At 35.5% G+C, this 112,000-nt stretch overlaps 7 protein-coding genes across 11 annotated transcripts; 4 read left to right on the top strand and 3 right to left on the bottom strand.

Annotated features, from left to right (window-relative positions):
• Positions 1 to 358: 358 nt before the first annotated feature.
• On the bottom strand, positions 359 to 9,340 carry LOC120637216. Its single transcript, XM_039908936.1, has 9 exons — positions 9,208 to 9,340; positions 8,538 to 8,675; positions 6,671 to 6,850; positions 5,389 to 5,653; positions 4,573 to 4,757; positions 3,631 to 3,712; positions 2,780 to 2,942; positions 1,743 to 1,910; positions 359 to 558 (listed from the first exon to the last, which is right to left on the bottom strand). The coding sequence occupies exons 1-9, from the start codon at positions 9,232 to 9,234 to the stop codon at positions 531 to 533; spliced, it is 1,236 nt and encodes a 411-aa protein (XP_039764870.1). The 5' UTR covers positions 9,235 to 9,340; the 3' UTR covers positions 359 to 530.
• Positions 9,341 to 15,647: 6,307 nt separating this feature from the next.
• Positions 15,648 to 19,638, top strand: LOC120637128. The gene is made up of 2 exons (XM_039908785.1): positions 15,648 to 15,709; positions 16,530 to 19,638. The coding sequence occupies exon 2, from the start codon at positions 16,531 to 16,533 to the stop codon at positions 18,511 to 18,513; it is 1,983 nt and encodes a 660-aa protein (XP_039764719.1). The 5' UTR covers positions 15,648 to 15,709; position 16,530; the 3' UTR covers positions 18,514 to 19,638.
• Positions 19,639 to 22,583: 2,945 nt separating this feature from the next.
• On the top strand, positions 22,584 to 24,972 carry LOC120636962. The gene is made up of 2 exons (XM_039908540.1): positions 22,584 to 22,587; positions 22,682 to 24,972. Exons 1-2 carry the CDS (start codon positions 22,584 to 22,586, stop codon positions 24,652 to 24,654), a joined length of 1,977 nt encoding a protein of 658 aa, XP_039764474.1. The 3' UTR covers positions 24,655 to 24,972.
• Positions 24,973 to 26,180: 1,208 nt separating this feature from the next.
• Positions 26,181 to 28,107, top strand: LOC120637257 (uncharacterized protein C18orf19 homolog A). Its single transcript, XM_039908999.1, has 3 exons — positions 26,181 to 26,635; positions 27,487 to 27,632; positions 27,805 to 28,107. Exons 1-3 carry the CDS (start codon positions 26,268 to 26,270, stop codon positions 28,041 to 28,043), a joined length of 753 nt encoding a protein of 250 aa, XP_039764933.1. The 5' UTR covers positions 26,181 to 26,267; the 3' UTR covers positions 28,044 to 28,107.
• Positions 28,108 to 30,253: 2,146 nt separating this feature from the next.
• On the bottom strand, positions 30,254 to 37,691 carry LOC120637176 (LIM domain-containing protein jub). The gene is made up of 6 exons (XM_039908851.1): positions 36,087 to 37,691; positions 35,371 to 35,540; positions 35,023 to 35,085; positions 33,299 to 33,464; positions 32,471 to 32,611; positions 30,254 to 31,360 (listed from the first exon to the last, which is right to left on the bottom strand). Exons 1-6 carry the CDS (start codon positions 37,585 to 37,587, stop codon positions 31,251 to 31,253), a joined length of 2,151 nt encoding a protein of 716 aa, XP_039764785.1. The 5' UTR covers positions 37,588 to 37,691; the 3' UTR covers positions 30,254 to 31,250.
• A 1,365-nt stretch (positions 37,692 to 39,056) lies between these two features.
• On the top strand, positions 39,057 to 42,908 carry LOC120637183 (DNA-directed RNA polymerase II subunit RPB2). Its single transcript, XM_039908864.1, has one exon. It carries the CDS (start codon positions 39,294 to 39,296, stop codon positions 42,822 to 42,824), a length of 3,531 nt encoding a protein of 1,176 aa, XP_039764798.1. The 5' UTR covers positions 39,057 to 39,293; the 3' UTR covers positions 42,825 to 42,908.
• A 61-nt stretch (positions 42,909 to 42,969) lies between these two features.
• On the bottom strand, positions 42,970 to 111,777 carry LOC120637181 (piezo-type mechanosensitive ion channel component). 5 transcript variants are annotated; one of them, XM_039908859.1, is made up of 53 exons: positions 111,616 to 111,777; positions 110,866 to 110,932; positions 95,261 to 95,356; positions 94,551 to 94,762; positions 94,343 to 94,469; positions 93,719 to 93,965; positions 93,256 to 93,421; positions 92,927 to 93,061; positions 91,052 to 91,157; positions 90,429 to 90,513; positions 89,426 to 89,657; positions 88,735 to 88,933; positions 82,585 to 82,784; positions 81,867 to 82,015; positions 81,279 to 81,422; positions 80,656 to 80,725; positions 80,036 to 80,160; positions 79,255 to 79,456; positions 78,319 to 78,498; positions 77,409 to 77,578; positions 76,733 to 76,865; positions 75,928 to 76,155; positions 74,529 to 74,767; positions 74,054 to 74,239; positions 73,175 to 73,364; positions 72,558 to 72,709; positions 72,314 to 72,477; positions 70,698 to 70,742; positions 69,744 to 69,859; positions 68,660 to 68,791; positions 66,511 to 66,628; positions 65,650 to 65,807; positions 65,371 to 65,450; positions 63,859 to 64,005; positions 62,519 to 62,663; positions 62,319 to 62,435; positions 61,881 to 62,047; positions 61,509 to 61,673; positions 59,637 to 59,774; positions 58,969 to 59,055; positions 58,734 to 58,881; positions 58,302 to 58,516; positions 57,135 to 57,293; positions 54,207 to 54,333; positions 53,694 to 53,840; positions 53,208 to 53,308; positions 52,753 to 52,934; positions 49,987 to 50,167; positions 49,444 to 49,541; positions 48,751 to 48,848; positions 47,992 to 48,095; positions 46,291 to 46,432; positions 42,970 to 45,889 (listed from the first exon to the last, which is right to left on the bottom strand). In XM_039908859.1, exons 2-53 carry the CDS (start codon positions 110,927 to 110,929, stop codon positions 45,743 to 45,745), a joined length of 7,665 nt encoding a protein of 2,554 aa, XP_039764793.1. In that variant the 5' UTR covers positions 110,930 to 110,932; positions 111,616 to 111,777; the 3' UTR covers positions 42,970 to 45,742. The 5 variants fall into 5 exon arrangements, with proteins under 5 accessions (XP_039764793.1, XP_039764796.1, XP_039764794.1 ...); XM_039908862.1 differs by lacking the exon at positions 92,927 to 93,061; XM_039908860.1 differs by lacking the exons at positions 70,698 to 70,742; positions 111,616 to 111,777 and adding an exon at positions 71,096 to 71,131 and having other exon boundaries at positions 110,866 to 110,929.
• Between the last annotated feature and the right edge of the window lie 223 nt (positions 111,778 to 112,000).

The following is a 112,000-nucleotide window of genomic DNA, read 5'->3' on the forward strand; positions in this document are numbered from 1 at the left end:
GTTAGTATACAGTCTAAGGTGGTAACGAGCTGACTTGTTAGGGATATGGCTATGTTAAATCAATAAACGGCAAGTTTTTTTAAGATATGATACATTTAGAAATAATAAATTCCCAAATATAGTCTACATACTTTGGTCGTCAATTATTATGGTAGATTGAGAAAGGGCTCTTGTTAAAAGATATTTTCCCACATTATACCTTTAATGTCAGTAAGTAAACTGTTTGATAGCTTATTCGCTCAGTCAATTAAATACCATTAAATACATAAAAACGTGATGAGACTGCAATAAAATATAATTTATTTAAGTAAGTTTTAATAAATTTATTATTAAAATAAAACTGTGTTTTATTCATATTGGTCGCAATTTGAATCTAAACTATTTATTTTTTTCGATTATTCAACTGATATAAGGTACAGAATATTATCACTGACTGTATGTAAGAGTACGTTTGGCTACATCAGACTGTCTCGGTTACATCTAAATCAACGTTAATCTAGTAGTCATGCACGATGGGGTGAACGTTTGTTTCAAAGTCGGGTTGTTCTATTGTAGCAGCTAAAACAACGACAAAATTATTAATAACAGGAAATAGTAAATACCTATAGTAAAATGGGTTGTTATAAAACGTACTATTCAAAATCGCATACCTTATTTTAAGCGTAAAACTATACTTAAGTAAATTTTCTTTGTTAATTTTGATTGAAACAAATCAGAGGTTTTCTTCACGCGGAAACGGCTATGCATGACGCTGAAAGATTTCTTACCGCGATCAAGCAATGAAACCGAAGTTTTCCTAATTAATATTTAGGTCTAAAACAAATTTTATGTTATGATGAACATTAACAAAAGCAAGGCCATACTGGACCTGGGCGTTCATCGTTTGCGTTTTGTGACGACGAATCATAAGAAACGAGCTAACGCACAAAACTACTGCAATTGGCCGCACGTAGGACGAAAACATGAACGCCGCATCCAACCAGCTACCTTAGTAGCAGGTTGGATGTGGCATTGAAAGTCTTTTTCGTCTTATAATGTAAACAATATTTTTATCACCACACAATAATGTAGACATATATGTATGAACGGTTAGTAAGTGCCTGTGATTGAACTACATGAAAAAGGTAATGTTTATTTTCAAATTACTAAGAAACAATAAAAACACATTAACGTGAAGAAAATCTCTTTTTATCTAATAAAAAGTTTGTTTACATTATAAGACAATTAAGTAAAAATGGAGTGTATAGGCGAAACCTATAGATTTTTACGCTTAAAATTTGGAATACAAAACGGGAAAAAGTGCAATCTGTCATTCGTGTACCTACGCAGGTTTGTAGAGAATAACACTAAAACTATAGGGTAACACAGTAATGTACCTACTACTTGTTATAACAAAGGTCCAAATACCTATAATTATTGTAACTAAATACCTCGACGAATTTTAGGAATTGAAATTTGCAAACAGTTACTTAACGAACAAGATGAATAAAGGGAATGAAAATTTAAAAAAATAAAGCATGTAGGTACCTATAAAAGGGATTGTCAAAACATTTGTAGGTAGTTAAAACTTAGATTAATGAGTTGAACCTATACTAAAAATTATAGAAATGCAGTAAGACCGACCCAACGAAATGGCAATGACAATTAAAAATTAATTAAAGAAGTTTCATTTCTATTAGTCGACTCGAGTTTGTCTTATGAACGGTGTGAGTAGTATGAGCGTGAGACGGTTAGGTGCGTACCTCTCGAGCAGGCGGCGCTTGAGGTCGGGAGGGTATGTGACGTAAATGTAGTGGTCATCATGTTCGTCGTCGAGCGCGTCATCTGCCGCCAATCTTTCACCGCGCGCTGGTGAGGAGTGTGACGTCATTGACACAGACCCGCTCCCCGCAACGCTTCCTTCCTCTGAACTGTTGGTAAAAAAATAGTAAGAAAAAAATCCCTTAAAAAATAAATGACCGATAGATAATACATCGTTCCAAGGTGCTGGAATGGTGACCTCGGACCATCACAGCGCTGGTGGATCCCTGACGAGGTGGACTGATGGCATTAAGCAAGTCGCATTGAGCTGGATCCAAGACCATTGTAGTGGGAACTCCCTACAAAAGACCGTGGACGTCCATAGGCTTAGTGTGCCTATGGCAGCAGGTACGCAATTATTGCATAGTGTATTTGCCAGCCAAAATAAAGACTTGTTTACATGTGTCACCCGCACGTGGTTCCCAAGCACTGTCTAGAGCGAATCGGCGGACTAATCTAAGTAGGTATAACTGCCCCGTTAATCTCAACTTCATATCCTATGACTTTCTCGAACATTTGAAACACTAGGTTTATATTTCGGATAGAGCTTTCGCGCCCTAGTTGCTATTACAAAAACCATTTTGTTTACATACACAATTCAAAACCTACTGATACGCAAGACGCAGTCCGAGTCTCTAAGGAAGCGCTCTTTAGATGACCTCCAATTATTATTGGAGTTATAGAGGATCTTAACAGAGTTTATGAATTTTATGAAAGACAAATTCTCGACTTATTGTATAACTAGCTGTGTAACGACCAAGAACGAATGCGGGCAGCGTTCTTCGTACGCGTTTCCAACAGTTTTTCAAAAATCCCGCGGTGGTCCTGCTTTCCTGGTATAAAAAGCCTGTGTTACCCTCCTTCATCCTTTTAACTAATAAAGTTTATTGGTTGCTGATTTAGCGCGTGAAGTAATAACAAGCAAACAAGGTAATTATATAATTAATTATGGCGGAGTAAAGGTAGACGAAATACTTACTCGAACACGATCCATATTATATAATAGCACATACAAAGGGCAAGAGCCAGGCCCGTAGCAAGCGCTAGTAAAAGAGGCCAGGGAAACGCTCTCGCAGCCGGCGGCGTGTGCTCCCAGTAGCGGTCACAGCTCAGGTACCAGCATACTGCGCGCTGCATCTCATCTTTAATAGAAATCAGAATCAGAAATATCTTTTATTCAAACATTCAAATTTTTATATACTTACCTACTCTGGAATCTTTAATTGTTACTTGTGTGATGTACCTAATATATTCATTCGTTCATTTTGAAATTGTATTCATCTCATGGTATACATCACCCCTTCCAATATTAGTGAGTTGTAAGACAATTAACAATTATTAATTATTATTCCCACAATATAACAGTTTTACTCTTTCCAATCGTTAAACGTTATTTATGCGAAAAGGCCGCCAAATTGATACTTTTTGTTAATTTTTTATTTTCAATTTTTTTTATAAGTTTATGTAGTGTACAATTAAAGTGTATTCATTCATTCATTAATGAGTTACGCCCACAATACCAAATTCATTCCCCAGTATGAAATTCTATTACTCCCATTTTAATACTTTTTAAGGGCAATGAGACAACGGAAATAGTGCACACCAGTATGAAACTACAGAACATACATATATTTTTGTTTCAATTTTCTTAAAAATCGGCAAATTGCGGAAAAAATCCTATATTGACGCGAACTATCCAAATTTCGTAAAACAATAAAAGCGCTCTAGGTTCCTCCAAGAAGTTACTGGAAGAATTTTTAGGAACTTTGAATAAATAATAAGACATGATTATTGTTTCTGGTAATAAAATGAAATAATTTTATAATAAACCTTCTAGCTCCGTGAACTGATGCTGTGTCAGGTGCAACAGCAACGTCGCTATACAGGAGTGTACGACTTTTTCACAGCGAACCTTAAAAAATAGCATATTATTTATATACAAAAAACTCGCTTAAATTAAAGCTGACATTACGAATTACAATGGATTCTTATTACCAAAAAAGAATGCAAGAATGCTAGAAAGAACCACTCTGTTCACCACGTACGAAGCAGTTCCCAATAGTCACTTGTGCCGCTTTAACTACTTGAAAGCACAAGCTAATGGTGCCAATAATTATGTTTTACAAAATCTCTAAACTAAATAAATAGGTTTAAAAGTTGTGATATCATTGAAAAATTTACTCCATGTGAAAAATTTACAACCATATTAGATCTATTTTATTTAAGTATAGTAAAGAGATTTATTTACCTACATCAGAATTGGCACCAGTGTCTTTGCGAAATCACAAAAGCATAAAAATTTAAACATGAAATGACACAACCAAGTATCCAATACACCCCAAGCTAAACTTTTGTCGATTCTGAATATTTTGACGTGGAAATTTCCTTTTTTTTCCTTATATATTTATTTTATTTTATTTATTTTTAGAAACAAAAATATAACAAGGTGTAGGTTACTTTCAAACATATGCACAAATAGATGTTATATGAAACCAAAATCACATAATTAAGAAGAGATACAATAGTTCTACACCTTTTATGAAATAGGGAATGCCGACATCGTGACATTAGACCAATCGGAGCGAGAAAAGGCTCCATCGGTTGCCTGTAGCAACAACGATGCTTTGCAGCAGAAATAAGCATGGCGGTAGTAATTCCACAAACAAGAACGAGTAGAGCCACTTCTGTTGACAGAATGTCGTGAAACTTTTTTTAGAAGTATTAGCGCTTTTGTGTGCTTGTCAGGGGAATTCTCTGCAAAAAGGGTCTCACCTTGAGTCCTTGTAAATGTGAGGGATCGCAAGCAGCGCGCTCAGCCTGAAGGTCTGCGAGTCGCCTCTGCCTGCTGTCCGGAGGTAAAGACGACTCCACAGTGTCCGCGTCACACAGTTCTGCTGTTTGGTTCACGTCATTTTCACTTTCATCTCTCTTTTTATCATCTGTCTCTGCGTATTTCACTATTTATCAAATAAAAAATCAATTTTAATTATGCTAAATACTAAATATTTCTAATTCATTATGCTTTATTTCATTACGCTTGCTTGTATGATATTCCTACCTTTACATAGTATAAAACGTAGTCCCTGTTTGTAGGCTTAGAAATTTTAAACTACGCATCGACATTGTGTGACACAGTGTATAAGTGTATGTATGTATGTGTGTGTATGTATGTATGTTTGGATCAACTAAAATAATGACAACTTACTTACTCGAATTGGATTTTTTTGTAGTGTTTTAGTATCGGCTATATTACATCACACAATAGCTACCAGGACCACGCTACGATCATCAATGAGTAATGTTGCAAAAACTGCAAACAATATGCTTTTTGCGAGATTCGGATGCGTGCGATGAACGGTAAACGTTACGCCAAAACGACGGATGTATGTCGAAATTGAAATGAAATAAAATGAAAATACGCTTTATCGCACACCTTACAGAATTAAATTATAAACAAAAACACTAAATATAATAGGTAAATTGTTTCTTTAAAGTTCTAAAAACAGTCCGCGACAACATCCGACTATTTTTTTAAGGTTGACTCATATGCGGACATATAGTAAGAAATAAATGTAGAGAACTGCATACCAGTATCATCAGGTTCGGAATCAGTCTTAGGACAATCCTCTGCGGGTACTGGAGTTTGTGGTCGAGCGCGATGTCTCCTTTTCGAAGAAACCCTCGCAACGCTTCTGCTTGAAGCGGGCGCAAGTGCTTTTTTTGCCGCTTCCACGTCCTGCCAAAGCTCGATGTCTGTGCTGGGCCCGCTGCCTCCGTTCAGAAGGCCATGCGCCACCAGCACCTGGCAGCGCATTATATCGCAGTAGTCCGCCAGACATACTGCGTCTTCAGCCTGTAAGATTTGGATGAAATATTAGAGTACCTACTACGAAATGGGAAGTAGCAAACCCATTTAATTTAGAAAGATATAAATGGGTAACTTTTCCGAGTTACCATACTACGAGTTACGAGTTATTCATATCAATCATGAGGAAAAAGGTTCACGTGTTTAATTGTGACTTCACCTATATTCCTGTTGAAATTCAAGTAAATAGATTTTACATGATGAACCTAAACAATATAGAAAGTTAAGTTAATAATTGGCATTATTAACTAGAAAAAAAATCGACGACGTCAGATAGATTTGCTAACTAACCTAACTTAAATAAACTGATTCGTGGAAAATTATCATATCTGAAAATTTCTTGATAGGATCGTTATGAGTCGGCTCGGGCCCGCCTCATCAGGCCAGCGATGGGACCCACCATACATTATGGGGTCAAAACTTTAAACTAGGGTGAGGTGAATACGCAAGTGCATCCCGTACTCTCGCCTATAGGTTCGCCGAGGGGCACGCACAGTTTTAATGACTGCAAGTCTAACTAGTCACAACCGTTCCGTATCCCGCAACGAAGTGGTAGTATAAATCAGGCATTTTATTTTTATATAAATATATTACGACAATACACACACCGCCATCTAGCCCCAAAGTAAGCGTATATATTTATTTTTTTTATGAATAATACATATAAACACCCCGACACTGAAACACTCCTGTTCATCACACAAACATTTTTCAGTTGTGGGAATCGAACCCACGGCCTTTGACCCACGAAGCCCACTGCGCCAATCGGCCGTCATTTTTGTTTTGTTTCTGTTTGTTCATTTGTTCAAAAAAAAGGCTCGGGCCCCCCGCCCTACAATAAGACAATTACACAGAACAATGTGAAAGGTTTTGGTCTTTTGTAAAATAAATTAAAATACTCGAAGTGACTTAATTGCCAGTTACTTGAATTGGCGTGGACCTACTCATAACGTAACGTACCTCCTTTCATAAATAAGAAACGAAGCTCAATAAAAGCACACGTGCCTTGTTAATCTGGTTCTTGTGTCGCTGGTCGAAGTGCGTGTCTAGATGACGCTCCTCGTAAAATGACTTCCCGCAAAAGGCACAAGTCCATTGTGAAGAGCGGTGCTGTAACTTGGCAGCGTGCTGTGGTGCGAAAATGTCGCGCGCTGGGTGAAATGGGCATTCCAACGGCAGTTTCACCTACACAAACAATTAAAAGTATTCAACAAATGATTAAAAAAATATGTCAGTTGAAATGTCATCATCGCCAGCCCATCTTATTCTGTTGCTTGGCCTCTTCATTAGGACGCCATCTTCTTCTATTGCTAGAGCAATCCAGTTCTTCCCTGCTGCCTTGACGGTATCGCCTCTCCACCGAGATTAGGTCGGCCGATGCTTCTCACGTCCTCTCCACGACATACGTGACCCGTCCAGCTCCATTTGAGCGTAAAAGAAGCTGGGTTTGATAAGATAGACACGTAGATTAAAGAGCGTTTGATATTTATATTTGCAAGACCACGAAAATAAAAAAATTATCAAACCCTCTTGGATGTCGTTTTTTTCTTCGTTTCTTTGTTGATCATCAGTTTTAGTTACCTACCTATTCTAGTGAATCATCTTACATAAATAGAATAGAATGTTAAAATATTAAAAACTGTTTTATAGAAATACAAAGAATAATTAATAGGTTTTCGTTATTTAGTAAATAACATATTTTTTTTTATAGTAATGCCTAAGTGACGGACCAAGCATGAAGCACGGACGCCTATGAACAGACTAACACATCGCAGGGCATGAACGCATCCTGCAATGTGCCACCCGGTATCCATAAACGTGAGGCGTAGGTTTAACACCTAAGCCTTATGTGCCTGTAATCATACTCAAACCCTTCAGACCGTAACACAGCATTGCAATATTGCTGCTTAGCGACCGAAATAAGCATGGTACAAAAATCTCTTTCTTCGACTTCCTTTTAAGCATACTACAATACCGGTACCTTCATGTTTAAGAAGATACATAATATGTTTATTACCGAGTTGCAAGCATCTTAAAACATCTACTGATCAACCTAGCTAAAGTGGTGGACATATTTGGCAATGTCTTGCGAGAACGATCAAAAAGTTGGCACTAAAAGCAAAGCTATTTTAAACCTAAATAATTTATTGAGTTCATTAATTTCGTTTTGATACCTAGGTACTGATTATGGCTCGGGCATGCGGTATTTGGCTCATCAATACTTCACTTGTAATTTTATAAAAAAGATTTTTTTGCTAAATAACATTTAACTCGTATGATCGCATAATATATTCGTAATTGGATCATAACATACCTTATTTACATTACAGCTTATTAAAATTCTTCATGATAGCGTGATAAAATATAAAGGTCGCAATCGATTTGTTAGGATCAAGTTTAACTGTTCGAACATAGCAACGATATTAATTTACACAAACAAGATAGTGAAATAACAGGAAATTATTAATTAATTGAGCCACTATTAGTATGTAGACCTAGTGCTATTGTCCAATACGTAATCTGGACGCACTAGGTATATGGGACTTAGAGACCGAAATGGGATAGAATTATTATGTTTAAAAAAAAAAATATTTCCGGTAATTATTAAAAAAATATATATTAACAACAGTCAAATTTAAAATTTTATTAGAACTCCGAGCATTGGCGCACGCGTGGCAATAACATCAAAATAATATAAGTGTAAAAATAAACGGGGGTAAACTTCTTCTATCCCCTATTGCCGTGGTTTGACAGGTGGATACCTAAATTTTATACCTTGTAAGGTGGTTATAATATTTATACCCTGCCTATGATCGACGTGCTCTATTAGGACGCATAGTCCTAGTTCATAGTAATATTTATAGGTGCATACCTGAAATCTCTCTAATACTGGAAGCCACTTGTTTTGTATGACTTTTCTTACGATTTTGGAATTGTCACGAGAGCAGGTGATCTTGAAAACCGATGGTCCTGGCCACGGGATCAATGTGAGGAAGAGCAGGACCAAAACCTAAAAAATAGAACGTATAAGACAAGTATTAAATTAAATGGATATCTTGAGTGTAGCTTGTTTAACCATTTGATTAAGTAATTAGATGTTCTAATATACAATATCTTGCTAGAATTTGTTTTATATCGCATGTTAATTTTTCCAATAATAAAATACCTAATAAAATATTTATTGTAATTCATACCTACCATATCTTTAATCGTTCTTAAAAACGTAGTTTCAATGAAATATATTCATAAAGATAAGCTTATTTTTTACGGTTTTTGTGATAATATCTTCATCTTCACTTGGTCTTATTTATGGAATGTATGTTTTCATTATAATAATTCGAAAACGAGTGCTCTTGAAAGAATTAATAATCACCTACGTCTACTCACACAACAAACAAAATATTTCCTACAATCTGGCTTTAATTCACTCTTAATATCCGCATGCACAAGACGAAGTTCCTCAAAGGTTAAGCTTGTTTTATTAAATTATCGATTTTTGACATAGAGACAGCTGCTTGTGAAGAACATGCACACTTCCTTACCTCGATAGTGAGCGAAGTGGTCCTCATTCATATCTTTTAATGGTTCTCTTATCAATAAAACTTGTTCAAACTTATTTAACTTTATTCGTTATAAACGTGGCTAAAATCAGGTGTGAGTTTACGGTAGGTTAACTTCAGGTTCTGTCAGAGGGTTTGTACTCGACGGCGCATGCGTGCTCGGATGTTATATTTCCCCTCGCTTGAGGCCCACGATAATAAATTACAATTATAAGTTTTATAGCCCATATAGAGGGGTGGTTCTGATATCAAGATCGGAGTTACCCAAAATTCAAACTTAGCTAACAGTGGTTCCCCTTGGACCTGACGGTTGTAAAGAAATAGTTTGGAATTATTGTAAGGTTTTGACAAAGAGACCAAATATGCACAAGAACTCGGTTTGCCCGCCTAGTATTAATATGCGATATTATAGTTTTTTATTCGAATTGATTAAAGGGCTTTTATTTTACATAATTATATCAGCCCTATCGTACCTACCTTATATAGTAGTAGAGTAATCTTTAATCTATTCATATACAACTTATGAATCATCATCATCATCACATCAACCGATAGACGTCCACTGCTGGACATAGGTCTTTTGTAGGGAGTTCCAAGTTCCACGATTCTGAGCCGCTTGGATCCAACGGCTACCTGCGACGCGCTTAATGTCGTCTGTCCACCTCGTTGGGGGTCGACCAACGCTGTGCTTACCAGTACGGGGCTGCCATTCCAGCTTATGAATGAAGCCATAAAACTTATGAATAACGACTTCTATATTTTAGTTTTAGTATGTTTAAGGCCGTGTGGTTACGACAGATAAGAATACAGCTGTTGTCACAACCCCTCCTGTTTCCACGGGGGTTGCTCGAAGCGATGAAGGGATTATAACAGAGTACGGGCAGCACCGTCCTCTGTGCTTCTATAACTGAGGAGTTGCCCATATCACTCATCATCATCAGCTTCACTACACAGAGAGGCCTATAGCCCAGCCGTGGAATGTTATACGCTGTTGATGTTGATGATGAGTACGTTTCTTGGTATGGAACTTCCCTCTCGTAGTAACAGATAGGCCTGATTTTCTTATTTTAACAATGTCTTGAAAAAACCTTTTAGGGTGTTGAAATATGGGATGAAAGTTTTGGCTGGCAAAGCCTAAAACATGATATTTGGCTAAGCCATAAGTAGCCGTGATAGGTACTGAGCTATCACCGCTACTTATGGTTACCACTGTATTACACCAACCTATGGTTACACGGTAACCACTGGGTTAGGACTTCGACTTCACTTCCGGGGGCCCGAGTTCCAGCACGCACCTCTACATTTTCTAAACTATGTGCGTTTTAAGCAATTAAAATAACACTTGCTTCAATGGTGAAGGAAAACATCGTGAGGAAATCTGCATGTTCTCAAAAACGTGGAGTCCACCACGCTGGTGGGAGGAGACCCGTGCCCTATAGTGGGCCTTAGTGGCCTAGTGAGGTAATGGGTTGATATTATGATAAGTAATAATTTGCTTATTCCTGCCACCAGCAGCATTGGTTAAACGCTGTGTTCCTGTCTAAAGGGCGCGGTTGCCGGTGTTATTACAGGCACATAAGCTTAACACCTACACCTTAAGTTTATTAACACAGGGCGGCAAGTGGCAGGACGTGACCCTTGCATGCCCTGCGAAGTTTTTCTTTTTTTATAGGCGATGGTTTTCACGGACCATAATGGGATGGGCGGATGGGCTTTTGCTTGTTCCGTCAATTATTAGGTACTTTAAAAGAAGTTATTTTTTCGTGATGAGGTTTGTCTATGGGTGTAGATTTGTGTGTTCCTTTGAAAGTTATTATATACTTATTTATAAAGTTAGACACAAGACAGAAGTATTAGACTAATTATTTATATAGGTTTGTGTTAGCGAGCGCCCGTTGGTCGATGGCCTACAAATGATGGCCAATTACTTCGGCGACTTATCTGTTAGATAGGGGAATACAATAGACGGCATACACGCGAACTGAAGCCAAAATCCAATTATTAGAGTGAACTTTGACGACCCCCCTGGCGCGTTGTTCAGCGCTATGGACGTATAAGTTAGAGCTCCCGGGTTCTATGCCCGGCAGGTAAATTTGGAAATTCACAAATTCAGACTTGCGGCAGTCTCGCTTGGTGGGAGCATACGGACGAGGCTAGTTACCATTCTACCGACAAAGCCTTGCCGCCAAGTGACTTAGCGTTCTAGTACGATGCCGCATAGAAACCGATAAAGGTTTAATGTAACGAGCATTGCCATAACTCTAACAGGCTATTTCGCTACCATCGTAGACAGTATCATCTCTTACTAGCGTGTAAGTTTGTATACATATCCACGTACAGAGAAATCATATATTAAGGATCATTTAAAACTCTGTCTCTCTTAGAATCATCAATATAGGTACGTAGGTTATGAAATGCGTAGTCGTTGAGGCGTTACAACTTAGCTACAAATGGGATAAATATGTATTTTTTTACTTTGCGGTATAAAATTTTCAACGACTCTCGTCGTAATTTGTTGAAGTGTAGCACTCCTTCGTCCGTACGACGTAACCTCAACCAATATTTTCTTCTTCGGTGGTCTTTTACCGGCTATTTCGCTGAAGGAAATCATATTCGTCGTTTCTAATAATATGGCAAAGTACTCACTAATTTTCGCATACTAATACCACCTATAGCTAAATTACAGGCTATAGCTTACCACTAGCGATTGTACTTATCTAATATTAATTAGAATTGATAAATTGTAACGCCCCTTTATTTTATTGTTTCTCGATGGATATTTTTCAACAGAGTTTATCTGAATATTTGTTACAATTACTAGTATAGGTACGTGTTGAATATGTGCCCAGAGTGTGTTCAACTAACAAACACATAAAAGGCAATTAGCTGACCGAAACAATTGGTGTTTAAAAACAAATGGTCGAGCGAAGGTGTGAAAATTTCGCGGGCATTGCTTTGTTACGACGTCTGTCGATACTCAAAATATTTGATGTGACTCAAAATATTTGATACACACTCAGGTCAGTATAATAATTTACTTATCCTAGCTCTTACCCATATACGAGGCTAGTTTAAAAATGGGTAAGTTACCTATTGCAATAGGGATTTAGCAATCTGCTTAGTTTCTCAAAAAATTCAAAAAAATTCAAAAAATTCAAAATTCATTTATTTCAAGTAGGCCTAATATAAGCACTTTTGAAACGTCAAGTCTGTCTGTGTGTAGTGACTCTACCACCGGTTCGAAAGGCAGATTCTACCGAGAAGAAGCCGGCAAGAAACTAAGCAGTTGCTCTTTTCCAAGATTAAAAATTAACATTTTACATTTCAAAATTCATTTTTCTATCTTGTGAGAGATGAAAGCGGAGCCGGATGCTTCCAAGCAACCTTGTCATTAAGAAATTCATCAATTGTATAATAACCTCGCTGTAATAAATGTGTTTTAACACATTCTTTAAACTTATGCATTGGTAAGTCCAAAATTACCTTAGGAATCATATTATAAAAGCGACACAAATGACTTCTGCACCTTTCGCAGACGATATGCAGATGTCACTAATTTATGACCATTTCTTGTCTTACAAATACTATATTGTTATAAATATATTGTGAGGCTACCGTAAATTATTTCTTTAAATTTTTCACGTGATTTAAGTTTATATATTGACCGTACAGCTCTTTTTTGCAATATGAATATAGTTTCAATATCAGCAGCTTTGCCCCATAATAAGATCCCGTAAGACATCACACTATGAAAGTTCGTCTCGCAGGATTCTTCTCGGTAGAATCTGCATTCCGAACTGGTGGTAGAGTCACTACAAATAGACTGACTTGACGGTCCAAAAGTGCTTATAAACTAGGCTTATATGAGATAAATGAATTTAAATTTCTTTGAAATTTATGATCATCACATCAACCAATGGACGTCCACTCTGGAGATTGGTCTTTTGTAGGGAGTTCCAACGGTCCAAAGTACCACGGTCTTCTGCTGCTTGGGTCAAGCGGCTCCCTGCGTTTGTTGTCATCTGTCCACCTCGTCGGACGCAAACGCTGCGTTTACCGGTACGAAGCGACCTCGCACAGATAACGCAGTGTTGGTAGACCTCCGATGAGGTACCAGAAGACCGTGGTATTTGGAACTTGTCAGTTAATGCATATGTGTGATTGTGTCGTTTCGAACGTTTGTTCATAGTTTTCATACTGCGTTAATATATTTACTGTGACTAGAGGTCATCATAGACTTGTGTAGGTAATAATAATTAATATAACCACACAAGGTGAACAAAACTTAATGACTAAAAATACATGGATTTAAAATATGAGGTGTATTTCTTATCGGCTCAAACACGCGACAGTCAAGACAATGTCACGCTTTGAAAGATTTTCAGAATTTTCATGCTGAAAATGTGCATGTAGTCGGAAAGCTGGCGGGAAAAGACAGTAGAAAATAGGTGCTACTGAAACAATTTTTGTCGCACGTGATGTTAAAGGTTGTGTACCTCTGTTATTTTCACTACCTGCGGGGCAATACCGTAAATTATTTTGACAGTTTATATTTCAATTTCAAAGTATTATTTTTAAATTACAATTTATTTGATATACCTTTACGTTCTTAAATTAAGAATCATAATTCGGAAACAAAACGTCGACAATAAATCAATATCTGAATAATATGGCTCTAGAATACCCCAGCTGTAAATGGGGCGCAACATATCATTTCATGCAATACTGTCTATAAATAGGTTACACTGATATCCGGGTACCTATTAAAGCATGTCTGGGTTCATAGCTATTGGACAACATTCATTTTATTATTGTTGTGTCCCACAGATTGAATAAGGAGCCGGAACGGCGCTTATTTGGTGCAAAGCCTTTAACGTTTTGAATAACATATGTGCCCATAAGTGAAGGTGAAAGCTTATATTTAAAGTTAATCTTCTCGCAAAATATTTAATCTAATTTATGTTATGATATCTGAATTGAAATTATGTTAAATTAAACACCGGATGTGTGGGTATTATGTCGCCTATAGCTTAAGTATGTCATCGAAAATTAATTTCAAATCAAATAAATATTCAAAAATCAAAATCAAATCAAAAAAATCTGCCCAAAAATATCCCATCTTAAGGTCTCCGAACAGACCATATTTCGAATTTTAATAGGACATTTAATTTATAAAAAAAGCACACACCGTCTGAAAGGTCTTATTTTCGATATCGAAATAGAGGCTATAATTCAAAACATTTTTTTTGAAGTTAACTAGATACCTACTACTTAAAAAAATGTTCACTGCCTCATGTACTACTTACGACGTGAATGTGAAGCATTCGTGACTTTTGTATGCTTTTGTTTCAACTCGTATTATTCACGCCACAAGAGTTACTTACTTAAAATACATATTTATAACATTATTAGTTACCGCGACTTCATCCGTTCGGTATTCTATTGATGCCTTTCCCACGGTTTTTAATAGCCAAGAACAATTCTTGACTGCCGTCTAAAGGTCTGTGTAAAGGTCTTTTGGGACATAGACCGCGGAAAACTGCAATTTTGGCGAACGTGGCTTTTAGATTTTAGTAGATCTGTCGAGGAATTTAGTGTATTAAAAGAAGTTAATTTTGTTGTTAAACTCTCCCCTAAATACTTCAGTGGAAATGTAAGAGTGCCATAAGCAACAAAACTGATGATATTATTTACTTGCTTAATAAATATTATAAGCCTCTGGCTTTGTGTCTCCCTGAGACATTTTAAAACCAGAGTACTCTTCCAGCATATCTGGTTTCGTAACTGTGAGAAACGATAGACGATTAATGTATATAGATAGATGGTTTCCATTATACCAATCATGGGTATGGTGGAAACCACCATTCCACGAAAGGGTAGACCAGTATGTGCTCGCTGGGGTATAACTCGTATTTGTGAACGATTTCTGGTTATCATTAACACAGATAAAATCTAGCTAGGATAGCCAGAAAACTATACAATTTTGATGAAAAAAAAAACGATATAATTATTATTATATTATTTTAAAAAATGGTTCACAAATACGAGTTGTACACTACCTACAACGTCTAAAAGATAATCCTATGAGCTATGAGTACAGTACACGCGCCAATGCTGGTACCAAAAATATAGAATTTTAGGAAGAGTTCAATTCCGGGCTCACCATAGCCTGCACTCAGCCTTAAAGAAAACCGCGCATGCTCTACACAGCCTCCGTGCGGTCCAACCCTCCTGAGCTACTCAGTTACCCGCTGATGTGCGCCCCGCTGCAAACAAACTATAAAATAATGGTATCTAATCCCATTATATGTCCACGGGAAATGTTGACAAACACCTACGAGTTTACATCCGAAATAAATTAAATAATGAACTATTGATAATCGCTAGCAATGGAGTTCTATATAAATAATTTTACCGCTCTATTTTCAACGTCGTGTTACATAAATTCTGTGTTTTGAAAACGAAATGTATTTATTTTTATAAGGTAAGTAAAGTGTTTTCTCTTTCAAAACTGCACTCTGTTTGCTCACTAAGTAAATTGAAGGTATTTAAAAATACTTCATTGGTTGAAAATACAAGTTCCTATAAATAATGTACATGTTTAAATTACATTCTCATTAAAAACTAAACTTTAGTTAGCAAATGTCAATGATAACTTTATGAGTTTTTTGAAATATTTTATGTCAATTACCTATTATTTCACATAAAATATTTAGAAATAACTTCTGAAAAAACTATTGTCTTTAAAAAGTTACATAAAGGTATAACAAAAGAGGTATTGAGAGATTGACAACAAACCTGAATTAATTAATTAGTTTTAATAGTTCAACAATTAGTACTAATCCAGATTCTAGTAAGGTTAAAACCTGTAAACCTGTTACCTGTTTGGTGTGAAGCAGACTTCCGTCCACATCACATGATCACCAGTTTCAGCAAAAATCTTGCTTGTCAATCAAAAATCCGTTTTGTGGAATGAGAACTATTGTATTATAATAAATCATAAGAAGCGTTCAAGTCTTAGTTTGTTGGAGACTTTCTCTCCATATACCGGGATCTTCTTGAAACCCTACAACGCGTTATTGTGTTTGCTCTTGATTACTTACATCACATCACAAGTACAAAAAATTAAATTACTTTTATAGGAACTCAAAAGAACGTATAAAAATATATTTAAAAATATGTTCACTTCAAACAAGATTGTTAAAATCTTCCTCTTATTTTTAATTGTTACTTATGCAACCAATACTTTAAAATATACCTACCTAGTTACCATTTTGTTTATTAAGAACTCTTTTTTCTTTCAGAATGGGTCAACCGATAAAAATCTTCGTAGGAAAAGGAAACTCGACGACGATACGAATGCGTTACGTTTTTCTGCTTGCCATAATATTTGGAGGCAGTTTCCTTTTACTGTTAATTAATAATGGAGGTGACATTATTTTTGTAAACAATGACGTAAGTTCTGCATGGAGAGCACACCGGTTCGAGATTGTTAGTCCTGACGATACCTTCACTATAAAAACGGAAGGATGCACTATCCCCGGTTTGAATCCTTTCGGTGAAGACATAAAAAAATTTATTGATCGCCCCAAAAACATAAAACAATGCCACCAATCAAACATATCTTTACTTGATAATAATGAAACACATATATGGATCAACAAAGAAAATTTGCAATACTACGACGTACCTCGAAATCAGAATATTACTTGCTGTTACCAATCATTCTATCGACCATTGGCTATTGTGGATATTTCTTCTATGGACGTAGATGATAGAGTAAAATATGAAACATGTGTTGAATTTTCTAACTCCATAGAAGTTATGAATGAATTCGTGAGAGTATCTTGCATTTACAAGGAGGAAATACTTTATGAACAGTTTTTTCTGTTTACGCCCAAAAAGCCATTCTTGTCATTCAAGGAAGAATTTGTAGAAATCCCACAAAATCAAACAGCATATAATATTATAATAGTGGGAATAGATGCTATCTCAAGATTAAACTTTTATAGAACGATGCCCAAAACATTGGCATATTTAAAGAAGAAGGGTGCGATCGAATTTCACGGCTATAACAAAGTTGGAGATAACACCTTTCCCAATCTGACTCCTATTCTTCTCGGCATGAAGGACACCGATTTGAAAAGAACGTGCTGGCCTAATATGAGGGCGACATTTGATAATTGCCCTTTTATTTGGGATTTGTTTAAAGATGTCGGTTACTATACAGCACTAGGTGAGGACACGGCCACCTTAGGAACGTTTAATTTCGAAAAATTCGGTTTTAGCCGCACACCTACAGATTATTACCTGCACACATTCATGCACGAAGCTGAACGTTATACCGGCAATAATAGAGATTTTAATTCGTACATATGCATGGGAAATAAATATTTCTACAAAGTTCTATTGGACTATATAGGAAATTTAGCGATGAGCCTGAGGACTTCTAAACTATTTGGATTCTTTTGGGAAGTCACTATGAGCCATGACTATTTGAACTATCCAATGGCTATGGATGAAAATTATGAACTACTGCTAAAAAAGCTCGACTACACGCGATACTTAGACGATACTATTTTGATAGTGCTGAGCGATCACGGCATAAGATGGGGAGATATTCGATTCACAAAACAGGGAAGATTGGAAGAGCGTTTACCGCTAATGCATATACTTTTACCAAATTCGTTTCGCGAGAACTTTTCATTTGCGTACGAAAATATGAAAATAAATAGCCATCGACTCACAACACCGTTCGATGTGTACGCAACTTTAGTAGATCTGATAAATGTAGACAAAATAAAAAACGAAAACATCAAACGTAGATCTCTAACTGATTACGCGAACGACAGAAGCATTAGCCTATTTTTACCAATTCCAGGCAATCGCACCTGTAAGATAGCTGATATAGATGATCACTGGTGTACATGTCATAAAGGACAGAAAATAGCGATCGACAGCGTAGAAGCGTACGAAGCTGCCGGAAATTTAATAGGGCATTTAAACACATTGATACACGGACATCCCCAATGCGCTCGGCTCTCGCTTGTAGAATTAGTCGAAGTGACAGAAATGTTGGCGGGGACACCAAATGAAAGTGAAATAGGATGGAGAGAGTTCTTGGTTGTTGTACGAACAGCTCCTGGGAATGGAGTGTTTGAAGCAACTCTTCGGCATGACGCTCGGGACTGGTCGCTCGCTGGTTCCATCAGCCGTTTGAACATGTACGGCAATCAGGGTTATTGTATTCATCACTACCAACTCAAACTGTACTGCTACTGTCAGTAACGCTGAAAAAGTAATTGCAGACATATAAAAAGACAAATATCTGTGATATAAAAGGATAGACATTAGTATACTTGCGTCAGTATTTAGGGTAAGTACACTTATGTCTGTACTGTAAGCGTCAAATCGCAACAAAACAACGCATAAGTATTATTTCCATTGAAATTTTGCTCAAAACATTACAAATCTAGCTTACAATATGGAATACATTAGTAAAGGGCCCTGTGGTTTTACTACCATAATCAAAAGCAGTATTATTTTAAAATTCAGATTTAACTGACATACTTAACTATGTTCCTATGAACATCCCAACAGAAATAAATGCCATGCGGAAGTCGCTGCCGTTTTGTCAATTAATTCGTATTGGCATCAAACAGACGTTATAAATCGCTTAATTGACGCGTAACGAAAGGGAGGGCCAAACAAACCGCGGCGTCCAACTTGCATACGGCGTTCAAGGTTGCCCCCAGCGAACAACCAATCACAAGAAGCACGCGTTCTGGCAGGTGTCATGTCAATGGTAGTACTCACGATACGAATTAGACGCCGCTAAGGACGCAGGTTAAAAGCGGCGCGGCGGTATGGCTATATCCAGTATCACCAAGATTTTATTTGATCTTGCAGTTCAAGTTAGCATCTTCTTTTGCTAGTGGTTAAAACAGTTAAATTCCGTTATCTAAATTAGAAAACATCTTCCACCATTGAGGGACCGAGAATTATCTTAATAGACCTTAATTCTGAAACAAGGATGTCATCTATATTAAAATACTCCTGCTAATGGTTTTAAGCCGGGATTCTCTACGGCATTGATATCCCTAATGCGCACAAAATCAATTTTTACATCAAGACTAATAAGAAGAGTGTGTGTTACTGTATAACCAGCCAGTGTGCATTATTAGCTGCCCCTGCGTGATTGCGTGTAAAGAGAAACAAGATCGAATAGAAGTCATAGCTTTATTTAGTGCTTGCGAGACTTCTGAGTCCTACGTGATGACGTGTTTGTGGATGAAGCAGCGCAGCAGAAATCGTTTATAGCGCGATGTACGCTAATGTGTGTTTGGGTACTAGTAGAGACAGACAATGAACTGGGTCCTTATATGCTCAATGGAGACCCTGTGGCGTAGTTCTAATGAACTATGAATTTCATAAATTTGATTGGTTTAGCTACGCCACTGGATGGAAAGTCTCCCTTAACAGGTTAATCCGTTTAAATGCCATGTCTTGTAGTCTTAAGAGTACAATATCGTTCGGGTTATAAATCATTTTTATTTTATGACCGTTTAAATTTTCTAACCGTTAAAATGTTTTTCATACATAATTTTAATCGACTGGAATCTGAGACTTGAATTGCGATCATTAAAGCTTACAAATACGCATATATAATAATAATTCTTGGGTAATAATATTCAGTATTCTTATATACAATTCTTGTTTGTTTGTTTCATTAGTACGTAATAAACTTAATATCCAAAAGAATAAGGTTGTTAAATGTGTAGTCGCACAAACTTATTTTTATTCACGTAATTTAGAAATAGCTAGGTTAACAATTAACTTAATCTTCCACGAGTATTGAAAAATGAAATTTAAGTTAGGTATATTTTTATAGTGTACATTTTTGTTAATGTAGAAAAGTGAAGGTACTAATAATTATTAATGAAGTTTAGTAATTTTTTTATGGACAAACCTTGTTAGAATTAAGAGAGAATTATTTATTATTATTTTTTGGACTAATTCTTATATATTATTTATTGGACTACTTCGTTGGTTTAGATAATAATCGTAAAGGCCCTTTTCCTATCATGCGGTTATATAACCGCGTGTGAATTTGGTCTAGCACGCCTAATATAGTAATCGTAAGATCGTCAACCAGCTTTGGACCAGCTTGGAGGATTTAAGCTCCACCACGAGTTTGAATGAAGTCAGAATGAAGGATTACCCCAGGATTAGCAACAACAAAATATAATATAATGATTTCATTTTATGATTGAGCATAACTAAGAAGTTTTATGGATACCTTTTAATATCAAAATCAAACTTGTTTTCTTGGATATTCATTAAAAATGTATTAAATTGTATTACTATTATTGAAAATGTTTTGATTCAAGTTCTATTTGTTTCTGTATTCTATAGATTATAAAGATAGATAAAAGTAAAAAAACAATAATTAATTATCCGTAGTTAGCTACAGTAGGGCCGTATCTTCTAAACTACTAGATCCATAAATATATACGAGGTTGTTGATGTACCTAAGTTGGCTAGTGGACATATTATCTCAACGTTGATTTGTTCTATGAAATATAATACTTGTACTATCATTAATAGGCTAATAAAATGCCTGGAATATATGCGTGTTTTGAAATATAAATGTGTAGAAATTGCTTCAGTATTTTTAAAATAAACTTTAAAACAAAATGGTTCATATAGATAATAAATCACGGTCAGTGGCCAGGGTATCACAGGTATTCGTACATTTAGAATTAACCTAATTCGTACTTTTCAGCATAGTCCTCACATATTTACTAAACATATCAGATAGTTATGTTAAGTAAATATGTTAGGACTATGCTAATACCAACTTACTCGAGCTAAAACCGATATAATACCAAAGGTATGAAATCGATTTATCTTTTCACACTGAAAAAACTAATAAATTAAAAAAAAACATAGAACTAAATAGAACACGATATAATAAAACCAAAGTGTTTTAAAGTTTTTTTTAAAGTCGATGTAGTTGCCACTATTGCTAGTATATATATATAGGTACCTACTACACAGAAATAGTAAGCAATCTTTTATTATCAGCCACTGACTGAACCCTGATCCTGATAGGTATATCTGTAGACGAACCGGTTGACTCTAACTTTACATCTTGAAACAAATACAACCTATTTTATAGAGTACTTAGTATAATAGTGCAAATCCCGTTGCACACAAATCTCTTAAACTTAAAAGAATTGACACATTCATTACAAGTAGTGCCATTACTTTTACTGTTTATGATACAAAATATAGCATTATTCATAGACCCATCAATTTAGTTTAGTTCAGAGATTTGTACCTACCTACTCCAGAAATGGCACCGCTATATACCTACTTATCTAGATAAATACCTGCAATTCATTATTTTGTTACCGTATCAGTAAACATCTTGTTATAGGTATTAAATATGTAGAAATGAATAAATCTGATGATTCGTTATGTTCAAATGCATTTTATTTCTCCTAAATATACCCTTGCCTTATTATGCGTGTAGATCTACGATAACTAATGTACCTACTATCTAGTAGGTACATTATTGATATTGATAAGATATTGTTTATCCATATCAATGCATCCGATATAAAGTACTACCAGAAAGTGCCAGGTTTTTATTTTTTGTCTGACCACAGTCATTACTTGAAATAAAATATTCTGATACTAATTGCATTTTCCAAAGATAAACACGAACACATTGATGCTGATTCTGTTGTAATAAAATCTCTGAACTAAACTAAATGGAAGTGACATAAAGTAGTACTGTCCTTTTCTTATTGTTTCGAGTGAAGAAGAATAGCATTAGCATTTTAGTTTAGTGAAGAGATTTGTATAAAATAGAACCAGAAATAGGCTTTTTCCTCTCGGGCCTTTCCTTAGGGCCCTCTTTAATCGATACTGGAGCCAAAACGATATTTTTTTTTTATTTTTGACCGTCTTTATCTTGGCCGCCATGCATTTTTTAAATGAATTCATACATTTTCTGCAAGATTTCCAAATTCGTTTTCTTAGAGAACATCACCTTACGCACCGCCATTTTAAATTTACGTTATCCAAGTCAAACAAAGTTACTCTTTATATAAATGATCGTTTAACATAACTCTTAGATTTGAAACGAAGATCCCGAAGCATTAGTGGATAATTTCAGACAAGTCAAAGTTACACCTAATACCAGCGCTAGTTGAACGAAAGAGGCTTTGTTAGATAACAATGTACTATGTAAGTGTGAGAAGGCCAAAAATGTTTACGGTCTGGTCACTACAAGGAAAAATTCTTTTCATAAAATATAACAAAATATGTAATATTATAATGGCTCCATGATGCGTACATAATTATCAAATTCATACCGTTTTAAAAGTCAATGTTCTTTTTGTTGTTTGTATTCATTGAAAAATAAGACTCCTAATTTTTCTTTCAGTGCCTGTGAGTTACACGATTTATACAAGTGGAAGCGTTGACAAGAACGGTTCTATGCAGGTGCGACTGAAGTATTTGTTCTTTCTGGCTACTGCTTTTGGCGGGAGCTTTCTCATTCTATCCATCAATAGGATTGCCGAAGTTGTATATCCTAATGAAGCATCTATCGAGATCAATCGGCATAAAGTGCTCACGAGTGTTTTCAGTGAAAGTTATACGATAAAAACTAATGGGTGTACTATACCTGCTTTGAAACATCTAGGGGAAGAAGTTAAAAATCTTGTTAAATATCCGAAAGAGATAAAACCCTGTCCGAAGTCCAGCCTTGCACTGCTAGCAAACAATAGAACTCACATCTGGGTGCGAAACGAAAACAAAGAACATTATAATTTTACCAGCGATAGAAACTTCGATTGCTGTTACAAATCCTTCTACCGTCCTTTGTATATCCAGGACATCACAGCAACATACATCGATAATCGTGTAAATTATAGCGAATGTAATAAATTCACAAACGTCATAAAGGTGGCCGATGAATTCGTGAAAGTTGAATGTAATGTAGATAATGTTAAAGTTTATCAACAATATTTTGCGTTCACACCAAAAAAGAAGCTATCCTACGATATTCCGATCAACAAAACAGCATACAATGTTATTGTAATGGGCATTGATGCTGTATCAAGGCTTAATTTTTACAGAACTATGCCAAATACATTAAAATTCTTGAGAGAAAACGGTGCTGTAGAATTACAGGGCTACAACAAAGTTGGTGACAATACATTTCCAAATTTAGTACCAATGTTAATGGGATTTTCAGAACAAGCATTAAACACTACTTGTATTCCGCATGAAGGATCTTCTTTTGACAATTGTCCCTTTATTTGGGAATATTTCAAGCAGGCAGGATATTATACAGCTTTTGGTGAAGACAGTTCTAGTCTTGGAACTTTTAATTACGCACAAGCTGGATTTATTGGAACTCCCACTGATTACTATATACATACATTTATTAATGAAGCAGAAAATAATGTGGGAGTTAATAAAGATTTCAATTCTTTATTATGTATGAAAGAAAAATATTTCTATGCTGTATTATTGGATTACATAGAAAATCTAACGTTAACTTTGAAAACAAACAAGTTGTTTGGATTTTTTTGGGAGGTAACAATGAGTCATGATTACCTTAACTATCCAATGGTGATGGATGACGATTACGCACAATTCTTCAAAAAACTATCTGCTTCTGGCTATTTAAATGATACAATTGTAATTCTTTTAAGCGATCATGGGATAAGATGGGGCGAAATAAGATCAACAAACCAAGGGCGACTAGAGGAACGTTTACCATTTGTGTACATGTTAACACCTCCCACATTTCGTAAAAAGTACTACAGAGCGTACAACAATTTGAAAATGAACAGACATCATCTCACTACACCATATGATATACATGCTACTCTATTTGATCTTATCAACTTGGAACAAATAGAAAATGAAATGATCGAGCATCGTAGCAATCAATTATACTTGGCTCGCAATAAAGGTATAAGTTTGTTTTTACCAGTACCCGGAAACCGTACATGTGCTATGGCTTATATTAACGATCATTGGTGTACGTGCCACAAGGGGAAGAAACTATCTGCTAGAAGTACAAAAGCATTGGAAATTGCTGGTCGGTTGGTACAAGAACTTAACTTGCTGATGCATGATTACAGCCAATGTGCTCGATTGAAACTCGTTGAAGTAATAGAGATTACAGAAATGGAAGTAAGTTCGCCAGAACATGATTTCGAGTGGAGGGAATACATGGTAGTAATACGGACGGAGCCTGGTAAAGCGGTGTTTGAAGGAACCCTGAGAAACAACAGCGAAATGTGGTCACTAGCCGGCACCGTTAGTCGCCTTAACCTTTATGGTAGTCAGAGCCGTTGCATTCACAACCATATACTTAAACTGTACTGCTACTGCATCTAACAGATTTACATTTCGAACAATAGCACTTGCAGCTTGCAGTTAACATAGTGATTAATGAAATATCGGCCAAATGCGATTCGGACTCGCGCAGCATTATCTATAAAAGCGGCAAACAGAATAATATTTTATTTTATTCTGTTTTTTTAGTAATTAAGTATTTGTTGTTATAGCGGCAACAGATATACATCATCTGAAAATTTCATCCGTCTAACCATCCCGGTTCATTAGATACAGTTTGGTGACGTTGAAGGAGCATATTTTTCGTTTCTCATCATATGACCAAAGTACTTACTCCATCTCACACGGTTGTGCATTATCAACTAAGTGTAAATATATAAAAATATTACGTTAATAAACTGTGTTTTAATGAAATTCGTCATTAGATATTAATTTGCTTTGTGGCTGTAATTATTATGGACATAAAGCCAGTTATAAATGGAAAACCTACAAACAAAAGCTGTTATCGTACAAATGATATAAAAAGATACTTGTCAACTGCGGTGGGCACGTAGCACACCACAAGAATCTTTTTGGTCCCGTATCTGAGTATGCACAACACCATACAGAACGTAAACGCAGGCCTAGGTCTGTGCACGTAAAGGTTTCTGATTTAAAACCTTTCAATGTACCATTACATGCCTGTTTGCAGGTTGCCGTTAATGCGAGTCAATGAATGTGTACCCTAGGTCGTCTTTTCTTTTTAATTTTGTTTTTTTTCTTTATTCTTTCCCATAGGGATTCTCTTTGCTTGTCTACTTTCCTCATAATTTCAATTCAATTCTTCTTCTTCTTCTTTTGATTTATGGCTTTTCGTAGTGCCAAAACAGCACAATGTACTTTGCCAGTGTCAAGTAGCTTGGAAAAGGCACGAACTAGAGTGGTCAGTAAAGAAAAAGAAATGTCTATTTCATAACTTCGACCTGCAATAGTAGTTGTTAGTGAAATGAACTAAGTACGCATGAATTTAACAATCATTTGAAGATAAAATAGAATTCAAATTTTATATCCAAAATATAAAAATCATAGTTTTAATTTGTTAATAATTCAATTCTTGTTTATGGCTTTCCTCATAATTTTCCAATTTCTCTATTTAAACGTCAAAGTTCGGTTAGAGACGAGCAAGTAGACAAAAATATCGATATTTTTTAACATTCCTTACTCTAATTATAGAGATAAATATCAAATACAAGCTGATTTTGTTGGTCCTGCATGACGCGTGTTTGTAATATTTATTGTTAAACTATCCGAAAAAAAATTGTGCTTAACATTAAAATAATTTTTATTTTATTGATTATTATAAAATTACGCTCTATTAGAGAAAACGCCAGAGGAGTTGGATTTTAGAAAATTCCTCGCATTCAAGGAGTCTAGTAAAATTATATAACTAGAGTCATGTCATCAAAATTCTATTGAATTAAAATAAAAACTTTAATTATATTATCGATAATCGCATTAAAATGTGTCGATATGTTTTGCTCCAGCCTATATGCAAAATTCTTTAAATGTCAATGTCACTGTCAGTTATCGGTAAATGGTTCAAAATTAGGTTTAGTTGTTGCATTTTAGAAAAAATGTGTAGAATTTGATAGGTATTTTCCAATAAAATAATACAAATGGCTCTAACGTGTAGGATTTTAAATATAAATAATTTATTCATTCGGAATATTACTAAAACCAAGCCGGTGAAATGGAGTGTCCGGAAACACTATCCTGTAAGACTTTTCTGCAACGGCGTGCGATATCAGAATATTGCTTTAGAGAGGCCTACACTTTTGGAAAAAGAAGTAAAGTTGTTAGCTAGGCCCGTTCGACAATGTACGACGCAAAGTGGCGATCCCAAGCCTAAACAGGAGCCCGAGAAAAAACCTGGTCTCATACAAAGGTTTAAGCAAATGTATAAAGACTACTGGTATGTCCTCCTCCCTGTACACATGACAACATCAGCTTTATGGTTCGGCGGATGTTACTACTGTGTAAGAAGGTAAGTTTTCATAAACAGGTTTTTTTAGGGTAACAATTAACTCCTGGTTAACCTAAGTAAGCTAGAAATCAAGACTCATGTTTAATAAATTTGTGGTAATGCATATTTATTTGCAGTAAATTATAACACTATTTTGGTCTAGGTACACACATAACCTTGTAAAGGAAAAAGAAGAACAATATTTTGTAAAAACTGTAGAAGTCATTTATTTTTTCACTAACAAGTTGGACCATGCCATGCAGATTTTTCTGACATTCTGACAGTCATTTTCAGTATTTTCCTTAAGTGGTTAAGGTAAGGCAAGGCGAAGAAGAAGAAGGTAAGGCATTTGCACAATATTCTTATGTATATACCCTATTGGGTTATTGCATCATCAAATTGCATGTATTTGTTTTCCTGGTCTTCAAATTTTCTCTGTACTTGTTATATCTCATGATGACATAATAAAATGTTGCATCAAACTATGGTACTGGATGTTATTAGAGGTATCTATGTATAATATAGTTTAACTAGATCAAACAGTAAGTTAATGTGTTTCTTATTTATAAATTCCTAAACTGGAATTTATAAAAACTAAATTTCAACTGGGCTGGCCAGAGTGGGTTTGGTCTACTTACTACCATGACTAGCAAAAGCAATCTGCTTTCTAATTTCCATAAGACAATTTGTAAGTAATTAGTCATATTTCAACTCAAAGATAAGCACATTAGGTCCACTTATTTGTTATGGTTTTGTAGTTAAAAACTATGGGATTACAAGTGTACAAATGTCATACTTTGGAATGAGACAGCAGACAACTTAGGACTAGTCAATAAATAATAAAGAAATGTAATATCATATTTTCTTTTCAGTGGAGTAGATGTTGTAAGCCTTATGGAATCCCTAGGTGTGAGTGAAAAACTCCTTACACCACTGAGAGAAACTGGTGCAGGATATTTAGCACTTGCACTGGCCTGTTATAAGCTGATTACGCCTCTGCGATATGCTGTTACTGTTGGTAATAACATTCACATATCAAATCAACAAATAGTCATAATTTACATTAACCTGTAGAGTTATTATCTCAAATGATTGCTATGTTCTTTACAAGAGAATATATCTTAAACCAAAACCTAATTGCTTTGTAAAAATTTTGAGTAATCTGATTAGGTACTTCATTTATATTAAAGGTGGAACCACATATGCAATAAAAAGACTGACAGCTATTGGTTGGATCAAACCAGTCCCTTCAAGAGAAAGAATCAAGGAAATGCTGCAAGAAAAGAAGGATAACATTCAAGATAGATTTCATGAAAGTAAACAGCACTACCAGACCCAAATACAAGAAAAAAAAACACAAGTAATGGATGAAATGCGACGGTATAAGACAGAAATGAAAAATATGAAAAATAAAGTTAAAAAAATGTAAAATGACCTTTTTCAGAAGATTCATCTTTCAAAGCCTTGCATATATAATTTAATTCACAAACTGGGAAATTTAAAAATCTTTGTATACAATAGTTTAAATTATTTATTGGTTAAAATATATAAATACAAAAGTATTATTTAACAAAGAATTGTTTACTTAATGACAAATGATTATGAAAAACACATTTTAGGCATCAAAATGTACAAATATCATAAATTAAATAGATTAAGTACCTACATAACAGGACAGCACATAACTGGAATGCTTCAATGGTGCTATTTCTCTTTTAGGCAATAATCATAAGTATGTATATGGTATAAATGTAGTAAGAATTAATAGAACCAGATGTGCTGTCTCTTGTAAGAAAATAAAATTAATAAATGCATCAAAGACATAAAAATAAAATAATAAAATTCATTGATTTGACAGGTGCAAAGGCAGTAATTTATATGTGCAAAATATATGAGGATTGGTGCTCAGGTCCTTCTGGCAGCTATTCTCTAAATAACAAAAAGATTTTCAATAGTTGTTTTTCGTAATACACAGACAGAATTTCTAGATAATACGAATAAGAATACTCGCATAGTTCTCTTTTTACAAATTCAACCCTTATCTGTCTTTTGTGTTTGGTATCATGAAATGTCTAATTGTTACTTAGTAAAAACAAAAAAAAATAAGAAAAAATACATTTATCTCTTTCTAATATTTTCTGAATTATCAATTGATAAAATGGTAATTACATTTTGCACACTCAACTCAACTAACGAAAATAAAAAGAAAGGAAATACCGTTTACATAATAATATTATGCAAAGAAAAAAATTTAGCCCTAATTAAATCAGAAATGTACTGCTTTACTATTTATGAACACTTGAATTCCAATGCTATTGGGTAGCGAGTATAAGTAATTATTTTTATATCACATAAAAAATGTAGGCAAGAACCTTTTCTGGCTCCATTAAATTGCATTTGATTATATCAATACCTATCTATCTAACAATAATTATCATGCATACACTAAAATCGAATTAATTTATTATAATCTACATTTTATTTCTCAGTCGCACATCTATACCAAAAACCACTACAGTACCACCAGTTCTAATCCCATTTCCACTTAATAAACTATACAGCACATATAAAGTTGTTAAAGACTACCTAACATTAAAGCTTGAAACTTAAAATTGATTCACTTCGATTCAAACATATTGTAATGCTAAAATTTGTTCTACCATAAAAATAGCTACATACATTGAGCATATGGATTTACATATGATTTCATTATAGATAGTCCCATACCACGATAACGAGAAACAGTACCTACCACGTAAGTGATTTCGTAAACTACAGGAAACATTGACTTTTACTCAAACATTGAGAGTGTGGCAACACCACTGACCGGATTCAAGTTGAAATTTGCATTATGTTTAGGCTTCAGATTGTTTTGACGATTGCTAAGAATTCCTTGAAATTACTTATTCTTACTGAAGTTGTCTCAATATTCATTAAAATGTCTTCATTAAAAATAAGTAATTTAAGAAAAATTAAATACCTAAAATACTCAATAATTTCTAATTAAATAGTATTTATATAGAAAACGTTCTTCAAATTTTATTTAAAGATATTTCTATGGGAAAAAAATGTACTGAAGGGACTATCAACGTTTTCTTTTCAACTAAAAGTAATTAATCTGGGCGATAAATGATTACATTTTGAGACTTTTAATACTACTCTGTTTTCTCATAAATCCTCTGCAATCTCCAAACTGCTAGTTGTAGAGAAACTGCAAATTAATGAATTTGGCTTAAATATAATTTTTATCATAAATTTTATAAAAAGTCAACACGCCTCTTTCCTATTACTATAACCCCGACCTTTAGTAATTTCGCGAATACCTCTTCAATAAAAAAGAGAACATTCAAACAAAGCAGGTGTTTTGGCAAGGTCAAAGCAACACGTCGCGCCTGTGTCAGAGCTGGCGTGCAAATTTGCGTTATATATGCGACCAGTCACAAGTCTTGCTTATGGCGCGTTTTGATTGGTCATAAAATTTCACGCCACTGAGGCGTATATATCTCAAAAAAAACATTACAATTGGGCCATTACACCTAGTTCGTGTAACGTAAAGCCAGTCAGGCTTCCGAACGGCCACTAAAAGTTATTTTTGTACTTAACCGTAACTTTTAGCTACGACAGAGCGGAAAATGTTACTTATTCAATAACTTTTAAGACAGGTTGCCATTCTATCTTCATACGACATGCATCATTTGAAATTGCTAGTTGTAAACTAATGATAACATGATGTCAGGATGAAAGAAACAGTCCGAAAAGTTACTGAATACTGCACTGTCATAAATAGGTATTAGATCTAATGACAAACATGATTGTTGCACCATTATGGCTAGCACATACAGTGACAAGCATCGCAATGCATTTTGCATTGCAAAAACTGTTTGTCAAATTATTTTTGTACGGTTCAATGCATGCACAGGCGTATAAATTACTATTGTATAAAATTTACAATGCAAAGACTTGCGCTTCTCCCTGTCACGCTTACATTAAGCTCATTTTTAGAATTTACGAGACTAAATAAAATGTCTGCGTTACATACAATTATATTCCCACCCACGATAGGCAAAGTAATGAAATTTTCAGTTTTCAGTTTTCTCTCAATCCAATTGATTTGTAAGAAGATGTAAAGTTTTAAACTTAAACCTGAAAAAGCTTTAAAATACCACCATTCAAAATAGTTATTTCATATATACATTAAGAAAAATGTACAACATGAGACGTCCGTATTAGTCTAACGCACTTAGGCTTAGGCAATTAAAGCATTGCGTTTAAAAATGTGTTGCAATAAATTAAATTTAAAATGTTTTTTTCTGTCTGAATTTATGTTTCTTAATATTTTTAACTTTTAGTTTGCATTAATAAGTAATTAATACAAATATTGTTTACATGGATTATTGGATCAACGCAAATGTATGGAGAATTAAAACTGTCACTGAAGTCTCATAATGGTAAATGGTGATTGGCGCGCCCCTAAGTGCGAACAATGCATAGACTAATTATTTTTAAATCTAATAACGCTTTCACTACTACCATTCACAAAAGTTATTTATTTGAACAATTCAATTAAATCACAGCTTTTTGCAACATCAATGCAAAAGCACACACAACTGTCTCAAACAGTATTCAATGTTACGAGTTAGCCCATATACTGGTAGGAGGCTGGGGAAAGGTGCGGCGCTGGTGGCATTCCGGGCCCTGTGGACGCGCCGATGGTTGACAAATGGCAGGCGCGACACATCAACTTGCCTGTGAGGGATAAAATAATGATTAACACATTTATCCTTTCTGTTTGACGGGACACTGTCTCAACTAGTTTGGAAAACAGGTCAACTTTGTCTGTGTGCGATAAAGAACAAAAAAATGGTCGCATTTATGTTTGATGATGATGGTCGCGTTCATAGCTTCGTTCAATCGTTAGTATATGGATCATGGATCTGTACTTGTTTATTGAACGGTTAATACTGAGGATTAATCAAGACTGAGGCCACGGGGTTTTCAAAACAAAAATGCATCGTCTGTGATGATGTATTAAATAAGACTGAATAATGATATATTCCATTAACCTCCTACACCACCTCTAAAATGTAACAATATTATTATGTAAGTCAAGTCTTATTTTCGATTATCACGATGCATAGAGACTAACCTCCCACGCAAACGTTCGTCAAGAACTGATAGACAATTTTGGATAGAAGCAGGCGTAATTACATGTTTTTTTTTATTAACTTTAGGCTAGCGTTCCCATGCCCGTTAGAAAGCAATGATGAGGTCTAGGTTGGAGCACGCTTGCCTAGAAAAAGCCTATTCACTCTTGCTTTAAAGGTACTCGAGCTATACGTGGAAGGAAACACAGTTGCCGGGAGAGCGTTCCACATCCTAGCGGTACGTTTCAGAAACGTGGATAAAAAACGTTTCGTGCGTGTTGATGAAATATTAACCACATAAAGATGCCTCCACTCACGATAGGGAATGATCGCCCACACGCACACCTAAGCCATCAAGAAGAGTTGAAATCCATCGCAGTATCAATGGAGAAAAATAGCGCAATGGACTGCTGAACAGTTACGTCATTTTTTATTATTAATTTAATTCTTTTCTGTTTCAATTGAAAACATGCAAGTATTCGCTAAACGCATCACAATGACGGCGCGTCACGTCACGTCACGTTAACTGGCTCATAATCGAATGCTATCAAAACATCAAAGGATATATCGATAATGCGGGAGACTTTAATTCCAATGTTTGGTCACAAAAGCGCATAAATTACGATAAAGATATACACTTTGCGATATATCGGATTGAAGTCCGTCGTCAACGTGCCATCCGAAACGTTAATGTAAACTGGTTGTCACTTACCAGCTAGTGGATAGCAGCGTTTGTCGGGCTCGTCGGTTAGCTGCATGCCACACACGCAGCACATGTAACAGTCCACGTGGAAGTCGCGGTCCATGGACACCACGCGCACTGTCTCGTCGGTCCCCTCCACCGGGGTTATACCTGCGAACACAGCCGAAACAACATGACCTACTGTTTCACCAACATCATCATCAACCCATCACCGGCCAACTACATGGGCCTCCTCTTGTAATAAAGGGAATTTAGTTTGGCCGAGTGCATATTGCCAGACTTCACACACCCTTGAGAGCGTTATAGAGAATTCTCAGGCTTCCAGGTTTCCTCGCGATGTATGTAAGCATTTGACATATTAAATTCCTTAAACTAAAAATGCACCGAAAAGACAACAACAGTTTGAGTTTCAACAAACTAGATGTTGAAAGCCTGCAAACTCGGCTGTGATTCCAAAAACTGTGTACCCAGTTTGTAGAAACTCAACAGCCGAGTTTGCAGCCTTTCAACATCTAGTTTATTAAAAAATTAAATGTAGAGAGCTGAGCTTGCATCCTGAAATCATTGGATATTTAACTACAAAGTCGAATCCACTATTTAACATATAAAAATTACAGAACCGACAGGATTTGAACCTGCGACTGTGGCAATCGGGGCCTGAGCGCTTCCAACATTAAGCTACGGCTCGCCTTCCGCCAATGTCAAAATTAGTATATGCCTGTTTATGTGTCTTATAGTTACTGTAGCGCCATCGAGTAGAAAAACTCGAGATACTTTTGAAACAAGAGACAACACAAAATCCATAAATTAATACTAATGTTAAAAAAAAGCACTAACCTTTGCCACAGCTAGCACATTTAGGAGCGAACATTCGATGGTAATCGTTGACACAGTAGATTTTGTTGTCAACATCCACAGTGAAGGGAACTCCATCCAGACACTCATTGCAGATGCAGCAACGGAAACAACCAGGATGATACGACTTCCCCATAGCTTGTAAAATCTGAAAAGATAGACCTTATTCAATGCACTTAAAACATGTAATAATTTAAATACAGAAGAGGTGCAGAAACCATCCTAGTAAGAGAAGAACAAGAACTTACAACACAGTTGTTTCATTTTATTAAATATCCCATGGGAACTAACCATTTTGCCAGAAAAAAAAAGTTTATAGAAACAATGAAATATATGTAAAAACAATGTTGATGGACAGTGGAATGCAAGAAATGTTTGCTGATTGGTTTGGTGTAAAGTAATGCATAGCATACAAACGATATTTTTATAAATATTAACAAGTTTCTAATATCTCAGATTCTTTTCTGAGGAAAAAAAATATCCTATGTCCATCTTCAGGATACAAACTATACATGTAATTAAATTTAAATTAAAACATTACTATCAAAGAATTACAATTTCAAAGTACAATAACAGTTAATTCCTAAAAATATGCGACAACTGAACATCCTGTATTGCGTTGCTCGATGAACGTTCGTGGCATTAACTTACCGCATTTTTAAACTACCTGCTTTGTTATCCACTTAAGGTTTTTTGTAAATAGCAATAGTTTAAATAGTAATAGTTAACATTACTAATAAAGTTATAGGATATAGGTTTAAATAAGATTGTTAGTTAATATTAAAATATATTTATAGTACCTACCTGCCTACCTACTACCAATTTTAAACTTCCGATGTATCTACCTAATTATATTGAAGGAATTTTATTTATATGGAATATCTTGATTGATGTAGTAAGTAGGTGGGTGTTAATTATTTTCTGTAGATGTTACCTTTTGTCGACGGCACTGTGGTGTACGGCAAAATTCGTAAGAATTTATGATTACACCATAATAGTTTTAAGTCTACTTGTGAATTTTGGTTAATAAATTATTATTATTATTACTATGTGCCATATTTCATCAAAATTTGTGCAGCTGGGCCGACCAAAGAAACAGACACACTTTTTTATTTGATGATAATATTGGAACATAGAATATCTGAAATTTAACATAAAATTTGAATTTAATAATTAACTGTAATATGATAAATTTGACAGCACCTGTATCTGGAAATATATTTTGTATTACAATTTTTTGGTGCTACTTCAGACAGGCTGTTACACAAATTTCTAAACTTTGTTTATCTTAGTAGTCTTTGATAAAATATATCTCCTTATAATTTATGTTATCTTTATGCACTTTGGCATAACATTTATCGCCGGCTTGAATTCGTATGAGGGCACTTGAGGTCTTGAATTCGTGTGAATTTTTAGGTGGCAAATCTGGCATGTTTTGTATTTATGATCTGGAGTTTTGTAGCAATCGAAGTTAAAGGTATAAAAGCTAGATAACTAGAAATACAGTTCAAGAAGTTCAAAGGTGGCTAAAATGGGAACAGATAATAATGCAGATTGATAAGAGCTAATATCATTGTTGCTCATATTGAGTGGATACACAAACAAGTGCATGTACTAGAAGAATAATAATATATTTGGACCTTATCTGCTTACAGTTCTAAGAATTGCAGTGGGACATTTTAATTTATTTTTAAATATACACTTACCATTTCCATTATTAGATGCCCACATATTGCACATTTTTCTGCAGTTTGTTGAAATCCAGAGTACTAAAAGAAAGGGTTTGAATGTATTATAGGAATAAGACAGTTTATTTAAAATAAATTATTTTGAATGAGACATTAATTTATACATTTCATTTGACAATGTTGCTCAATGGACAAAATTTAATTCACCACTTGTGCAAAATATATTGCAAAGCACTGGTACCTTCCATGGGAGTCAAAGGGAGTAACTAGACATAAGCAACACAAGATAGTGGAGTGAGAGAGTGGAGAAATCTGTATAAAAGGTCTGCCAGTGGACCTCTTACAATTGAGATGCTAATTACTTACCAGATAATCTTCTTCACAATATACTTTTCCATGAACATTATAGAATGCCTTGCCTCTTAAAGCCCGGCCACAAGAGCAGCAAATAAAACAGTTGGTATGGTAAAGATTACCCATTGCTTGGCACGCTTGCCCTGCACCTGTTACTCCAGCACCACAAGTGTGGCATATACCTGAAAGGAACCAGAATTTATTTTTTACTTTAATCGGTTTTTACGCGTCGTCATAACGAAACGAACGGTTAATCGCTTTAAGGTGGAGGTGGTTAAAAACTTGTTTTAATAAAAATTATTAAGGAAAAATGTGGTGGCATAAACCCTTTTCACTCTTAGAGGAGACCTATGCCCTGAGTGGGCTAGTAATTGATTTATTATGAAAATTGGTCTTGATAAGAACTTGATTTGACAGATAAAGATATTGGAACCAGCTGGTTGTCAAAAGAAGTTTAAAGATTTACACTATTCCTTTACTCCATAATGCTTAGTATAAATTGAATCAACATACATATATATATATATATATATATATAATAGTTGAATGATGATGAATCTGCTTAATGTAGAAAACAATCTGTTACTGTTATTCTACATTACCTGAATTGTATGATATTGGTCTAGCTAAAGTTCACATTATTGGGTTTTCAGGAGTAGATAACCTAAAAATACTGCCTTACAAAGAAGAATAAAAACACAGTATAGGTATGATGTCTAAGTCCTTACCAAAGTATTCTCCTTCCTCATCCTGTCTCTCCATTTCTTCCTCAAGTTGTCTTGTTAGTTCTTCTATTTTACGCTGTGCTTCACTAGGCCCCGGTGGGCGTGGAGGTGTAATACTGTAAGGAAGAAGGCTCTTCCCACGACCTCCGGAGCCTCGTGATCCTCCAGACAGCTGTGAGACTGAGCTAGGAGTCGGACTAGGTGCAGGTGACTGAACAGGTGAACACATAGATGTTAACCCCGAGGCCATATTACGTGAACTTATTGATTCCGATGCTAGAGACACATTGTCCTTATTTGCTGCAGCTACAGCAGCAGCGGGAGATCCTCCAGTCATACAAACATAATCAGACCCATTAGTATCCTCTACAATTTGCATTCTATTAGGAATAGGTTTAAGGTTGGAAATATAGCTACCATTAACAGCAGGCTTCACTTTCCCCAGTCCATTCCCTATGTGGGTTGTAGCTGGTTTAGGATGGAAGTACTTTGGAGCAATGACTGCCCCTTGAACCTCTGTAGCAATATTTGCCTTAGGTCTTTGAGCACTTGGTGCGATTGACGCATAAATAGCGGTTGAAGGAATTGTCACAACTTTATCATCAAAACTTACAGAGCTGTTATTTTTTAAAAGAGCACTGACATCAGTGTATTTAGGTGGTGCAGACTTCATGACGGTATAATCACTACTGGAGCTGTCTGTTGAGGAGATGTAGGGTGGTGGAGGAGGGGCCTTGTCTATTTTGTTTTTATCATTCAATAGTTTCTGTGAGCTGCTTCTGTTTATAGTAGTGTTGGGCACCTGGGGTCCAGGAACCGAGCCCTGCTGCATGTATTGCTGGTCTGGATTAGGCTGCACTTTATAGTCAATCTTCTTATCATTTTCAGGACAAAGCATATTCTCATAGAGCAGGGGATTTAATTTAGTTTTGTTATTAACAGGAACCTGTGGTTGTGCCTTACTGTACCGTGTGTTGTAGTACCCTTCGGCGACGAGGGGCGAGCTCTGATACAGCTGGTGGTAATACGGAGGCTGCGGCAACTGTTGCTCGCCGTAATACTCAATGTTTTCATACACTGGTTGCGGATACTGACTATTGGTATTACCGGGTATTTCGTACAAATCTTCGGTTTGGTAACTGAGCGACCTCTGCGAAATAGAGTCTATAGATCGCGTAGGGCTAGCCGGAAGCGCAGTAGTGTTAATATCACGTTTATTGATTGATGCTATCGTCTCTACTCGTTTGGGAGTCGCAAATTTGGAGGACGCTATTACATTCGATCGCTCGTAAAAACTGTAATCTTGCCGATTGAGAGAGGCATTTTCTAAAGTAAAACTCTCTATCGCACCGACAGGTCTAGTCTTTGTTTGAGCACTTAAGTTGGAAGTCGAGGCAGAGTGCGCTTGCTCAGTATCATTGTCATCTTTGTTGGATATTTTCAAATCTTGCAAACCCAGTACACACCGTTGCTCTTCGGAATTGGTCCTTCGTGAGGAATCCATAACTAAGCAAAATTGGAAACTACTAACACAAGTGAATACTACAATAAAAACATATAAAAATGATTCATAATAATTTTGTTCATGTAATCTTTAACAAAACATTGTAAAAATACTTGTAAAAACAAAATTAGTGTTGTAACTTTTTAAGTTTTTTAAAAGGTGTGGACTGTGGTTTAACTTTTACCCAATAGTTCAATGAGAATACAAACATTCATTACTAATTAGTGAACATGGACAAGCATATTATGATCAAATGATTTAACGTGCATATCATATCATAAATGTGAAAGAGTGATGTTTGGATGTTTCTTACTCAACCACACAAAAACGGCTGAACGGATTTGAATGAAATTTGGCATGCATATAGCGTTTGCTATGGAAAAAAAGATAGGCTACTATACTAATACTAATTTTACAGAATGTGCACATTTATGTTGTTCCCTTAATCATATAACATACACATATACAAACATAAAATTTTTATTGTTTTTAGTTTTGGTTTACTATTTGGATTTTAGTAACATAAAAATCAGAATTCTTATTGATGCAGGTTGCACTTATTCTAGTTGTTTTTTTTCTTCTTCTGGCTTTACACAGATTGATTATAATATTTCATACTAGCTTCTGCCCATGATTTCGTGGTCTGCGTGGACTACGTAATTGGGTCAAAAATAGATTAAAAATGTGAAAGTTATAAAAAATTCAATAAAATTTACACCCGACACGGGTGTAAATTTTACTTACGCTACTACGCTTACGCTATATTAGCGAAAACAAGTTGTAATATTACGTTTCAGCTATTGCGTATTTAAAGTGGTAGAGTCGCAAAACTTATATTTTTGTTTGACTCACATAGTTTAAATTAATCCGCGTGTAATTCGGTTATCACGCTCTAAACGTGTTTTCAAAAGATGTTTGCAGAAAGGTTGCATAGTTTTTTTCTCTAAGTTTATTCACTGTTCTTCGTAGCCGATATATACTATGGTTTAGGAACCAGATAAAAAAAAAGTTTTTTGTCTGTAGCGGCTATGGAGGGTAGAGGTAAGGAGAGTCATCTGTGTATATGAAAAAGTGTCGTCAAAATGTATTAAATTAGGATGGCGCCACATTTGCATCAGGGTAACTCTTAAAAGAAGCGCCAAATATAAATATTGTTAGAGTAGGCTTGAAAAATAAACAAGGAAGTATGGAGATACAAGGAAGTAAGGTTATATTTACCACAATATTTTGTACAACGTAAGTTGTTGAAATTCTCAATAATTAACTACTTTAGTCGATAATGACATTAAATTTTTTAACTCGGCATACTTCAATTCATCTACGATTGCTACATTCATACCATACCCTGTGCATCCACCAGCGCCATTGTGGAGGATTTTTAAACTGTTATTTAGCGCATACACTGGACACTTTTTCAACTTTTCTGCCATATAAGATGACTCTCCTTACCTCTACCCTCCATAGTAGCGGCGCGGCTTGTGGAACTGTCCGCGGGTGCAGTGGTCGAAAACTCGAAAGGACTGTCAAAAAAAAGAAATGGCTACACTAAACGCTTGTGATACGCATTGAGCATTTAGAAAATTGCTATTTAATTAGGAAACCAATAGCTATTTTCACGCGTGTTAATTACCTGCGTAATGTATTACATTGCTTATTGTTAAGACCTAAGACATAAGACATAAGTTTGATTATCATTGTCCAATAAAATGTATGAAACTGAAGACGATCAATATGAGGAGGAAGAAGTTGAGGAAATTTCGTCTGAACTTTGGCAGGAAGCCTGTTGGATTGTTATCAATGCTTATTTTGATGAGAAAGGTTTAGTAAGGCAGCAACTTGACAGCTTCGACGAGTTCATACAAATGTCCGTGCAGCGCATCGTTGAAGATTCCCCTCCGATAGAGTTGCAAGCTGAAGCCCAGCATTCATCTGGTGAAATCGAAACACCACCGAAATACCACTTGAAGTTTGATCAAATCTACCTCTCGAAACCTACCCATTGGGAAAAAGATGGTGCCCCATCGCCTATGATGCCTAACGAAGCCCGTTTACGCAATTTGACTTATTCAGCCCCTCTCTACGTGGACATAACCAAAACGATTGTGAAAGAAAATGAAGATCCTATTGAAACCCAGCATCAAAAAACGTTCATTGGCAAAATTCCCATTATGTTGAGATCTACATACTGTCTACTCAGCAATTTGACGGATCGTGATTTAACAGAATTAAATGAATGCCCTTTAGATCCCGGTGGCTATTTCATTATAAACGGATCTGAGAAGGTTTTAATCGCTCAAGAGAAGATGGCCACTAATACAGTGTATGTATTCAGTATGCAAGGTGGAAAATATGCTTATAAAACTGAAATTCGTTCTTGCCTTGAACACAGCTCAAGACCCACATCCACTTTATGGGTAAATATGATGGCAAGAGGTGGTCAAAGTATCAAAAAGTCAGCTATTGGTCAAAGAATTGTTGCAATTGTACCATATATAAAACAAGAAATACCTATTATGATTGTATTTAGAGCTCTGGGCTTTGTCGCTGATAGAGACATTTTAGAGCACATAATTTATGATTTTGATGATCCAGAAATGATGGAAATGGTTAAGCCTTCATTAGATGAGGCATTTGTGATACAAGAACAAGGAGTTGCGCTCAGCTTTATAGGTGCCCGTGGAGCACGGCCTGGTGTTACTAAAGAAAGACGTATTAAATATGCTAGAGAAATTTTACAAAAAGAAATGTTACCACATGTTGGAGTTTCTGATTTCTGTGAAACTAAAAAAGCTTACTTTTTGGGTTATATGGTACACAGACTTCTGTTAGCTGCACTGGGTCGCCGTGAACTTGATGACAGAGATCACTATGGTAATAAAAGACTTGATTTAGCTGGTCCCTTACTAGCTTTCTTGTTTAGAGGACTTTTCAAAAATTTGTTAAAAGAAGTCAGGATGTATGCACAAAAATTTATTGACAAAGGCAAAGACTTCAATCTTGAGTTGGCTATCAAAACTAAGATTATAACTGATGGACTGCGATATTCCTTGGCCACAGGTAACTGGGGTGATCAAAAGAAAGCCCATCAAGCAAGAGCTGGAGTGTCTCAAGTATTGAATAGATTGACTTTTGCTTCCACTTTATCTCACTTGAGACGTGTTAACTCTCCCATTGGTCGTGATGGGAAGTTGGCCAAACCTCGTCAATTACACAATACATTGTGGGGTATGATTTGCCCTGCAGAAACTCCTGAAGGTGCAGCTGTAGGCTTGGTGAAAAACTTGGCCTTAATGGCTTATATTTCTGTTGGAAGTCAACCATCTCCAATATTAGAGTTCTTGGAAGAGTGGTCTATGGAGAACTTGGAAGAAATAGCACCCTCAGCAATTGCAGATGCAACTAAAATATTTGTAAATGGTTGTTGGGTGGGCATTCATAGAGATCCTGAACAACTTATGGCTACATTGCGAAAACTAAGACGACAAATGGACATTATAGTTTCAGAAGTCAGTATGATACGTGATATTCGAGACAGAGAAATAAGGATTTATACTGATGCAGGCAGAATATGCAGACCCCTCCTTATTGTTGAAAATGGGGCTTTGCTATTGAAGAAAAAACATATTGATCAACTTAAAGAAAGAGATTACAATAATTATGGATGGCAGAATTTAGTAGCAAGTGGTGTGGTTGAATACATTGATACTCTTGAAGAAGAGACTGTGATGATTGCAATGAGCCCTGATGATTTGGCACAAGTAAAAGAATATGCCTATTGTACCACTTATACCCACTGTGAAATTCATCCTGCTATGATTTTGGGCGTTTGTGCATCCATTATACCATTCCCGGATCATAATCAAAGTCCCAGAAATACTTACCAAAGTGCTATGGGTAAGCAAGCTATGGGTGTCTATATTACAAACTTCCATGTAAGAATGGACACACTAGCTCATGTGCTCTATTATCCCCATAAACCATTAGTTACAACCAGATCTATGGAGTACTTACGTTTCAGAGAATTGCCTGCAGGAATAAATTCTATTGTAGCTATTTTATGTTACACTGGTTATAACCAAGAAGACAGTGTCATTTTAAATGCATCAGCTGTAGAAAGAGGTTTCTTTAGATCTGTGTTTTACCGTTCATATAAGGACTCTGAGTCTAAAAGAATTGGTGATCAAGAAGAACAATTTGAAAAGCCAACCAGAAGTACCTGCCAAGGAATGAGAAATGCTCTTTACGATAAATTGGATGATGATGGCATTATTGCACCTGGCATAAGAGTTTCAGGGGATGATGTTGTTATTGGCAAAACAATAACTTTGCCAGAAAATGATGATGAGCTGGAAGGTACCACAAAACGCTATAGTAAACGCGATGCTTCAACATTTTTACGTAACAGTGAGACAGGTATTGTTGATCAAGTAATGCTAACCCTTAACAGTGAAGGGTACAAGTTTTGCAAGATTCGTGTGAGATCAGTGCGTATTCCACAAATTGGCGATAAGTTCGCATCTCGTCACGGACAGAAAGGAACTTGTGGAATTCAATATAGACAAGAAGATATGCCATTCACATGTGAAGGACTTACTCCTGATATTATTATCAATCCCCATGCCATCCCATCTCGAATGACGATTGGTCATTTGATTGAATGTATTCAAGGAAAGGTATCATCAAATAAAGGAGAAATAGGTGATGCTACACCTTTTAACGATGCCGTAAATGTGCAAAAAATTTCATCTCTACTTCAAGAGTATGGATATCATTTACGTGGAAATGAGGTGATGTATAATGGTCACACCGGAAGAAAAATAAATGCCCAAGTTTTCTTAGGTCCCACATATTATCAACGTTTGAAGCATATGGTGGATGATAAAATTCACTCTAGAGCCAGAGGGCCAGTCCAAATATTGGTTAGACAGCCTATGGAAGGGAGAGCTCGTGATGGAGGTTTACGTTTTGGAGAAATGGAACGAGATTGCCAGATAGCTCATGGAGCAGCCCAATTTTTAAGAGAACGTCTTTTTGAGGTGTCCGATCCTTATCGTATACATGTTTGTAATTTCTGCGGCTTGATTGCAATTGCTAATCTACGAAATAACACTTTTGAGTGCAAGGGCTGTAAAAACAAGACACAAATTTCGCAAGTGCGTCTACCATATGCAGCAAAATTACTGTTCCAGGAACTAATGTCTATGAATATTGCACCCAGACTTATGGTCATAAGCTAATCATACTGATGTCATTCATTTTTCATACATTATTAATACATAAGTATAAGGAAATGTTTAAAATAAATATTTGCAAACATTTAATTAAGACTTTAATTTTATCACAAACGACAACATTAAATGCAGCTTATATGTAACAATCACATTACAAAATGTACACATAATAATTCTTGTACTTAATTAAATTCAATAAATAATAAAATATCAAAAATGCAAATTTATATATTGAGGTATAAAGTTATCTGATATTTGCATTGCATAATTTAACATTTATAAAATGTAGAGATATAACAAGATATAATTATCATGAAACCAAAAATTTGCAATATAACAAATTATATATTATGCGAAGGTAAATAAATTATGCTTGTGCATAAAACCCAGTGAGATGTTACCTCTATAGGAACCATATAGATACATCAGGTGTAAAGAAATTACAACTTTTAGTAGGTAATGAATCTTTCCGGTAAACATATCTTATGTAGATAAGAGTACCATCACTTGAGTTTGAAAACTCTTGTGGGATAGATACTTAAAGGGTTAATAAAATCTCACTGATAAAATCCACAAACAATTCTCCAAAAATAACTATAATATAAATAAAATGTAAAAGTAAGCGATAAATCTTGCAATGGACGTCTCTATAAATATATAACTCAATGTTCTGACTTAATCCACGTTATTCGGTTGAGTAACGCACCGTTGTTTTTTCCGAGAAAAAAGGAATCTGCGCAGTTGTCGAACCAAACAAATAAACTAACAGACATACTTTCGAATATAATAATATTAGTACCTAATATTATAATATATAGTAATATATATAATATTAGTACCTTTAGATTTTTGTAGTGTCTAAATAGTACCGACCGGTATTCGTGTATATATTTTTATCAGCTTCAGTTCAGACACCATATAAACTAAAAACTATTCTATATTATTTTTCTACTAATAATATAATAATAACACTTCCAATCAAATTTAATCGAACGATATTTTCTTTTTCGGGTGTTGGAATAATTAAGCCAAACAACTGTCTTAAACTACTAGGAAGACATTGAAAAGATAAAAACTGTACGAATAAATAATTGTTTAAATATAGAGAGCGTAAGCACTACACATCATACTAGCATTTAATAATATTTAAGTACTAATTTATTTAACTGGCTAGCTGGTGTCACGTAAAAAAAGTGCTGACGTTAGAATTGCGCAGTTAATAAAATAACATGGGATTTGATGCGGCAATACCTATAAGTCAACATACATTTACTGGTGACTTCGTTGTGCGTTTGTTTCAAGAAGAAAATTCCATCAATTTCTATTCGTAAATCTTGTGGATTCACTGAAATTTATTACATATTTACCCTTTTCATGAAATTTTATATAATAACTTATTTGCTTAGTGAGTGTTCTTTTCACGTTACCGTTTATGCAGACAATGCATGCATGCAGCCTGCAGGTCAGGCATTGTGCAAGAACAAATTTTGAACAATTTTAATTAATTTAATTAATTATTCATTCATTTGAAAAAGAGAAACATCAGGCACATCCATCGAACAATAAACGAGTCGTTTTGTTAAAATTCATTGTCTATATTTAAGTCTAGAAAAAACATCCCAAGTTTTTTTTATACCTATGCCATTTTAAAAAGGATCTCGAATCACTCAAGCACCGCGGTTATACTTACTTTACGTAACTATCGTTTACTGCACAACTTAAGAATCTATTATTTACTAGCATGTCTCCTAACTCGTTAAATCCAAAACAGATATAACATGGTCGCAACAACGACCCCACAGTTTTATTTTTCAAATGTACTTTACGTGAATATTAAAATCAAATTTCACAGTGTACCGCCCTTTTAATTATATTTTATAAAACTATACAAAAGTAGAGAAAAAAGTACACTATACAAAGACAATTTTGTTTTTGTATACATTTGAATGTAGGTACGGTAATGTAGGTATGGATTGAAACTGTAGGTACGGTAGGCTGGCTCTACTTTACTTCCGCACCGCTACTCTCAATGACTACCGTACTTAATAATAAGTTGACTTTACACACGTGATAGTAGTTTAGCAGCTATACTAAAATCAATAAAGATTGAAAACGTAAGATATTTTTGATAAAATAAGATATCCTAAATTTATTTAACTGGGTGTATCAAAAACTGAATTCGTGCAACCAAATACGTTTCGTGACGACATAATTTTCTAATAAGAACTGTCAAATATTACCTACTTCACTAAGATCAGCACCGATTTGAATTACCTAGATAGCAAATTGAATCTGAAACTGTGGCTTTAGAAGTTCACGATATGACATATCTTTATTTTAAATCCAACTTAAGTGTTTCCCAAACAGAGGTGGAAGCGGGTCGCGTGAAGAATTTCGAACAGATTTTTTTTGGGAGGCTTCGGCCATATGGCACGTTACCATCCTGCCGGCAAACACATGCCCCCAAGCCATTTAGCGTTCCGGTACGATGTTGCGGAGAAATCGATTGGATGGATGGGTCTAATATAACCGCTATCTGCCAACTGTTAGTCCACTGCCATTTTAGACTACATCATAAATTACCACATGACATTGCAGTCAAACGATAACTTGTAGTCAAATAAAAAACCTTCGGGCCGTAAGTTGTCGCAGGCGGTGACCGCAAGTGAGTGAGTGAGTTTCCTTGCTGTGACTAGCAGGATTTTAACGTATCATCTATTTCCGAATTCATTCAAAGCTAACAGAATCGATGCCTCGCCTTTTATATCTACACTGGGACGTCTAATTATAGTAAGATAAAATCTGCTTCAGCCACTGGCCTGCCTCATAAGAACTGCCATTACGCTACGAACCAATGTAACTATGCGTGTAACTTTTGCCGCCACCGCCGCTGTTTCGGGAACGCTTTTTTTTTCCTTTGAAGTTCACTGTGGAGCCGGTAACGCTCTCTGTTCCTGATTTTCTTCTTCCTTAGGTCGACTCCATTTGATCATAGTCTCCGGTGAGCGATACAGGAACACGAGTTTCGCGAACAAGTCTTCTTCTAGAGACATCTCCAAAGCTTCCCGAACCTGACAAAGTTTGATAGTTAATTTACAATCTCGATCTCTTTATGTTAGCCCATAAGCGCGTTCGATTGGGCCAAATATTGATTGGTATTGGGTGGTTCTCTCAAGAAATTCTCTGTATCAGCTTGGGGTTATTATAACACCCATATCAAAAACAGGTTAGCCCGCTACCATCTTAGCCTGCACCATCACTTAACACCAGTTGAGATTGCAATCAAATGATAATGAAAACAACAAAGAGTATTCGTAAGAGGGCGTCTTTGTAAACCCGTTACCAAGATACTATTTTGATATAAAAAAAAACATCTTTTAGAAACTGTTTGCTGTAACACATCTTTCAGGTACACACATATAAACTCACACAAACATGTTGCTATTAAGCGTACGTAAGCGTAGGTACGTACCAAATAGATGTCAAGGCAGAGTTGCAGCACACGGTCGGCGTTGGGCAGGTCGTCGAACATAATCTTCGTGTAGATGCCAGAGAAGAAGCCGCGCAAAACGCGCGACGCAAGAAACACGAATGTAGTGTACAAGCCAATTATACTATGAACAGCAAAACATATATATTTCTTAAAGTCGCAAATTATGAGAACTTTTACCATAATGTATATCAGTATCTGTGGGCCATATAAACCTTGTTTTTCAATATATAAATTAGCAAAACAATTGCTCAAGAGCAGTGGCGTGCATCGAGGGTATACACAGGGTATGCAGACGATATAAAATTAAGAAAATCTCCAGTACGAGTTATAAAAAACTTAAGGATAGGATTGTAAGAGTTATAAAAAGCCTACCCTCAAGTATTTTTAAGTCATACCCTCTATGCACGCAACTGCTCGAGGGTGCCTTGAAATTATTGGATTCGATTTCAGAGCGTTGCAATCATAAACGCTACCTAAAATGTCAGTACTTATTCCTTTTGTTGTATCGTTAAAAGTAAACATTACCAAAATCATCAGTAATAAATAATCAACATATTATATGTGGTATTTTCTATTTTATACCAAATTTTTAATATATAAACGCTACTTCATATTTGTGTACATTTTTAACCGTAATTTTTTTTATTTAATAGTGTGCAACCGTGTAGTCATGTAACCTTGTTTTAAAACATGAATATAGCTTGTACATCTGAAATCTGTACATTAGCTGTACAGCCACCGTTGCACACTGAAATTATCGTATTTCAACACTCCTTTGAATTCGAAAATAAAACCTCTGCTTGACATTACAAAATAAATCCAGTGATCAAACTTGAAAAACTTTTATTGATTTTTGGTAACATTTAATTACAAAAACTAACTTTGTTTTACAAATATATTAATTCTTGCAATTATTATTGAGTTTACTCCTTAAGAAACGATTTTCATATATAAGACGCCCGGTATGAGAAAAATGTGAGGAGTAAAATCTACTGATGAATGACCTCGTTACGTTTTCGCTTTGCGACGTTGCATGCCCGGCAACTGTGATACGCAAACATGCAACGTCACTTTCGTTTAATTAACTTATTTTGCCTATTTAAGTTACCAAGGAAACCGTATATTATCTAGGTAAAGAAACAAACACAAATGTATAGGACAGAGTGAGATAGAAAACATTATAATTTTTTTTTCCTATTCTAGTTACCATGGAAACTAAATAATAAACATTACATTTATCCTAATAGTTCTGATACTCTACATCCACCTTAATCTCTCGTAGGCTACTTTTCAGAAGTTACACTTCCGCCGTGTGTGAATAAATTGCACATGATTTTTAATTTACCCTTTCATATGGTATTTATCTTTATTCAGTTAAATAAACTCTTTTGCGTATGTTTAGGCAATCATAGTTAAGGAGTAAACTCCAGTCGTGCGTCGGAGCTGACACACACACTTTTTTTGATATAAAATATATTATTATTTATAAATACCTAAATAGCTTCCGGGCGAATTCAAACTGGGCTAGGACACTGACGTTTTAACTACCTTATACAATAGTTAATTTTGGCTAATATATACTATCAGTTCGTATCAAGCGAACAAGTCAAAAAGTTGTTCCATTCTTCCACAACAATTTCTATACTTTTTATTTTATGCATGGTAAAAATTAAGTCTTACCCGCCTCCCGATATGAAGTTAAGCGTCTCCGGGAAGAGTTTGTCGTTGAAAGTGTACATGACGAGCATGTCACAGTCATTCATTGGAATCGAGGCTAAAGGATCCTGCAACATATGAAACGACAAAAGTTAAGTAAAAAATAGTATCGAAAAATAAATTTGATTGTTGGTATAAACGCCACCCACGATTCATTCATATTTTACAGGAGGACAAGAGTTGTCGAATCAACCAGTCAGAACGTTGAAGTGGCATTGAGCGAGGCACATAGCTTGAAGAACCGATGGAAATGGGATCCCAAGCTACTGGAATAACAACCCCGCACTGGACAGTGCAGTGATGGTATATCCAAGTGAACAGACGACGATGTGAGAGAGAGGTGCGAAAAGCTTGAGATAATAATAATGATGATACTGCTCGATAAAAATGTACTATAAATCTGCAGAAATTAGACATGTGAATGTAAGAATTGCAAATAGTCCTGGATGTGTCTAAGAGGAGGAGTTAAAACCAAACTTTTTTAATTAAAAAGTTTCCACGTGTTTTGTTTATGACAGCTTAATAGTTGCGAACTTCTTTATTTGTGGTTGCAATTACCCCTGTATAATATATTGGACAAGTTATAGTGAATGGACTTTGGCTGAGTTAAAAAACAGTTTTTCAATACGTTAAAGTTTATGAGCATCATGTCATATTGTATTCATAAAGGAGAGAGATTCACAAGGAGAATTCCTTCATTGAAGTTCGCATCACCAAACTCACCCTTGATTGGCAAGCTTCACGTACTCGCCAGTACATGGTCCCGCCCTCACGCTCCAGACGAAGTTGCACATCGCGGTAGTAACGAGCGTCGTCAGGTTCTGTGAATTAACATTTATTCCGAGGGCATAAGCACTTCTTGATATCTCTATATTTCCTAAGTCTAGCAAACTAGACATACCATTCGTATCGTATATAAAAATGAAGGGTGAGAAATTTAGATTTCTTTTTAATTATAAGGTCTGGTTCGGTGGGAGGATTCGGCCGTAGCTAGTTACCACACTATCGACAAAGATATGCCGCCACGCGATGTAAAGTTTCGGTACATTACCGTGTTGAAACCAACGAGGGGTATGTGTGACAATTATACAACTGCCATAACTCTAACAGGTTAGTCTGTTACCATCTTAGACTACATTATCACTTACTTTGGTGCGGTTGCAGTCAGGCCGAGTTTTTAACTTGTAATAGTTTTAGCAGCACCCTCAATTTCAAGAATCATGGACTCAACACGGACCAGAGACAGCTTTGATAGTTTGCCATACTCAGATAATGAAAAGGTCACAAAATTACCAAGGCTAGTGAAAATTAGCCCAATCAAATGAGATATAGTACTTTCGAAAGATGAATTCTTTAGTTCAAGCTACCTTATTTTATGCAGAAAGTATTAATGAATGAATATTCGGGAAATCTTACCGTTAGCACCTATCGGCGGCATTAACTGATACGCCGGCTTCGTTGCACCTTTGTTGAAGACTTTTACGAATTTCGGAAACAATAGTTTCACGTTCAGCCTGTTTTGAAAAATTGTAGAATCATTTGTAAGTTGTGCCCACTTAGAAATTACGTAACTATTGGAAATGTTCATCTCGAAACGCACAGAGCATACCATGGGAATGACTATCAAAGCACGGTTATTTGTTTGTCCCTTGCTTCCAAATTTAAATTTAATACATAAAGCTGGGTTCACTTAAATTGGCCTATAAATTAAGCAGCAGCTAACATACATACAGATCACCTGATTTGATGTGATTACAAATTATGAAATGAAATTTGATGGTTCATCAATTTGCATGAATTTCTTTTCTAGGAAAGAAGAAAGAGTCCTTAAAGAATTTACGATGGTCGGACGCTCTTTAACTATTGACTGAAATACAAAGTTTTAGCACGAGTAACATCAATGGGAAGGATTGCCATCAAAGTTAGCAAATTTAAAAAAAAATGATCAAAATATCTCACCATGCTGTAGACGGTGCGGTGTTTGTCAACATTTCGAGAAGCGTCTTCCTTTCGGGATTTGGTTTGCCTTCGATAAAGGAATCCAACGGCACCTCACGGTTGTTGTCTATCGTGGGCGGGTTCTGTGCGTTGTTGCTGGGATGCGTTACCACGTATGTGAATTTAACAGATAACGATGCATCTGCAAATAACAATTCACATTGGTATCGATTCTAAATCTATAAACTAAAACTAGGAGATACACTACAACTTTAGACTTATAAACTCAGTTTAGTTTGACAGACTTGTGGACGGAAATCTAACTTTCTGCTTCACTGTAGTATAATAATAATAACAATATTTGTTTAATTCAGGTAAAACCCATCACAATATACACGTTTAAATGAGTTCTTGGAATTTTTAGGACTTATGCAAAGCTTTTGAGAGCGTGTCAATCCCTCATCTGCTAAGTAAAATGGAGCATTTGGGAATTCGTGGTCCAGCTCTTGCCATCTTTCAAAGCTATTTGATGGGGCGCACTCAGTGTGTTAAAATTGATAACTTTAATAGCGAAGTTAATCACATTACTTTTGGTGTTCCACAGGGTAGTATTCTTGGCCCAACACTATTCCTCATTTATATAAATGAACTTTGTCACATTAATATGACTAACTGTAAAGTACTGTCTTACGCTGATGACACTGTCAACAAGCGTTGAGGGTAGTGACTGGGATTCTGTGAGGAATGCTGCCCAGGCCCTTCTAGCAGTTGTTTCCAAATGGTTTGCTACAAATCTCTTAACTCTGAACATTTCGAAAACCCAATATGTTCCCTTCACACTTCGCTTAAACTCTCAGCCCAGGCAAGATTTTGTAATAAAAGCCCATAGCTGCGGATCCATTGACTCCATTGCATGTGATTGTTTACCAATAGCTCGCACAAATAGTGCTAAATATTTGGGAGTTGTAATTGATTCTACACTGAGTTGGCACCGACAAATCGACGCTACTTTATCTAGGACTCGAAAGTTAAATTTTATATTTAAACAACTGAGACGTTTATTAGACTTTCATACTCTTAAAACGGTGTACTAGGTTCTTCCATTATACTACGACTGGAACGTGCGCAAAGGTCAATTCTGAAAATTATGTCAGGAAAACCATATTGGTTTAGCACGGAACTATTGTACAGGGATAGTTTGGTACTGACAGTAAGGCAAATTTTTATTCTAAAGATAATTTTACGGAAGCATAAATCATTACCATTCAAAATTCCTAATGCTGAAGAGACACGCAGGAAGCAAAAAGTCTGCTCATTTGAATCATATAGAACAACTCTTGCTGGTAATCAGTACTATATTCTTGGGTCTAAGTTATACAATAAAATAAACAATGCACTCAATATTTATCCACTAAAATTAAGCGTATGTAAAAGAACGGTTAAAGATTACCTTCTTAAAATGTCGTATGACCAAAATGAGGAACTTCTTAAAACAATTTATCTATAAGGTTTCGCACATAATCACTCACTTTTTTGCATACTTTTACTACACAACCTTCATGCATACATATACATAACACCACTATACACATACTTGCTGTGTTATAATTATAAGTTTTACTTTTAATGTCAAACATGCACACCTACCATACTACACACATTACTTTGCATACTTTCACTACACATATCTACATATACACAGCACCACTATGAACATACTTGCATGCCATAATTATAAATTTTATTTTAAATGTCCTTTGATAAAATTTCTCACTATTTGCTCGTTGTGTAATTTTTCCTGTATAATTGAGGAAGGCTGACTACTGAAACACAGTTTATACTAGTTCAGTAGTCAATGAACAATTGGATTGTTTTTACAATTGCACGTAGGTATTTTGCGATGTAAATGTACCTACCTGATAACCATAACCTATAAATAAAATATTAAAGTATTTTAAAAGATCTAAAAAGTATGAAATGAATACAATTAAATTAAATGGTCTATAATGGTAACAATCTTCTAATTTCTTGTATCCAATAGCTCTTTATTTTGTGTCCAATTTAAGTTATACTAAGAGAAACTGCCTAAAAGATGCACCTTCGTAGAACGCTATGACGAAAAAGGTTCTATAAAAATCGTTAAATGAAAAATGTAGACGGCGTAAAAAAGAGGTTTTTCTTAGATGGAATAGCAAACTGACTTTGCTGTTCATCATCTATTTAGTTATGAATATGTATAACAAGATTATGCCTTGTGGTGACGGCAATTGAGAAGAAATTTGACACCACCCCTCCTGCATACATACGTATACATGCGTATATCAAGCGAATATCTAATTTACTGTGAAACGTATTTTTTTTCAGTATAAAGCGATATCTGCGGCCAAAAAAGGATTTTTTCTAGCGATTGCTTGCTCTGGGAGCTCGCGTCACAGCCGATAACTATGCGTGCATGTTCTCTGCGACTTCTTAAACTTCCGCGTCGTTATATTTGGCTTGGCTGCATTTGGAGTAAGTATACTTTATTACAAGGGCCGTGTGGTGACGGCAGATAAGAACACAGTTATAAACATTCCACCCTTTCCCGCGGGTGCAGAACGAACCGACTAAGGGAATATCACGGAGAGCGCGGGCAGCAGTGTTGTCTGTGCTGAACCCAGCACACTGGCACACTTTTGTTTTTTTTTTCAATTTGACGGGCAGCGTTGTGTATGGGCCAACCCTCCCATTGGAAGAGGTTTTTGATCTAGTAGTGGACTGTTATATGTTTATAACGAGATTACTCACTGGAGATGGCTTCCTGTTCAAGCCGCGCGAGTTCTGGTGGGGATATCATCCACTTCATTGTAGAATTAGGGTTAATAGTGATAACGGCCACATCGTTGTACATGTAGTTGGATAGGAACGTCTGCGCCGTACGGTCGCGTACGTATTGGTTGCTTAGCTGAGTGTAATCCGCCTCTGAGAAGCTGGAATATAGAAATTTTTGTTTAAAACTAGTAAGTAGTAGAGCTTTTAATGACAATGCTCGTCCGGGGAAGTAATATATTCATGCTACATTCTGCCGGCTAGGAGCATTCCAGCCTGATGTGCGTGGGTGGTACATCTTTTGCAGGACTTGTTCCTTGCACGCCCTACGAAGTTTTGGCTTGTTTATAGGCGACTTTACCACTTATCATCTGCGTGACGTCAATTAATGCTATTATAAAAAAAGGACTTAGTAAAAGAATAAAAAAACCCACACGTCAATGTTATGCGACTGCGCAGACATCTGGTAGACAGGCAGGAATGGTCCGATTCTGATTTTTACAGTCACATCCGTTGGCGGGTTGGGCTCTCCGACCTTGAGAGAAATAAAAAAATCCATAAAATACGTCGTAATTGCATATTATTACATTTTAATAGATGTTCAAAATAACAATTTGTTTTTATTGATTGACTATAATATTGGCACAATTAATTTAAAAACCTCATAAAGGGTTTAAAGACATTTGTGCCCGTTTTGACTAACGCGGAACAAGGCAATGCCCAAATAAGTAACAACTAATCGAAGGAGATTCCTAGGCTTACATCCGCCGTTCACCAATAGTTATCATCTAAGAGTTGGTGAAACGTTTCTTTTCTATAGACATCGCCTAAAATAGGTTTAGTGAAAACGGGCATTACACTTACATTTTTAGAGTTACAAAATAAACTTCCCGTATATGCCTTTTAAAAGAGATACTTACAGAATTGCCGAATGCGAAGAAGACTAGTGGAAACCAGATGATTGCGATGACAAAAGCAAGTACCCCGCCGCCCAAGAGGTATTTAGAAGTAGTTGACTTCTTAATGCCGCGCGGCTGTGGAAACTCGTCCTCTACGTAGCGTGAGCACTAAACAAAATATTTGTATAACTTAAACAAGTAGCATATTAAAGTTCCTTTGCTGAGGAACTATCTTATTATATGTTATAGAGAATTTGGACGGAGCTCAGAGCTAACATACCGCTCTTCACTTAATTTACTTTTTAGTGCAAAGTATGTTTTAAATCAAAAAAAAAAACAAGTGCGATGAAATAAACGACAGAGATTAATCACAGAGATTTTCTTCATAAAGGTGTGTTTTTATTATTTTACTTAACAATATGAAAATAAATTGTAAGAGATCGGCCTCCGTTTCGGGGGGATCCGATTTCCGATACCATCCCGCACATAAGTCGGACGCTCATTAGAAGAGTTAAGTCATGACCAAAGTTTTACCTTAAGTAAGAAAATGCTGGCGAAAATATCCTCCATTTTAAGCCAATCCATTAGTGTCATAGATGTGTCCGTCCAGATCCAATCCATTAATGTACGAAGCTCGAATAGGAATGGCACTGCCATAAATCTGTTGTAAATAATATTTAAAAATAAGTGAATTAATTAAATATTTTTATTATTAAATAAATAAATATACTACGACAATACAGACGTCGCCACCAAACCCAAAGTAAGCGTAGCTTGTGTTATGGGTACTAAGAGGACTGATGAATATTTTTATGAATAATATACATAAATTAATAGCAATATACATAGAAACACCCCAGACACTGAAAAACAGTCATGTTCATCACACACATTTTCCAGCTGTGGGAATCGAACCCACGGCTTTGGACTCAGAGAGCAGGGTTGCTGCGCCAATCGGCCGTCAAACACCGATTATTCTTTTAACACAATTTTTAATCCCACTGTTGCTCTTAAATAACGCAATTTCAAGCACGGTGGATAATAGAGATTAAGATTAAATTTAATCATGTGGAATTCTAGTTGAAAAATAACCATTTTATTAGCGTTTCTCTCTTTTACCTTGCTTATAAAACGTGTAAATGAAAACCGAAATAATACTTCACAGGCTTTAGGTACGTTATGTACAGTGGCGTGCATAGGGTTTTCGGTCAGGGTATGCATAAAAAAATAGGTACTGAACATGCTATTTTGATGTTACTGTATAATTTTATTTGTGAGTAGGTACCTAACCTAACATTGTTTGTGATACCCGTGTAGATCTTCTCATCATCTCCTATTTCCAGTAGGTATAGTAAGCTCTGAGACGACCGACTAGCGAGTTTTTAAAATTGTCTGCCATTGCGGCAATTACATTAAATAATGTTTTTTTAGTGTAAACAATAAACAAACATAGGTAGGTATTATTATAAATAAATAATGAAACAAAACATTGATCACTGCTATTCGCCTGTTTCTGTAAGTCAGTCAGAGCTCTTTTTACGTGCCGCTCCTTGTAGGTGCATTCCTTCATTTACGAATAATCTTAGTTAAGACGTTAGTTAAGAATTAGCTCTAAACTTACCTACATTTTCCAAGCACACTGAACCATCAGATCACACGCCGAATATAAGAACTTTCTTACACTAAGAATATTCCTCACAATCATTTACAAACAGTACACTGTCACAAAGGTTAATGTTAACAATAATAATTGTAACTATTTACAAACAACCGTACAGCAAACGAAAAAAACAGTAATTACCTAATTCTAATTCGGTGAATATAAGTTGTTATGACAGAAGGTAAAAGGTAAACAATAATGGCGCTGAGCGATCGCCAGCGATAATGAGAATATCATAGTCAAAATATGTCCGTAATATTTTCTTAGTACACAAATGCTATTAAAAGTTGTCATTTGAAGAATATTACTTCATCAGTTACCAATGGCACCTGGTATACGTTAATAATTTATTTAACATAATTCGGCAACTTTTAATTTGGTTATTTTAATATACTTTTTGAACAAATTAGGTACTTATAAATTTCTAAAGATCTTGAATGTAATAAAATTCATTGATAAATTTTTTAACTACAAATAATAATTATTGCCGTTTAAAACAATAACAAACAAAGCAAATTACTTGTGCTTATAAAAAAACAAAGCATACATTTGGATTTCAAATTTCCGTAAGCAGTGCTTTTAAGATTTGCACACAAGCGAAACCCCTATACTGGAATCCTGGAAAACTCGCACACATAGAAAGAGCCAAATATTGTCTAAGCACGCACGCGATTATATCACTACACACCAGAACTTCCTTGTGTGCTGGTGCACACAAGTAACGACAGATGCATTCAATCGCCGTGCTTCTATGGAGACCGCGGCGGCGCGGCGCATTAATTCGAGCGACGAATAAACGATTTGCCCGGCAATGGATACTTAATCGTGAAAACCCCAGCTAATTTTATGAGATTTAAATTATATTTAAAGCGTTACTTTTTATTTAGGGATACTGTTTACAACTCAAAATTAAAATATAGTCGAAATATTATGCAGTTTGTCTATTTTAGTTCTAAACCATGACACGGGACTTGTCCATTGATTTACATAGAAGTGCGGCCGGTTTTAACTAGATGGCGCTTTTATAGTTTTCTATAAATTGTTTAATTTTTTTTCAATTTTTAAATTTTAAGTCGTCCTTATGGTCTGAGAGGCCCTGAGGTCAGGGTATGCACTGCTTATTTGCATCTATGAGATGCACGCCACTGGTTATGTACTGTCTCTGAGACCTATCTGTGAAACCGAAAACCTAATAGGTTTTGAGTACTAACTACTGCCATAGTTTTTATTGAAAGAAATCAGATACAGCTCTAGTATTACATGCAATATTAAAATCATGTGACTCCTGTCACTTTATCAGGTACGCGTGGCGTAGCGTATGTACTATGCGCGTGGCGATCTTTAGAGGCAAAATTAAAATGATGTGACTCCTGTCACTTTATCAGGTAAGCGTCGCGTAGCGTAGGTACTATGCGCGTGTCGATCTTTTTTCTTCAATAGGATTGTCATAAGCAAACACTTCGAAAATTTCGAATTAGTTTGTATGGAAAAATAAATATTGATTTAATATTTGTACAGGGTGATTACTTATGAAATATACTTATGCGTCCTTCAAAATTATTTCGTAATTCTGTTACACGTTGTATAGGCTAGTACTGGATATCTCTGTTTTATGATTTTCTCAAACTTCTAAAAGACTTGAAAGTACGAACGAATAAATACTGAACGATTAGAAATGCAAAAATACACTTGTTTAAAGAGTCTAAAAGTCTAGTTAGCCGTCCCACCACTTCTTTTACTCAATGGTCTTCCATCTCCTAACGAAAAAGTTAGTAACTTAAGTAGTACTTATAATAACTCACCCTCTGAAACAGATCATATTGAGGAAGTGATAAGATTTGCAGAGGAAGTTGCCAATGATGCGTCGCGGGTATCCGCAGCGGATCTGATACGCTGACAGCAGTAAGTAGATACACTTCACCATGTACCACATTGGCGGCGGGAGATAAGTATTAAATGTTCTGCAAGAGATATTCAGTTAACTCTTTCCTAGTCGAGTATGTTAGCTTTTTATTTAAAGTCTGCTAATTTAAGCTCTTAATTACTAAACGACTACCTGAATGGATGCCTAGAGACAAAAAAAGGAAAAAGGACGTCAAAAGAAAAGGTGGAGAGATGTTTTTACGCAGAAAATTGGATCAGACTGGATGACCAAGTGTGGGGATCGGGATCTTTTGAAAAACTTGGGGGAGGCCTGCGCCGATTAGGCGACTTCTACGTTAAATTAGACCTAAGAATTGGACGGTAAAAGAAATAATAAATTTAACTTTATATGATTTTTATGAAATAAATTCATCAAATAAGAAAAATGTAATAATTGGTAGCAGAATAAAGTATTTTTTTTATTTTAAGTAAAGCTCTCCAAAAATATAATTTACATTTACTTATAAGCAAAGCTTTTAAAGTTCTGAATTGCTTAAAAACTACGCGTTTACGTTGGCTATTGACTTGATAGTATTTTTAGATATAATTGATTTAAAACAAACAGTAACGTTTACTTAATGTAAAGGTATGTCTAACTATCGTATCGTAGAATATCGTAAAGTAGTATGTTTTTTCGACCCCTGGCGCAACGGTGAGCGCTGTGAATTTAAGTAGGAGGTCCCGGGGACGATTTCCGGCAGGGGCAATATTGGAATTTATAATTTGTGAATTTTCTCTGGTCTGGTCTGGTCAGAGGTTTCGGCCGTGGCTACTTATTACCCTACCGAAAAAGACCTGCCGTCATGTCGCGTAGAAACCTAAGTATTAGGGGTATTACCATAGTTCCTAACAGGTAAGCCCAGTACCATCTAAGACTGCATCATGACGTACCACCAGGTGAGATTGCAGTTAAGGGCTAACTTGTAGTGGATAAAAAAATAAAAGTAATGTATGCAATTCGATGTTCCTAAAATCAACTACATAGCAATAAAATAAACGGTCCTCTTTTATTAAAATTATTAAAACTATAATTATTAAGATCGCACCTTTCAGTGATGAAGGGGAGTACGAAGAACATCCAAATATGCACGCCAATAATAAGCATGTACTGGAAGAGGATCTTGCCGAGCATGAACTTGCGCAAATACAGAGCTCGATCGATTACAATCAGTACAAACTGCAGAATAAGCATTACGAGGAATGGGATCGGCACTTTGTTCTCTTCTAAGTACGCTTGAACGCCTCCGTCACCTTGGTGTGTCTGAACATTTCAATAAAATAAATAATTAATATTTAAAAAAACAAATTAAAAAAATTGCACTTAAAAGAAGTACTACGATATGAAAAGATGTATACCTAAACATTATTAACTTTATTAATCATCAATAATTTATTTGTTCACTGTTACCGATGAGTGGTGATACCAGTCTACTCTGATACGCCGTCACCACACGGCACTTTTAAAAAAGTAAACTTACTCCAAATGCAGCGAAGCCAAATATTACGACGAGGAAATTTAAAAAATCGCAAAGGAACATGTACGCATAGATATCGGCTGTGACGCGAGCTCCCGGAGCCAACATTCGCTGGAAAAAGTCCTTAGTTGGCCGCAGATATCGCTTTATCCTGCAAAAAAAAATACGTTTCACAATAAAAAACATATTTCCCTTTATATATGCATGTACACAGCATGGATTTTGGTGCAATACTTACGAAAGTAACATGACTTGTGGATAGTGTGCGTATGTATCCTCCATTGTCGTTTTTACTGCAATTATTGGCTCTTGATCATCGTTAACACTGTAACAATAATATTCTAAACATTCAAACAACTTTCATCAGTGCCACGAAAACAAAAAATAACACTAGCTGCCTATACAATCATTTTAAAGCTTCGTTCTGATCACAGGAATACAAGAAGAAAAAAAAAAGAGTGTGTGTACTTATGTAAACGCGTTAGAAATTATACTTCTTTGGCGAATGGAAAAAAATAACTAAAGTGCAGTGCAAGATTTTATTTAAATAAAAAAGGTTTTATTAACGTTATAATATTTATTCATTCACACTGTCTGTACTGTTACGAAACACGTGTTATAAATATAAAAATACTAGATTATACAACTTGAACATAGTTTTCATGCCACCTAGAACTCACTTTACGATGTAGAACTCAGGTGTCGGTATGCGCGCACATCGTAAAAATTCACACTTATTTTCTCCATCGCGCCAAAAGAAGTATAACTTCAAAAACATTATTTCGTTTAATAATAACGAGATACATATTCAAGGCCGTATTGCTTCCAGCAATCTCTAAAAACATTTGGTATAAAGACTTTTGGTATAGGAGCGGGATGTGTGAAACTGTAAATAGAAAGCGTTACTTGTAATGGTCATCATAGCCACCATGCGAAGGTCCTGCTTGCTGTTCTCTTTCAGTGTGATCTTCTGGCGGCTCTTGCGTTTCATCGCCTCTAAATCGCGGTGAATTCAATTCTGTATTTTGATCAGCATCTTGAGGCCTATGGTTTAGAAGCAATTTCATTGATACATAATCTATCTAATCGAATATTATCAGTCTTCTAAGGATTACCAGAGTTGAAGCCCATCGCAAAACGTGGGGACGTAGGTATGTTTGAGTGTTTCAAACGGGTGTACCATTTTCAATTCTAGGTCTATTTCAAGGTCTATTTTCGAAGGAGTCTTTAATCAAAATGGTTTGATAAGCCTATAGATAGGAATTAGCCAGTTTCTTAGCTGCTATAGGGATATAGCATATGATATTTATTTTATTTTTATTTTATTTATTAGGTTTACTTACAAACACTTACACTAATACAACCGTTTTTAAAATTTAACTATTCTATTTAAGTGTAATGTTTTCTTAAAAGTAAACACAGCATATGAAAATATACAATAACACCATAACATGAAAACAAAAGGTATCGTGAATGAGAATAAATTAACAACATATCTCACACACTAAAAAATAAAACAAGGTACAGTAAATAAGGGTCAATTGTCAATTTAATATCTAATATATATAGTATATATCATAGTTGTAATCACCTGATTCTGAAACCAAGACAGTCTACGGACCCTCAGAGAATACGTATATATCAGATTTATCGTGTCTAGAGTCATTGAGTTTTGGTCTGGGTAAGCAGTTGTCAATAACATAAAGTGATTATGATCAGATACATACTTTTTTTTATGTAACGGTGTTGATGTTCTTTTTTTAATTAAAAGCACAAGTAGAGTTCGTATAAGATCTATAACAACTAAGTACTACTTTAATAACTTTACTAATTCAACGTCAGTTCGGATGATCTTCTTCAACTTTCTTAAATCTGTTCTAATGAATATGATCTAATAATTAAACAAAACTAAGAATTTTAAATAGTACTCTTGTTAGGTATCAAATGTTGTTTATTTTAATGCAAAGTTATTGAATATGAAATTAATAGGAAACAACAAAAACATTCGTCATAATTACAGATGGATGTTACTGTCCATGTTACTTATAACATAAAGATATTCTAATGATGTAGTAGAAGTAGTATGAGACAAGAATTTTGCAAAAGTAGATAACCGTTCAATATTGGCAGGTGGTGAAACGCGCTTAACAGAAGTCGGCTCTCCGAATGTCTCAGCGGGGCTGGTAGCAGCGGAGGGAGTGAGGTATTGTCGCTCTTTGTTACGCTGCACCGATTCTGACCGCACACTACTGTCTGCCCCCATACAACATATGTAAGACCCCGACACGCTTAAGCCATATTCGAATACAAAACAATTAGCTCGAGTATCATCATCTGTCTAATCTATACCACCCTGGTCAGAGGCCTCCTTTCTCATAATGAGAAAAGTTTAAGAAAATTACATCTAGAACAATGCTGCTTTGTTCGTTGGAGGGTTGGCGGCGGGTATATAAGTATATGTTTTTTATAACCAAAAAGAGCCTCTGAAATAGGCTCAACTTTTCGCTCTGCAGACATCCTCAAGAGATATTGATTTAAAAACTCACAATTTTAAGTGAGTTTTAAGAGTTCATGCATGGAGGATCATAAATTATTTATTTTATTATTTGAGTACTGTTTTTAGACCATGTTGCATGAATCTGCATAAGAGACTCGAATAGTCACCTCAATCAGATACCTTGAAGGCTCTTATCGATACCGTACACACGTATAACGCCACCCGATCTATAAGTCACAGGGAGAATTTCATAGACAAGTAAGTCTACATAATATACTCACGGGCTAGATCTCTCGTGTAGTTCGAGGTACTTGCGGCCTACTTCAGTACCTTGGCCTGCTACTAGTAAGTGCGTGTCATCAGTGCTTAGAGGATATTCCATATCCTCTCGTAGTTCTACTTCGGGTGTGGACTCTTTCCACAAACCTAAAGATTTTAGCATGAACCTGCAAATGAGAATTTAGTTAGAGTCATTTAAAATCCTGACGTAATATGGAGTGCAAAAATATTAACACAAGTTAAAGTTCATGTTCATGAACATAAAATTATAGTCTTACCTTTTATTTTCCTTCAACAAAAAGTAATTCCTTGATAAATAAATTTTTTTTTTTTTTTTTTTAATCTTTATTTAAATAAATAAATAAAAAATTTACCTGTGCAAAAATATAATGAGTAGAAGGAGTAAGTCGTAGAGTGCGTAGTTATACTTCCTTTCGATTCCGATTATCCTTGGCGCCGTGAACGGCATATTGGCGGGTATCGCTTTTTGGTTCCATGGCAGAATTTCAAATTGAAACATACTCTTTATAAGTACTATGACCTGCAATAAAGACCTAATAAGTTATCTTAGAACTTTATAATAGCAGAAGCCCACATAGCGTCCCGTATTCGCGATTTTGTTATATTTGATGTGTTTGCCGCAATCACATGAGTACTCATAAATTATTTACTGGTACAGTTGTGAACCGGGTATTGTGGGGATCGTCTGTTTGAGATATTTGTTAATAAATCAAATATTGGGCGAAATAAACCTATATCGCTATACAAACGCTTCGCCATGTGAGAATCAACCTAAAGACAGTTTTGCATACCTCAGTGTACGCGATGAGCGTTACCCAAAACGTTTTAGTTGGCCTTGGTATTGTTAAAGTTCCCCATAAAAATACCATAAGCGGTAACGGTATGGAAAGAATAGTAGCTGACTGGATCTATAACAAGAAAGTATTAAATCTGAAATAGTATTATTTGAACACAAAAATATATCACTACTTTTTTATTAACAGTCGATTACCTGGTTAATGAATACCATAATGTAGCATACAATGTTTGTATGTGCCAAAATTGCGTACCACAATGCGTATGCAAGGTGTACAAGTGGCGATTTTTGTTGTTTGAACATTGAGTCATCTTGATCTTCTAGCATCATTACGTCCTTGCTGTAATATAATTTGCACACATGTAACAAAGAATTTAATGATTTTCAAATTATATTTATGTACAAGAACATTTACAATAAACATTTGAATAAAGCGTCCATAGAATTTTATTTTCATGATCACAGAATAACAATAGTTTATTATAATTTGTGCGAAATTGAAAGTTATATTAGAATAAAGTTTCAAAGGAAGTGAAGACAATTATAGATAGATATGTAAATAAAAGATTTCTTTTGACGATTATAAATGTGTTAAACCAGTAAGAAGAAAAACTGTGAAGCAAAGCCCATAAACAAGCGACTACATAAACTGCGATTAGAGCATGTACTGATTGATTGGAGTTATATCCAATTGATATTACTTCTCTACCTTCAACGGAAACCAAGAATAGTGGTTACACTATGCATGTTGGTGTCAATTAGGACACCTACCGACGTTCAAATTAATTTGTGCAAAATTGTCGATGCGAGTATATATCTTTCAATAATTTCGACTGCGGTGCTTTACATAATGTGCTCTCTAAAATCTTTTCCTCGATCTAGTCTAGCAGCGAACGATCTGATTCCAATCTACTTTCAATGTGAATATTTCTAAATATTTCTCATAGAGCTCTTTAACGAGAGATGCCAATATCGTTTACTACTATTTATTTCATTCGTACAAGGTTGGATACGAAATTCAAGATTCATTTATTTTAAACTAAGCCCTGCTTACAAGCACTTTTGAAACGTCAAGTGTTTGTAGTGAACTGTTTGTATCAACGGTTCTGAAGGTATACAAGGATTTCTTTTGAAACTCGAAAATTTCATAGCCCCGTGTCTTGTATAAGTGACCGGTGAACTGAAAGGAATAAGAGGTTGACTGCGTCAAGCGATTCGAAAAAGTTTTTATGAAAGGTACAGGAGCCGATACACATTTAACACCCCACCTCGAAACCAGGTCGAGAAGAATGTTTTTTTATTGTGTATCTGGTGATTGAAAATAACGAACTTCTCTTTTCGAGACACTCGCACATGTGCAGAAAACAATGTCACCATTGCATCCGTCACCCCAACTACTCGAAACTACTCATGTTCGACTAACATACTCGTAGATCTTTTACTTAGCACGCGTTGGGTTGGGTGTGGTGTTAGAAATATGTTTTCGTCCTAAAGAGGATACAGTAGATGCTCTAAACGCGGGCTCAGCACTCAACCTTTCGGTGGTTTGCAAGCTAAAGGCGCTCTCGTGTTCCGATGTGTCGTCTGAGAGCGCGGGCGAGGCGGATCGCGAGTCCAGTCCACGCTCCATGCTCGCCGCCAAGATACGGATCTCCGGAACGCTTATTTCACTAAGCTTACGGCTGGAAAAACCCCCGGATTTTATAAATTTAGAACCCCAAAACCAAACATAATCTGTCGAGAGGCTGGTAGCGGTTCAGCTTAAATTTGAACCCGATATATCCCAGATGCTTTCAATACTTAACGACTGAAAAAATCCTTGGTACAGTAAAATTTGAACACCTACTTCTAATCATACATTTTTCTGAAACTCAGCTTGTTTTATTAACTGGTGGGATATCTTGTAGAAGCACTAGACACTAATTTAACGAAGTGTGCTCTGACTTACTTGATGTATATATTTCAGACATCTCAAACCGATAATCAGTAAGCCTACGACAACATAAAAGTCAAAAAACTTAGAGGAATCTAAGCTTTATGTATTTCAGCATCGCTGGTGCGAGCTTCTAATGATAATGTTGTGCATATAAACACTAATTTCAGACTTCTATACTAATGTGATATTCTAATTTCTAAGTATACTTCGTTGCGATCATTATATGCAATGGATACTTATTTCTAGGCTACTCAAATGATTATTATCTAATTTCTAACTAATTTAATTTTCTAATGTCTACTTATGTATTTTAGAGCAAAGGTGCCGATTCTGTTTTACACAAATCTTTCAATAAACTAAATATTCAGGTCTTAAAGCAGTTTTGTCCTCTTCACACTAGTACTCTGGATAAGGATAGCATCATTTTAGTTGAGTTTTCAAGATTTTTTTATTTAAATAAAAAAAAAACGGACCAAGCAGATGGCTCACCTAATGATAAGTGGAACACCATTACTTATAAACAGAGGAACACTTTGCAGGATAGCAATGGACATGTCCGATAGAGTGCCGATCTGTGTAAATCAATTTCACTGGCAACCGCGACCGTCGAGCCGGAACATAGCAATGCTGCTCGGATAAGCATGGCACTAGTTCGTCCCGGGACGAGCTGTCACAAAAAGCTCTAAGACTACCCAAAGAATAATGTTGAACAGAATTGGCACCATTATTTTCTCTCAATAAAGTACGGGTTTAAGGCAAGTTAATGAATTAGTCAGTATAAAGTAAATAAAATACCTACCCCATTTCTACAGGCGGCGCCAGTAGATTGTTGTTAGATTGCTCTGCATGTTCCATTTCTCTATTAGTAAAAGCAGCGTGCAAAATAAACCTACGAGTAACTACCAGCTAAAAATTTATAACAATTCCTAATCTATTTTAGACATATCTTAAAAAAAAACATTACATTACTATTAGTACTTGTCTTGTAAAATAAATGTTAACATAACCGCACCCAAGGCGTATTGAAAAGTATACCCAAGCATACGAGTAACTACCGCTATTAGAATATTTAGATTACTAATAATATAAATAAGTAAGAAATTCTACTCACTGGTGCAAAAGGGTCTCCGGCAAAGGTTCCCAAATCATTTGTGAGCCTTCCCTCAATCCGATGCCAAAACCTTCTTTTTCCTGTTAAAGTTAGATAGAATCAGTTTTAAATAATTAACTTACGCTTGCAATCTTTAATCAATCTAATCCAACAACTCTAGATCAAATAACAAAATCACTAGCAAAGAGTATCTGCAGATTGGTTTTTGGTGGATAGTTTTGACAGATTACTGCTAATAAAACTTATTATTTACTTTGCGGTTTATAAAAGAAAAACTACCTTTAATCTCTTCTTCTCTACAGATAGAGTGCGGGAGACATATCTGTAGTCCCGCGAGTATTTCATAAGATGGCGCGTTAGGGATACCAGAATGCTTGATATGAACGCGACTGCTGTATCCAGGAAACCTTTCATTTTGTCTATCAAAGTCTCGGACTCTGTGAAATAAAATGATTGTATAATACTATATGTGATATAGAAAATATCAAACACTACTAGTGGCATCATCATTATTAACAACCTATCACGGACCCACTACACGGCAGGGGCCCACAGAATGAAGAGGGTTTTGGCCGTAGTCCACCTCCCGGGCAGTGCAGAGGGGTTTTAACTAGAGTACACATAAAGCAGGAAGATCGCATAAAATTGATAATTCCTTGTATACAAGTCGTACGTAGTTTTTAGGGTAGGCAGTGCATTTGTACATATATAAGTACATACCACTGCTCCCGGGCCAATTACGTATTCGTGGACTTCACCCACGTTTGAAAGCATTATAAAGAACACTAACGAACACACATTGCAGGTTTCCTTCACCGTTAAAGCTAGTGATATTTAATTTTTTTTAAAAAAGTTGTGGATGCTGCGGATCGAACTCGGAAAGGGGGGCCGAAGCCCCACTGCAGTTTATGACGGCTTCATATTCGTAAAGTACTTACTGTATTACACATTTCATTGTAGTACCAAAATATATAAATCGTGCTTAATAATTTCATTAATACGACGTGTTAGTTGGTTTGTTCTTCTTTGCAGCAACGGCTCAGCGTTATAGTCCGCATAGATAGTCAAAGAGTCAGAGGATGGGCTACTTTTTAGGGGGTGGTTGCGGCCAGAAACTACTATAGTAAAAATGTGAATTACCGGGCGGTGGAGCAAATTCATCAATGTCTGAAGCCGGCCCGGGTTCGCCAAGCTCGTCAAGCCTCACTTCTACATCCGAAGGTCGACTGCTCTCTGCTCTGGGTGATATTGTGGCCATCTAAACATGGAATGTGAACGCTGTAAAGTTCGCCTTACCAACAGATGATTCAAAATATATCATAATATTAGAACTTATAATTTTATTTTATAATTTTGCGCTAAAATTATAGTCAAAATAATCATTATCAAAATTCTTGCTGTGCTTTTACAAGGTTATGTCAACTGTTTATTTGTTTATCTGGCAGATTATAACGAGAATCTACTGTTTTATATCTACATTTCAATAAATATTGATTTTTTTATTGAGAACAAAAGTTTTATAAGATAATTTGAATTTGATTTAAATTACGACATCTATCGAGATTATCCGTACAACGTAGCACTATGCAGCTATTACTAGAAAAGTATGGCTCGCAAAGTGTAAGAAATAGGCTGTTAGATTCAAAAAAGTTTTTATAAAAACATTTAAATTGGTGCACTCTTAAAAATAATTTGTGACTTGAAACTCTGCAGATCTTGTATAAAAAGGTATTAAATTGGTCGTCACCATTTTCAATTGACCATAAACAATCGAAATCCTATTAAAAGCTGAAACTGTTTAATGCCATACAAATAGGTCATTACTAAACTATGAACCAATAATAATTTATAACCAAAACACCATCATTTTATAAGTGAAACATATATTTCCGTGCATAAAGCAAACAATCAAACCCATACACAACATGCAACATAAATAACCATTACCATATCCAATAAATAACAACGAGGACTTAAAGTATACATATTACACACAAATTTATTCTCCCAAATCCATCATCGCAGTTAATTCATAAAATATAAATTTTATATCTGATTTTGGAGTAAGTTTAACTGAAGAATTTTCAACTTACAGAAAAGAGTATATTTATTAATAAAAAAAATATAAAAAGCTATTTTCTGTACCTTTTGCGGCACATACAAATTTTTCATCATTTCGAATTCAATAGCGTTATAGGAATTCAAACATTCTAAATCTAAGCTTTGACGTGATTGATGGTGGCGAGTTTCTGAAACGTCTGAACTTGGCTTGACCAATATTTTGAGTTATTTCAATGGGTATAAAGGAGCGTATTATATATTATATATATATATAGATACTTTTAATAAACATCGTGGCAAAAAGATTATTGTTGCGCACTTTAAAGTAAAAAGTTGCTTACTTATAAAGTAAACCTATAAGATATGGATTACGCTTGGCAACCATAGCTCCGAAACAATAAATATATTTTCAAGGGGAACAAATACAAGGAACTAAAACATTTCAACCTGAAAAAACAGACACATTTCGCTGTAGCAGTTTTAGTAACGAATTCTTTCAGTTTACATTCACATGGATGGATATTTATCTATTGTCATTAAATCATTTTTATGACTACATCTGTTCGTGGAACGCTTTTAGATGAAATAAACTAGCGAAACAATTAAACAAACTAAATTATGGATTTAGAACAAGGATTTCACGGTTTCTTGTTAATGTACACAGTCATTAATGTCTCACTAACGGGCATTTCTCTTGTTGGGTTATGTCCGTCCGTCGAGTCTAACGGACTTCTGGATAGAATAACAACTCCTTTTACTCTTCATCATGAACCCATTACTGGCCCACTACAGGGCACAGGTGTCCTCTCAAAATGAAAAGGGTTTACACCGTGCGGATTGATAAGAATTAATACAATTTTGAGAAGACTATTGAGAACAACTTGTTTGCTGAGAAAATTGTTGATATTGCTTAAGTTCCGAAAAGTAAGGGGTGCCGGATCGAACTCTGTTCCGATCAAATATGAGTTTGTATCAAAATAAAATTTGTTTTCCATATAACTGTTATATATATTTATTTCCTTTAAAGAACCATTCTTTAATGCGTATTTTTACATCTGCAAGGCGTCCCGGGACAGAGTTTTTTCACAATGAACAGGTATCAACTTTAAAGCAGTGCTTAAAATTTTTAAAGATTAAATTCTACAATGGGGTTGAGGAGAAAGTTTTTGTTCTCATTGTTTTTTTTTAATTTTTGTACGATACTAAAGTGGTAACGTTACTACTTTACCTGATGGGGATAGGAGAAGGGGTAGGTAACAGACGAAGCTCGCGTCTGGTCGCGTGGACGCACAGCGGGCGCAGACGCGCGGCGCAACGACACGGCGCGCCGCATGTCCGTCTTGATTGCGGTTGACACCAGCTACCACAATGCCACATACCACCCACTGCCTGTACAGTCCGCTTCTCGATACACACTTAATTCCTCACTCTTTATAAATGTCTTGAACGATCGATAAATGGTACTTTTAAGTGTTATCGAAAAGCGAAATGTACTCATTCATAGCTGTGCAATTTAATTGCAAAGCTCATATTGTTAGTCACCATATGCTACCCAACATATACACACATAAAACCACTGGACAACATATAATAATTAATGTTAATTCATTAGAACAATAGTCTATGACTGTTTATACTTATTTAGTTTAATAAGGCTGGCATGCTTGTGCCTCTATATCAATTTCTTCTATCAATGTCTCTAAACAAACCCACTAATTCCATAACATGACAAAAAACCACGAAAGTTGAAACTACTAGCCGCGTGTATTCTTTATAAACGTACTAGAAGAGTTTAGACTAAACTTTACAGATTATTTTGCTATATTCCAAATGAAATTCCATATAGAATGAACTCAAAATATTCTGCATCCCCTATCTAATAATATCACACTAAAATTATGTTTGTTTGGAAAGTAGTCCCCTTGACACCTTTAAGAGAAATATATTATATATCTTACTTTCTCATCACACCGTATAAGTTTGTTTTTAATTTATTATTATTTTTCATAAAATTACTCTAGTACCAAAAATCTGTTACAGTCAAATATTCCGAGTCCGTTACTTTTGTGTGTCATTATCAGACAATTTCCGCCCGACAATGGGAAATAAAACAGAATTTATTCACCACGTCCACTCAAGGAAACGAGATAACAGTCTTCTCATAAGATATAATTTCCCCCCAAAACCACGTAGCGTTATTTAATTTATTTCTAGAATTTGAACCATGCCTTCCAAACAAACTAACACCGTTTCAATTCCGAAAATAACTCATTTAGTATTAAGACAACTGATGAGTTGTTAGGACATCTTACCTTTCCAAAGCCCATTGATTTTGGAGCATCTTCGTCTGAACTGGATTCATCGTCTTTCATGTGAACATCAGTATCATCGAACTCATCAAACATGTAGTAGTCTCCGGAACGCACGGCTGTTTAGAAAAAAATATCGATGAAACGTACAGAGAGTAAAACAAGGTTTGCAATATAAGTAAACTTCATGCATTTATAAGCCATTTTTTTATTTTACATAAATTTTTATAAGGCACAAGGTATTAATATTTTAACGATGGCCCAATTTTTAGTTTAAAATAGTTCTTATCGTAGAATAATAAGCACCAGTACTTATAAAGCTAGTATAAGCGGCTTATCCTTCAAAAACTGGTACATATTATGAAGATACATGCAAATAAAAAACATTTAATTATTGTGATCTTTAAAATAATACACATTTAAAAGCGGACGATTTTTCTTTCTCCAAATAACTTTTAAAATTAGAGTATAATGATTTGAGAGTCAAATCAGTTTTATTGAAATCTATGAATTGGCAAATTTATTGGTCAAATGAGGTGAGTTTATTGTATAGTTGAAAATTAGCAAGACAGGAAATTGTGTTTGTGAAAAATGTATAACTGTAAAAGAGGTGTAATTTGCCTAAATACGAAGCGTACGAAACAAGATAGTAAAAAATCCCGTCATTCGCAAGCAAACATCTAGAACACTGTCATGCGTAAACACAAAACATGTAGAGCAAACTCATGCGGAAACACAAAACAAATCCAGCACGTGCAAAGGCACCTTTATATTGCAATAACACCAGCACATTGTTGTTTACAGATTTATACAGGCCTAAAATAAATACACAAAATACGGAAGTATATAAAACAATCCCCGCCATTCGATTGCCTAAATACGATAACAAAGAAGCTACAGATGGGTTAGTAGTAGAAACACAAGGTTAGGCCGACGAAACTTGTTACTCAACGTTACCCTTCTGATGGCTGGAGGGCGGCTTATACTGCAGCCTCACGCGTGCTACAAAGAAAGGCAAAACTCAACACCATTCTCACACCACAGGGAAGCGATTGAACTTTAGCGAATCTTCGCAAAGTATTCATACGGTTAGCTTTGGAGGCACCCGGACGAAGACAAAGGACATAAGTTATACACGGAAGCGTAGATTTGTCGTTAATAAAGGATTTAAGTATAATAGGGATATTTTTTAGATGACTTAGACAAAGATTCGATGATTGGAAGGAGTTTGTTATTGTGTAATCTATTTTAAATGTACGAGAACGAATATCCAGGTTCTATAGACGAAAAGTTAAACGTGATTAATAAGTTTTCAGTTTGCAGATATCCGTCACCAAGCGTTATTCTAACTATACCTCGATATCTTTTTGTGACTGCCGCTGAATCGCTTCCTATGCAATAGAAAACACATTTTAAAATATATAACATATGTTAAATCATTTACGTATTTACAATTGTATAAACATGCTTTACAATATATACAATTGTGGAACATCGATCGTGTTTAGTTTAAAAATACAGTGTGAAATTCCATTACTAAATAATAACATACCGCTTCAACGTTTGTTTAAGCATCTCATAATATCCATATTTTATGTACGTATGTACATAAATATGAAGTTCGGTCGCGTTTATTTATATCTCACACATGATACATGATTTATTTGAACTCGTAAAATGTTTTAATTAGTTTACTGAACTGTCACGTTATTTAAGAATATGTTTTGGCGTAGCATGTTTGATTTAATGTATTAGCCCAAATAGTATGTTATTATATAGCAAATGGAATTGTAAAAAATAGCCTACAATAATTTTGTTTCTGTAGTTACAAGTATGATGAGAGTTTGGCTCAGCACGGCTCGAATGCGATATAATAGAAGTCCGTTGAAGTAAGCTCGGACTGGCCACTGTATGGCGCCGCCGAATAGGAGGTGGGGAAAATACTGGGTATGATTCTTCAGGGCTTTGAGCCCTAGGAATTAGTTCGGAGGAGGGCGGGGATTCGAAGGAAATTCGTCTAGGTTCGAGATATGCGTCGAGGGAAACTGTCATTAAGGCTGAAGATGGGGAGGGCGGGCCTCCTTGTGAAGGTGGTGCTGTCAAAGGAGGAGGTATTGGAGCGGGGAGCGTTGGTTTTACAGGAGTGGACGGTGCGGACGCTTCGCTAAGTGGGGTATGGAAACCACGAGGGGTGGCTGGGGTTGATGGGAATGGGGAGGCAGGTGAGCCGGGTGGGGAAGGCGAGGCAGGCGTGTGGTATCCACGACGAGACTCCTCGGAATCCCCGCGAACGAGCGGCACTTGTTCGGATTCTCCGGGTTGAGTTTCATCTTCGTCTTCCTCTTCTTCTTCCTCTTCGTCGTCTATTGGTACGATAGCATAAGGAGTGACACTTACTTTAAAATTTTATCAGACAAAGGTTTTATTTAAATTAAATATCTGGAAAAATATCTTATCGCAGGAAATTTACATTCAAAGTAGATTGAAAAGTCTAAAAATAATGCTCTCCATTTCCATAATATGTTTTTAACTTTTAGATTTTGAAAAAAGTAGTGAAAGCATCTAAAATTCACCTGCATCATGATGAGTAGGTTCTTTAGCTATAACACCTTGTATCTTTTTCTGGTTAGCCTTAATTCTCTCCATCTTCACTTTGATCTTATCTAATATTTTGCTTTCTTGCTCTTCTTGAATTGTCATTTGTTTCAGTCTCAGTTCCTCTATTAGATCTGCTCCTCTAATAAATGTACATTCTTAGCATAGTTATGTATCAAAATAGTTTATAATATAAAAATTAAATTGTTAAAATATGTGTACCTTGAAGCGAGAACAGTAGTCGCTTTGCTCTCATCAATTACTCTATAGAAATAGTAACTGTGGAATAATCGTCTTTGCAAGATCAGAAAAGCGAAACACACTCCGTCCCATGCTAGACCAATATCTTCTTGAGGCACAGAACAGACCGATTCCTACGAATAAAATAAACGTTACAAGTCAGAAGAGAATACATATAAGAATCAATACAATTTACATGATCATAAAGATGGAGAAATACCAAATTTTTTATGGTATGGAATAAAACTCTGATACGTATGCGTATTGGCACATTATCCTATCACCAAGTGTATTAATTTGTGTACTACGTTAGTATAGTTTCCATGTTTGGATAATTGTTAGAGTTTCTGAATGAAGGAAAAAGACCAATATGACAGACTAATACTTATATTCTATAAAACAGTAGGGTGACAGATTGACAGTCACATGCACGTCATATTAAAATGTCTAAGACATTTGGATAAGTTTTGTCTTAAGGAGCGAATGATGTACTATGAATGAACTTTTTTTCAATATTTTTGTGCTGATATTTAATGCTCAAAATATTAATGTCTTGACTAAAGCACTTGCAAGCATCGCTAGATATACTTGATAGTAACCTTATCGTAGCGCATCTTGAGAAACCTGGCTATATTGCCACCCGCGAACTTGTCCACGCAGCCAATTCCAAGCAACTGCACGAGCCAACAAGCGTTATCCTGCATCGCTGCACTGAACATGCAACCCGGGATCTGAAGAAGGGCCTTTATGACCACTACAGCAACATTGTACCTAACAAGCCATGACCACCTGAAAAATAATTTTCACTTGATTTAATTGACACCAATGTAAAAGCACATTTTAAATGCATTTAGTATATATTAGTTACTGTAAAGGGCCGAGCTGAGCCAATCGAGCGGGATACGGTCAGCGGTATACATAAGCAGCTTTAAGTTGGAGCAACATCTCCGATGCTTCCTCATTATCAACCCATTACTGGTCCACGGAGCAGGGGTTTCTCTCAGAATGCGAAGATTTAGGACTAATTCCACCGCAGTGGATAAGTGCAGATTGGAAGACCTTACAAACTTAAAAGAACTCTAAGAAAGGCAACTAATGAATATTTAATTGCCTAAAACGCACTTAAAACCGATAGTTAGAGGTGCGTGTCAGGGGTCGAACTGGGTCTTCCTAAAAGTGAGGTTTTAGGCCTAACCACTAGACCCCGTTTCCTATATATTTTAATTTGCATATTCGGCTAGTTTTGTTAATTTGGCCCTTCATTCTTTGGAGGCTAGAAACAAACCTATGAGACAATAAAATGGTGCTTTTCCAAACGTCCAAAATTTGAAACAAATACGGGAAGTAAAAGTACTTAAAGCAAATAAAAACTTTACCCTTTTCAAAATATCTCTTCTTTAAATAGTAAAAAAATATGCAACTGTATAGCTGTTTACCTTGCTGGCTGAAAATTTCCATTAATGAAACAGGTGACTTACCATTGCAATATTGCTTCTTTTGGTCGCAAATAAAAATCGGTTCCCTGCCATAAGAAGATAAAGGAACCAATAAGGTAGCCCATAGAGAACAGGTTGACACGGTTTGTGCCCGTCATAAACATAATGGCAAGTGTGACCCACAGCATGCCCAGGAATACCATACGTTTTATTACGTCCAACCATGACCTGAAAGATTTTTATAAGATAATTCTGGTTTTTTTTTGTAAGTCAACGTTTTGTGGCTGGAAAAGTTTATAGATGTTATTACAACTTATTATTACAATTGGATTAATAAAAACTAGATCCATGTTTTGTGAACAAGTGGAAATATATTATTTGTTAAATTATTGCACCTATTTAGCAAAGAGATTAACTATTTAGTATGGAATGCCTTAACTAAAGCAAGGTAGGCGAGTGTGCTGTGTTTTAAATATTTATTAGCATGTGGAATTGCAAATTCAATTTGTTTACGCACCCAACGTATCCAAGAAAATCTGGCACTGGATTCACGAAATGTGGGGTCTCCCAATCTTTTCCGATATCTTCTTTGTTGGATCCACCCGGATACCTGTCACCCTGGGCGTTTTCAATACGGAAAACTCTCAGTTGTCGTGAAGCGAACAAAAGCAGGAAGAAGTCGAAGATGAGTTTGATTGCGTGCGGCGGTTCTTCGTTGTATGGTAAGAATAGCCAGGTACGGATGTGTTTCATTTGCTGTAAACGTTATGCTTGAAATGAGAATGTGCCGCAAAAATGTTTGTGTCATTTAGATCGTATTAGATACGAGTAGGCAACCGCCTATTGCCTGTTAGGACTGTTAGTAAGCATGTTCGACTACGTATTACGAGGCTACCAAGGGCAGGAGATATTTTTCACCCCGCATTAGCGAACAAAGTGAGAGAATATCCAAATAATATACCTGGGATATTGAACTGGGGTAAACTTCTCCTATTCCCTGTTGCAGCACTTTGACAGTTGAACACGTTAATGTTATCCCTTGTCAGGGGATATAACTGGGGATTTAATTTTTGTCTCCTGCTGAAGGCCAATAAATTGGTAATTTGAGGTTATTCGTCAGTGTTAATCACGGATTTTTAATTTTTCTTTTAACTAAATCTATGCCAAAAGTTTAGTTGATTGGTTGCTAAGTCGTGACGTAAAGGATGGAACAATGGGTGTTGTTTGTTTGTTTCATTATTCAAACAACACCCTTTCGCATTTATAATAGTAGTTCGAACTTGGTCTTGTTCATCCCATGCGGCGCAGAACACTTTAAACCATTGGTCAGGTAATTATCAAAAACCTGCGATAGTAATACAAATATCGTTGAAGTATCGCTAACCTGGAGAATTTAGGCTCTAAACTCCCTCCCTCATATGAACCATTGTCTAGCTGTGGGACAATGCTGATAAGGCTTATGGATTGTTTATATCTTGAACTAAAGGCGTACTATCATCATAACAGAAGGGAGTAACTCGGCTATTAATATCCGTTCTTACTAAACTGAGTATTATTACAGCAACGCAGAAGTTGTAGTAGATGAACTTTTTGAAACATTCTGGAGGCTCATCCGGGAAAGCACTAACGCCGTGCTAAGTTCAGTTTGGAAAGGCGTGGATTCCGGTGTCATTACAAGCACATGAAGCTAATCACCATTGCTTAAGTTAACAGACACAAGGGGGCACTTTGTGGGTCGTGTTTCTTGTATGACCGGGGAAGTTATGCTGTGTTTATATTTCATAGTGTTCCATTTAACACCAGACGGGCAATCTAATCAATTCTTACTTTTCTTTCATTTATTAATTCTCAAAAAAAAATTGGTTTTACCAAATTTCTGCAAAAAATATTTGTAATTTTAATTTTAGTGAACTTACTTGGGAGTCCCCGCTCCAAGGGAAGTTAATACACAAGTACGGCATAAATCCAACTGCTATCATATACTGTATTGGTACTAATGCAGTCACGCAGGCGGTAAAGGCGGGCCACAGTCGGGCAACACAAGCCCTCCTAGCAGCCACTAATGCTAGAAGCCATCCAGCGTATATAACCGCATACAGATCCATACGTGAACCGATAACGCCCATTAGGCAGATCAGTGATATCTGTGAATCAACACTTTTGGATTACTAAAAAAGTACAATCAATCAATAATCACGACGTTCCTGCCTTTCCCCACGTCGTCACGTGGTCGTACCATAGAAAAACAGCCATCATTTGATCGAGAAAGATTATACAATCGATGTCTGTCTTTGCGAACCAATTTTTGTACTTATATATATTTATCTTGTTTTACGTCTGTTGCTAAAATAGCCATACCCAAAGTATAAGATTTGTACGTTAGCAAAAAAAAAAACATTATAATTGAACTTAGGCCCGTGGAAAGCCAGCATAGTTGAGGGAACATTTCTAAAATAAAAATCAGTTGCACAGAATGTGCGACAATAGACCGAGGAAAATTAAGTTCAATTAACTTTGACCCAATATTGTAGATATTAGAAAATGAATGCATATTGCAAGCTTGCAAACTCGTATTCTAAAGGTACCTACGTAGTACTACCTACGTAGTTGGTTAACAGGTCAGGTTAACAACATTACGAGTGACACTCTACTTTTAAACTCAAGAAGATAACTGCACAATTTACTGATATATTTTTAATAGTGGTATTTATGAGACATTACCTCAACACCAAATTTGTAGAAGCCATAATTCACCAAATACTTGATACAGTGGATCATATCCTTGTCCGCTTCTTTGCGAGTAATATTTGGGAACATTAATTTCTCCTTATTGTTTGGCAATAATCCCAGAGCCCTACAAAATTAGAAGATAAGTACATAAATTAACTTTATTTTAACAGTTTACTCTAAGGTTTACTAAGATAGCGACTGGCGAAAATGTCGTTACTAACACAACATTTAGAACTAAGGAAAATTTACATAACTGTACTTTTGCACGGTCTGTCTATTAGTGTTTCGAATAAAACTAAAAAAGAGTAAGAAAAATAAAGTAATCATACTTCAAGTCGCTGGAAACGTAATTCATTGACTGTTATTTATTAGGAATAGAATTTAAATGATGATTACACGGACACAATAACATGAACATGAATTGAAAATAAAAATAGCTTTATTTTTATTTAAAGTTCTTGATTTTTGCTTTATTGGTTTATGTGAGAAAGAAAAAAAATTATTACTTTTATAAGAACAGATTGTTTCAAAAAATTTCAAAACATAAAGCTTAACGAATCTAAACCAATAAATAAAGCGCAAAGCATTCGTGGCAACATCCCACGCGGGCATGACGTACAATAATTTTAATTATAAGTAATATGTTACCATGCAACTTTTTAATTACCTGATATTTTTTTGACGGTAAGTGACCAACGAGTAGAATGTAAATACGGCGATTAGACCGATATAGCCCTTTAGCAGGACAACTAGAGGTTTAGCAGACGTGGCCTTGCGGAAACCGATCCATTCTGCGTCGTTGTGAGTTGTGACATTCTCTGTACCATTTTCGTTTACCTGTAAGATATTCAATACATATCATGGTGAAATATGATTTAATATCGTCATTAGAAACCCATCAACGGCACACTATAGGACACGGGTCTCCTTCTCTCAGAATGAGCAGGTTTTTGGCCTTAGTCCACAAAGCTGACCAAATATAGATTGGTATATTCTTTGAAAAAATTATCGAGAATTTCCTCACGTTGCTATCCTTGACCGTTAAGGAAAACATTGTCACGTTCTGTACTTGAAGAACACATTGAGCTGCCGTTATCGGCTTTTGTCAATCGTTAAAGCCTTTTAAAAACCCATTTTTGGAGGATCGTCGAGGGTCTAAGGTCTTCTCCTCGATCTTTTCCTAGGAGGGATAAAAGGGAGGCATGCGGCCAGTATTGGGAGAGTAAAAAGATAAAACGATTTAAAATTAGTATTATATTTTATATTTTTGTACATATCTTTAATATGTTATGTTTAATATGTACTATGTTTTATGTTTATTTTATGTTAATTTACTTTAAAATCCTAATATTTCACTACTAACACACTGTTTGTTGTACCACCTACTAATTTCGTATTGCATTTTCTTGTATGCCTTTGGTTGCCTGGAAGAGATCGCTATTTAGCGATAAGGCCGCCAAATTGTACGTTCTACCTTATTGTGCTGTTGTATTTGTATTTCTGTAAATATTCTCTGTGGTGTACAATAAAAGTGTATTCATTCATTCATTCATTCAATTGTAAATCTGCATACTTACTTTAGTACAGTTAACATCAAAATAGCTGTGTGTTATGTACTCAATCTGGTAAATCATCTTCGCCATAAAGTAAATACTAATGAGTGTTGATATGAAAAGTATGCAAATCCGTTGTCTAGGAGCGCTAATTAGAAGTGCCGGAGATATTATTATCATTATAGGAACGTGCATGGCAGAAACCTGGAAGGAAAAACTCTTGTTCATATTTATAGGGAGAAGTGAATCTCAATGATCACACCCTAAGACTTCGTAGTAATTAGTTCATCATCATCATCACATCAACCGATAGACGTCCACTGCTGGACATAGGTCTTTTGTAGGGAGTTCCAAGTTCCGCGATTCTGAGCCGCTTGGATCCAACGGCTACCTGCGACGTGCTTAATGTCGTCTGTCCACCTCGTTGGGGGTCGACCAACGCTGCGCTTACCAGTACGGGGCTGCCATTCCAGCACCTTGGGACTCCAACGTCCATCCTTTCGCCGAACTATGTGCCCGGCCCATTGCCACTTAAGCTTCGCGACTCGTTGAGCTATGTCGGTAACTTTGGTTCTTCTACGAATCTCCACATTTCTGATTCGATCGCGTAGAGATACTCCGAGCATAGCTCTCTCCATCGCCCGCTGAGTGACTAATCCGATTAACTAAACTAACATTTTTTTTAAGTGCTTAATATTAACAACGTTACAATTCTCGCTTCAAGGTCATCTAAAGTGGTATGAGGGTAGACGAAGCGAAAGTATTAAAATGGGGTATTTTAATACTTTCTCGCACAGTCCGTGATAATTCACAATTATGATACACGTAACAAAACGGTCATCGTGGTATTATGACTTAGAAGGACAGCGGTCCAAGACAGAATAGACAGTTCTAAAGAATATATACAAACAAATAAAAGTTATCCTTTTAAAATATTAAAAGAGAAAACCAAAGACTCACGTCAAATACACAGAGCAGCAAAACAGACAAGAAAATTATCTTGACCAAATGAATGTCCAGAAAGATGAATGTTTTATCTATCCAGTCACCCAGGCTGCGTCGCAACGCACCACACTTGTTCACAACGAGTTTATGGAGTGCTGTCATGAACGTTACGCGCTCAGTTACCGTGGCCGCGTATGAACGGCTCCGAGAAGATTTCCTGAATAGAACATAAATATTTATAAGCTTTTTCAATATTTATGATAGTAGCAACCTTTTTAATAATAAAAAAAATAAATACAATATTGTACTTTTAATAAGTAACAATTGGACGAACAATTGAAGAATCCAACCCATATTGAGATTGTGACATTTATTTATTTTTTAAATGTGGCATAAATATTTGCCCTAATAGAAAATAATCTTTTAATAATTTATTCTTATTATGTCTTTAAAAGATATACATGGTTCTGGTAACCATTTTGAGATCTACTCAAGTACGGTGGAACATCACAGTATAACATAGTTATCTGATTCAAATTTAATCAAAATTCAGTTATTTCCCACTTCTGAAACTTTATACGTATGTAGTGACTACTATCGGTTCGAAGGCAGATTCTTAAGGAGAAGAAATCGGCAAGAACTCAATACTCAGCAGTTATATATTCTAAGCGAACTGTACGCCTCGCCGGGGGTCTTGGCTTATGTATTGTGAAACACACCAATCTGTCACTATTTCAGATTTAAAGACTTAATAATTTAGTTCCTAAATTTGGATAGTATGATTTTTATGACTAACCTATACATCGATCGCTTTGCAGCTGTGTTGACAGATGACGTTCCCATGGACTGTTCAGCCTCAGTGTCGCTATCGGTACGAGGCTCAGCGGACGCGGGTCGCCCCTCCAAAGGTAGTGGAGGTAGCTGAAATAATTCTTAAAATTAATTGTGTTTGAACGCTACGATGATTCAAACGCACCAAGATATTAGTGCGTTTGAATCATCGTATCGTTCAAACGAATGGACCTATGTCGATTCATATTTGTTAAATCGGAAAAAAACGTTTAATGACGATGGTTTTATCCATGTTTGATGAATATCAGACTCCTTGAGATTTATCAATTCTTTTCACAGCTTATAGTCCATTCATTCAATGGTTACATTCTTTCCACTTTACTGATAAACTAGTAATTGAGTACCTTAGGACCTAATCAGAAATACCTGTATAACTCTGTAATCGTTTGTCTAGGATAGTTGTTAATACGTTTTTATTTATTCAAAGTTGAAATTAGTAGGCTGGCAGAAGATCAAAAATTTCCGCCACTTTATTTTAACCTGCGCGATAGTTGAATAACATTCCATGGTCGGTCCGTATTACCTATAAAAATTTTGTGGTATTCTCCAAAGAGAAAAACTTACATCGCCTTGCATCGTAGAGGCCCCTCCACTGGGCCTGCTCGATTCACCTTCTTTAGCGATACTGTTTGTCCTGTCAAATATTCAACATTTACATGTAAGTACCCATCCTTATTCAATTATTTCCATTTTTTTTATTATTTTATAGAACAACTATTGTAAGCAATTTCACAAGTGTTAAATAAACACGTCTAAAAGTATAATATACTTTAGCCCAAAATTTACGTTTCCATTAGGATATTTAAAGTAAAACACCCTGTTCATCGGAAAAATATAAACAAAAATAGGAAATGAAAAATATAAGCTCCGCAAAGCGTACAAAACTCAGCATTATAATATAAGCATATATATTAGATGTAGCCCTAACTAGCTGTGAGTCTGTGACCTAATGAGCGAATTGGGATATCCGATTATGGTATTAACCGTCCGTGCGTCGGAGAGCTCGCTAAGGTCTTGGTACTTATCCCTAATTCCTGATAATAATTGTGACTGCGCCCAACAACCGGTAATGAAAACGGTTCTAAACACAATATCAGTCTTTGAAATTGATCTCAGCTAGCTGGACGTAAATTGGGCTATTATAATATTAGTGGCCTATTACAATAACTAGAAATTAAATAACTTACCTTGTCTTTGGATCTGACAGCGCCATAAAGTCTTTATGGAAGTAATGCACCTGCATTATTGTGATTATAAGGAACAGAGTGGGTGTTAATAGTTTGACGAATAAATCAGCTGGGTGATATGGCTCCAAACCCAAATCGTGCTGTCTGAAATGAAAACAAAAACAGTATTTATCTTAGATTAATAATGCAATATGTACAAAGAGTTAATATAATACCCAGTTGATAACAAAGAATAGTGCAAAAATTCGCCTTAGTAGTGGATTTTCGAAATTAAGGAGTAGTTTTCGAGTATCGAATTCATTGAACATCGGAGTAAAGTGGATCTTATTGGCATTTTTTTAAAGCTCAAATTTGCCTATATTTCTATAGCCGGTACTTTGAACGGAACGTTTGTAAAACAAAAATAAAAAGTACATGATTTACGACTGTAAAACGAGTGACCTTAGGTCCATTTTACTTTACAGGTACGAAGATTGATACGCGAAAACGACCCCTCGATTACGAGCGAGCAAATATGGTTTTTCAAAACTCGTTAACCACTTTATAGAAAATTTACAACTATACACAATACAACTAAAATCTACTTACAACTTTTCATTGATCAGAAGGTACGTTTCGATGGTTTTTGAGAAATTATCGAACTGGTATATGTATATGAGTATGAGGTTTATCATGGAGTATATAATGACTGTGATCCAGAAAACGTACATCAAACGTCGCCACCAGTACCAACTTATCTGAAAAACATAAATACAAAATAATACGAACTTCATCGTATAATAAGCTTAAGAACGACTAAATGCACCAGCAAGCCTATTGGGTGCCTCAGTGGATAAGCAATTATATTGTCAACTGTAAAACTTCATTTCATATTCGTTTGACGAAAATTATACAGTTTACAATATAATTTTGTTTATGTGTAACCTCGGTTGATAATCTTGAAGACTCAGGTTTGAAAATGGAAAATAGGGCAAAGTATAATTTTAAGTAGGTATCTATATTAGGTATGTATCTATATCGCTGCAACGCGTACCTACTCATATATCAGATATAGTATCGAAATATATACTTATCAAAAGTTACATCATTAAAATTGCCGTAATAATTACTAAATACACTATTTATACTGTTTGATCTTTAACGCAAAGAAATAAATAAACATGATCTTATAGACAGATATTATTCAATAAATAAGCTTAGCTTAACTTATCGAAATAAGCTAATATTACTTTCAGTCTGTGTCCCATCTACATCAAAGTTTAGAGCTATCGTGTGCTATATATTAATTAAATGCTCTTTCAATTACCTGGAACATGAGTATGAAGACTAGGAATAGTAACATGTAGATGATGCGGAAGATGGTCATACGGTCGCCCGTTATGCCGATGACGAACAGCATAATGACCACCACGTAGATCCAGTAGCGGGCACAAGCAGAACGCATCCACGCGCCGATTGCAGTTATCATTTTAGAACGACGCTCTTCCTCACGCGCAGCTTCAGCGGCTAGAATTTTTTTTTTAAAAGACTTTTAAATTGCCCAGTTTGTGTTCCAAATCTAAAAAACCGAACAGTGCGTAAAAGTGCGAATCAGACTCGCGCACGCAGGGTTCCGTACCATTATCTATGGAAACGTAAAAAAAAACATATTTTTTGTTGTATGGGAGTTTTTAAATATTTAGTTTGATTAGATAGTTTTTAGTATCTGTTGCGGCAACACAAATACTATCAACTATGAACATTTCAACTGTCAACTGTCACGGTTCATGAGATACAGCCTGGTGGCAGGCGGACAGACAGATAGACAGACAGACGAACGGACAGCGAAACAATAGGGTAATAGGTTGCCGTTTTACCCTTTGTAGTTCAAAAATTTAAAATGGGTAAGACAACATAATACATAGTAAAATAAATAATGAATGATTTACGCCTGATCTAATCTAAAGAAAATCTTCAGATGACAGATTGAATTTAGTTGTGCTATTCTTTTCCTACTCTTCTCGACTAACACTTTAAAATTTACTTGTCCATCTGCCAAAGCATGACGACAGGTGTCAGGAAAAGTGTACCTCGTTGAAGGTTACACGTAGGCAAGAGGCAAAAAATGAAACTCGTGCTTATATCTACTGACAAGAGATTAAATTTACTTTTGTACCTGCCGGTAAAAGGGAAAAGGAGAATTTTAGTATATTATTTTGAACATTTTGTCTCTAGCTGTGCTGAGAAGAATAGAATAAAGATACTACTACTAAATTTAATCTGCAATCGAAATTTTTTCCATTAGATTGATGATGATGATTGATTGATGGCACTTGACAGTATTTGTAATTCTAGCACATTATTTTTTTTTTTTAAGAATGTAGTTACAATTAATTGCTGGGCCCCAAGTCTGCTATTTTACAAGATTTGTCATTATGACACCATTCCATTGCAATCCAATTATCATTGTGCCCAAAGTCGCTAGTCTACTAAATTCACAATGGTCTTACAATTGGATTGTAATTGGATGATAATTGCATTGTGGTAGAAAGAGAATCAGTGTTGCCATTTGGTCAAACTGTGTTTGAGAAGTAAAATTAAAAAAACTACCATTAATTAATAATGTCCAATTAAGCGAATTTTTGATTAGAAATATTTTTAAATGTTATTGATTTGTGTTCTAAAGACGAACTTTGTATCACATTTGGTAAAACAATCGAAGGAACCCAAAAAACAAATATTTTGTGTGCCAAATTTTGTCAAAAATAATTATTTTTAATCTGTAACTGTCGAATTGACATTAAATTTCATTGACGTTATTTTGTGCTAGTGAAAATATATAAATTATAATCAAAACAAACAAAATGCTCCTCATCGAGCAAACTTCGTCGCTGCTTTTGGAGAGTTAGACAGATCAGCCTGGACACTGCAGCTGTACCAATAACGGACGTTGCCAGGCGAAGCGACATTGGGTTGCGTACCTACGCTCAAATTTTATAAATAAATTCCCACTGAAGAGCGAAAGTAAGTAATGCAATCTTGTACTGTTTAAGCATGATATGAAGTCTAAGTAGGTATCAAATTGGTGTGTTTCCAACAGTATCTCTGGTAATTTAATTAAAAAAAACAAATATGGGGAGTAATCAAAAATTTAATAAAATTCTTATTCTTTATTCATGTACGCTTATCACAGGTGCTAATGAACTTGTACTTATCATGGTGGTGCTAACTACATTTTTTAACTTAAAACTAAAGCTAGGAGGTTTTCATTCCATTCTATTTTCTTTTAAAATTTTTATCTTTTATTAACTTGTGGACCCATTTAAGGTATTGCACAAATTGTGACCAGCATCCCTGTAACAGAGTAAAAAATTGTTGTAGAATATTTAAAAACAATAGATTAATAGGACAAAACACTATGTTTAACCCTTGGAACACATATACTCATAATATATGCCTTTTTCCACAGTCTTTTGACAAGAGCCTGCTGCAGTGCCCAACCTTCAAGCAGACCCTGGTTTACTAGTTGAAGTCTCTGTGAACCAAGTCCTTATGAGATAGAGCTTTCCAACTCGGCTCTAATTGCGAACAAAGTGATTTGCTGTTATCTGTTGAAGAATTCTGTCCTCTATCTATAAGGAACTTCATCAGATAAAATAAATAATTCTTGCAATGAATATAAAAAGGGTAACAATAAAGGTTTGGATTTCAAAATGAAATTATATCCTCCTGCTTTTATTGGAAGCCAGCTGAAGAGTCTTCATTTTTTACATGTATTCATTTGTAAACTAAATTACTGTAAATAAAAATCATTGTTCAGTGTCTTATCTTTATTAACTCGTATTATTTGTCTCCTCATAGATTTATAAAAATAATTTTAATAACACACAAAAGTTAAATGCCTCTTGCAGAAGAATTGCTTTAATTGTGTTGTGGCTTTTATATTGTGCCAAACACAACATGCATCTGCAATCTTGCCAGCAGTGCAATTGTTTAGAGCAAGTATGCATTATAATGCATACTTGCTCTAAACAATTACCAGAAAAAGATATTTGGAAATAAAACACTTGACTATCAAACTATGTACATGATTTATTACAGTTTTCAATCTAGGAGACCCTAACATGCTATCTAAAGCATTTTATTTACTTTACCTGAAACATTCTTCCAATATACTTTTACAGCGCTCTACTGTATTGCATACAGTCACAAGTTTCATGCATAGAGTAGTGTGGTGTATCTCCCCTCTATAGTATTTAAGTTGTGGTCATCATAGTTTTCCACAGAGGAAAAACTCACCTGAAAATCCAACCAATATTAACCTTGACAATTAAAAATCTATATTGGAATTAATTAAAAAAACCTAAAATAAGTAATACCTAAAAAAAACCTCATGCCCCATTATCATTTAATGGAGTTAAGTGTTGGCTGAGTGGGTGACTCTGCCACACATTGGAGTTAAGAGCAGAGCCTGGGTTGCAGGCACAATATATTTAAATCTGCGTCACAGATTGTTAAATAAATTGAAAATTATTGGCTAGATATATCACATAATATTAAAATATGAGTTCAATATTAAAGTTACTATTATAACAGTTAGGGAATGGAATACCTTAGTGTTATAATCGTGCCTTTCATGAACATTTGGCCTTATTATTGCCACATGTGTCCCTGATATCTGAAGTAATTTTTTTCATAGAAGCTGAAAAAGCATTCTTCTTGGTAAAGTACGCATATAACTGGTAAAATATAATTTCTTCCTTCATCCATCACTCCACTTCAGCATCCTTATCACTCTGGACATTTAACACTTTTTATTAAATTTGGTGTTAAGCACCTCCGTTATTTGTCCCACAGCTCTTGAGGCAGTGATCTGAGAAACATTGTGGGGGGCTCTCTGCCCAATCGTTAATCGTTTTTTAGAGCCAGATGCATAAAATGCTAGTGCTACCAGTAACTGCAACAGAAATACCAGCATTACAGCCATGCCATCATAACTTATTCTGAGATATAGGTACTATACTTAATTAAAAAGCAACGAAAATTAAAGTTGTTTTCTTACCGTGGTTTGGGAATGCCTAAGTGGAGCGAGCTCCCACACTTGACTCATTACAGTCTGCTTCCCAAGCAACTCCTTTTTTTATAAATTCCGCATCGGGAATATCCTAAAGTAGTCTACATTGTTTCTTAGCAAGCTGCGGGCTCGACGGCGCCTGCTACGCTTAATCAAATGGTATTGAAGAACATCAATAGTCTTAGCCAACTTAAAAATATTCCACCTTAATCTGAATATTATGATCTCACACTTCACAATTTAATTGTAATCAACAATAATATTGCTAAGAGGCAATGACTGCAGAATTGCGTCTCAATGGTCTCACAATGATCAATAGAACTGTCAAAATATTAGCAGACTACCAATTCGTGCGATCATTGAATTGTCATTGTGCAGCAGACTAGCAAATGTTCATTGAAGTGTCAGTGGTTTTCCATCGGAAAATCATAATGACACCATAATGACACCATTGTGTTAGCAGACTACCAAATATGCCAAAATTGACAATTATGAAGTCACTGATCGATCACTGACACACAATTGTAATAGCAGACTTGGGGCCCTGGTGTGTCTTATGAATAAATAAATAAATAAATAAATGATTAATTTCAAGCGTAAGTGAATTTTGAATATTATTATCATAGGGTGCATTAAATAGCAGCAATACGCCGCAACGTTGGCGCAGAGATGGATACACGTTGCTTTTTAAATTCATAAGAGAGGCTAAGAATAATTTGGCTTACCTAAGCGTCCGCTATTTTTTTTTTCCAAGTAGCCGTTTCCAAGAAACCCTTAGTTTATATTATCCAAGAGTTTGGATCAATAAAATAAGTATTTTATAAGATTAAAATCCCTTTTGATCTTATATAATACTTATTTGTATTGGAGTCAGCTATCGAATAATACAAGATTTATGCGTGGTCGCATTTTGAAAATAACAAATGTCGGACAATATGTAAGCCAGGCTCCATATTAAAATATAAAATTAACAGGGCATATAACAATATTAAGCTTCTCAATGACATGATATAAGCTGTTTAGAAAGAAATCGTGCCGATTTTTCAGTGCACAAATTTCTAAACTAAACTGACAGGTCTAAAAATAGTGTTGTCCGTTTTACCTCCAATACCTTCTGGAAAATGGTTGGTGGTCACTATTTTGAAACTTATCAATTGAGTTCAGTTTAGAGATTTATGAACAAAACAAGCACCATTATAATTTTTTTACGGAACCGGAATTAATAAAAAAATTATATTTCCTCTAAGTGTAGGTAATAAAATAATATATTACTGGAGCTAAAATCCGGTCCAATTCAATTATAAGTGTAATGTGTATAAATATTAAAAGTATTATTTTAATTTTTGCAAGAAGTGTGAAGCGATAATTAAGATTAACAGTAATTTTCTCTTAGTTACCAATGACTAGACCTGTCGTGTTGGTTTGCAGGTAAAATTTTAAAAAAGAATAAGAAATTAGTTATACATCTTATCTGCCCTCAACTACCAAATGGTATTTTATTTGGGTGTTTATTAAGTCAAAGCTTTTTTAGTTTGTCTTTATTTAACTCAATTTCCTCGACAACCGTTCTTTACATTCAGCGATGAAAGCCTAGTGGTTAAAAATGAATGAAAACGTCGTGAGGAAAACTGCATGCCTGCAAGTTCTCAAAGGCGTGTGAAGCCTCGGAGAGGAGACACGTGCCCTGTATGGGTCTGTATGGGCTGGTTGATAAATTATGATGATTAGAATAAATAGTTAAAGGATTGATTATATTGTACATACACCATCCCTACTAATCCCTACTAATATTATAAATGTCAATGTAAGTTTGTTTGTTACGCTTTCACGCAAAAACTACTTAACCGATCCTCATGAAACATTGTACACATATTCTTGGAAGTGTTAGAAGTAATATAGGATACTCTTTATCCCGACATTAAGCTCGGTTCCTTTGGGAGAGGAGATGAAAGTGTTTGACGATTTAACACCATAATTCCGACGAATTATAACCGATTTAAATAATTATTTTTGTACTATAGAGGTTATAGTATGTGTTTAATTATGCCCAAACAGTGAACAGAACTCCTCAGCGGACAGCGGCAAACCCCTCATTTAAGGCTTAGCGACACTGAATACTTTAATTTTTTTTAAACTAAATTTAATGCCACATCAAAAAACAAAATCAAAAGCAGACAAAGTCGCGGGCAACAGCTAGTAATCTATATATAAATAGAATATATTCTTTCTTGTAATGTTAACGAGCTAGTGCAACCCTCTTGATCGCAAAAATCTTCAATAATTAAGATTAGCGTAATATGAGATTTGAACATTAATGTATTTTGTACTTAAAATACAGCTTTATATACCTATTTTTTTTATCTGTCAAAAAATGATTCCGATTCGTATGCCAGACTTATTTACCAGTTGCAGCCATAGACACAGTAAGGTGTAGCGGTGCAGCGATATCTGTGGTGGCAGCTGATTGGCGGCGCTCGATCATCTCCTGCACGCGCTGTCGCAGTGTCACCCAAAACATGAACGTGAACAGCGACTTGATGAGCAGCGGAACACAAGGCTCGCCATCCGGCCTGCCTAAACCTATTTGCCGTAGGTTTACCGCCTGTGAAAAAATAAAAATATGAATCATCTAATACAGTCGGTCAGACCAGCTACTGGAACATATACAATGTGTAACAGAATTACGAAATAATTTTAACGGATGCATAAATATATTTCATAAGGAATCACCCTGTAAAAATTTTAAATCAAATGACGCACATTTTTTTCATAAAATCGAATTCAAAACATTCTAAGCGTTTACTTAGGATAATCCTATTGAAGATAAAAGACCGACACGCGCATAGGACCTACGCTACGTGACGCGTACCTAATAGTGTGTACAGGTACGCGTGACAGGAGTCGCACGATTTTAATTTTGCATGTAATTTTAGTGCTCTATCTAATTTCTTTCAGAAACAGTACAAAATGTACCTCTAAAGCCTGTAAAGTATTATTTCGGTTTTCATTAAACATTGTATATATTAAGTATGATTTACATGATGTTTTAGATGACATTGATGATGATGTCATAATAATGATGAAAATGGCTTACCGTGATATTCGACGGCAATTCCACCTCAGTCAAGTCCATGCCGTATATGTACTGGGCTATCAGAAGTAGCATAGCGTAGAACACGAGCACCGGACTAGTCTTAAGCATGAAGGACCTCTGGTCTTGACAAAGCCACACGATGTTGGCCCACATCAGAAACACGAACGTCAGCCAGGAGTGGAACATTATACTCCACGCCATCATAGTTATCGTTGTTGCGATGTATGACGACCTGATGAAGAAATTTCGTTAATGATCGATATAAACTGGTACTAGGAAGAAATCTTAAATAAATTTGAACTGAATTAGAAGAGTTGATCTTGTGGAGCGTGTACAAGTACGAATCACGAGTTCCTTGCTTCGATTTCCGGGTCGGGCCTAAAATTTATGGATATTGAGTGTTTCTATAAAGACCACCTCCGTCCCTCGAGAACGTCAAGCTGTCGTCGGTCTCATTTATTACAACTAACTTGTGATAATCACAGTTTAAACCCGATAACCAGGATACTCCGATACGGGTTTCCGGGTTTTAAAAAAGCGTGGGGGGTCTACCCTAAAACCCTAATGACACAGGCCTGTGCCCCGCAGTGTGCTTATGTGGAGGCTTATAGGGGTTAATAGAAGACTTCAAATACAGTGGGTAACTGGCTGGGTGTAACCCATTTGAGGTCCGATTTGGGCATTCAGCTATTCCTCGATCGTGAACTAAGGGTCACACATCTGTATAAGAGCAGCGGATTGGGTCTAAGACTCTTAAGCTATATATATATAATATATATATATATATATATATATATATATAAACTTAGCAGATACATTTATATATATATATATATATATATATATATATATATCGCTCTTTCCTTTAATACACTCGTTAAATACATATGCAAGGCGGCATATCAACTGGCTGTTATATATTATAAACTGCAGTGATGGAAAACCATCTTATTTTTACAATCGAGCGGTATGTAGGTATTATCATATACAATAGTTACTCTACCTGATTAAAACTTGGAAGAAGTCCACAATCGTGGCTAAAATGTCATCCATTAACGATGATTCTTGTATATTTTCCATAATTGATTCTGTAAAGAGAACACATAAATATTAACAGTTTTGTGTCCCGGTATTATGTGGCATGCATTCCCTTGGTTTATCTAATCACTTCAATAAACTTAGCAGATACATTTATATTTATTCGCAAAACACAAAATCGATGATATATTAATATTAGGTGAAAGTTCGCTGGATTTATATCCTAAGGAAATTTGAGGTCAATTAAATGGACACTATGCACAATCTTGGCCGGGCTGAAGTTTGCTCCCGGAGGGGTTAAATAATGTAGGTATGTCATGTACAAAAATTCCTAAAAACTGAATCTGCACAGCCTACTCCGGCAAACTAAGAAAACGTGAAATTTTATAGGAAAATAGGAAATAAAATAGCCATACAGAGGCTTGACGAAGACAGTGCAAGTTCGTACGTTAGGTGCGGATTGTAGCGGGGCGAGCAATTCTCCTATACTTCGGGCACACAATGTTACGACATTTTAAAGACGATGTCAGCATTAACCACGAAGTCAAAGTCGTTGAACTACTTTATCTATTTAACGTTTTCGGTTACCTTCATCGGGTACAACGACGGAGCCAGTGGAGTCCTGATGGAGCGTGCGTGTGACGGAACCCCCACGACTCGACCATCGCTTGCTCGGACTCATATTTCGCAGTAACTATAGAATTAGGATAAATTATGTTACCTGATCATTCAGCCAAAAGATTTGAAGTAAAATTTGGAATGAAAATCAAACTACACAATATACTATTTTGTGACATTCATAATTCAACTTCAGATCTTTTATTTATACAAGAAGATTTTACTTGTATATATTCTAATACAACTAATTTTGAAAAATACCTAATAAATTAAGTGCTATATTATATGCTAATTAAAATAGATTACTCTTCTTTTTCAATTATGCTTTATCCAACTGTGTGGGGACCAATGATTGTATATATGTCGCTAGATACAGTATTGTAATTGTCAGTTCTAGTAGAAGAAAGCCTACCAAAATGAATAGTAAATAAATACTTATACTTTACCTTAATTTCATTCGCATTTTAAAGGGAGAAGAAGAATTAGATTTCATCTATACAAGTTTTTTAAGCAAGATACGTCAAAATTAATCCGAGTCCCCCGTTTTAATTTGATAACACCCATGGGTTTTCTGTTCGGCTCTTAAGTCCATTATTTATTCAGCAAGGTTTTTTTTGTATTAGGCTAGCTGGCAGTTGTGCCTTACGTATCGGGCTGGCAACTCTCAAGGTTACTTTAAAAAACTAGGTGTTCGGAATAAGGGACAGTAAATTCTCATTACTGGGCATGAACTAGAACGCAAACTATGTTCTGGGACATTCCCGGATTTCCCAGCCATATGGCAAACCTAACCCTACATTGACTGGTTTAGAGCATAATATTTTTAATGCCTTTTGTATTTCAAATCGGTATTCATGATATCTAGTTGACGATTATAATAGCCAATAGGTAAATATAACCTAACACATACAAGGTGAGTGCAATAGCAACATACGGGTGATAAAACATAGAAAGCTTCAATGTGTCTTAACAAGAATGTGATTAATGACAAGGCCGAACCACGACATCCAAATTGCATCCTAGCCGCTTTCAAGATTACGCGCAGTAAATGACTAATCACAGGAAGTTTGAATCCCATTACGTCTTATGATTAGTCGCACGCAGACAGCTAAATTGGACGCAGCTATAGACGCGAGTCAGGACACAGGTTGGACGCAGCGGTGTGGCACTCGTTAAAGAAAACAAAAATGATTATGCGTTTAAACATTAGAGGAGTAACAATTTCAAATCCAAGCAAGCCTCAAGGATGAATAAATTTTGTTCCAAGAGTGCCACAGAAATCCAGAGAAAGCCATAATTTTCCCACGGATTGATATTAATAAAAGAAATACCTACAGGATCATTTTCACCGGCGTCCCCGCGAAGTGCTTTGGAATTTATGTATGAATATGCAACCTACAAAAGAACGAAAGCAAGTTGCAAAAATAAAATCATTTCATCCATCACAATGCGAAATAAACTTAACGAAATATTGTTATTTATAATGTTAGCACAAGCAATCATGCTTTCTAAAGTTAACTTAATATTAAAACATGTTAGTGAATTTGTTTAGTTTATGAAGTGCTAAAAGTTTGTAGTGAAACTATACACAACGGTTTTAAAATTTCATTATTTAATGATATTCACACTGAACGAAATTCAACAGTTAGTAATTCTAAAAGAGTACGAGTGCGATAAATTGGTAAACTACGTTGCATCTAAATGTGTTAAAGAAACGACTAGCTACATACAGACTAACAGACTATTTATATAAGAACTATATTTACACGAATCCAACTGAAAGGAAAATAAAATTGCTAAATGTTACAAACAGTGCGTAACGGAAACTCGTTGGGGCACGCTTACGCGAACTTTCTTGGTGGCGTTTTTCCAGCTTTCCCGGGGAGCATGTCGGCTGCTGCGATGAAAGGATACCCCTCGTACTAATGAACCGTTCACCTTGCCCGCTTCGAGACCAGTTAAAACACCTTTTTTCTTCGCCTAACCACCCCAGCAAAATGTAAAAATTGCAATAAACATTCTACTGCGAACTACTGACAGCATCGGTCCGGCAAGTCTACAGCGTTAGTTCAATAAAGACAGCCATATCCGACGATGTAATTTCAAGCATGTTGTAATTAGTAGGTTATTTAGAAAAGTTACATTCTTAAATAATAAATGAATGAAATACACACCTTTGGTTTGAATAGCTCTCGTGTTTCAATAGCGAGGAAAAAGTAAGAAAAGAGAATAACTAGCGGACTAGCCAGTGTAGCCCACATATGATTATCTGTCACCTCGTACGCAAAGCTCGAGGAATCAGTCTCATTCAGTATCACCAATTTTGTTAGACCAAAGTATCTGTGAGCAAAATAATATTTTTACTTTATAGGTATTTCAAATTTATAGATATTTTAATACAGGATGTAAGGTTAGTACCGTTATTTGAAAATCATTTCTCTAAATTGATTCAAGTCTTACTTTTTATTGATCGTGTAACCTTTCGAACAAGTCTTATATACAATCCCATCTTTGAAATAGCGAGCTCATAACTTCTATAGTTTTAGTTAGTCTAAGAGGGTGCCGAATATTATTTCTGCCTGTAGGCGACATAGCTAGATCAGGTACTGTTTGAATAAATAAACAACGGTTACGTACCGAGCAAAATCTTTGTCAGGTGGATAGAGATTTATCACCCAAGTGCATTGGTATACCAGAAGCACGGCTATATGGACCCCCATAATGGCCATTATGCAGCGAGTGACCACAGCGAAACCACGCTCTAGAGGTCTGCCGACAGCCCATGCCGTGGCTGCTCCCATGAACACCAGGAAATATATGCCCGATGTAACACTCGGGCGCATTATACCGGAGAACATTAACAGAAACAAAGCGATGTACTTTCCTGTAAATTACAAAAAAAAACAATCAAAAATACTTTATTGCACGCAAGAACAAAACAGAAATAAATAAAAAAGAACAAAGGTACAAGTAATAAAAATGTATTACTGTTGCCACTTAATTTTAGCAAGAACCTTATCCGCTGACAAACGGAGGCGCTGGTGTTAAGTATCATGTGCCTGTAATAACTCCGGCCACGACACCCTTCAGACCAGAACACAGAAATGCTGCTTGGCGGCAGAAATAAGCATGGCGGTAGTTCTTCCCCTGACGAGCTCTGTCACAAAAAGCTCAACTACTACTTTGTGATCAATGGCTCCGTGTAAATTACGGGCTTTGGCAATCTTGCAATTTGCAACTATAGAGAACTTTATTTTTTACCTGCACTAGTAAGAAGTGGAAACTTTTGATGTTTGGAGTCTTTCCTCAAAACCTCATCGTTCGGTGATCCAATCAGAAGTGTGCGAACAATTAAATATACTACTAATGATGAACCGAAGACGACTAACTGAAAACAAAAATTAAACTTAGACAATATCTGAATTGCATCATCACCATAATTTAAATTTAATCAAAATTATTGGCTTACCTCAGGTGCTAGATAGTGGGTAGCCATTAATGGATCTATCCCATTGTATGACACGAGCCCCAAATTGTAACCAATCTTTTGAATAAGTGGATACTCTTCCAGTAGCCGGCCATATGGTGCGAACCCTGCGAGTACACTGTGCCATGTTGCGTGAACTAATAAGAGTAATGATGATACCACGAGATTGAGCTGCAGGTATTTTCCTCGAAAACCTATAATCAAAATAAAGGGCCCAGTGATCAATTCCAATATACTTACAAAACCAAAAAGAATAGGTGTATCGAGTATTTTATTACAAGAGCAACAGTTTGAAGTGAAATGTACAACGTGTAAATGAACACCGAAATAATGCTTCACAGGCACAGTAAATAATGTACCTGACATTATTTACTGTCTCTGAGACTTATCTGTTAAACCGAAATGCTAATAGTTTTTGAGTAAACCATTGCCATAATAAAATCAAGTTCCTGTCACTTTATTAGGTACCTGTCGCGTAGCGTAGGTACTATGCACGTATCGGACTGGCGCGGTTGTATCAAAAAAATATATATGCTTCTTATGATTTAATATTTTTACAGGTTGATTCCTTACGAGATATACTCATACACCCTTTAACAGTATTTCGTAATTCGGTTACAAGTTGTATAGAATGGTAACATTATATTAACCAAAAAAATTGTTATTATTGACTACTGATGTTATATATTTACCTCGAAAAGTTTTTGAGTCTGGTACTTGTGGAAACGGTGATATTAAGTACAGCAGCAAATATATTAGAGAAAGGCCAAATGGACGAAGTGCGATACCTGAAAAAAAAACATCAAAATATTTACATTCGTGTCTGTGAAATGGTGTTAGCGCAATTATTATCTTATCTAATCGGTGTAATTGCAGTTGAACCATGCTTTAATAATGGTATGGATTACTTATACACGTATATTGTAAAAAAACGCGCTGTGTGACCCATAATCGCATCAAAAAAAAGAGTATGCGTCATTTTGATGGCTTTAGAAAAAATTCAAAAGTATTCTGATTTAGCGTTCCGTAGGCGAACAAGGTATTACAGAATACAGAGTAAACCATTTAAGCTGCCACCTTAACATTAAATATTTTTGCATAATGTAAAATATTTTAAGATGAAAAGCTATGTATGACCTGTACTAGAAAATTATAAAATGGAATCCTTAGCCTTACCAATATTATAAATGAGAAAGTGAGTTTGTTTGTGAGTGCTTCCTTCACGCACTAACTAACCAACCAATTATATTGATATTTGTCATAAAGTTAGTTGAAAGGACGGATAGTAACATATTACATAGGGTACTTTTTATGTCAGGAAAACAAACAATTCCCACGATATTTGTAAACACACGGGGCAACAGCTAGTAATAATTACATGTTTCATAATTTGGTTCGTATTTACGATTAGCACTTTTTTAAAGGTTTATGGAACTCTACCCTACTGAAATAAGTTTATATAAGTGACGATAAGTCACTTGCAGTGCAATGAATCATTTGTTATCACATGTTTTGTCATCTCAGTTAGCCTTCATGTATTTATCTAAAGCTTGTCATGCACTGGGAGTAACAGATTTGAGTGTTACAGATAAGGATACATTTAATAAATAAAAATAAACTTATTATCTATTGGTACCCTTAGTGGAAGACTTGTACGCTCCTAATCGAAAGTCGGTTTTGACTAACGAGTCTGTAACGTCAAAGTAAACCTTGTGGGTGTTTACCTTGTTTTGAAGCTCAAATTTATCCACACTTCTACAAAAATATTTTTTTACTCTAAAATGCGAAACTTTAGATCCATTTTGCTTTGAGGTTGTTTCCATACTCAAAAAGGACTCGATTGCGAGCTTGCAATTTTTTCTTCCACCTACAAGTTAGCCAGCCTTTTACGGCAAACTCGTGATGGTAAGTTATTATGTAGTCTAAGATGGTAACATGCTAACCTGTTAAGGGGTAAACCACAACATACCCCTAATCAGTTTCTAAATGACATTGTACCGGAACGCTTAATCGCTTAGAGACACGTCTCTGTCGATAACCAACCACTGGCATAGCCTCCCACAATATCAGGAAAAAATCAGAAATTTTTAATTTAACCAAATTGTACCGGAACGCTTAATCGCTTAGAGACACGTCTCTGTCGATAACCAACCACTGGCATAGCCTCCCACAATATCAGGAAAAAATCAGAAATTTTTAATTTAACCAAATTGTACCGGAACGCTTTATCGCTTAGAGAGACACGTCTCTGTCGATAACCAACCACTGGCATAGCCTCCCACAATATCAGGAAAAAATCAGAAATTTTTAATTTAACCAAATTGTACCGGAACGCTTAATCGCTTAGAGACACGTCTCTGTCGATAACCAACCACTGGCATAGCCTCCCACAATATCAGGAAAAAATCAGAAATTTTTAATTTAACCAAATTGTACCGGAACGCTTTATCGCTTAGAGACACGTCTCTGTCGATAACCAACCACTGGCATAGCCTCCCACAATATCAGGAAAAAATCAGAAATTTTTAATTTAACCAAATTGCCCCTGCCAGGGTTTGAGCCCGGGAACTTGAATTAACATCGCTACGACGTGCCATAGGGAGATCGTCAAAAATGATGTACTAAGCGTGATATAAAGTAGGTACGGCGGAGCTAAATTTGTAGGTAAGTGAATGTACAATTTTAGCTCCATCGTACGGTAGGTACGTCCACCGTTTTGATGATGTTAGGTTTAGAAGGAAACACATGTGATACGAATACGTTAAACAAGAGTAATGCCATAAAATAAAGGTGGTCTATATTAGTCTTTAGATAGCTACCCAACAACAAATGATGTATTAAGATATCATACAACCCAGTAAGGGTTAAGGTAAAAATTAGATGTTCTTTAAAAAAATTGTGGGTATACCGGTGGTATTTTGTTGCTGTTCATGATAAATAACATTGTTATCGAATCAATTACATGACTAGTGGCTATCTTGAGTATGATATATAAACACACACCTTCAGTCTATTAACGTTCCACAGCACGGCTAGCATGGGCAGGAGACAATTGTATCCCCGGGGAAAGGATAAAAATTAATCTGTGCCCACAGCTTTATCAACTCTCAGAGCATTGGCGCACAAGTGGAAAAAATATCCCTGCTGCTAGCCACAGGCCTCCGCTCTCATAGAAGAGGGGGTTTTAGAGCAAAGACCCACCACGCTTATCAAGAACGACGGCTCAACGTGCTCTCCGACGTACGGAGGTTGACACCTGGGCTGGTACTGAGAATATTTTAACATAAAAATCCAATACCTGTGCTGTGTTTATGTGTCTAGCAGTTTTGGTCTGACCGATTTACGAGTAAAAACCCCGGACCACATGATCCCTAGTTAAACATGCTAACTACGAACCAACGAGGGAGTTTCTAAATACTGTACTAAATAACAACTAAATAGTAAAAGATTTGTTGGCAGGTTTATCGAGAAAAAAATACAAGTACCTAATGCTAAAGTAACCATTTAGATACTTTATTTAGGTACCTATTATGTTTGCTAGACCCATATTTGATTTTAATTAATATAATATACTAAGACAATACACACACCATCTAGCCCCAAAGTAAGCATAGCTTGTGTTATGGGTACTAAGATGACTGATGAATAATTATAATATGAATAATATACATAAATACTTATTGTATATAGAACATGTTCATCACACAAACATTTGTTCAGTTGTGGGAATCGAACCCACGGCCTTGGCTCAGAAAGCAGGGTCGCTGCCCACTGCGCCAATCGGCCGTCATGACATGATCTTTCTGATTATTATACTTTTTAAAATACTTTAAATTCCAATACTTTTGCATACTACCCGTTTTATATGTGGCTATAGTGCCAGCTAACGAAGGAGTGAAAAGTGCACTTATATTAATCTTTCTCAAATAAGTTTTTGTTTTCCTGATTATTAATTAACTATAATGACTTTTTCCACAACATTGACTCATGACATGATGTTCTTAGCATTTCACTTTTAAGTTAAAAAGAAAAAGTAAATTTATCAAATTTCAGTCCACATTTGGTAATAACTACTCTTAACATAATAACGTTGGTCGGCAAATGTCACAGTAACATTTAGTTGTGGCATTGTAAGGTATGGCGCCCTAATTTAAGCTACCCAAACCCTCAAACAGTCGCTTTTATTGCCGTTTCCATCATCGAAAAACCGGCAAATTTAGCTGACCTCATTTCACATATTATACACTACGTTTTTCGGAATTTATTGTACACGTAATGTTCGTTCGTGCCACAAACATTGTGGAATCTCATTCAACCTTAAAATGATTCATCATCGTCGCAAAGCTAAGTTATGTCAATATTGTTGTAAAGTGCTAATAAAGTTATAAAAAAGATAACCTCGTAATACTGTATGTTACGTAAGGCGATAAGATGATGTTTTATAAGTTAGCGCCTTTTTAGCCGATAACGAAGGAGACAATTAAACAGATTTAAATAAATGCATCCGCTTAAGTATCTCTACAACAGGTTATGTTAATTTTGTAATAGTGTTATAAAATTGGTGAGTATATTATATAGGAGGGATTTAAAGCTCACGCCACTCGTGACAACGCGATCTAATGCGGGATTTAACGACTATTTTAATTATATTCAAATGTAAGGGATAATGAACTAGCCAGGTGGGCAGTGCTTTGTAAAAAGGAGGTAAAATATCTTACAATAAAACTCCTCAGAAATCAAACCGAGGACCTAATGATTCGTATAGTATTAACGTTCGTATTTGAAGACACTTAAGACTACCATAAAGGTAGTTAGTATTAGTATATTTATGTTAAATATATAAATATGTGTATTCCATCCCCTATTTAACTCTTCTGGGCATGGAATTTTTATGAATCCTGAAACAATTGCCAACCTAAATACGAATTTTCATAGAAACTTTGTTTCCCTATATAACTCTCTTAGCCAATCTATCAAAGGCTATCAAATGCTAGAAATATTTCTAGTACGACTCCATCTAATTCAAGAAATTAGGGCACTAAAAAAACCAAATAAACGAACTCTTCAGCTTTTCTTATCAGTATAGATAGTACTATAAAAACAATATAACCTCGTTAATCTTTGGTGATGGAAATGTTTGATTTCTTACGTCCGCGTTATCCGAAATTGAATGCACATAACAGTTACACACACACATACCGGAGATCTGCGAACTTATCTCCGGTCCACCTATCCCAGCACCTATAGTTCTATGCCAAGCTTCTGGTGAAGTCTTACATAAGGAAACAAACAACTATTAAAAATAGCTTTTTTCCTAATTTAGTGTTAACAAAATCTCTCTTCTTTCTATATTAAAATCGTTCTTTATTATAATCGTAGATATCTTTATCTTTAGATAGTATGAAATAAAATAGCTCCCGGTTAGTTCCTTTAAACTACGCAACGGATTTTTATGCAGTTTTGAGGAATAGATCGAGTGATTCAAGAGGTGATTTTTTTATATGAAGTACACATGCTTTTATGTACGAGAAAAGCCAAGAAATTTAAAGATTTGTAATGTGATGTCGTAACAAACCTATTTCCTGTGCGCTTAACTACATTGCAATCCCTGGCTAAACCTTACGAGATAGATAAAATCAATATACTACAGAATTGTATAGCTTAAAAAAAATACTAAAAAAGTAAAGTAACAATTTTAATCTTTTAAATTTTACAAAAAAAAATGTGGGTTACATTTTAAACACTATTTATTATTCAATAAAATACATTAGATATGTTGTGCACTTCGCATCAATCATCATCAAAATAGTCTTTTACAGCATATTATTATAACTAATATCTTAGGGGATATCAGAGATTTAAAAAACGGAAAAACTAATTCAAATTCCCTACAAACAAACATACATTGAACCCGAGCGAAGATGGTATAAACGCTAGTATAAAGCTTTTGCAGCCGTTTTGCTTTGCATTATTGAAATGTTTAAGAAACTGTTTCTTATTAATCATAATTTCTTATCAATCGTAATATTACCGTAACTTTGTATGTTCTTTATCTTGCATGACCATAGATCACCAGTGTAAGAATGCCAATGAAAATAGGTCAAACAGAACTAGAATGTGTAACTATAAACATTTATTGTTTAGCTACGAGTAACTACTTCATTATAAAGTCACGAATATTTTTGAAAAAGTTTTTTTAACTAATAATAATAAAGCTTTATTTACATTCCTTACAATTACTCGCTAAATATAATAGAGTTCAGTTAAATACAATGTTTCTTAACCCTAATTTCTTATTTTCTATTTATAATGTTTTCTTAACTAAGTAATATATTGCCCTTATTTTTCTTATACTATCTAATTCATAACATTTATGTAAGGACCGCCAGCGTCGGTAAAAGCCTCCTCCATATTTTTCCATTTGCACCTGTCCCTCGCGAGAGTACTCCATGTCTTACCCGCAACTTTCGCGATGTCGTCCTCCCATCTTTCAATGGCCTACCGGGTCTTCTCTTCCAATCCATGGGATGCCAGTTGGTAACAATTGTTGTCCATCTACTATCTTGACATCTTTAAATGTGACCCGCCCGTCTCCATTTAAGTTGCAGAATTAGCTTTATGGCGTCTCTTGCTTTGGTCTCTCGCCTTATATCAGAGCACCTAATGCGGTCTTAGTTTAAGCCCAACTATACTCCTCTCCAAACCTCTTTGACATGTCCTTATTTTTTTCAATGTCCTAATTGAGAGAGGCCAGGACTGACATGCATAGGTAAGACACGGTAATGTACAGCTATAAACTAGGTTAGTAGAATCAGTTTGATATTTTAACAAAAATTCTCCTGTACGATGGTTTAGAAAACCAAAATTGAATGATAGCTGTAATAATTTCATATCGTATCTAAATGCATCGAAGTGCGGCAACCAAGTGGCACTAATTTTAGAACAAACGGTAAGTATTTGTTTTCAAAATATTTGCACTTAAATATAATACATGCAAACCAAAAAACTCTTCGGATCAAGAGGTCCTGTATTCGGTTCTCGGGTTGGGCAAATTATAATATACAATAATAGTAAGCACAAGCACGATGTTTGTAAATAAGCGCTGTCTGACCCCACCCCTCAAATAGCACGTTGCCATAAGTCTCAGTTATTATTAATGTCATATGATAATAATTTTTAAATCTCGCTAACCAATTGGAGCAGCGTGGTTACTCTTAGTCACTCTCTACTAATAAAGATGAAGACATGTACCCAGCATGGGATCATTAGAGTTTAATAAGAAAGTCTTGGTTTCCTTGTGGTTTATTTTCATTATTCAACCTTATTGCGAGTTATTTCAATGGCATAGTTTCGACTAGTTGTAAAACGGCTAATTTTATTATTTACATGTTGCCAAACCCACACGTTAACGGTGTCAATCGAGACGCCACGCGGTAAGTCGCAAACGGGCCAATGGCCCGGTTATATCATTGCTGGAAATCGCATATTGAGGCGAAATAGTAAAACTAAGTGATAAATATTTGCAAACAAAGGCAAACTTCGTATTTTAACTCTAGGAGGTAAGTATTTTTTTATTTAAATATACTAAAAGCATTAATTTGAATTAATACTAAGTATGCAAAAAACATTTGAACGATTTCAAAAATTATGTTTTCGTTGTGGGTACCTTAAAAGCATGGCTTTTTGTCTGCTTAATATTGCGCTTTAGTCTGCCGACCCTACAACTACTTAATGCTCATACTGATTTATACCCAATACTTTTAAATTCAAATTCTGAAATATACTTTGGGGATTTCAGACACGCCTTTATCTAACAAGCCGGATATTAACAGATAACGAATATACTCATAGTAACGCTGAAAATATACAAACAGCCACCATCATTACAGTTTATACGTCCCACTGTTGTCCTCCTGTGTTATATAAAAGGTGGTTTAGAGGTGGTCTATGATCCAAGCAAGAACATTTCAGATATAAGAAAAATAATCCACACACAAGCTTATTTGTTGTTTAAATAATCCTTTAAATTATAAATTATTATACACACAATCATTCACATCGAGTAAAGCCAAACGTCAAGCTGATCCTAAATGTTAAATTATTGAGATGAGACACATACGTTTATCATTAGTTGGTACAAAACATAATGGCATGTGTCATCACATAGGTAATTCAATAAGCAGTAACTGATGATAATAGTTATCTCATTGGTAAAGTAAATTTTGCTATACCATGTATTAGTAGGTACCTTTGGATCAAAACTTCCTGGTCAGGCTAAATGTGGAGTGGAAATTTCTGGCGAGAAATAATTATAAATAGCACCACGGAGTTAGTAAACTTACGTTATTACAAACTCATATCTCGGAAAGCTTAATTTACTGTACTACTATCAAGATTAAAAAAAAAATCCAAACCAGACATCAAAACAAGAACTAGATGTACTGACTTTAGTTTTAATTTTAAAAATATGTTATTATTAACAAAATAAAAAGTCATAAAATAAAGCGAGGGAGACCGCATAGTCTATATAAACGCGATGTTTAGAATATGCCTACATGATGAACTTTTTAACATTAAAGGAGTCTAGACTCCAGACATCAATCAGTGAGATCTTAACATACCTATTAAATCAATGCCAGACATCGTTTAATAATCTGAGACTAATTATGTATAGCATAAGATTCTATGTGGTTCACAGGTGTATATCCGTGATGAAAATTATCCTACATCTATGGACAGGATGCTACTTTATGATACACTTCATTTAGATAAGTGCATTGGTTGAGCTCAATATAAGGAACAGATAAACACATAAACAAACATGACACACTTTCGCGTTAATTATATTAGTAGGTATGGATTCTGGAAGTGACGCGTCAATACATGGGAGATTGAACTTCTGTTAGTCATACCTCGATATAGCCTAGCTCCCAGACACAAAATAACTTTACCTACATTATACATTTTAAACGCTCTTAACGCATGACTCATCAATGCTATTTACCTTTAAAATCAAAGTAAGAATGTCGAGCTTAATAATTGTGGGAGTCAGCCAAAGTTTTTTTTTTATTGTGTGGCGTTAACAATAAGCAATAACTATGCACGGTGAATAAGTTTTAGTAAGATAACTTGATATAACATTATAAAAGGTTATATACCAACTTGTATCAATATGAAACAAGTAATAGATGTGATTATTGCTATTATAGCAAATTTAAATCAAGCTTACGGTAGGTAAATTATATTAATAGTCACAAGGGTTGACTGACCAATAGGGAAGCACATTATCGCTTTCAAAGGTCCGTGCTAGATGCTAGATCTCCTGATTTCTTTCCCAAGTAATTCTTTCGTTACATGGGAAAACAAAAACCTCTCTTACATAGCCCCTGCATCGAATACTGCGTGTTGCTAGTAATGAATTATTGCAGCGAAATATGGTCGGTCACTTTAAGGCCAATAAGAAAGCTCAGGGTCATTTATCGGCCGATTAAATACTTTATCTAGAGATCATGTCAGAGTTTCAGAAATGATGGGAAAAGAACCAGTAACCGACATATCTCGGTTGTAACACCCGAAATCAATTATCTGATCTAAAATCTTCAGATGGCAATTTGAAATTCGCAGGAAAATCTTCAACCGATTGACGTCCACTGCTGGCCATAGGTCTTTTGCAGGGAGTTCCAAAAACCTCAGTCTTAAGCAGCTAGTTCCGGTGGCCCCCAGCGACTTGCTTGATGTCGTATGTCCACCTTCTTGGGAGTTGACCAACGCTTCGTCGTTCAAAGGAATTTAAGTAATGAAAAACGATGCTTAGCTCTACTGAATTAAATCTGTCATCTGAAGATATTTTGATCATACATAACTTGTACATATAACATTATTAGGCAATACATAATGTCGATAATTACAAGAAAAAATTATGTTAACAAGAACCGACAGATTCTACGGAATGATGAGGTCATGAATAATGTAATGTAGGTTGCCACTGGCAGTTAACCAGTTGAACTACACGTGACCTTGTGAATCAGACATCTGATAAGGCAACGTTATTCGCCGTCCGAATATTATGCCTGCCTCGCCATACTGACCAGTGACTGGCTACCTTGTGCCGAGTGCTATTTCCATCACTTTGCATACTACGTGTATTCCACTACGTTGATTGGAAACTAAGGGTTTGCCAAGCGTTCCTGTTATCATGGACACATGCAAATCTCTAAAATACCCTCGAGGTGCCAAAAAAGTAAGTTGTTCAAAGTTCTTTAGAGTTTTTCCTAGCATTTTCTATTCTAGGATTATCGTTTTGTGGTTAGCTCTATTACAGTTTTGTGTTTAGTGCTCCTTTTATCTGAACACATCGAAATCATTCAAATATCCTCAAGGTATCCCAAGATCCAAGTTCTTTACAGTTTTTAAGCTTTCACTATTTGAGGATATGCGCTATCCACCATCAGGTTTTTCTAGTTAAAAATTGTGAGTCTTTCGGCATTTGTCCTGTTTTTCAACATTTGATAATGGAAATCCTACAGTCACTCTGGTACTAACTATTTTGTTTAGCTCTTCATAAGCACGTGTGAACATTTAATCGGTTGTTCTTTCATAAGATGGATGTCAAGGTTTAGGCACCATCGTTTCATTTGATTTAAACTTCGAACTTCCTCAGCCTAAGTGTAGGATAAAATGAAGGCGTATCATGGAATGAACTACAGCCAATTTGTGTGACTTTTTTTACTTTGTGGGGTTTTAACCCTAACGATTTTAACAGCGTAACGTGGGCTTGTTTGCGGGCCTCGGAGTGGGGCTCTGCCAGGAAGAGTTTGAACCCTAGGGCTCGAAGCGAAGGGATCTTCGGCCTGAGGGCGCCTCATGTGAAGCCGAACGTCGGCTCAGGCGACGATTGGAGTGAAATGATTACGGACGGTGATTAGTCCGCACGCTTCCGAGAAAGTGGTGCGAGCCCACGTCCGAATGATGTTAGAAGTCGGGGACCTCAACAATCAACCTCTGCAACGCTTCTTCGCCGGCGAAGATGCGTTTTAGAGGTTGATTGTGTGTTCTAATAGGGCGCATTGTCAGTAGTAATGTGATCGTCAGGGTCGTGAATGATGTGTTTAGGCCGCCTCGTGTTGACAGTGGGCGACATAGGTTGATTTCGCCTGTAGCGATGCCCGTTGCGTTATATTTATTCTTAATACACGAAAGCTTTTCTTCTATTCTACAAATGTTTATACCAATACTAATCGTACAAAGTTAATAATGATCATATAACAAAAGCACGAGTCGTGTTTCTCTTAGATTTCTGATGAAGGAAGATATAGGACCATGAACGAAGGTATGTTGCAATATCCTACTTAAATCGCAGGCAAATTCTGCCATCATATAATTAATATAGTGACCGTGCGTGTCATATTATGTTGGATTACATCAGGGTGTGTTCGCGAATACCGTCACTTAGCTTTATATACTCAGAAATAAATATAAAACACGATGAGTGCGAATCAACTTCGCGTGATGCGGACTCAATTTCATTAGTTTAAAAGCCAACGTATGTTAATTAAGAAAAAAACTTATGGAACAAAACACTAAGTGAAGGCCAGAACGTTTATAGGAAAGCACCTCATTTCAGACTTATTAATAAACAATTACTGTCCGTACATTATAGAATACAAGATAGGGTTGTTAAGGTCATATACACACATATATTGAAAGGTTCAGCTTGGTTTTTTAAGTATAAAACGTTTTCACAGTTATGAGCTAATGCGGTATGTTAAAATATTAAACAAAAAAATATAATGATAACCCAGACGAATTGTTTCGACTAATTGTCTGGATAGCATAAATAGAGGTCAAATAAATCTGTATCTATATCAAATGGACTGTTTTAGTGGCATTATTGAATTCCGGTTTGACTCCTATTAACATCTATTAAAATTTAACACCGAGATTAATCATTCTACGCAAATCTATGACCAACAACGCAACGTTGATTGATTGTCATTTATATGTGGCCACAATTTTAATTGCTTTTCTTTATTCCGATGGATAATCGCCTCGATTTCTTCTATGCGGTGACGATTTCATTAGATATAAGCTTTCGAACCTAGTCTAGTAACTACTCTAGTTACCAAAACAATGTGAAGTCCAACCCAAAATTTAGAAACGTCGGAAAATGTAATTAATAGCAGTAACAGTAAAACCAAGCAGGCTAGGCGTGGCCCATTTGTTGTGCAAACAACTTTGCTTTGGTACCAAATCTGAGAATTTAGTCTTTTGGTGACCCATTACTCGTTTTACTTCGCACCTTTACTTATATTAGTAGGGAGAGATATGATCATTAAAATAATTAGACAGCCGATTGGCGCAGTGGGCAGCGACCCTGCTTTCTGTGTTTAAGGCTGTGGGTTCGATTCTCACAACTGGAAAATGTTTGTAAGATGAAAATGAATGTTTTTCAGTGCCTGCATGTTTATATGAATATTATAACTATTTATGTTTATTATATTCATAAAAATATTCATATCATGCTATCTTAGTACCCATAACATAAGCTACACTTACTTTGGGGCTAGATGGCGATGTGTGTACTGTCGTAGTATATTTATTTATTAGGTAGGTGAGATAAAATCGGTATCCAAGGGTCTTTGTATTTCGCCTTTTTGACTTCATTCCTGGAGGTAAGCAATTATTTTTAAGTTATTATTTTCGTGGTCCATTTATTAAAACGGACATCAAACTAGAAATGCCAAGATTAAATAAGTGTACCTACTAAAAGCCAGCCTGACCTAACAAATCACCTACCTGCAAATAACATAGGCATAAAAATGAAAAGGATTTTCTGTGTTGTTAATTTTATGAGCCATGTGGGAATAGAATAGACAATTTGCCCTTTATTCTGGAATGTTGAGGAACTCGTGCGAAAAGTATAAACTGCGCTAGATGTTATGTTTGCAAGTTGAATGTTTTAGAGCTTATAAAAGGTTAGAAGTTTAGAAACAAATAGAGAGTACATAAACAACAACATCATAATCTTCTACTTTGTATAAAAATCGTTACGTATTTTGTAACGATCTCATCTTAAAATTCCATTAAAACAAAAATTCTACCATTAGATATAGGTAACTTTACAATCGTGTGTTGTTAAGATGAGATTTTTAAAATAGAACGTGTGTTTTAACACAGTGTGATCACAGACTGATATCTAGCCCCGCGATAAACCATACACATAACTAGATGAGAATAGTTCCCCAACCTAGGGTTTACGATTTTAGTGTTTTTGCATTGCATATACATATTATTTAAAACAACCGTATCAAGGATACTGATGAAGCCTGTCGGCCTTAAATTTTGGTTCTGTACTGTCTTGCCAAACGGTTCAGCTTTTATTTTGACCAGTTATTACTTTTTTAATGGAATTTGGAAACATCAATAAATCAAGTTAGTCGCGTGTTCCGGAAGGCATGCAAATTTCTTTTCTAAAAAAAATCAAAGGGCACCCCATCGCGATGATTAGTGGGTGGCCTTTAACTTCACCAAATGATAAAGGTCTGCGGGAATTTATATAGATATGTTACCTACTGAGTTTTTGGAGCGAATGCTAAATGAAATAAATGATTGAAAGTATGACTTTTATAGTCATATTTTTATTCTTGATCTAGTCGTTTCACTTTTTAATCCCAAATCTTATCTATCAAAACTGTCTAGGCTACATTCCAGAAAAAAATAAGATAGAAAGGAACAGGACGGTACTGTATCCTTCACGTTAGGCGGATGAAAATGTGTCTTACATACAGCTTTGGGAAGAAACAAATAAGATACTCGTATAATACGAAAGAAATAATACTTAGGACATGGTTATTTCTTTGTATGCACTTTTTTGAGCATAAGTCAGACGAGGGTTTTTTAATAGGAAAGTCATCCTTCTATTGAATTTGTCAGAAAAATATTCAAGCTTGTCAACCCTAGGGCAGAATGCGACTACGAGGACGCACCCAGACCGAGGCGCGCCCAGAGGATACATTACTCCTTGCCCGCAATGCGACGTTAGAACGGTATCAAAGCTTTTGTGGCTGCGATTTCATTACTGTTGACACAAGTTTTATGAGTAGATTTTTTTCCCTCGTATGTGGCGATGCTAAAACATACAACTTTAAATAATCATCAGCAGGTTATTACCTACATTTCTTTTAAATTTACAAGATACCGCCTGACTTCGTAAGTTGGTGCACGCCTAGAAGATGATTTTAAAGTACCTACTTAGCACAGGCAGAAGACAAAAATTATATCCTCCGATTATATCCCCTGACAAGGGATATAATTAACGTGTCCATCTGCTAAAACACGGGAACATGGAATAGGAGAAGTTTAACCCCGTTTATTATTAAACATATATTATTTGGATATTATTTCTTATATTGGAGAAGATAATTTTTTATCCTTTCCCCGGGGATATAATTGTTCCTTGCCCACGCTAGCCGTGCTGAGGCTTTGGAGAAACGATAGCCGGATAGTCATACCAGATCCTTGAGGTGCTCATTAGAAACTTGGACCTATAGCGTTATTTACCTACCTGCCCATGAAATATATCATACGAATAACAAATAGCGGGGCTATGTAAAAAACGAGATTTATGTTAAATTGTTAAGGTACACGCAAATTTCGTAACGCATCACATCAGGTAGCAGCTTAAAATTCCGTCTAAATCACATATTTTATCTCAAGAACAACTGGACAGATTTGGATGACTGATTTGTTGGATTCGTCTCAGATCAGAATAGCAGAACCGCTATTAAAAAATTACGGAAAAAAATAGTAGATCACGAATCTAAATATTATATATATAAATTCGTAATGTCACTAAAAATATAGAGAACAAATGAAAACAAATGTTCAATGGCTTGAAAGGTGGCTTATTTATTCTGGATGCAACCGGTGGAACTGGGAAGACATTCTTCATAGTCATTGATTACAGCAACTGTTCGTGCGAGATGTGACATTGCGGTAGCAGTTGTTTCTTCTGGAAGAACCTAGGAAGCCATATTGCTAGAAATATGCGGTACGACTCACATTGCCGAACGTACATTCAGTATCAAAACTACTGAACAACCGACTGTAACATCTCGAAATGATCCGGAAAGCCCAAAATATTAGTTGCAAAAATTCTAAATTAAGTTCAGCAATAAGGTAAAACGACATTCATTAACTGATAGGCAGTACGAAGTTCGCCGATAATTTGATTTTGATACTGGTATAAAGTACGTCATCTCCTGCTTTGGTAAATAGCATTGAGGGTAGATCATTAGCATTGAAGCCAGTAGGGAATGTAACTAATTAGAATGTAAAACAATAATTCACTGACGAATATCTTATCTGAAAATTTAAGAGTTTTGGACGTAAGTTTATTATGTACGCACTGATAAAAAACCGTTAATAATGCTGTTTCAATGACTCCTAGCGATGATCTGCGGGCCGCGCCGCGCCGTCCGGTTTTTGCAAATTACGTCATACACACTCCGCCTTATGATTTTGGAATATTACACAATACACAATTAAGTATTTAAAGTTTGACTGCTGTTAAGTTTGATAAAACCCAGTATCTCTACTTGGTTGTTATGTCTAGGACGTCATTGAATATGTATTTCAACATTGGTATGAGATTTAATTGACATAAGTATTATTATCTTTTGAAAATAAGTTGAACACTCTTCCTGTCCCTTTCTGATACCCACCGGTGGATCAAGTTATGATAATTTTGTTATTTCTGTTGTAAACAAAACTAAATTAAAAGTCTTAAAATCCTATTAAAAATATTTTGTAAAAGTAAGGAACCATTTTTAGACCTGCTAATTTACTTTACTGTACAACGGAATTCATACCAATGTATATCTTCCTCAATAAATCAATAACTTTTATGTGATGCAAAAATAAATTATCAGACTGCGTTAATAGTTCCAATGGTGATTTTTTTTTTTAGTATGGTCTGTGCATACCTACCTTATGTAATTAGCAAGTAAATGAGTTACAACTAGGAAAAATTAAATCACATTAGTAGGTTAGAGGTAGTTCCTAAGTAAAGTTAAACAACAAACTAAATCTTTATAATGTTAACATAGATAAATATCAAGTACACTATATAGGTAGCCTCATATTTTCTTTTACTTTTTCAGCAGATTGGCTTCTAACATTTGACAAAAAAGATTATTTTGACATATAAACAACCACGCCATAAGATACCACATAAGTCATTCATAAGTCTTTATTAACAGTTTTAGATTGCTATAAGGTGTATATAAATAAGACTTACTTAGGAGAAGCGATGCTGGCAGGACCAAACGAACTAACAATACTGATATAAAGTATTTATGCATTGTCTGAAAAAAAAAAAAATTCTTTAAACTTCTCTTGTGTTGATATTATACAAGAAGCAATGATAGTGGTTAGGACTCTGGTTTTACTTTCAAGTTTGAACCCAATCTTGCACGATTAACTATTCAAAGGTATTTTAAATGTCACTTGCTTGGAAACTGGCAAGAGTTCTCTATAATTTTCACAAAAGTGAGGTGTGAACTCCACCAATCCACACTTCGATAGCATGGTCGACCAGGGCCTAAACCCTTCTCATTCTGGAAGGAGACCCATAGTGGGTTGCTAATGGAATTTAAAGATGAGAGAATACAGGACTTTGTGTGATATTTCATGTTGTTTGATACAGAAACCTGAGCAAATTCCTACATAAGAACTAAGCTGAATTTCTATTCTTTGACTATTTAAGTATAAAAATAATCAAAGCTTCTATTTAACTTTTCAAGCTCGAAGTGGACAAAATACCAAGAAACTTAATGCTTTCGTATTCATAGTAGCGATTAGTAAAATAACTAGATAATAATAAAAAATGATTTATGAGTTTAATTTTATCAAGAACATATCAAGGTAAGTACATAATTTAAAACTGATTTCTATACATTGTTAGTATATACTCATAACATTATTATTTGCTTAAATTCGTGAAATTCGGTAAAGTAAGAGCATTTTAAAATATAAAAATTGTACGTACCAAACTTAAAATTAATCATACAACAACACACTTTACTAGCACTTAAGCACTAAAGACAAAGGCTGAATTTAAAAGTTTATGATTATTATTCGAACTTTCACACTTTTCGCACATTTTTTACTTTGTGAAAATTCATTAAACCAAAACACGACCAATTCTCAAACACCCGAAATGACATTTGAATTTGAACATCGATGTGATGACATTTGTCTGTCTATGTCTGTTGTGACTTTTGAGTTTGACAATTAAACTTTATTTTGTGCAATTGTCACCTGTGGTTAGGTTTGGGCTCTTGCTCTTTTGGCTGCTATTAATATTGCCATATACACAAAAAATACCTAAAAATGGGTAATGTTATAACATTTTACTGGCTGAAGAGAGAAGA

Source organism: Pararge aegeria, chromosome 3, assembly GCF_905163445.1.
Source record: "Pararge aegeria chromosome 3, ilParAegt1.1, whole genome shotgun sequence".
Lineage (NCBI taxonomy): Eukaryota > Metazoa > Arthropoda > Insecta > Lepidoptera > Nymphalidae > Pararge > Pararge aegeria.

What these genes read in the sequence shown, in the direction of transcription:
- LOC120637216 (XM_039908936.1), bottom strand. Translation starts at nt 9,234, where the DNA reads ATGAGGACCACTTCGCTCACTATCGAG. An exon ending in CCACTTCGCTCACTATCGAG is followed by an intron (nt 8,676 to 9,207) that starts GTAAGGAAGTGT and finishes TCTATTTTTTAG; the next exon opens with GTTTTGGTCCTGCTCTTCCT. An exon ending in ATAATATGGATCGTGTTCGA is followed by an intron (nt 1,911 to 2,779) that starts GTAAGTATTTCG and finishes TTTTACCAACAG; the next exon opens with TTCAGAGGAAGGAAGCGTTG.
- LOC120637128 (XM_039908785.1), top strand. Translation starts at nt 16,531, where the DNA reads ATGGGTCAACCGATAAAAATCTTCGTAGGAAAAGGAAACTCGACGACG.
- LOC120637257 (XM_039908999.1), top strand. Translation starts at nt 26,268, where the DNA reads ATGGCTCTAACGTGTAGGATTTTAAATATAAATAATTTATTCATTCGG. An exon ending in TGTTACTACTGTGTAAGAAG is followed by an intron (nt 26,636 to 27,486) that starts GTAAGTTTTCAT and finishes TTTTCTTTTCAG; the next exon opens with TGGAGTAGATGTTGTAAGCC. An exon ending in GCGATATGCTGTTACTGTTG is followed by an intron (nt 27,633 to 27,804) that starts GTAATAACATTC and finishes TTTATATTAAAG; the next exon opens with GTGGAACCACATATGCAATA.
- LOC120637176 (XM_039908851.1), bottom strand. Translation starts at nt 37,587, where the DNA reads ATGGATTCCTCACGAAGGACCAATTCCGAAGAGCAACGGTGTGTACTG. An exon ending in ATTGTGAAGAAGATTATCTG is followed by an intron (nt 35,086 to 35,370) that starts GTAAGTAATTAG and finishes CCTTTCTTTTAG; the next exon opens with TACTCTGGATTTCAACAAAC. An exon ending in ATGTGCTAGCTGTGGCAAAG is followed by an intron (nt 32,612 to 33,298) that starts GTTAGTGCTTTT and finishes CTGTGTTCGCAG; the next exon opens with GTATAACCCCGGTGGAGGGG.
- LOC120637183 (XM_039908864.1), top strand. Translation starts at nt 39,294, where the DNA reads ATGTATGAAACTGAAGACGATCAATATGAGGAGGAAGAAGTTGAGGAA.
- LOC120637181 (XM_039908859.1), bottom strand. Translation starts at nt 110,929, where the DNA reads ATGCATAAATACTTTATATCAGTATTGTTAGTTCGTTTGGTCCTGCCA. An exon ending in TACCGTCAAAAAAATATCAG is followed by an intron (nt 76,866 to 77,408) that starts GTAATTAAAAAG and finishes CTAATTTTGTAG; the next exon opens with GGCTCTGGGATTATTGCCAA. An exon ending in AACTTCATATCGGGAGGCGG is followed by an intron (nt 46,433 to 47,991) that starts GTAAGACTTAAT and finishes TGCTGTTCATAG; the next exon opens with TATAATTGGCTTGTACACTA.